The sequence below is a fragment of the Pezoporus flaviventris genome, unplaced genomic scaffold (assembly GCF_033815535.1).
Source record: "Pezoporus flaviventris isolate CSIRO_AGI_PZ_B2104156 unplaced genomic scaffold, CSIRO_AGI_Pfla_v1 ptg000006l, whole genome shotgun sequence".
Classification (NCBI taxonomy): domain Eukaryota; kingdom Metazoa; phylum Chordata; class Aves; order Psittaciformes; family Psittacidae; genus Pezoporus; species Pezoporus flaviventris.
The window spans coordinates 8,248,753-8,367,045 of NW_026892554.1; the positions used below are offsets into that span (position 1 = coordinate 8,248,753).

Sequence of the window (118,293 nt, forward strand, 5' to 3'; positions counted from 1 at the left end):
CTCCTCATTTTGAGCAGCCTGGCGTTCAAGAGATGATGTGTCTCTTCCTCCTAAGTATCAGTGTAGAATACAAAATGCCCCAAGACGAGATGGCAAAGCTGAGACAGCCTCACCCCCTGTACTCCCCAAAGGTCCTCTTGTGCCTGCTAGAACCCTCCCAAAGGGCTGCAGAGGTGTTTATGGCTCCTAGATAATGCATTGCCATATGATGTTGGAGGTGGGAAGATTGAATATCGTGACTGTTGTGTTCTTGTCCCCAGAAACAATGTTCAGCTTTATGACTCTCGTGTGTAGACTGTAGTGACATTCTTGGATACATACAGAATCTGACTATATCTGCAAGGCAGTGCTGGCAGCAGAGGCCACAAGGAGAGCTGAGAGAAAATTCCTTCCCAACTCTAGTGCTGTATCTCAAAAATGGTCTGATCTAATGATTTCATGTGTGGTCTTTAATGCTCCTTAACAGGTTGCAGTTGGCTAAGCTGAAGCTTGTCTTCATTTTTAAATTAAATAGGTATTTTATTGAGTCTTCACTCCAGATGGGTCAGAGATGTTCCTGACAGTCACTGATCATACGTTGTCTAACAATAAAGGCATTGTTTATCCCAGGGCAAGTAGGACATGTAAATGGTGCCAAGGGTTGGCTCAGGTAAATTTGCTTTGCAATAAAACCGTAACGCCTCCTCTTCACTTCTGCATGTAAGCTGAAGAGTATAATGGGTTTCAGTTACTTTAATTTGGGCAGTGAAGACAAGACCCTTGTCACAGCATCTCAAGGGACAGTCAAACGGAAACTGTTCATGACTCCCAACCTCCCTTCGGCTGAAGGGCATGTATGTTATATAAGAAGAGCCTCTTTCTTCACAAGTCAATACACTGCCATAGTGTCCTCAGTGAGCAGGAAGGAGGGATGGGGCAAAAGAGGGTTTCAGAGAAAGAGATGAGAGTGGTGGTGACATTTATTTCAAGACCTGCATGATGAAAGGTTCCCCACACTGTGAGAACTCATTCATGCCATTTCAGAGCTGGCATTTGACCAGGGTTTAATACGGTCCAGAATGAAATCGGGCATTATGGAGAGATGGATGGTTGTAATTGAAATAATAACATAAATATAATTGAAATATAAATATATGTATGCACACACACATGCACACTGTATAAAACCCCCATGGAAACAACAATAACGTTTTAGCTCTGCAAGCCAACTGACCTATTCCTGTAACCGCCTCTAATCTGTATGTTTGCACCTGGGGTTCTTTAAGGAAACGCAGAGTTGTAATTAACTGGGGGGTGTGGAGAAGCCAGATGAGTGGGATATTCACACTGAGAGACCAGAAAGTGAATTTGCACCAGGTCACAAGCATAAAGAGAGAAGGCGTGCCAACTCCATCCCAAGAGATCGCTTTACGTGCTCTCCATCATCAAATAGCCACACATCGCAACTCACAGATTTCCTCCAGTGACCGTAAAGCTTCTCAAAAAGCTTAAGTTTTGAGTTAGTCATTCAAAAAAGTTACTCTGTGATATTAAAAAAGACCCTTGGATTTTGTTAGACTTACACACAGCTTTAGCAGCCGTGAAGCTGGTACCAAGCTGCCATGAGACTCTACAGTACCTACATTGTTGGTGGGAACCGAAGGGAAAGAGGTTTCTGGACATGCCCTAGCATCCACTTTCAGGTGATAACTTCTTGGCTCATAAACACATTTAAAACACAAAATATGAATTTCCCTTATTGCTCATGATGGAGTGGCTGCCAAGCGCTGACAATTAGGATTATGTCTGGAGAGGGAAGGGGCTTAGCCAGCGCCTTTGGATTTTCAGTGCAGGAGTCTTGGCTCATGACTGAGACCGCTCTCATGTCTGGCTGGAAGGGCTGGCTGGTTACGATGCTTAGGTGAAGCTTTAAACTGGGCCTAGATGAAGCTCATCCCAGGTTCCTGTGGCCCAGCAGTTCCTTCTTTTTCCCTGTTGACAATATTGTTTCTTGCCTCATTTTATTTTGGAGCTGAAAGTTGTCTGCAGAGTCTCCACATCCCAACCTGCAGTGTCCAAGGTGTTCAGGATGCTCCATGAACAGAATCAAAGAATTTATAAACTGTAATCTCCAATCAGCCTAATACAGTCCCAAAAACGGCTTTTGAAATGAGATGATTCATGTATTGTTAGAAGGATGCTCTGCAAATAACTGAGACATCCATAGCTACCTTAAGCTAACATCATGGTGTGACTAGCAGCACACACATAGAGAATTTGGCAGGGTGAGTGATGGAGCTGAGAATAACGTGGAGGCTTCATTTTGTCAAGGTAGGTGTTGCTATTGGGTGGAGGTGTCTGGTGTGTGTTCTTGTCAGTGACAACTCGGAATATGCCAACAAGTTGTCATTGGTGATTAAGCGCCCTCATGCAGGGAGGCTTTGGGGATAGCAGTCAATGGCTTTATAACCAGCAAAAATTACTGAGAGAAGAATCATTTGGATGTTTCTTTTTCCTCATCAAAGACTTTCTGTCTCTAAGTCCCCTTCTGAACTGTTCTGTCTCCCAGCCCAGCCTTCTTATGACGACAAGCGACAGCAGAACACCTCAGATCACGCAGGGCACAACAGATTCACATTTACCAGTGTGTGAATCATATGATGACTAAAGAAACTCCGCTGGAGTCCTCCAAATGCCAGTCAGCATTTGCATCACACCTGATCCTGGCTGGGTGGTCAGTCCCAGGCATAGCTCCCTGCTGGGTTTCACCCCTGCCAGATACATCAGTTGATGGTTCAAGGACTTGGAGCTGGCTAACAGACCTGTTAGCTGTGCTCTAGAAACTATCTTTGATCCTCCCAGCCTGCAGCCCAAAGATCCAAGTGGAAGAACTAGGACCACATCAGGACATTCAGCTCTCAGCTGATCCTTCTGGACTGAGCACGGCTTATGTGCCTGGTTACCATTAAATCCTCTTTTCTAGCTGGACCACATGTGTGCGGCTGGAGGAACAGGAGCCTGGCAATGTTTAGAAGCAGGGTTGCTGGTGATTTAGGCACAAATTACACTCAGGAAATATAGCTGGTGTGGTCTGCTTGCTCAGCTCCCCGCCATACGTGTAGGAAGGCTTGGCCAGCACGTTCTGGCTGATACGCAGAGCGTTCAGAAGCCTGAACCCTTCCTGCTGATGAGCCCAGCTGGGCCCCAGGGAACTGTGACAGATTCACACCCCTGTTTGGATGAGGCCCCAAGAGGATGCGTAACACCCCTTCCACAGGCAGATTGCATACATTAGTGTAGGAATTTCTCAGGAAAATCCATTCTTAGAAAGAGCTGGATTCTATTTAGCAAACACCACATAAAACGAGTTGTTATGAGACTGCTGTTTCCTACAGTGTGATGAAGACCTTTTATTTCTTAAAGAATATTCTTGAATGTACAGATTTTATCTGCTCCCTGTCTCCAAAAAATAATTCACCATCTTTGTAACTTCAGCTATGTTCTCCTTCCAGAGGGCTGGAAATGCCTGACAGTGATCCCACTCCTATTAGTTTTAAACCAGGATGTACCACCAAAATACAATGTGATGAGGGTCTGAGTGATTGGGTGCAAGGGAATTGGTAGCACTGTGTTTAGAGGTCGTATGCTGACCCTGGACAGCATGGTAACAGCCAGCAGTGGAATGTTGAAGTCAATAGTCAGTGTATAAAGTATGTGGTCAAACACACACAGGTTGATCCTCAGTACTTGGATTGATTCCATTGACTGCAGAGGGAGCTGCAATGGATTGGGCAGCAAAGCAGACCCCTAGGAGAGGGATCCATTGTCCCAGAGAGCCATAAAGATGCTCCAAGGGTTGGAGCACCTCTCCTATGAAGACAGGCTGGGAGAGCTGGGCTTATTCAGCCTGGGGAAGGGAAGGCTCCAGGGAGACCTTAGAGCAGCTTCCAGTGCCTAAAGGGACCAACAAGAAACCTGGAAAGGGGCTTTTTACAAGGGCTTGTAGTGACAGAACAAGGGGAATGGCTTTGAACTGAAAGAGGGGAGATTAGGTTAGACATTAGGAAAAAACCTCCTCTGTAAGGGTCATGAGACACAGGAAGAGCTTGCCCAGAGAAGCTGTGGCTGCCCCATCCCTGGTAGCGTTCAAGGCCAGGTTGGACGGGGCTTAGAGCAACCTGGTCTAGTGGAAGGTGTCCCTGCCCATATGGGATGGACAGGAAAGAGATGATTTTTAAGGTTCCTTCCAACCCAAACCATCCTATGATTCTATGATACTGCTTCTATTGCATTCAACAGCTGGTCCTATAAAACACACCACCAAAACCAGCAGAGATCTTGACAACAGAGGCCCCTTAGCAGGCATTGCTGCCTGCTTACTGCTTTGCAGTGACACTCAGGAAAGGTCCCTGGAGGCATCAATGGAGCCTGAGGCTCCCACCGGAGCCAGCGCTCAGCTTCCCCGAATCCCACAGCCTCCGAGAGCCCTGGGCAGCATCTTGCCAACAGACTGGAGCTTCTTGAGGCTGGAAGACTGGCAGTGTTGTTCCAGGCATAAGGCAGCAGTGTTTTAAGCCGCCGGTCCCCAGGGCTTTCTCTCACGAGCGCTGTGATTACGTCGTGTCTCCAGTGAGGTCAGCGCTCAGCTATCAGGATGGAGTTTCAGTTGCTCCCTGCCTTCCAAGCGTTCTCTTGCCATTGCAGGATGTGGCCAAGCCACCACCAGGAGGGTGCAGTGGGGTTGTCCCTCCTCAGTAGTCCTTTCTTCGGGCACCGGCTTCCCCCCACACATCCATGCAAGTGTGGTGGTGGGAAGAAAGGGGCGCTTGTTCCTTGCCCACCGTTAATAGAAAGGGCTGGAAGTGTAACCAGAAATGACAACTTGAGTGAAATGTGATGCCTCTGGAGGGGCCCTGAAGGCAGCAAACGCCACGCCAGAGACCCCTTTTTCCAGCCTGGGAAATGCTGTTTTCACAAACGTATATTTTCCCCTCTAAAAACAATAAACGGCATTATTAATGGGCAAAGCCGAAGTCCAACGTGGCCACACACTGAGAGGTTTGGCTGGCTTCCTCCGTTGTCGCTACGCTCTTCATTTCCCAAGGAGATTTTGGATACTTCCTTCTGCTGCAAGGGCCACACAGACAGACAGAACAACCCATTGGAGAATCCTCTGTACCCCATCCAGTCCATCCAGGATGTGGGAGGTACAGAGGGGCCCAGGAGGATGAAACACTGCCCCTGACTGTAGTCTGTGCCTACAATTCCTTCTGTCACTAATGACCTGCAAGAATGGAGCCTGCCTGAAGCCTCAACATCCAGTCCAGGCTGACCAACCCATTTCTCAATCCTAAATTTCAACTGACAAGGCTGTGAATGCAGAAATTACCAACCTGACAGAGAAACAGCTCTGAGTAATGGCTGCTCATTCAGTCTCACATACCATGGGCTGTGCTGATTTAGAGCCATCCTTATCTCTCAGGTACAAGTGATGCGGGAGCTTTGTTGAGCACAGATGCTCAGGCACAGGTCCAATGTCATGTGGACAAGGTCTAAGCACGGCAGGAAACATTGCTTAGTGTCTGGCTTGGACAATGCCTAATTCTCAAGAGCTGTTCTCGCAATTTTCCCCAACACTGCCTCTAACCAGTAGTTGCCAATAAAAAAAAAAGGTCAGACCCCAGACAGATGTTAGAAAAGAAAAGTTAGAGCAAATAAATAGCATCTGGCTTCGTATCAGGAATCCGAACTATGAACAAAACCCAAAGGCCGGTCACCATTAAAGCAAACATAGGAGAAGAAAGAGGAAACTGGCCAAGCCCTTGATCTCTCCCACACATCTGCAACACCAAGCTGCTCCGTTGATTTACATCCCCTCCTGCCTCTCCCAGCTCCCAGACATCACGTCCCCCTTCACATGTCGAGCTCCATGCGTGCATAAGCACGCTCACACTCACGCTCACACGCACCCTTTCCTCCTGCCTGCTTGTTTTGGTCAGTGCCCTGGCTGCAATGGCCCCATGCTGCTGATTCACATCATCACCCGTGGCTGCCCTCCCATCCCTTAGATCTGCTGTGCCTCACGTCGCTGGCAGGGCCAGGAGTATTTACTGCCGTGAAGTAGGGTACTGGGGCAAATGCCTGCTGCATAGCAATGAGTGGAAAGCATCCCATGAGCAGGCACAGAGCAAAGGTTCCCTATTCTCTTTTCTTGGCTGCAGGCACATGTGGGGCAGCAGGGAGGTGGGAGAGGAGGGAAGGAGCAGTGTAAGGCAGAGACAGCAGCAGGAGCTCTGTCGCACTTTGGGATGAATGCTAAGCAGACCCCACCGGGCGGGAGTGCCCAGATGAATGGGATCCTTTCACATCAGCCTGACAGAGGAGGGATTTCATAGTTCTCCGAGCAGCACAGAGCTGCCTTAATCCAGCAGATACAATGCCCTGCTCATACGGCTCAGGAAACAAAATAAATATGTTCTTGCAAAGGCATCACAATGAAGCTTTTAAGGACTCAACACAAGAAGGCTCTACCTGGTTCTTGGGTCTCCTTGCATCTGTGGGAGCTTTTTATTTTCCTGTTCTCTTTGCTTTTCTCAACATTTTCCCCCATTGCTGGCCCTGGGATGGAGGAGAAGAACATTTCCATATAGGCTTTCCTCTAAAAATAAATGGGAAACGATAAAGGTTCATGATAAAGAAAGTGATCACAAATACAGCTGGCAAAAAAAAGGGTAGAAATACAACTGACTGCAGATCGAGTGAAAATAACCAAAAAAGATTAGAAGAGCTGAGGGGACCATGCCTGGGCAGGACAGAGGAGATGTGTGCTCCCCATGTCTAACATCTTTGGTGTCTTGACAGCAACAGCATGACAAAGTGGCTGTGACTAAAGGATAACCATGGAGTGAAGCCCACCATAGAACTAAGGGCTGCTCCTTCCACCTTCCCATTAATCCCACATGCAGGCAGGGAAAAACAAAACAGCCCAACAGGGTGCAGTGTAGCAATAAGCAAACCAGCCTGCATCAAAAAGCAGCCGCGGAGCTCGAGATGAGCTGTTTGCACTGTGGGTTAGCCCTTCAGCAGGTACACTGGCCTGCTGAAGGGCTTGCACCCAACCGTGGATGGAAAGGTGTCTTCAGCATCAGCAGCTAACCCAGCTGCCCTGCTCTGGACATGCTCCTGGCTTTGATAATCTCTTTTGTTCTGTGGTGCTGCTGCAGCAAAGAGCATTTATTCTGTGTGATATTAGAGGGGATCTGTGCCACATTTGCTGGGCTGCATGGAATTGGTTATGGTGCTGCTGTCAGGACTGCTCGAGTCCATCCCTCACTCCCAAGACTGCTCTTTCCCAGGTGGTGTGCAGCACTGAGAAAAGGCTGGGTGACTTCAACCCACTTAAGGCGTATAGGGTTCATTTCTTATTTCCATAGTGGTTTGGTTTCCCAGCTGAAGGTTACCCTTGTTGTGCTAGAAAGGGATCTATTAATATCTCTGCTAGGAGGTAATGAAGGCTCTTTCAAATACCACAGCTGAAATCTCCCTTGGGAATGGCTCCCAGGAGATGGGCTCATAATACCCAGAGGTTAAGACAGAATTATACCATGTATATGGGACATGTGACTGCTTTGTTTGTCCATCTGTGCTGTCCTTGTTGTGGAGGACCAGGTACGTGGTGTTACTTGGGCAGCCTTTGGTGCCTATCTGGAACAAATCAGACTCCAGGACTCTGTGCTGTCACATGTCAGCTTGGGAAGCCTGTTCTGCACGTGGCAGGTAGCAAACAGCAGTATAAAACCTGTCAAATCCATTCCTGAGATAAAAGCTCGTGTCAAGCTGATCAGAGCACGGAGGCATGAGAAACTCACAGAGGCAAAAGTTTTAAGGCCAGAACTGATGGCTTTTGCACCAGACCTCCCTGCATACGCCCAGGTCATAAAATGTCAACTGTCAAATCCTGCAGTGGCAGAAACTGTTCTTCCTATCAATGAGGAGAGAAGTTTTAGAGACAAAGCTTTGATTTCCAGAGCCCAGAAGCCTGCTGTCCCCCTGCAAGACTTCTGGACACGTTTCCCTTTCCCAAAGCATTAAGCTCTGTCAAATACCCCAGTGCTGGTGCCTGCTGCTGAAACGGAAACATGCCCTTCCAAAAATTAACCTGACTGTGGCCCTTCACCATTAGATCCGTGTTAGCTCCCATGCATCTGTCTGGATGGGGAATAAAATGCCCGTTTCTCTGCCAGCTTGCCCTGCTCCTCCATGTGTGAGCACTGCCGTCGCCGTGCCAGCGCTGCCGAGATGAGGCCGTGGGTTGGCTGGGATAACAGCAGCACTGTGATTCCCGGGCCGATGATGTATCAGAAGCGCCAGACTGTGTCAAGCGATGTGTGAGTCACCACTCACAGCTTCTGCTCCGCGGCGAAGCAGAAATCCACAATTCTGGCAAAATTTAGGCCTCTTTATTATTCTCTCTAACAGCTTCACCAAGCTGGCATTTTAAGCGTCCCAAACCGAAGTCCAATCGAGCTGCCAAAGGCTTTCCTCCCAAGTTTCTGCTTCTAATTTCCTTGCAGTGGAGATGCTGAGATGGCTGAGAATATTTCATTTTACCACCTGGCCGCTAAAAAGCTGGGTCTGCATTTTGGGTGATGTCACATTTCCTGAGCTTTGGAGAACGGCTGCCTCTCCTTTCTCTTCTGGCGCAAGAGGAGCTCAATCGTTCAAACCCAGAAATCCCTCATGAGCTGCCAAGGAAATACCAGTGAGAGAGACAGGAACAAAAGCACAACTGTAAAATCAGAGGAGACAAAAGGATTCAATAAATCTGACTTCTTTTATTTTCCCACCCAGACTGTAGCATCCATGTCAACTGATGACAAGAATTATTTGGTGACGTTGGAAGAAGTCAGAACAAATCTGCTCTTCCTTAACAGCCCCGTGTCTGAGCCACTCATCCCAGTGGGTTTGTGGTTAATCTGGCTGAGGTCTATGCCCTCTTTGACACAAGCTGTAGCTCCCATACAGCCCTTCCTAGCGGGATTCATCTCAGAGATGTCAAGGAGATGACTAATAACCAAATGTGCTCTCAAGCTCTGTGACTGAATTCATTTGTGTGGCCAAAGACCCCATTAACAGTCTGTACCCATAGTATATATAGTTACTTTTTAAATACAGAGGCATTGTCCAGAGGTGTTTCTATTTAGCCCTATTTACTTCCAAACCACTTGGGCTCAGACATCTTGACGTCCTGAACCTAAATGTGGATAAAGTGTGAGGCAGTGCTCCAAAGGGTGGGACAGCAGGGAAATCACTGCGCCAAGCAGCTTTAATGGAAAAAACATTTGAAGTTGCCCCAGTTCAGCATTCCTCTTCTTTAACCTGGGTAACCCAAAAAGTGCAATGGCCGGGCTACATCAGGGGTGGGTTAGTCAGGATTAGGTGGTCAGGGTTATGCCCAGAGAAGGAGGTTAGGTACACATGGAGAAGGAAAAGGTGTCAGTCAAGGGGGGTACACCAGATTTGGTTATTGTTGTGTGGCACTGTTGGACAACTTTGGACACTGATTTGCTGGGAATTCCCACAGCAGCCACTGTCTCCTCTCTGCATCTTTATTTATCAGGCCGTTTGTCAGTTTGCTAGTAGAGGGACCCCAGCTCCTTTGAGAACATTTGCTACTCCGAAACACCTACAAATTAACCTTTCTTCAGTGACTTTTAGGATAAGGAGTATCTGACAGCTATTTCCAGTTTGTCCCTTACACTGTGCCACTCAGGAGCTGAATTGAACCAAGTTTTGGTTTTGGTTTGGGCTTGATTTTGTTCTTGAGGGTGTTGGCTTGGGTTCGTTTTTCCTTTCTGAATGAAGAACAGGAAATCATTTTAAAAGAGAAAAAAATAGCACCTCTATGGCAAGGACATGTGAGCAGATGATCAATAGGGCTTAAAGAATAGGGAGGGGGGTTTGTAAATATTTTCACCCAGAAAAGTTCCACTACCTGTAAATAGCAGCAATTCAAACAGAGGGCTCAAGCGTAGGAATAAACGCATGAATCACTGTTTTTATTCTCTAGTCACATTAGTTACTAAATACTCAGGAACTCCAGTTCTTCCACTCTCCTACTTGGGCTGGGAAAAGCAAAAGTGTAAGCCCAAATGCTGACTCAGAGCAGTGAAAAAAAAGCATATATGGGACAGAAGAGCTTTTGAGAGCCTTTCTTCTTTCTGTCCGCCTTGTTCCTGCTAGAGCTGAGGACTTGCATCTTTAGAAATGTGGTTTGGTCTGATCAAAACCAAGACAAAACTTTTCAGCTAAAGGAAAGCATGAAGATCTATGGTTCTGAGGTGATTCTGCTGGCTGGTATGATAAAGGATACAGTGGGGGCTTGATTGCAGCCTCAAATAGCTGTGGGTCAAGACTCCTCTGCCATTGCCATCACTGCCTTAGACCTGGGAGCTGTGTGGTGCAGGAGCTGGGCACTGTTCTCTGCTGACTGCAAAGGCAGCTGATGAGATTAGTGCAGGTCCCAGTGCACTGAACAGGCTTCTAGAGCATCTCCTGACACGCCAGGCATGGCAGCCACTACACAAGCCTTTACTCCCACATTTAGCCCCCACAGAGAAACACTGTTGGTGGTTTTGGCAACAATGAAAGCACATCAAAAAATAAAGGGTTCTTGGGAGAGGAAATGGGGAGAAATGACAGGGAAGAGCCTGAGACTTGTCTCTGTCACCGAAGGGACAAAGAGAAATAGGCGTTGCTAATTGATGGGTTGTTTTCAACATTATTTAAGACGTTTGGAAAAGTCCCACTTGAACAAGAGCTGCCCTGATGCACCGGGGGATGTTTGAGCCTTTTCAGGTCTCAGCTGGCTCGCTCGCACCTCCGAGCCCACCCGGCTGCTCCCACAGAAGCAGAGCATTCATGAGCCCAGAGTGTTAATGATTTCACCCTCCATAAACCCAGCTGCTCAATCGCGTTCAGTGGGACACACACCGAGATGAAATGCTCATGTTGAAGGCTGGGAGGAGGTGACAGGATTGAAGTTTCTTCCTGGGATGGTTTCACCTCCATCCCAGGGGAGTTTCCCATGGGAAGGGTTGTCTGATTCCCATCAGCTGCGGAGGCATCTTACCCTCACTGATGTTGATGCATGTTAACACAGTCGGCCAGCCCTGGGCTCGTGGAGGCTGTTAATGCCCACCCTACAGGGTTTCTCAAAGCCAGTCCTGCTTTGACAAAGGGGCATGGGGACTTGTACACCCTGCTAGTGGTGAGGGGCAAAAAAGCTCACTGCAGAGCTCTCCATCCCAGGCACACACAGTTAATTTCTTCCCCAAGCACTCCGCTGACAAATTTTACAGGAGGCTGGGAAAGGAATGAAAATAATCTGCGCTGCATGTTGGTTTGAAAAATGCCATAAAACCCCAGAATGATTTTCACACTGAGGTGATCTGACCAGCCAGACATGGAATAACTTAAGTGGGTAACAGCCCTGGACCTGCCTGCGTAACCCAGAGGGGGATGACGCTCTTTATTGCCATCGCATGCTCCAGCCATGCCTAGGGGTTAGTGAGAGTCTGCTGGCTCCTGCTGCATCCACCATGCCACTTCCAGGACTGACTCTGCACCAGGGTGCTCTTTGGTCCAACCCCCCAGCCTAGGAGCATGGGAAACACTGAAGGAACCTGAACCAGGGATGCTCCTGCACTGATAGATTATCAGTTGGTGATGTAAGGCAGAACAGCATCTACCCATGGTGAAGGCAAAGGGGAAGGAGATAGCAAGGAAAACATAGGTTTTTCCCCTCTTCTTTTTTTCTTTTTTTTTTTTAAGAAAAGAAGTTATGCAGCTATTCAGTTGCAGTGAATTAAACATGATCCTATGCAGTGAATTAAACATGATCCTATCTCCTAACTAAAGCATCATAGGGATGACATGATTTCATGACAGGTTCCTCTCCGTGCAGTCTGGACATTTGCAGCTCAGATGAGCTACAGATCCCAGTGTGCAGGGGTCCTCTCCTTCCAAAAGACTTGAGGGAAATGTGGGTACTATTGGATTAAAGTGTTTTTACTTATAAAACTCCGTGCCAATACAGATGTTTCTATAGCTTTTATCCTTGCTCCATCTGCTTGAGTGTTCTTAAAGTAAGGGATGAGAGGCACAGCAAGTCTTCATCCTCTGGAATATCCAGGGTCCACACCAGATGGAAAAGCAGGAGATGAGCAACAAGAGCCTCCACAAAAGTATATGGCATTTTTGGAGAGAGGAAGGTATTTCTTTCATGGGTCAGAGCTGAGGTCAGAGTTGGACCAGTGTGTGAGTGAGACAGCAACTCATGCTCTGCTTCAGGAGGACCAGGCAATGCTTCTCCCAGTGACCAGCACTCTTTCTCTCTCTTCTGTAGCAAGAAATGTCATTGCTCTGCCTCCCCATTGCAGGACATCTGCCCCGCAGTGCGGTGAGGAGCAGCTTCGGGAGGATGAAATCCCTAAGATGCTGGCATCATGAACAGGACATGTCACTGAAGTGCAGGAAGTTGGGAAGAGGACACACACCACAGACCTCCTGAGCAAATAGGGAATTCCATCCTGTGCCTGACATAGCCCCTCCAGCCCTTTGCACAAGCAACCCCTTCCTCTCCATAAGCCTGACCATCTGCCAGCCTTCCTCCCTGTCCCTCCTGTCCCATCCTTCCTGCCTGCCCAGCCAGTCTCTCCTAGAGAGGGTAAGCAAACAGCTTCTGTTTATTCCCTTTCCTCCATCTGTAGTGCATAATATGAGCTCACTCTGCTGTTTTCCCCCTTGTTATCCCCCTCTTGCTTTGCTGAAGGAGCCAGCCTCTATTGAGCCAAGGAATAACCACCCGCGTTGCTTCACTGTAGATGTTCACATGGAGACATGGTCTTTGGTCCAAAAGAGAAAACTTAGAAAAAAATAAAATCTTTCATTTGCCTTCACCAGCTTTGGATATTTGTCACAGGAAAACCAGCCCAAAATACTGACTTCACGTGAAAAATGTCTCTTCTATTCTTGACCTTAAAGGCTTATATTTTAAAATTATACCAGTCATTCCCAATGAATTAAAAATGGACCTTTCCACAGGGGGAAAGCTATAAAAAACCCTAATTCTTGCGAATCTGCCTGCTCTGCTGGCTTTTCCCATTCCCTTCCCATCCTGCTGTGCAGCGCAGGATAACCACATGGTTACGTGCAGAGCAGCCCTGCACCTACACTGTGCAATTTTGGGGCTGGGAAGTGGCAGGGTAACATCCCAGCTCACTCTCACAGCTCCTCCACCACACAGCACCACCATTACAAGCCCAGGACACTCACAGTGTTTCCCCTGTGCCTATCTTTCCGTGGAGCACTTATCTTGAGCATGAAGATCCTGCCTAAACACATAAACCAGAATCCTTTTCTAATTAAGAACTCTGCTCTGATGTTTTCTGGGAAGAAACGGCTCGAGATAGCCAGAGGTGCAGCGGGGATTGAAGGACCATCCTTTTTTCTTTCTTCTTTTCCATCCTCTGCATGCGACATCAAATTAATCTGTGCCTCCTGCATGATTAGAGCAGGTTCCCAACAGGGACTCAGAGTAAAGCCATGCTCTGTATTTCTATGACAGCTTGTCAGCTCCCTGACTGGAGGCTCTCGCTATCCTGCCCATGAGTCCCACATCACATACTTCATTAATGCACCCTGTAGGCTTCACCCATGGGAAGTCAGGATTGTGTTTGTCACATCTAGAGGTGGCAAAATACGCCCCAGCACCCGTTTCTGAGCTGTAGCTCTGCACAGGCAGCTCCCAAAGCCCAGCAAATAGCCAAAAACCTCCTAAAACTCCTTTTTCAGTCATGGGTGGAGATGGGAGGAGCTCTCCCACCCCTGCTGTGAGTTATCCAAGGTGAGTCTCGACTGTACGGGTCTGCTTCCAAATAACAAGCACTGCTTACACACAGTATTTATATGTTCCTCTGCCCTGGGTTTGGCTCTGTCCCACTTTTCTTCACAAACTGCAGCCTGAAAAGGGCCATTCAGGGATGCGAATGCGGCTCCAGCCCCTCTCTGCCAGAGCACAACAGATTTCCAGCAGGAGACAAATCTTTCTTGGCCTGTGTTAACATTTTCACTTCTTACTCTTAGGCTGTGCTCCCTTGGGCTTCGCTTTTTCCCTCCTTTCCTCATTTGAAGCTAATTGTTGCAATAGAGACCATAGCAGCAACCGAGGCAGCAAAGCATGGCCCGTGGAAACTCGGCTGAGTTCTGTGTACCCACATAAGCCTTCTTCCCATGACCCCACTTCTAAGAAAACACTAAACCAACACAGGCAACCTTTGGTTCCTGCCACCGAAACACGTTTGCACCTGGTTCACTATCAGCAAAATGGAAAACAAACACCATCTTGGGTTTCCCTATGGTGGATCAAACAGGTCCTTTCTTCCTTCAGGGACTGGATGGGAAAATGTACATTCACCAGCAGTTCTGAATGTCAGGTGCTGCAGGCATCAGCAAAACGCTCCTTGCCTGCTGCTAGCTGGACGAATAACCATTTAAACCTCCTAACAGGTGACAAACACACGCAGGTTAAGGGGGGGAATATGTCAACAGGGAAATTGTCGTTTCTTTCTGTCTTCCCCAAACCATGACACTGAAATGCAAATAGCTGTAGCTTGTTGCAGGGTGTTCCCAGGAATACCCGACAGCTCCAGCACAGCAGCCAGGGCTGGGAGGAAGGGGCAGCTTCCTCTCAGAGCTTGCAGAAAGCTCAGTACTAATGATTCCTACTGCAACCCTGGATTTTATTGTTATGCCTTTCAAATCTTAACCTTTAAAATAACATCCTTTCCGCTTAATCTCATCACTGCCTTTTTCTGATTAGATACATTCCTTCTGTCTGTATAGATAATGGGACAGGCTGAGCCAGGAGAACAGGAAGAGAGAAGGAGGGAGGCGCAAGTATAGAAACAGTACCTTCAGTTTTTGCTGAGAGTAATGGGGTTTAAAGCTAAAACCAAACAAAAAATGTATTTTACCCTCTTCTGGAGACACGATCTTTATGTTTCAGGATAAGGATTTCCATCTGCTAAAGAAATTCCCCAGTGTGCTTCCTTTTGAGGAGAGACTTGAATGCCATGCTGATCAGCATTTATTCAACAATTTTATTTCTTCCCAAGTGGTGCTGGAGCCCACGTTATTTTGCCTGATGGATATTTACACAGGAGGGTGCTTGTTTCTCATTACAGCTCAACAGAGGCATCACCTTCTTAAAATAGGCCTACGCCAGCACAAGCTCCATCTTCCTCAATTTAGGGATGCAGAATAACCTTGTATTTGGGCACGCAATTTCTTTGGGTTCTTTTCCTTGTTGGAACTGAATTTCTTGCTTTCTGTAATACATTAAATGTGTCATAGTGACCAGCTCTGCAGCCAGGACAAACCAGTGTGGTTCCACTTAGTCACTGGAGTGTGGCTGATTTGCATTTCACACCTCACTTCCAGTCTCTTATAGGCATGTATAAACACTTCCAGTGTCTTCATAATTGCTATGGAGCTGACTTTCAGAGGAGATCTGAAATCTCTTCACTATATATCAAGTCACTGAAGACTTTCTTCTCTCTAGTGGAAGAGCTAGATTGACAAACATGGATTAGAAACCCTCTGCTCATCAGTGCAGGTACAGTCTGAGCAGAAGTGGGACAGAAACTTCCCATTGATCAATGTGCTCAAAGGTAAGTTGAATCTGGTGCTAGAAGCACATGGAAAACTCTGGACCATGCCAATCAATGCCATACCGCACAGCTGTTGGGGTTTTAAGCACACTGTCACTGGGATCAAAACTGGGATTTCCCAACCCATGCAACCAAAAATAGAACCAAATTGCAATGGATTTTGGACACAGACGCTGTCTAAGCAGAGTTCCATTGCTCTAGAGTAAAGCTGTTTTCCTCTTGCAGCACTATGCTGGCTGTGCAGCAGACCACTATCACCTCAAAGGAATAGTGGACCCAGGTCCCTCTGCTGTGATTTAGGGTCATGTTTGTTGTACACAAACACTCCAGCCTTTGGGAGCCTGCAAAAATATTTGTGAGTCCATTGGCAGCGTACATGGGAGCACAAAGATCTACCTGTGAAGGAAATGGCTAAGGAGAAGCACGCTGTTATTGTCCTGTGTTGGAAAACAAGCCTTATACAATCAAGGGGCCAGACTTTGGTGACCAATCACCAAAGGAAGATTGCAAGTAAGTGAAGGATGCAGCCTACAAATGACCCAGGGCTGGCTGGGGTGACTCAAAGTCTCCTTAATAATGCATAGGAGAACACGCTGGGGGACCCACTCTCATGCCAGTGTTTGTGGTGGAGGTGGAAGGATGCTGAATAGGTGTTCTCATCAACTGCATCCCAAGAGGCATCTCCTGTCTTGGATTGAGTCTAAGAAGGACAAGGGGTAGCGGGTTAAAACTTAAACAGGGGAAGTTTAGATTGGATATAAGGAGGAAATTCTTTCCTGTTAGGGTGGTGAGGCACTGGAATGGGTTGCCCAGGGAGGTTGCGACTGCTCCATCCCTGGCAGTTCAAGACCAGGTTGGACGAGGCCTTGGGTGATATGATTTAGTGTGAGGTGTCCCTGCCCATGGCAGGGGGGTTGGAACTTGATAATCTTAAGGTCCTTTCCAACCCTAACTATTCTATGATTCTATGAGTCTAAGTTGGAGAGAAACTGGGATTTGAAGCTGGGAATGTGCAAGATTTTGTCTGGAAGACAGGGAATAACGGCAATCTGGGGGAGAGGCCCTGCAATAAACCAAACTGTGGGAAGGGAACAATGTTGTTTGCTTCCACAGCACTACCCAGAACTAAACCATCCCCTAAGGAATGCTCAAAAATACCACCGCAGCCCAGCTTTGCTCTCCTAAACATCTCTGGAGCAAAAAGCCCTGCTACCTACTGTGCTGTAACCAGAATTTGTCCTAATGAGCTTGGCAGAACAGCCCCCCAGGTGCAAAACCAGACCATGCTTCTCTCACAACACTCCAAGACCTGCCCAATTTAAGGCTCTTACAAGCCTTTCTTCTCCCCCTGCATTCACTACATGTGTTTGCTTTGGCCACCTCACCCCAACCTCCTTTTCGTCTCTAATTTTTGTATTCAATCACTTTACACACAGCAACTGGCTCCAGTCAGAGCACACACAGGTCCTCACTTGTTCCCCAGCCCGAGCCAGAGACTGTGCAGTGTTCGGTGTTGTGAAGAGGAGGAAAATGGAGACAGAGAAGAAGTGATTTACAGACACAGGTAGACACAGGATACGGCAAGTGGAGGGGACTGGTTCACAGGGGTGCTGGCCCGAGGGGTTCATGGCGCTGGGCTGAGCAATGCTCTTCTCAAACGGCTTTCTGTTGCCCGCACGAAGGAACATTGTGTGCTCTCAAAGCCCAACCAAATCACAACTGCCAGCCGGAATACAAAACACTGTGCTGTTCATGGTGGGGTTTTCATCCGGGACTGGATCTGACCGTTGTTTATTCCCACTTGAGGTGTGTGTGTACGCTGGTGTCATTGTGCGCTGGCGAAACGAGGCATCGGTGGTTTGGTTTGTTTGCTCTGCTCCAGGAAATGTGGCTCCCTTGTGGCAGCCTGGTCCTGGCTTTCTCTCCTGCCTCGTCATGTAAATGTAGAGGTGGTGGTGGCATCTGTGCTGAAAGCCATTGCAAAACTGGGCCGAAGGAATGCACCCAAGGTAATATAGAACATTGGGGAGAAGAGGGGTACAGGGTCCAGCTCTTTGGTTTGGGCACAGCCTCTGTCCTCACATAAGGACAAGAAACTAGATAGTTTTTGCCATGCAAGTCAATGAGGGAATCTTGAAGGGGTAAAGCTTTAAGTGTTGGCCATCCAAGTATCATGCCCTCCACCACACACTGTAGCTGGGTTGGACGAAGCCTCATAACTCAACGGCAATTATTAGGTACACTGAAACTAGCTAAAGAATTAGAGGACACCCTCCCTCTTTCTTCCTCAATGTTTGTTGCCTTGAAATATATCTACTATGTGATGCTGCCAACTTTGCCATGCAGGATTTATGCTGATCCCCATAAACATTGATACATGCACCTATAATGTCACCAGTGTCCTTAGGAATTGAGTCAAAATTTTCATGGTTAAGGTTCATTTCTAAGGATCCCTTTCCCATTCTGACAGGTGACGTGTAATTTTTCTCTTATTTTTACAGCACTGAATAATCCCAGACTGAAATAAACCACTGCCGACCAAAGACACACATCACTTCCGCATGCTGACCAAACACAGACCAAAACCCATCTAGGTCACTCAGGAAAGGCTCAGAAATGAGACACAGAGCTTATCCCCACTCTTGGAGAACTCCCTGACCTTCTCCTTCACTCACTGCCTTCTAAATCTCAAGTCATGAGCAAAACCTTGTGTCAGGAGCATCAGGACAGTGAATGTCTTTTGAGAGAAGACCACAGTCACCTTTGGATACAGTAGCCTGGCAAGAGAGGAGTTAAACCCTGGTAGCACCTGAGGGTTGGAATCCACAGAGGTGTGCAAACATCAGTGAGCCCCTCAGAAATGCTGAGTTTGCCTGGGGGCTGCTAAATTCCTGCCTTTCCCCATGCACTTGACATCCCCATCCCCACCAGCTCAAGGGCTTCTTGCCCTGCCTGCCTAGGTGGGCAGAGAAGTGAGAACACAGGTGACTATGAGGATGGAGAAAACACTGCTGCAAAGGTGTTACTGGCAAAGGAGGGGTTGCCATGTCATGGGACACTTCTTGGCTTCAGCCCTACAAACAGCTCCCATTGGGCCGGTCAAGGAGGATGATGGAAAAGTACCAGTGAGTGCTTGTTCCCAGCCCTCCTTCTCCCATAGGGAGCTTTGCAGATGCCCAGCACACACGCTCCCATGCTGTGGTATTTAACATGGGGCTGTGGGGAACGTGAGGCTTCTCTAGGGTCGCAGGCACTGCAATGGGAGCAGGGAGAGTGCAAGGAGGCAACTGTGAGAACCAACTGACGTGGTGCTTTCAAAGGTGGTGTTAGGAAAGGGTTTCTGCCTGGCTCTGTTCCCACAGCTGATCTCAAGGAGGACAACAGAGGGGTTACTTGGGCCGTGCCAGCATTTCCAAGTCTATCTCGAGGCAAAAGGGTTAAATCTATAGGCAACTCTTGCCAAACCCAAAGCCCAAGAACCAGCAGATGCCCCAGGGATGACAGACTGGCTGACCCGAGAGCTGTCTGAGTGCTTTGCACTCATGACTTAAAAGCTGGAGGTGAGCAGTTTATAATGAAGCAGTGTCACCAGCTGGCATATGAAAAGCATTTCCTCTCTGTCAACAGGCAGGAGAGAAACTGGAGGAAATTGTATTAAACCCAATTTCATTTGCCTTTATTCATAAAGCGTTTCCCCAGCTCAGCAGCTGAGCGAATTCAGGGCAGTCTTTGGGCTCAGGGCTTAGAGTGTGTGCTCTATTTGCAGCATGGCACAGGTCAACGCACAAGCTAAGATCCATCAACATGTAAGTTAAGCTAACACCAGACTCATCCTGGTGTCAGGAAGCATGCCAAGGCAGCACTCATGTATGAGCAGCAGCAATGGACAATTGACCATATTTTCTCAAGCTGATGCTATGTAAGAGATAAGAAGACTCAGATCCCATATCTATGGGCTTCATGCAGCCATGAGGAGGGAGAGAAACAGCTTTCCTCTGCCTCTGAGTCTGATTTGCCCATTATCTCCCAGAGCCTGCCCTCCAGCCTGGGGAGTAATTGGGAATACAGATCTCTTTACAATTCTCCTCCATAAGCACATGAGTCAGAGCTGCTGCCTTCATTTGCAGGTAATCACACTGGTGAATGCAGCCACACTAGTTCCCTGCCTTTTAACATCCTTTGGAGTTTTAATGCCCTGGATCTGGATCAGCTCTCGGCTCGTTATTTATAGCCATTTCTCCCAACCTGAAATGGGTCCCACAAGCTCTCTGGTAGGCGGGATGAGAGATAATTCCAAAGGAGTTGCTGGAAGTGCCGCTGTCCTCTACTTAAAACAGCATCATTCAGAACATTTAGCTCCATGATTTTCCAGTGAGTTAATGCCATGACCATCCCTTCCTTGCCCCCACAGCTACCAGGGGCATTGTCAACACCTATCAGTGCTAGGGCCGTTCTGCCACTTCTGTTTTGTAGTAGGAAACTGAGTTACTGAGAGAACAAGGCTTGCCAGAGCTCACAGAAGCAATGCAAGGAACTGAGGGAAACTGTTAGAGGTAACACTGTGTTTGTTACACAAAGCGTCCTTCCTCCTACCAGGGCGCAGGCAACCCATGGAGGCACAGCACTACAATTCATATCTCCCACCAAGTACCATGCACTTAACACAACTTACAATCTGATTCATACCAATCCTTAGCATCATTTATGGATGATTTGCCATTTGGTATCAGTCAAGTTCCTGCAGTTATTCTTTTGCAGCATGGAAACTCATTGTTACAGTGGTACAGTCATCCAGGACCAAGACGTGAAGGGTACTAAGAATGGTCAGGAGTAATAGCATCTCCTGATCTCATCAGTGAGCCTGCCTTTGCCTCTGAAGATCTCAGTATGTGCACTGTGGTTTGGTAATATAGGAGGGAATTAGAAAGCAGCACTCCTCACACCTCCAATCCCCCCGTTCAGCTTTGCTAACTTAGGAGGATCAGTGTTGTCTTCACGAGATGTGGTGGGTGGCTGTAGCCCGATTCCCTTCACTGGCCAAGTGCAAGGCTGCACTCAGACCACACAGATAATGGTTTAACCCCAGATAACAGTTTAACTCCTGCTTAATTCAGCTAAAGGATCCAACAGCAAATGCCTGTTGAGTTCTAGTGGGAAAATTACAAAAGCAGCAGGCACAGGAGCCTTTGGAGCTGTTGATTTAGGAAGGGTGACAGGGAGAAAGCAGCTGTTCAGCCAAGCTGGGGAGAGTACAGCAAAGTGCAGGGCCCTCTCTGAGCCTTGCTAAACAAGGGTGCTCTGTGCATGAAAAGCTGCAGGACTTCCAGTTCTTCCAGAAGTCCAGGTCTTGAGCCGCTGTTCCCTGCCAGGTGCCTGTGGTCACCAGCTCCAGGGCACTGGCAGCCAGGACACGATGACCAGAGCTGCCTCTTCTCTCCTCAAATCAGAGTTGTGCAAATTGCTCCCTGGCTTCACAAACTGCTTTACATTGAACACAGGTTTCTTTTTTACCTGAAGGTTGCGATGCCATCCCTGCTACCACCAAGAACAAGAGTGTATCTTAAATTCCTGCTGCCTTTATCCACGACCTGAAAGAAAATCAGGACCAGCCTCGCTAATCCAGCTTGTACCCCAGGCCCAGTGTATGTTTAACACCCAGAAACCCAGCTCCATACACTCCCATGCTGTTTTGCTGATGAATCTTAACCTCCCAAAGAAGAAGGAATCATCGGCATCATCGGCAGGCACCCTGGGTTTAGGTCCTCTTTGGTACCTTCAAAGTCTATTGATGAGTGCTGTATTAGGGCACTTCTTGCACTCCCCTAATACCTCTGCTGCTCTCCCCACACAGGCACTGTATAAAGAAACAACCCTAAGACTTTTCTATTGTTCTGCAACAGAAGAGTTGGCCGTTTTCACGCAAGAGACTTAAAGTGTACCCTATGCTTTATGTCAGGCCTGCCAATGTCTCTAGGAAGGTTCATAGCCAGTTGTTGAAACAAATGCCCAGCAGCTGGAGCAGGGCCTGGAGAAGAGATATGCTCCATAAAACCCCTCTCTACATTGATTAGAGTTCAGCAGGTTTTTCTACAGAGACACAAGTGTGATCCTTGGCATCAAAGAGGAGCATTTTGATAGCCTGGGGTGGCTGGGTTAGTGAATTAAGCACTGGACCATGAACAAGATTCCTGCTTTTCAGCCCAGAGGCTGCGTGCAGCTTCGGTCCCATCCTTTAAAGCCAGTTTTTCCTGAGTTTCTATAAAGGGGCTGCTCTTGGGCATGTCTGCACTGCCAGCAGCACAGCAATCCCAGGTTAGCACAGGAGCTGGAAGGAACCAAGCCCTGCATGCTTGGTTGTCTGTGCTGTGGATCCAGCCCACTCCATAACAAAGAGCCAGGCTCATCCCAACAAGCTGGGGCAGGAAAGGGGGAGAAGAAAGCTCCCAGTGCACCATGATATCACTGGAAGAACTGACACCCCAATGTGTGCCATCACACCACTCATCCTATGGATTCACATCCCTGCAGTCTGGGTTTCGCCCTGCTCTGAGCTCTCCAGTCAGATAAGGACCACTTGAATTTCATGTGTGAGTGCAGCAATACAGACGTGCCCAAACCCTGATGTTGCTGCATCTCCAGTCCCTCATCCCAGACACATATCCAACCAGGCAGGCACTTTTCCAGCAGAAGGGAAATGCATCTCCCATCAAACCTCAACATCTTTGTTTCTCACTCCTGCTCTCCATCTGCTGGTGGTTTTTGGACCCACTGGGTGCTGTTGCTCATGCAGGGGTCTCCAGCACCTGAAATGAAATACACGGGTGGCTACAGGCCCTGCAGTCAGGATCCGAGAGTCTCCAACAGTAGCAGGTTGGCAGCTGCTCAGAAGACAGCACTAGCCCTCACCACAGGGCAGAAAATCATGTCTGAGTGTGTTTGAGGTCAGCCTGCTCCAAGCTGTGCTTCCTCCTGTTGAGATCTCAGCTCTTATTAACCAGCTCCTTTGTTCCCCTGCAGCTCATGCTCATGCCTAGAAAGAAAACCTCTTTCTCTACCTTTACATACTGAAATTCCTCAGCAGGAGCTCGCTGCAGCACAGACAGAAGCACCATGGGGAGGCTGGATTCAGGTCAGGGAGGGCAAATTGTTGCCCAGAGAGCCAGAAGCTGTCCTGTCAGACCAGTCCCTTCTTCATCCATCCTCATCAACCTCTCATGTCACCCCTCATTTGCTATAGTGAAAAATGACCATTTATTCTCAATCCACCCAATCTCTCTCTGCTGGTTTCTAATCCTGGCTCTCTGACACTGATCCTGGGGAAGACGTTTCCCATCAGCTCCCTCCAGGCTTGCTGCTTTGAGGGAACTTAAAATAACTGATCTGTTATTTCCTATTGTATGCTTATATTCACTTGCTGAGTGTTTTCCAAACGAGTTTCCTGCTTAATAAAGCTGGCTTCTGAAGGGGTCCTTGAGTAACTTCTTGTCACATAAACAAGGGGGTAGTTTTCCCCATGTGCTCAAGCTGCCTTTCTGGTCCAAGTTATGCAGTCAAGTTAAAATTAAGGTGCCTTAGTTTGTTTTGAGACTCAGAAAGGACAAAAGAGCTTGTCGGGGCCATCAGCAGGGAGGCAATGCTCTCAGCATCCACTTGAATAAATGGTAAAGAACATGATTGACTCTCAGTCTGAGCATGCCTGTGGCTAGGGACTGATGCAGCTATCACATACCTGGCCCAGGCACTGTGGAAGCAGGGATGGCACCCAAGACCAGTGCTGTGGTTTGTGGGTCTGTGGGGAGGACCCCCATGGTGTGGATCATCGCAGAGCCCAGGCAGTGGGAAGGCAACATGCTTTGGGCCACTTGGTTTCCACATCTCCCTTTCCCACCACTTGCTCTGCCCTGTTTTGCTCCGGTGCCACACGCTGCATGGCTGTGGCAAAGGTGCTGGACCACTGGCTTTCTTTAACCAGACACGGGCCAGCAGCTCGTTTGCCCACATCAGCAGGGAAAGAATTAATGTCACAAACCAGCCTCAGCACTAACGGACACGGAAAATTGGCAGGGAAGAGACCGGCATAATTGCAGTGGCTAAGGGAGCATGGAACAGCGCTGTCCAGAGACACACATCAAAGGAAACTCCCTGGCTCTGCCATCAGCCCTGCTTCCCTCCTCCATCTTTTGTCTCCTACCCTGAGGCTAGCATGAGCCAGGCTGTGCCTGCCAGCCCTCCACCTCTGCATCCAGACTGGAGGGTAAATAGTGTGGCTTTAGATGAAGGAACGGAGTGCCCAAGTGTCTCACGGGCTGTGTGGGATGCACGCTGTCCTTCCTGGCACCCCAGCCTCCTCCCCACACGCTGAGCATGTTTGAATAGAGAAGCCTGTTTAGGGACAGTGGCTTTTGCAGGGCTGGCATACGTCAGGGGACAAAGCTGAGAGCCGCACACAGGGCAAGTGGAAAAATACAACCAGCTCACCTTGCTAATGACTAATGGAGGGTTATTCTTGGCCACTCTCTCCCTGAACCAAGGTGGAGTGCTGTAAACACTGTCCCAGAGCCTTCCCTGCCTCCTCGTATTGCTTCCCAATTAATCTGCATCCTGAGCTTCAGGCAACAGCTTGGTAATGGGCAGAAATACTCACCTACCTCATCTAACTCCCAATGCCCTGGCTAGTAGTGACTAGATGTGTGCTGTACACCCCAGGTCCATTTTCAGACACATAAATACTCACCTATCCCCTTCACCTGTAACAAATAGTGTTCATCAGGCAGATCCTGCCTGCCTAAGCCCAGGTATCTTGATGCTTTTCCCTACTAACAACCACCACAAATACACTTCATTCATCTCCTAAGCATAAGAGGAAATAAATGGCCATAGTATATTTGTGCCTTCTGTAAAGCTGGGACATGTAAATACAACAGGGAAACAGGCTGGGAGTTACAGATGCACACAGAGAAATCACCTTCTGGACTGGACATCAGACAGAAAATTCAGGGATATTTCAGTAGGGAATACTGAGCAGGGAAAGGTACAAAGTCCAAGGGAAGAAAAAGAAAGGACACAAGCTCCCAAGAAAAAGGGATGGGCACAGCTTGAATATGAAGTACTTAAACATATCGATGCCCCTGTCAAGGATGAAGAGACCCGGTCATGCCACTTTGCCTTCTAAGTCAGTGTCATTGCTGTGAATATAACCCAGGAGTCCTGACTGCCAGTCCCTACGCTAACCACCAGGCACTGCTCCTCCCTAATGTCTAATAGCAACCACCACAAATATGCTTCACTCATCTCCTAAGCACAGTAGGAAATAAATGGCCACAGTATATTCATGCCTTCTGTAGAGCTCCTGTTCAGTTCTGGTGCTGCCCTCAGGTAACCTGGGAAAGAAAGGCTCTTGTAGGACACCCAAGACACTGCTGGCCACAGAATGATGTAAGCTTCAAAAACGAAGCAAGCAGCAACAATAAGGAAGATAAACCAGCTGGTAGAGAGCACTTTTTTTTCATAGGGAAGAGCAGGATTTGCAAGCAAGAGAGTAAGAATGCTGCTTTCCCCGCCTGGAGCAAGCATGCTGGGCCACTGTAAGGCTATGTGTAAGTAGGTGAACACATGTAAAGCAGAGGTTTTTATAACATGGCTTTGGGCAAAGCTGTGCATTTCACTTCTGTAGTTTTAGAGAAGGAATAATGGTACTTCTATGTGTCACAAGCTAAAGTGACACACTGGTGGGGTAGAGAGCTCAAACAGATCATGACAGCTCAGATAAGTGCCACGCAATAAGGTAGCAACATGGGTCTCATGGACACATCAGTTCTCTACTCCCCTTATCAGTTTACTGCAAACTAGAATAAAACACTCCAGATATTTATTTTCAGAGATCTCAGTGAGCCTAGGGGATCCAATATAACGTAGAACAATGAATCCAAATAGCCCAACAACAGAAAAAGCAGCAGAAACAAACACCTAAATAAAGCTGCAGAAAAAAAGCCCATCTAAATAAGGTCATGCCTCACTCACACATCTCTCTTTATGGTGAGAAACTCAGAGCAAGGTCTGCCAGGGAACTCTAAACTCTAGGGGATGCAAAGCCCTCAGTGATGGGTTTCATGGAAACACCGAGAGAGAAAGAGGTCTGTGGCGGGCTTGTCACTAGAGTATGGACAAGGCTGAGCAACTGGAACTTGTCTTGGGAGATCTTGCATCAGTGGAACGGCTGTTCTCTGTGGAATAGGATCAGGAGATGGAAGAAGCTTTTACAATGTTGGAGACACTGAAGAACTGTCTGGTTTTACCCACGTGCACAGGGGTAAAACTGAAATTGGGTGGGTTTAGCTGAAGGAGACACCAAGGGATTCAATATGAGCAGTAAGTCGGGCTCTTGGTCCTTGCTCTCCTCCCTGCATAGGGATGGTGTCCTACGCATGCGCTCCACACCTGACCACCCAGGCTGTCTGTCTACGGCACTCAGTCTGGGGTAGGGGAGCAGGGAGCATCATAGCCTGGTTTAGCTTAGTTTAATCCCAGCTCCTGATGCACATGCTGCCCTCCTGAACAGTTTCTTTCTTGCAGCTTGAACACTCCACATTGTCCTTCCCCACCATTTTGCAGGCAAGGTCCTTCTCCTGGTTGCTAGTGTTAACACAGGTTTCCCTTGTTCTGTCCCTTGAAATTTCCAGTAAAGCGCCTTTAATACAATCTCTCTGTGGCTGCTGTAATTATGTGTGAAATACTTTTTCCCCCCATAAACCAAAGAAAACAAATCAACACAGTGAAATCCTTTCTCTCGAGCTGTTTGGCAGGTCTCACGGTCTTCAAAAAATCTTACCCAAGGTCCACACAGTCTCTGCTGTCTTTTCACAACAGCTACTTCTGGGTTCCTGTAAAAGGACCCAACAAAGGAAAGGGTAAAGCAAATCACGAAGCCCTCAAAGGCTATTTTCCCACCTGAATGGTCATAAGCCAAAGGACAGTCTGTCTGATGAAGGGCAGAACATGTGTGCTCCATGCCAGGGCTGTTTCTAAAGGGAGGAGGGATATGGAGTAGTGTGGCAGCATCTCAGCACCTTGCTGCTCTACCCCTGGGTAGCATCTTGGTGCGTACACAGCCTTGATAGCTCACCTCGGTCATAACCCATGGACCCTACACCCTTTCCCATTGCTTCTCCACCCATATCCCAAGGCTCATGCCTTGCACCTCCACCCTGACCTACCCTGTTCCAGCCCAGTTCTCCTCAGGACCGCATCCATTGCGGTGGGCCTTGATTTTGCTTGCCACTGGCCTTTTCTAATAGTGCTTGGGAAAAGAGAGCCTGGAGAGTGGCTGACCTTCGAAACGAAGCATGGCTGTCACTCCTTCCATACAGGAAAGTATTCTTACATCTCTTTTTCCAAAACCAGTACCACACACTTAGTACTTAAGGGAACACTACCCCTGTATTTAGGACTTATTTGAAACACCACAAAGAAGTAGAAAAGAAGGGAAGGAAGTGAAAGCTTATATGCTATGGGAGCAGCTAGTTTGGAGTTTACAACTACACCCGGTCTATTACTCGCTCATCTGAAGGCCCTGGTATTACATCAGGCTCAGGTTCATTCTTTCAGAGGTGGCTGGTCCCCTCCTGGGGACGGTGACGTTACTCTTGCAGCTGCCATCAGCATCATCACGTCAAGGCTCAGCTTTTTGCCTTCTCTCTTGGGAGGTCCACGTCACCGTTAACTCGCCCCTCCAAGCAAGCAGCGTTTTGGCACAGAAACTGCTCTGGAGCAGCATTATTCCTTTTCAGACATCGAGACTCCTCCCCCATGCCCTCAGGCAACTTTGACACTGCATCCAAGCTGATGCACTCATGCATTTTGCTGAAGCAGAAACACAGCATCAAAGCACGGCTTGCTGTCTGCTCCTCTGAACAGCGGTGCACACCGCACCCAAGGCTCAGAGGGGCAGGTGATGGTTGAGAGCAGAACCATCCCACCTCCTGCAGCAGCCCCAGCCCCGGGTGTCCCAGGCTGAGCCCCAAGCAGCTGCCCCAGCCCTGTGCACAGAGGCTTGTTTCTGGGAATGCTGCATCTGGCAGAGCCCTTCCTACTTCACAAATATTGACACTGAGCACACTGCATCCCAGCCGAGGAATAACATTTTCAGGGAGCCCTGGATCTGCAGAGCTTCTCTGTTAAACAGAGGGGGGTGGATTTTACTCCTTTGCCTTCTTGTCGCTGTCACAACTCCTCAGGTGGATGAGTCCAACCCTGACTGAGCTTCATGCACCCGGAGACTCTGAAGGCCCCATAGAAAGTCCTCCTGGAGGCACAGCCACTGCTTTGCAGGGATGTTTCACTAGAGTACAGATGCCAGGAAGCAGCAGCTGTCAAAGGGAGACCTGTCAGGAGCCCTGAGCTCAGTCCCAGCTGGGGTTTTAAGAAAGCAACAGCAATCTGTAAAATAGAAGTGTACACACTGCTGGAAAGGTATCCCGAGGACTTCTCCCCTGCATCCCCATTCAGGCCAGTGTTTGGCAGCGAGTGTGGATCTAATCCCGTCACGGATGCAAAAAGCCTAAGGCAGTTCAAAATGTTCTCTGCTAACACAAACACAAGCCAAGGCAAGGTTTTCTTACCAGCCGTACCATATGTACCTCAACCCAGGCTCAAACATCTACCCTTCATCAGCCTAGAAACTCAGCAGAGGGTACAGGGGCACATCAACATGTAGCCAAAGGTTCAGCTGCAAGGAGCTAAGGAAAAGGAGGAGGTTGTCTGGAAGTGTTCTCTTGGTGATGGAGAACTTTATGAGCTCTAATTCTGGATGCTCCATAGAGAGCATCTCCAATTCTAGGGGAAGGATGGGAGGGTCACAACCTGCTCTCCAACCACAGGTGTTTTAATGGAAGGCTTGATCTGCCCCCCGAGTACTCAGAGCTCAAACGTGAGGCAGGGTATGTCTTCCACTGGCATGAAAAGTTGAGGTGTTTTATTAGGAGTAACCCTGAGGATATTTCTGGGCCTCCTGAATTAAAATCCCAGCTCCACCTACCCACCTTCCAATCCAGACAGAGAAATGTCCTCTCTTCTGCAGCAAACAGACACATCTGCTGAATACTGAAAAACAAGGAGCAAAATGCTGAAACCAGAGGATGAGGTTTCATGGGTAAATAAACCAGGAAAGAGAAAGACTAATAATAAATGTAAGAGAAGTGGAAGAAACAAGCTGCCAACTCACTGCCAGCCCTGGGTCTGGGTAACTTATCAAGGTCTCCGTATGTCATGCTTGAAGGAACCCCTTACCTCCTTCTCCCTCTGTACAAGGTTCCTACTGAGATCTGACCACTCAAGGACAAGGGCTGGCAGCAGATAGCAACATCCAGCAGTGATCTTAAATCCACATGTTATATGCAGGTCCATATGTATGTATATATATATATATATATTACTGTTGAATTGTGGAGCTTTTAGTGGGATTTTGGTTTTGAGACTGATGACCTTTTTCTACAATATTTTTTTTTTTACCAGTATGAAACTTGCAAATTGGGAACCGAGATATAAATGGGAAAGGGGAAATGAATACTCAAGGCAGGACGAGAGGGTTAAAAGGTACATCAAGGGAGGACAGAAAAGGCTGACCTCCAAAAGATGAGTGTACACCTCTTGCTGACGGACTGAAAACCCATTTAACTAGAGCCAGAAAAGCCTACATCCCGCTGTGAATGTTCTTGGACTTTCTGCTTTAAAAAATGACCTCCGGGCTGTTGCATGCCAATGAAGCCAAGTCCGAGATCCCCTTATTTATCAGCTAAAGCTGTTTGGCCTGGAGGATTCCTAGAAAGTTCTTTGCAACCAAGTGCCTTGGCCTAGTCCTCTGCAGGGGCTTAAGAGCTGCTGGCACAATGGCCATGAGTGGGAGATACATAAGATATTCCTTCTAGCTCCCAGGAGGAAGCCTTTCCCACTCCAGAAATAAGTGGCTTCGGCTGTGGAGGACCTCATTCATCTCTCAGCACTGAGATGCAGAGATTTGCTCCTCAACATGACCAACAAGAGGACAAACCATACCCAGAGCTGCTGGCAGCCCCTTCCATGGTGTCAGACTATTGTATGTTGAGCTTCCTTTCCACCACCAACAGATCAGCTAAAATAGCTCTTTATGGTATTAGCATTACCATTTATATTATATTGCCAATTATAAAGCATTGGCATACCCATCTCAAAAGCCTCTCCAGTGACCTCTCCCACCCCCAAAGCAGCCAAAAAACCTGACCACTGAGGCCAGAGGAGCTTTCTGAAGGCAGATAGGGTCCAGCAGAGGGTATAGCTCCATTTGCTGCCTGCTCTTTGCACTCCCACAAGGCTCAGATACGCAGACACCTTCCATTGGTACAAAACAAACACCACAAAACACCTTGTTCAACAAAAAAAAGCCAAACAAAGCAAAAGGAGAAACCCTGCAGAATTCCCTCTGATCAATCAGTTTCACTGGGGACTAAGGAGAGCTCCAGGCTTCCCTTTTGCTAATGCATGGGGAGAGGCATCCAGCCCCACTTGGGAGCGCAAAGCACGTCACCTCTGTAGCTAAAGCAAAAGGGTGCAAGACTGTAAATACCCGGCCCAGCAAAACCCGTCGGGCTTGATGTAACCTCTCCACCAGCTTCCAAGGTCAACAGTGCCCTGTTTATACTGCACAGGGCGAGAAAACGCATTCTGGGAAGAAAGCAAACAGAGAAGATGTCCCATGCCTGTACAAAAGGTGCTGTATTCCCATGTTGCTCCATCCTAGGCTGGGAGGAACATTAAATTAGCCCTGTTTTCATTCATTCATTGTATAAATACCCTGTGGGATGCCCACCCTTGTGTTTTCTTGCTGAGCCTGCATGTCTCCATCAGAGAGGGTGGGAGAGGGGGGCGAAGTGAGGTTCAGTCCAAGCAGCTGATTAACAAGGTGAGGTGAGGGCATGAATGTGTGCAAGAGGGAAGGAAAGGATGAAGAGAGAGCTGGGGGTTGTTTGAAGGCAAGTGGTGCACGAGGGCAGCGTGCATGGGCAGGGAGCTGTGCGCAGCATCGCCTTGGCCAAGGGAGCGGTCCACACCGTGCCTCATGGACAACAGCGCTGTCACCATCATCTGGGGATGGCCTGAAAGTTGGACATGTCCTGCAGACCCTGAGCATGGAGCTGCGCAGCAGGAGGGACAGCAGCTCCCTTGTGCCATAGGAGCACTGTAGATGGAGGTTGATGGCCATGCAGTCACAAGTCAGTCAATAACAGCACCCTGCAGACCTGTCTCACCAGGCTGCAGCCTTGCCACTGCCCACTCCCCTCACCAAGGAAGTGTCAGCCCTTCCCTGCACCTCAAAATCCCCAGCCAAACACAACAGATCGTTTCCCAGGAGTGCCCTCCATGAATGCAGAGGGATGAGCAGCCCCAGGGCACCACCCATCCCTCCTATGTGCCAAGCTCCAGCCTGAATGGCAATGTAAGCCCTAACGCTGTGCATGTTTAAGCTAGTGGAGCCCACTCACCTTCACACCTTGCTTGTGGCCACCCGAGAAAAAGGCGAGATGCTGGGCAGGCACAACAAGCACAAGAGATCTCACCTAGGCAAGCCTACATTGCCCAGAGCCAGTCTGGAGGTGTCCACCCCCACTCCCTCCATACAGCCCTGTTGAGCAATCGGAAAGACACTGGGAGGATGGGAGAAGCAGAAAGAAGAAAACATTATTCAAGTAACCCACTGCCAGACAAAGCTGGTCTGTGAGCACCGTCCCAGCCCGGGCTGCTATTTTTATCAAGGGATGAACAAGCCACAGTATTGGGGTGGGGGGAGCCCCTGTTTACGTCTGACGGTGTAGGGACTGCAAGCAGAAGGCAGCTCATTCAGCACGACCTGGAGCATCCTGGTCACTGCAGGTTCAATAGGTACATTGTCCAGTGCAGGAGGTTCAGGAAGGGCACCTTTTCCAATACGGGATGCAAACAGGGCTGGGACATTGTGTGTATGGGGTTTGCTTTTTAAATAGGGGGTGAGTTTTCCACCTGCACCAACAAGGCTGATATTCACACTGGAATAAAGAGGTACAGGTGCCTTGTTTTGGGAAGGAAGGTTTCTCTGTGCCCATTTTACCCCCAGATGTCAACTCATTCCTTTCAGTCCCCTCCTATGCTCTCAGGATAACATCTCAATGGGTAAAGCCTCTCCTGGGAGGCTTTAGAACCATCCTGACTTTCACCTAGGGGGATTTCAACACCGTCTCTTCCCATCCCTCCAGTGGGACGCCAAAGTAAGACCATAAAATCAACCTCTAGGACATGGTGACATGGGACACAGACACATGTATGCTACACCATGTTTTTCCCATCCTGGAATCTTGGCTTGGAAAAGTGAAAGACCCAAACAGGAGGGTCAAAGCCAACACTGAGGCATTCTGACAGCAGTAGTTGGACAACAGCTATTCAGGCTTTGCCCATGAAATACTGGAGGGAATCCTTGCTGATGCAAGGATCTGCAATCTCTGAAGGGATTTCCTCCTAGAGCAGGAGTTTCAACACCAGACACACAAAGCTGTCCCTTGGGTAGCAAGAGGAAGCAGCAGCAAGGGCTGTGTATGTGTCAGCAGCACCAAGCAACCCAAATGATTCATATGAGCAGGTACGTATGTGCGAATGCACATCAGAGCCTAAACCCCAGCATCTCTCTCCCATGCATGCTCAAGCTGAAAGCCAGAGAGGATGCAGAGCATCAAGCAGCTGAGCAGAAGCACAGAAAGGGGCCACCTCACACTCTCCCCACCCTCCCAATTAGAACCTACTTTCTGTCACCAGTCAGGGCACAAAGAGATGCTCATCTCACTCCCGCTGTGGGAGGCATGGGGCTGTCAGCCTGCTTCCTCTGTTCCCTATCTCCCAGGCACAGAGGTGAGCTCCAGGCTGGCAGGTAGGTGGGACCTGGCCAGTTCTTTTCCCACCAGGATCAAAGAACAACAGAGGTTTCTAAGTGGCGACTACATCCCTACAGAGCACCGCTGCCCATCACTGCTTCAGAGAAGACAGGTTAGCAGTGCAGGGTAAGCTCCTGAGCTGCTGCAGTGGCTCAAGGCCTTCGCTGGTGTTAAAAGAGGGATAGGGATGGGAAAGGAGATGTTCTGGTGCTGGCACTGGTTTCACCCCTAGCTTTGAGCAAGTTGTCTTGCCTCCACGTGCCTCAGTTCCATGCAGTGCCGGGGCTTCAGCAAGAACTCAAATACCATTATCCGCGATGGCTGGTCAAGAAATGTCTCTTTAAAGCATAAGCAGAAATGCTTCAATCATGTTAAAACATGAACAGTACTTTTGAGGCACCAGCTCAAAGCTCTTGGGTTACCACTAGATCTCCAGTGCCTCTTCCTGAAGATAAGTCACAGATTTGTGTACCACCACACTTGGATGGCTTTGCACAGAGTAGCTGGGATCCCACATCCCTTTTTTCATGTCCCTGCTGATTTGCTTGTAAGTACCTAATTGGCTTTTAATAGGACACTCTATAAATGTAAGTGTTCTAGGGACATAAAACTCTCTTGTTCATCCTGAGAGTAAAACAAGGTTTTGAGCTGAGAGCTGGGAGATGGCTGCACTGGGAAGCAGCAATAGTTCACAACAGCAAGTGGCTTGATTTGTGCAGTTCTTAAAAGCACAAAACTTTTAAAAAGTTTGAGGTTCTATTCTTTATTATACTATTTGTTCTATTTCTTTTTCCCCCACCTTTCTCAGCTGGAAAGCCATCCAAGCCTTTCATTGCTTTAGGAACACTGCAAGCAGCTATCACCTTAACAGATACCACCTTCTTCTGCCTGCTATTTCTCCCTTTTCTGCCCACTTTCATTCAGTGACTGCTTCCACCATACACATTCTGGGCATTCAACAGTTTTCACAGCAAAGCTATTATCCACCCTTCCTTGGCCATAGTTTTTGTTCTCTGCTCCAATATTTGTGCTCCCCAAAGGCTGAACTTCACTGGGAATAGACACAAACCTCCTTAGAGCTTCATAATGACACGTAAAAACCTTACCCAACTGTAAGCACTTTTGCAACACGTTACCTGTGTTTCAAAGAGCTCCTAGCTGTTGCTTCCCTGCTTTAAACAGAAAACAAAGGCTATCTATGTGACTTTCTTTGACCTGGCCTCTCCTCAGCTTTAAAAACCAAACAAACACAAGAGCAGTTTATGAATCACAATTTCTCTGAACATATTTAGCTGTTTTTCCAACCATTCCTGATGCAGACAAAAAACTGGGGCAGGCAGCAGGTACTGAGCAGTTCCTACCCCTTTCCTGAAGTTGCTAAGAAACCGCTTTGTGTGGAGCATCACATTTTCCTAGCTGGTCAGCGCCGAAGTGGAATTTTCTCTGTTCCCTGGCTTAAGCTCACCAAAGGTTCAGATGGGGTTTTCTTTGCCAAACCACAGCAGCAGCAGAGGGTACACAGGGCTCACAGTTATTTCACAGAAAAGCAACTAAACATATACATTTTCCAAGAGATCTTTATGTTTTGGGGAGAAAGGGCTGTGGCCAGGAATGAGATGTTTCAGTCTCTCACGTACACGAGTCTGAACAAAATCAGTCAGGTCACACTTTATAGCTCCTGTCTATGTACTTCTTTTTACCCCCAGCTGGAAATACTGAGTCCTACCTAAGGCATGAGCTGTCACGCCCCATCTGAAGTGTGTTTTCCCAGTCCCCTCTCTGCTACAGCTATGCCATGCTGCCTGATGCAGACATCTCAAAGAGGGGAGATGGGTGATGCTCCAGTACAGTCTGTGTGTCTCCATCTGTCCCAACCCACCCAACACTGGAGGTGGTGGCAGCCCTGGAATGGATTCAATGCCCAATAAGTAGGAGGGAATGGCCCTGCTTGACCTTAGCAGATGAGAATTAAATGTGATATGGACAGGCAGCAGTGTTATACACTGGAAAGCATATGAGGTAGGGGAAGCAAGCACAAACACAAGCTGGGTGGAGAAAGGATTTAGAACAGCCCTGAGGAGGAGGACTTGGGGATGTTGGTTGATGAGAAGCTCAACATGAGCTGTCAGTGTGCACTCGCAGCCCAGAAACCAAATATATCCGAGGCTGCATCAAAAGGAACATGGCCAGCAGGTCAAGGGAAGGGATTCTTCCCCTCTGCTCTGGTGAGACCCCACTGGAGCATTGCATCCAGCTCTGGGGTCTCCAACATAAGAAGGCTGTAGACCTATTGAAGCGAATCAGAAGAGGCCACAAAGATGCTGTGAGGGCTGGAGCAGCTCCCCAATGGAGACAGCTGAGAGAGCTTGGCTTGTTCAGGCTGGAGAAGGCTCCAGGGAGAACTCAGAGCAGCTTCCAGAACATAATGGGTCCAATAAGAGGGCAAATAGGCATAGAACAATGGGGCATGGCTTTAAACTGAAAGAGGGGAGATTGAGATGAACTCTTAGGCAGAAGCTCTTCCCTGTGAGGATGCTGAGGCACTGGCACAGGGTGCCCAGAGAAGCTGTGGCTGCCCCATCCCTGGCAGTGTTCAAGGCCAGGTTGGACACAGGGGCTTGGAACAACCTGGTCTAGTAGAAGGTGTCCCTGCCCATGGCAGGGGTTGGAACTGGATGAGCTTTAAGGTCCCTTCCAACCCAAACCATTAAAGTCAAAGAGTTTCAGATGGGGCTGTAAATGTACTGTCCTTTCTAATGGCCATGAAGCTTTCCCTCACTGCCCTTTTGACTTTTAACATAGGGTACCTTATGTTAAGTTTTAACATTTAAAGGAAAGTTTTAAAGTTATTACCTAGTGCTTCACTGATGAAAAAGGGGAATGATCCGAAGGGGAGATTCACAATCAAAATCTGGCCTTAAATCTCTAACACAGATCAAGGCACTCACAGGAAGAAGCGAGTCTTCATGCTCTGTGATCTGGGAGCACTACCTGTCAGAATGATGGATGCACAGCTCTCACGAGCCGGCATGAACTCTGGGAAAGGGTTCCGAGTCTCATGTTTAAAAGTGAGATGGTTGAGGAAGCAAGCTTTGAAATGAGGTACGGGATCAACGTAATTCATGGAGAGGGGAGATACTACTATCTCATAAGCCAGAAAGCAAAGAGTGGGAAAAGTGAGGGAGGTGCAGATATTAAAGATAACATTAAAAGAGAACAGAGGGAGAGAGGCTAAGGGCAGATGCATGGCTTGGGTGCACGAAGACCTCTCTGTAGGCAGTCTTGAATTTTATCTTTCCTTTAGGCTGGTGATGCTCTCCTCTATGTTAGGAAAACAGCTTTCTGCTCCTTAAAATCCAGAGGGTTTCCCACCTTTTGAAACCCCTTCAGAACTAGGGGTTTTAAAAGCCTTTCCCCCCTTTCCCACAGGAGCAGCAGTTCAGACAGCAAGCAGTTAAGATTTGGTATAATTTGACCTATAAACCAGTTGACCTCTGTGTCTCCCACTCCTCTCTGATCACCCACATCAATGCCTGCACAAAGACTTGCCCTTGGGCAGGAGATACTGACTGTCTTTTAGCAGAGAGACCTTCACCAAGACTCTGTGAGGAGAAGTTACTACTCAGGCACTATCACAGTCACACTTCCATGCTCAGGATGACCCCACCTTGATCACTTGGGGATCTCTTAGCAGCTGAAATAATGATGAACAGGGAGGTAAAGGGACTCACAGTGTGGACAGCCTCAGCCTGAGCTGGGACCTTCCTGCAAGCCTGAGAAGCTTCAAACCCAAGATCCCTGCCCACCCTCAGTTTTCACCATTGAAGTACAATAAGGTTTTCAATCAGGAGAGTTTTCTCAATTATGAAAACCCCATCATCTTCCCACCTCCTCCCAGCTGCCATCTGGCTCCTTTGCAAACCACGATGTGGGCCTGCAGCAACAAACTCATTCCCTCCTCCCCCAAGCACAGCTTTATCTCCCACTCTCAGGTATCAGCATCCCTCACAGAAAAATAAATCAAAGCACATTATATCACCAAAAATGCCAAGGACTCACTTACAGAATCATCCCCAAAGTTTTAGAGCGCTCAGCTGCTACCATTACCAGGAGCTTGCAAGCTCTGTGCTTCTCCTCAAACAGCTTGTAAGCAAATTGACCCCCAATGCCCTCCCTTGCCTTTATATCACCTATCAGTAATTGACGCAGCAGATGCTCTCCATTTCTTAATGTTGAGCAACCCTTTATTCCCTCCCTTGCTCTTCATCAAGCTCTCTTACTATCACCTGCCTCTTTCGCTGTAGCATCTATTGAAAGCATGTAAGAGGCTTCCCTAAACTTTCCTGTTGCTGCTCTCTCCGGGCTTCCCGGTAAATGTGTTTCTGCTCAGACTGCAGTGATATTGACTGCATTGCAGGCACACGCATACTTCGCTCAGGTTCCTTAATTAGCTTCATCTTATTTTAGTTTGTGTAAACCACGTTCTCTTTTTATTACATAAACTATTTCTTCTCTCTCAACCACTTGTGGTGCTCCAGGCAGTTTGCTTCCAAACCAGAGGGCTAAATTTAATCCCCCACTCCCCATTCAGCTTTCTCCTTTTGCAGTATTTTTTTTTTTGTATTTTTTTCTTTTCTTTTTTGGGGTTGGTTTGGGGTTTTTTTTTTCCCCTCTTTCCAAGAGGCTGGGCTTCCTTTTCTGTCCATAAGCCCTCCTATTTCCCCCTGCCCCCTGGATGCCTGCCTACCTTTACTCTAAAATCCAGAGGAGGATCCAATACACTTAGTTTGCCAGCTCTTCAAGAGGTATCTAAGGAGGCTGACAGGAGTTTGATGGTCTCTCTTGCAGCCAGTGGCAGCTAACGTGGTCTGAAACCCTCTCTCTCTTTTTTGCCATTCACACACAGTACTTACTCTTCGAGCCTGCTGCTGCTGCCACTGCCTGAAAGGACCTGAAATACCACACAGGGAATTCTGATTTCTTCTGGGGAACCAGGGAAAGGACAAAAAGAAAGGCAGGAAAACTCATCTGGAGATTGTGAAGAAGACATACAGTAACAGCAAGAAGTGGCAAGCTCTTTCCTTCTTGAATGCTGAAAAAGACCTCGTTTCTCTGCCAGGTGTATGGGACTTAGATTCTGGAAGCACTGCACTGAACTGTTAAAGGTAAGGTGTTGCACTTTTCTCCCTCCTCTCCCTTCGGTATCTTTTTACTCAACTTCCCTGTGCCTTTCCTCAGTGCTCTGAGGATGCAAGCTCTCAGTCAGTGGATTGGTTGTTTCCCTGGTGAGGGAAATGTGAGCGAAGTTGTAAACTGATTGAGTCCGCGCTTCTCCACGGAGTTTCCCTTCCGCAAGCAGCACGTTGTGAGTAGGGAGCCTGTGCCTGGAGTGCTTCTGCAATGGTCCTCACCAACAACCCGTCCGTTACAGAGAGCAAACCGGTAGTAGGAGGCAATGACTGTGTGTCAAGTTTGTTAGTTGGCTTGGGGAAAGGAAGAAAAGCCAGCCATAAGCTTGAGAGATTCCTATAGCCAAAACCACGAGGTGGGAGAGCAAAGACAGCATTATCCAGGTTATCCCTCCCCGAAAGACCCTCCAACCCGCTGATGTTTCTTTGTGATGGATTTCAGCTCCCGCTCGAGCCCTGGTGATGTGTCTGATCCTGCTTCTGAGCACTGGGGAAGGAGGCGAATGACTTGTTGCGAGTGTCCTAAATGGCTGTGGGGTTTTTGATGGTTTTTGCTTTGATCAGTGCCATTGCTTTGCTATAGGGTGATCTCTGAGCTAGAGGGGTGTTAAGCTCTGTAGGGGCTGAGAAGTTCAAAAGAGAATGAAAAGAGCCTGGATGCTGGAGGGTTTGACCACGCTCCCCTTGCATGGGGATGGCAGGGACTGGTGGTTGGCAGAGTCCCCTGGGTTAGTTCCAGTTAGCTGCTTCAGGCGTTACTCAGTACCTGCCCTCTTTCCGAAGCTATTTGCAGATGAAGCATATTTTTAGCAGTGGTTTTCAGGGAGCTGAGCTTTTCTGCAGGAGTGGACACAGCAAAAAAGGCTGTGATTTTGGGAATCTTTACCAGAAATTTCATTGTTTCATTAATCTACTACTTTTAAGACTTTTCATTTAAACCTCGTTCCAAATAGCCCTCGACACGTAGCAGAAAGCAATGCATTCTAACCTTTCCCTTTTGAACGGTCTGGCCAAAAAAACTTCAGTCTGAAAAGCTTTCCCTAGCTTTCTAAAATAGCTTTGCCAGATGTGGAAAAGGGGGGAACATCCCACAGCAGAATAGTTGGGAGAGCAGAATTTTTTAGCATTCCTCACTACTTTGGTTTTCTTCTATAAGCTCAGGATGCTGGATGGGCAGAGGGGCTGAGGTTCAGGGGCTGAGTAGGATGGTTTTTCAGATCCCATGTGCTTTTGGAAGCTGAACTACTTGTTTCTTTGCTTTGGTTGTTTGATGTTATATTTTCCTGCTGGTTTCAAGAGACTGCATCCACCTGATAAGTTAAAGGGGACATGTTGCCCCTTTCTGAGAGGTTTCGTGTTGCTGTCGGTATAGAAAGGGGAAGGCATCACCTCCCACCGTGGCTGGGTAAGAGGTGAGGGCTGGAGATGTACCTGTGCTGGCTGAGGGCTCTCAGCAGCCTGAATGGTCTAGAGGGGGAAAAACTCCATCTGTTCCACTTGAAATGCTGTTTAATGTTTCCTATAATCGCCTCCGTTTACAGTAGCAGGGTTTGACAGCAGCGCAAGGGCTGGAGGATGGATGGGCAAAGAGAGCCAACGAGATAGGAAATTGAGGAGTGAAAGAAACAGAGGGGAAAAACCTACTAAGGAAAAGAGCACATTAAATGAAGCTCCACAGACTTAGAGATGCCAGAGAAAATAGCAGCTCATCACTGTAAAATACTACTTAATTAGTGAGGAACACTAAGGGGTTTAGAGGCAAAGAGGATGAATGGTATCACTTAAAAGGCAGAAACGAATGAATGAATGTGTAAATGAAAAGAGAGACCAGATTGTCGTTCAATGCTCTGGTATCACCCAGGGATGCAGATGATAGTCGGAAACCGTGGGGATTCCAAAATCCACTCCATTATTGGTATTTTCTCGCCTTTTCTCTCTCTGGGGCAGACGAAAGTTGCTCACATCCAGTGACTTCATTGCCTGACTTACAGTGAGCTGGTGTAGGGCCAACTGGTCCCCCTGTAAAAATCAACGGGACCTTTCTTAGCTGCCTGAGACATCTTTTCCACCCTTCTCTGTCTCCTCGCATCCCCCTTTCCCTCGCCAGTAGTGGGACGTCTGCCTCACCACAGGACAGCTTTCCCCAAGCTGCTCTCTTCTTCCTCCTCCTCCTCCTTTCCACCCCCTCGATCCCGCTGCAGCCTCCACGTGTGAAACAAGCCGGGCTGTGTGTGCCGCTCTCAGGCAGCTTCCCAGCAGCAGCAACAAAAGCCGTGTTCATAGCGGGGCTGGACCACATACGGAGCCAGCGCTCGACGGCTGCCGAGCAGCCCAGAGCAGCCGGGGCTGTTTAAAGAGTGAAAGAGACACAGCAAAGAGAGGGAGCTGTTATAGGCTTAAAAAAAAAACCACCCTAAGAAACCCTTGAGCCCAGTGCAACAACGGAAACCTTACAGTTTACTTTTAAAAACTCAGTGCTTCCTTGTGAGAGGGCAGAACAGCTCAGCCTGTGTGCGCGGGGCAGGTCTGCGGGCTCTGCCTGTGTGCACAAGGGCGGGTGTGTGAGCGCTGCCTCCCCTCCCTCTCAATGGGCTCACAGTATAAATCTAAAGAAGCTTTTTGTTGGGCTGATGAATAGGCAGGGGTTTTGTCGTGCTCCCCGCGCAGCCTTTTTTGGGACGCTGAGATTTATTTTTTTTTTTTTAATTCCCTGTGCTTTTTGTTGGGTTTACCCTTTTTAAGGGAAATTTCCATTTCTCTTTTGCATGATGTTCACCCTCCCTGATGTTGCTCCATACAGAGCAGAAGGTGGAGGGAAGGGTGAGGAATACCAAAATCGTCTGGCTTGGGTACCCCAAGAGCCTCCATGTGCTTTAGCTGTTGAAATGCCCCAAGGTGCTAAGTAGCAGCCTATGGAATGCCTTGCTCCAATTTCCTTCCCCTGCTTTGCAAGCTCAACCACTGTGCAATTGGCTTCAGTGATCTAATGCTCCTGATGGCTTCAACCCATTGATGGAGGCAGCTGGAACCGTGTCACAGCCCCTGTGACCAAGTGAGGACAAGGGAGATGATGCAAGTTGAGCAACTAAGTCCAGAAGCCATCAGGCTCCTGCTGCTTAAGGTCCGTGGAAGTAGCCTGGGAGCCGACTTTGCCTGTGGGTTTCTGCCTTTGCTGGAGGCTGGCTGAGGAGGAAACCTGGCTGTGCTTAGGAGCTGGAGGGGAGGACAGAGCAGAGGCCACAATAAGGACTCTGCTGAGAAGGGAGCAAGAGATGAAAGCAGAGATGTGGAGGACCCTCTGACAAGCATAATCTTGTGGGTGTTCACAACTGTTGTTGCTCTTCATCAACCAAGGCATGGCAGCTCATGACTTTTCTACCCAGCCCAGTGCAACATGAGTTGGTTGAAGTACAGGGAACTTTGGCAGAATTAACTCAGGTGAAGCATCCCACCCTGCTTCTCGGTTCCCCCCAGGTTGCCACTGTGTCCTGAGAGTGTGGAGGCTTACGATGGAAATAAGCATTGATTGGTGTGAAGAACTTGGGTGATGAGATGTCCCAGGAGAGGCAGGTCTGTGTGGGTTAACCTGGTAAAGGTACTTGCTGTGACAGTGAGGCACTGGATGAATCTTGAATACGAGGAAAGGCACTTGCTTCGACAGAGGCCATATCAGGCAACACAAGACAAAAGGGCATCTGCAAGAGAAACCATGTCTTATCATAGGGATGAAGTGATCAGGCAGGAAATGTCTTCTTGGCAGGGTAGTGCTCATCGGTTAGGCCTGAGAGGAGTAAAGCTGTCTATTAAGCCATGCCCAATAAACCTAGCTTACATTAGCGGGAGAATATGGAATGTAAATACTCATGCTTCGAGGCATAAGGTAACCACTAAATGCCTAGTGTTAAAAGAAACTTCCTCCTCAGCAATTTATTCCCTATTTTTTGATGATGAGAACTTTGCTCTGAAGCTGGTGATAGAGGTCTTGTCCAAGACAGGATCCTGGCCTGAACACACCATTGGTTTCATCTGGTCTGGCAGTTTCCATGTGCCTTTGGCTTCTCCAATGCCCTTGCTTAGCACTGGGTAGAGGACTTGGGCACTTTTTTATCAGCAGTGTAGAAAGCCCCTGAAGGACAGAAGGAATTGTCTGTGAAGGCTGCAGGAAATACAGATTTGCCTTAATAGGCGAGAAATGTAAATAGGAATAATTTGACAGGGTTGAAATATAAAACCATAGGGAAAACCAACAAGAAATAACCAATGAACATCTGACTGAGGTCAGATCGAAGACTGGATGGAGGAAAAGGTGTATAAAGGGAATGCAGAGGTCAGAAGCTGATAAGCAGGTGAAAATGACGGTGCTGATCCCTTCCAGCTGGAGCTCCCATCCATCATTCACACCTCCAGCCGCTGTGCTGGTGATTGAATAGCCTGTAATCCACAGCAAAACCCTGCTGCTCCTGCTGGGATCCTGCACAGGGTCAGGGATAAACACTCTCCACAACCCTGGAAATCCCCAGGCACCGCAGGCTTTGTACAGGGCAGGGGCATATCCAGCAGTTTTGCTGGCACATATCTATTGACTTCAGAAGATTACTCTTGCTTAGCGGTCCTGTGGCACAGCATTTGTAGATCTAAGTGTAATTAACATTACATCATCTGCACCACGGCTTCAAGGTTGAGATAACCACGTAGTTCACATATTGGAAATTACAGGACGGCTTTCACATAAATGATGAACTGTCACTGTTCCTTACCCCAGAAAAATACTTTCTGTGGTGTTTGGTGTATAAATAATACCCTGTACCTCTATAGCACTCGGCTTCAAAGTCATTCTTCAGTGCTGTACTATAACGAATACCCTCCCATTCTGTAATAACTGGTCTGCAGATGATGTTTTCTCCTCTGACGTAAATTACACCATGCAGCTACAGCCACTGCTGCTGTTGCATTCAGTCTGGTTTGTAAATAATACCCTTTCCCTGCCATTGTGTCTGGGGTTCAAATAACACCCTGTCTTCTTGCAGTAGTTGGTATGTAAGTGTCACCCTAATCCTGCTCAGTACTTTGAAGTGCACAGAGCATCCTGCTGCCGCAGAACAAATTGCAGCCTTCCCCTCTGTAGTATTTGCCCTCTAACTGTTACCCTGCTGTTATGTATAGCACTTATTGTATAAATAATAGCCCGCTGCCTTGTAGTAAATGATATGTAAGTGATACTGTCAGACTGCAGGGAACTTAGTCTGCTAATACTGCTTACTACAGTGGCATTAGATAATACAGCAGAGCTGTGCATTGAGGGATATTGGGCTACCAGCTCGGCCCTCTGGCACTGTTACTTGGGTCTCCTATCAAAACCCAGGGTGGTCAGAAACCACAGAGCTGGAGTTATCCTACAACCATCCCTGTGTGTCAGCAGGAAAGCGGGTCACCCTTTGTTTAGCCAGCTAGCCCATGGGATCTAGATCCTTTATGGTGTCTGTTAAGATCAGGATCTGCTTTGCCAGAGACAGGGCAAAATCCTTGTCCCTTCACTATTCCCAGATTCCCTGCTGTCTGCCTCCTGAAAACCCCACTTGATGCTAGCTAACGGCAGAGATCACCTCTGCTAACAGCAGTCTCAGCATATGCTTTCCTGCCTCTTACAGGACATCATGAGGTGATCCAGCACATCAATAATGTTGAGTCATGTTTAGCAGAGGACAGAGGCATCTTCATTGCTCTTATTGTTTAGCTTTGAATCTGCCCAGCATTTTGAAATGCTCCAGACCAACCTCAGCACATCCCTGAGACTACAGCTCTATGCTGTGTTGTACCCATTTCATCTGCAGAATTATTCCCATTGGTACACCAATGGGCATGCATACGGTCCTTTATATCTTTCTAAAGTATGTGAATGCTGGTTTGAGCCATTCTCTTGCTGTATCCAGGCAAGCATGCATGGGTTATAGGCACAAAGATCTCAGTCAGCCACCATGTTCTCCATTGTTTAGTTGATTTTCAGTGCTGTTCTTCCAGCTCTCACTAACGTACCCAAAGTAACTTTGGCTTAGCTACTCCAGGCACCATCACCACTCTGACCATAGAGCACTGAGTTCAGTGTGGGCTACAAAACCTTCCTGAGAAGTGAGATAAGTTCGCAGGTGAGCTGTGCTGGATATCACACTGCCACAGCATGGTGCTTACTATGGGAAACTGACTTTTTCCCTTGAGACCTTGTTTCAAAGAGGTGAGAGTTTCTGCCCTTTCTTCTGCTACCCCTACCTGATAGTCTCTTTTAGTTAAGGTCTGTAGGCAGACGTGGTATCTCTAAGATCAGCTGAGAGCACTGGAAAACAGAGGTGCTTTAGCTCACACAAGCCCCTTTTCCATCTTTTCAATCCACACAGACTGCGTCACTTCTGCTCTTGCTTTGGCCAGTTCCATACGCTTTCCACTGGCCTCCTGCTTTGAATAAACACATCAAACCAACATAAATCTATGTGCTTTATGAACGTTGTGCTCAGCCCTTTCTTTCTGAGGTGCTAAGGTCCTCCGCTCCCCCTGCATCCTCTGTGGCAGCTCATCTGTTCATGTGTTGTTGGAGAGGGGGTGTTTTGGCAGCTTCAGAATCACAGTCTAGCATCAAAGACGAGAAGGTTAAAAGATCATGCTTAAAATGGAAACAGCTTTCTCATCTTGCAGTCTCGGAGTAATGCTGAAGCTTTGCTCATGCTTTCATTGTGTGTATTGGTGAAAGCAAAGGCACTCAAATACATTGGTTGGCACTTTCTTGTCAGTCTTGGCACAGTTTGTTTCCAATTTCTCCTACTCTTTGACTGGATTGCTCCCTGTTCTCCAAATAGGGCTGATGTTTCCTGTGGATCTGCAGTACCTCGTTCGTTAGAGGTGTCTCTCTCATCTGTGCTGTTGGTGTAACTAAACAATAATATTTTGAAGCTGATTGGGTATCGGGGCCATTAGACTGTCAGATGGATGATTGCATTTGTCTCCTTTACACAATTATGTCCTTTCCCAGAAGTTGTTTTAAGGACTCAAATCCATGTTTTGCAGGAGCCCAAAGACAGAGAAGCACTTCTGTAAATTCCATGAGGTGCCTCACTCCATTTCCATCTTTAACTTCTGAAACACCATGGGCCGTTTGCAGGCTACCAGAGCTTTACTGAACAACCTTGACGTTCTCGGAGATCCCACAGCATCTCACGAGAGCGCGCTGTATCTTTTGCTGTTGTCTCCAAACTTGTATTCAAGATCTCCTAAACTCATTTAAGAAGCCATCTGCTAGGTTTGTTTATGACCAGTGGGGCTTGTTTCTCTTTCTCTCCAAAATACTTGCTTATACTTGTAATTTCTCTTTTGCTACATCCTTACAGTAGGAAGGAGCTTGCATTGAGTCTTTCAGAGACCAAGCACTATGAGCACAGCCATATGTCCAACATGGCTTTTTTAATGTCCCTAATGCTGCACACTTGAGAGGCGCTGGGCAAACCTGGTCTCTGCATGGACCAATCCTTATGGCCAGAACAAGCATCAGTTGTAGCCCCTCACCTTCCCACTATACTTCCGCCAAAAATCATTAGCTTAAAGCATGACACATTCAGCCATGTTTGCAAAAATGCTCATTCTAAATGCTACAGAATGCTTGTTTTGAGCATTTAGCTGCCAAATAGTTTTCCTGAACATCACTCCTGTTGCTTATTTAGATAGTGTGGATCAATGTGCATTAATGTTGTGATAGGATTTTTTAGTTGCAGCTATGGAATTACCACAATTCTGAGACAATGCCCTAATGTTATGTATGGTCAGATGCAGTTCTCATACGGTGTGTAAAAGCCAAACAGGATTTTCCTTGCTATAGTGTCTTATGCAATTAATTCTGCTGTCTGAAAGCAGAGTGCTCTGTACAGATTTGTGGAGATTTAGACTTCCTTTTGAGAGCTCTCCCTGCTGTCTGTTGGGGACTTGCAAGCAGTTACTTGTCTAGACCAAGTTTTAATACTAGAACTCGGGCTTAATGCTCCTAACCTCAGAGGTAAATGGCACCTTTTCCATTGATTCCACTGGTAACTGGACCTGGCCACCAGATGATTTACCTGCCCACCTTACTGGAAGAATTACAAGACAGTTTGGTTAAAATAGATCATAATTATTACTTGCCTTTGAATTGGTCTTTTATGCCAATAGTATAAAACTGATTTTATTCTTATACAGTTTCACTTGCTAATGTTGTGTGTCTGAGTTAAAATAGAAGCGTAGGGTGCTCCAGGATCCATTTTAAAGCCCGCATCTCCTCCATCCAGTGCTGGAGCGTGTTTGCAGGTTTGAAACACTTTGTGAGGCAGTTATTTTACCTACAAGGGGATCTGTGTCGGTGCCTTTCTGTTCTCCGAAATGTGGGCGCTCTTGGTTTAAGCTTTTCCACGTACCTCTGGAAAAACAACATTTTCTGCTGCCCTTACAGAGCTCTTCACCAAACACTGGGCAATGTTTTGGCACTCTCCCTCAACCACATCTCATACACAGGAATGTATTTGCCTCTCAGAAAACTTTGTATTCCTATGTAATTACTGGTTTGGTTTCCTCCATACCTTGCTTTCTCTTTCTGAAGGTATGACTGATTGACTTTGCTTAGCAAACTGTAGATTGGAGCTTAGCAGTAGCTTTCCAAACGTCTGTGGCTTATATCAAGGTTAAATTTCTTTCTCTTCACAGTCTACACATCACAGAATGATTTTATATTTCATGTAAGGGCATTGCTTTTGTGCAGGGTTCTTGTGGTCTCCCCAGATTCACATTTGGGCTCTCTAGGTTTGGTCAGCAGCATACTTTCTAGATTGGAAGACCTCTAAGGCAGGGACTGCTGTCTGCCTGTGCTGGGGTTATTCAGTGGAGCCCTGAGATCTGGGCTGTAAAGAAAAGATTATTGATATGCATTCATTGACCCTAGACTCAAACTAATTTTGGTGAGGCTAATTGTCTCAGTCTTGTTCTCTCTTTCAATGTCACATCACAGTTCCTTCAGTACCTAAACCCATTTATAAATTCATGCATATGCAGACAGAAAGCTTTCTATCTATGTGACATCCATTCAGGTCAAAGAGTTTGGCTGTTTCTCAAGTGCAGTGTTTCTCTCCAGGCCAGTTTCACTGTGTTTGAAGGGAACAGACCTTTCAGTTAGGGCAGAGTTTGGTGAACCACCGAGATCTCCTTTGGGAAAAGGCGAAAGGCTGTGATTGAGTTTTAGACTGAAGAATGGGTCTGATGCTTGGAAATTTATCCTTTAACTTTTGCTGCTTGTTTCAGAAAGTGTTTGTTTGAAGGGTTTTCTGAGGCAAGCTTTGCCCTAACCTAAAATGGACGTTTTGGCCAGGGAGCTAAAATGCTTCTGTCACTTATTGCCTTTCCTATGCAGAGGGGTCTCATTCTGTTTTCTGCTGGGTGGATGAATACATCACCCAGAGACCAACATCCACCTTCATGGAGGGGCCAGTGGCTAGAAGAGAACAATTTCCTAGGCAACTTTTCCATCTTCTTGCTCCTTCCCTCCAGCTCCCTGCCAGTCTCATAAAGTAGGACTCAAAGCTTTTGAGGTCTCTGATGGATGGTCTTTTCTCTGTGGCAAACCCAAAACAAACTTGTATGTCTGTGAACTACTTTGTTGTTATCTTCTTTCTTGTCATGTGTTGTTTTCTGCTGTACAATTTGGCTTGTACAGCAAAAGCATCGCTATAGTAGAAAAAAACAAGAGAGATTTATTTTCTGCCTTGAGTCCCTGTTGGTTTCTTCCCAAGAAGAAAAGAACAGGCTGAACCACAGGCAGGAGTTACTGTTCAGATAAAGTGACTTGACAAGTGAATAGGAGCAGTGGATGAATGTCCATACTCAATGGGACTGCTCCTAGCAAGGAGAGCTGAGCATCTCTCAGTGCTCCCAGCATGGCAAAATCCCCTTGGAATAACTGGTGCAGGACAGGGCAGTTGACTGGGCTTTGAGGTACCTCAGTTCCCCTAAAGGAATGGAGCAACATTAAAATAAACAGGGAACTTATTGACTGAGTCTGTTAAATTGAGTTAAATACACACTGTGTGTCTTGGCGAAGAGGGAAGAGTGTCCTGTGTGCCAGAACAGTCTCCTGGTACATGAACAGTTTGAGCATGTAAAAAAGGAAGGAATTGTGCAGGGATATAGAGCTACTGGGTGCTGTGAGATGGTGCTGGCTGGAGGCAGGGGGGTGTGTGTGTGACTGGGGATGAATATAAAGGAAAAGCCTGGAAGAAGAGAGAGCTGATGAGGCTTTAACAGGGCCTTAAGCCCTCCATACACAGGAAAGCCCCTGGTTTGTACTGATAGACATAGACACTGCCCCTGCTCAGCACCCGCCTTCTGCAAGGGCTGGTCCCTGGAAGGGAGGTGAGGGGAGCACAATGTCCATGGTCCATGTAATCTTCCACTACTGCTAAAGCTGGGAGAGCTGCTCTAGGAGGAAATGAGAGGAGACAACAAACCATTCCCGTGCTGGTCTGCGCCAGGTGGTTTCAGGGGGTGCAGTGCCAAGGCATTGATTAAGTTTTCCTAGAACCAGAGATGGGAGTGAAAAGCTGCTTCTCTCTCTTAATCCTTCCTGTACCATTCAATCTCCCAGATTGGTACAAGCTGCCATGGCTGGTTTGTGCTCAGTCTAGTTGTCAGGGGTTTGCTGGCAGAGGAAACTGAGAAGTAGGAGAGTCTTCCTCAACACAGCCAAACCCTCATTACAGTCTGAATATGAAGTCTGTGGCCTCTTTATACTGTGTGCCGTCTCTGTAAACTGGAAGGCAAAGCCAGCCCAGTGCCTCCAAAATTGAGGTTCATTATATCAGTCCCAGACAGCAGACATCTTTGAAAACCTACTCTGTTTTGGTACAGACCCCTTCTTCAGACACCAGAGTATGTGAGATCCTTCAGCAGCAGCGTCAAAATCCACACTTGCATTATGGTGGGGGGTTCACACTGATGATAATATGAAGTCCTAGTGAGCAGAGGCTTGAGAAGAAAAGCTCTTTTGCTCCTAGGAGACTCTCTTTTCTTGCCTTCGCAAGAGGTGCACGTGAAAGTTTGATGTGCATGTGCCTGAGGAGTCACAAACAGTTTGAGCTGCTGGAGACAGAATCAGTAGTCCTTTGCTGCTCCACTGAAAATGCCAGTGATGTGCTCTGTAGGAAAAGATGGTTCTCTATCTTTTGGGGTTTAAAATGGGGGAAAAAAGTGCTAAGAGTTTGGTAGATTTCAAATCTTGCAGATTGTGGCAAGTAGTAACACTTGCTTGGACCGCTGGAGCTACCTCCTGAATAGCACATGGTAGGATGTCTCTCCCCTTTCCAGCCAGTAGCCAGAAAGCCCCAGGCCCTCTCCCATGCCATCTGCCCTTCCAGGTCACCCCAAAGGGAGGATGGAGTCAGGATTCCACCTTCCGAGCAAAGCTAAACTGTGTATGTCTTGAATTTATGAGACAGGAAATCTACTCGGGAGGAAAGCTGGGGCTGAAACAGCCTCATTTGAGTAAATCTAAGCACAGTGTTTACACAATGTCTGGAATTAATGCAGAGAAAACTTTTAGGTGCCAACTTTGGAGGGAGAAAATGGGGAGAAAAAGAGGCAGGTACTGAAACTGTGATGAAGCTGGAAGCTCTTCCTCCAGGTTGGATGGAAGGTTGCTTCTACTGCTGTGAAGCACCAGAGCATGTTTATACTTGGTAATAAAAAGGGCAGATAGGATGTGATTGCTCACTTACCTTTTGTGTCGAAGCTGTGACAGTATGAGGATGTTCAGTATTACCAGGTGTGTGTACTCCCAGCATGGACAGCCCCACCAGAGATCATGGTGCAGCATGGTGTGTGGAGAACATGAGTAGATGTCCTTAGCAAGAGGTTGCTGCAGGCTTTGTATCTTTGAAGAGGTGCTGATCCACATGAAGGGACATGAATGCAAACCAAGGTTATGCTCAAAACTACACATGACTAACACCAACCAGAAATGTGGTCACACTACATGTCATTAGCGTGACCTAAATATGCAGTTATTAGAGAGGCCCTTTAGCCATGCATATGGTCTTGTGGCTCTCCCCTTGAATCTTCTTAAGTTTGTTGACTTCCCAAGCCAGCATGATGTTTTCTGTCTACCTGGAGCACAGGAAAAGGAAAACTCTTTACCACTGTGAAGCTGACAAGGACCAGCTTCGTGCTGCCTCTTCTAGTCCCTTTCAGTGACTTGTCAGATGGACTTTGACACCACGTTTCTTAGGAGCATATATATTGCATCCAAGGCAACTTTTGGGTAGCAGAGTATTAACAGATGATGTGGGCAGCAACTAGCAATGTCAGTGAAGGCTTACGTCTCTGTGCCTATGGATTCTGTATTAAAACATGGTTTCAAAGGGTTTCCGGAGGGCTGGGCTGTGTCAGAGCAGAAGGGAAGCAAGGCTGAAGATGTCCATGCATCTTCTGCCTGCTCAGTGCTTCTCTCTAGTCATGTTTGCATCTTGTTCTGTAGCCAGAAGGGGATGTTTTTCATTTTTAAAGCTGGTTCCTTGCACAAGTGAAAAGTCACATCCTGCACCAGGGAAAGTCCCCAGTGCAGCCTGGGCATCCTTCACACACCCCAGCAGGGTAATGGGCTATTCCCAACAGGGGCAAGCAGCCACTGCCAGTCAGCTGAGCTTTACCCATCTGCAGAGGACCTTCCTGCCTGTTTAGCTGATGAAGAAGGTAGTTATGTGGTGATCTAGAGAGGTTCTACCATGTTAATGAAAGGAGGGGTTTCCAGGTCTCTCAGGGTTTTCTTTCTACTGCTCTGTCCTGGTCTTGGATAGCTTGGATCCTAGGCGTGCAGAAACAACAGCTTCCCTATTTCTCAGTGGTTCTATAGTGGTTCAGTGAACTTGAATGGAAAAAGCCCTTCAAAGGCTTGTTCTTGGCTTCCTTGAATCATGGCCCAAGCTGCCATCTTCCCACTTATCCAGGGCGGATCTGGTTTCTCTTTTGTGTTCTGGTGGGCTTTCTCTCTCTGTCTAGGGGAGCTTTGCTTAAGGCTGACAACAGCTCCAGGAAACAAATGTGGGTTGTAACTTTCTTTCCCTGGAATATAATTGTTTACCTGCCTCCAATTGTTTGCCTTGTTACCAAAGAAGGGTCATGGATGGCAGTCATTTCCAGAGACAGCATATCCTGGAGGAAAGGGATTTCTAAGTTCCATTGCATCTCTAAAAGTTGCATGTCTAGCAGTGGTCCAGGATTTCTTACTAGCCAACAGAGAAAGAGCTGAACCACTCCTTAAAGGTTCTCAACTGAGACATCTATTTCATAAGGAGACGAATTGCTCTTCAGAAGTTTCTTTTTCTCCCCTTGGAGTAGAGAGCATTTTGAGTGTGACCTTCAGCTAGACTCAAAGGTTCATTGTTCCCTTGAATTCAGAGGCTCTAGGAGGTGTTTGAATGTGGCTTTTGCTATCCGTATTGAGCAGATGCTCAGAGCCATGGCAGCTCAGGGTTTGGTGCTGATCCCATACCTTCCATGAAAGGCTCCGGCTGTCATCTGCTTGCCATAATGGGCATTTTGCAACTTCTCTGTCCTTGAAGGGTAGGAAAATTACTGGTGCATGTTGTAGTGAACAGGCAGTTCTGGGTTTCCTGCAAGAGAGCTAGTTTTGGGGCAAGCACTGGTATGGGTTTCTGCTGTTCTGGAGCCTGTGTGTTTAGCTTGCTTCTGATACCTCAGAGGGATAAAAGAAAGAAAGGAGAGAAATGCTGCTGAAGTCAATGGAGCTTTAATGTAAAACCAGTGTAAATCAGGGGAGAATGTGAGAGTGATGTGGTAGATACCAGAAAACAGATAAATGCTTAAAAAGCTTGTTGTGTTCAGTGGGACATTTATTCCAGACCATATATCTGAGCTTGGATCACTAACTGAACCTAGAATATTACTATAGTTTTGCTAAGATTTCCTGTGGCATCTTGCTTATTGAGAGCATGTTCGTACGTGCTTGGGTGTTTCAGCTTTTCCTGTGCTGTATGTTCAATACAATTAGATGAAGTCAAATTATAATAGACTGCAACTCTTTCACTGAAAGAAAAGTCATAAAGACTGAAAATGGTGTGGCAGAGAAGCAGGTCCAGTCAGCTTGGGTTCTTTGTGGAGGAGGACAGAGAGGAGCTCTGGACCACCATTATGGCTGTGGGACACACTGATACCATCACCAAGGGGCCTTAGCAGAGCTGTGTCTGATCATATTCATGCCTGCAGTAGCAAACGGTGCTTGAGGACAGGAGCCAGCTGACACCTGAGCTGAAATCTGACATTACTCCCAGTCTTGAATAAATGCTCTCTGTTTTGTGCCTCATTCACTAAGGATGCTTTGGTGACATCAGTTTGCCATGTCCTGTAGCCATCCAGGCAGGCGATGCTGCAGGACTGTCAGCATGTGGAGGACTACATCCCCTGATGACAAAATATCTGAGCAGTTAACTGCCATGAGTCTTTCTGATTGGGGAAAAAAGGAGTTTATTGTTGCAGGGATGGTTTCAGTAACAGAGCAGGCGGGAGCAGCATCCAAGCTGCTCTGTACATAAAGACCTTACTCTCAGAATGGTTTGGAAGCCAGACAGAATGGAATATTTCTCCTATTTTCTTTACAGCTGAAAAAACATGAAAAATCACAGGAGCTCATTTATTGCCATATTTCAGTTCCAACGTTTGCCTTATTTAAAAAAAGAAGAAAAAATAAAACTGGTTTTGCCCCCCCCCCCAACCTCACCCCCCCTCCCCCTCATTTCCCCCCCCCCCCCCCCTTTTCCTTCCCTCCCATTTCCTGGACCAGGCTGAGTTTTTTAACAGAAAAGCTCTCAGTCCTGCACAGAGGCTGGGAACATGCAGAGGGACAATAAAGTGTTTGTTTGTAGAGATCATACAGGAACGGTCTGTAGTTTTACACAGGAGAGGAGAAACCATCACTTCACTCCAAAGCCTGCAAGGGCATGGGACACGGTGCTTAGATGTCCCTGCTGGTGGTGATGTCTCCTCAGATGCCATCAAACCCTTGGTCCCCAGTGCTGGTGCCTGAAATCATAGTGCTGAAATCAGCCTGGCTGAGATGACCATGTGCCTTAGAGAAAATAAGGTGTGTTTCCTGATGGGGAACAAACTGGGGATGGAAAGCCAGCTGAGGAGTGAATCCAAGGCTGAATGAGTAGTGCTGCTTTTAACTGTTGTTCAGGAGCCTCTTTACACCCACAATATTAAAGGAAATATTGTCTTTGGATATACTTTATGCCCAGGCATATCTTCTAGGCAATGAGTGGCATTTTCCTAGCTGCCAGGGACAATATGTAAGTGTATTAAAGGTCTTCCAAAACTGAGAAACAAGGAAGCTCAGAATGACCCATCCGCCCCATCCAAAAGACAACAGCAGGATTAAGGGTGATGAAAATCAATTTAATGGCAACAAGGGTAATTAACATGGTCTGGAACAAGCAAAGGCCACGGGAGAAACTGCAGATGGGACTCAATTAAAATAGACTAGGACAGAAAATGCTTTCCAGCAAGCAAACAAGTTAGACTGTGCTGCAAACGGGCCATCTGGCTGTCTTCCACTGTACAGCCTTACTGTGTAGGCACTTTGTTGGACTTCCACTGTAGGGACTTTTCCCTTTCTTGCTCACTCCAGATGTTCCAGCCTTCTTTCAAAATGTGGGGACAGGGTTGGAAGAGCAAGGGATTGAACCTGTCTGTACATATGTACACACTTCCCTCCACACACACTTGGGTGCTCAAATAAACGTATTTATATGCAGCCAATTTAGGACAGTCTGCACACAAGCAGATACAGAAGCACAGCTTTTAGGCATAAAATCAAGTGGAAATAAGCTTCAATGAAAGGGACAGTTGTTCTTTGGAGTGGAGAGCTCCTGAGCCTAACAGCATTTCCCAACTCTGTCCTTTTTGGAATGAGCTTTCCCTGAATTCTCCCTGTCCCACGATGAACTGGAGAGGGTTTGCTTCTGTCTTGGTCACTGGTTAGAGAGGGTAGGATGGATGGGATTTCCCTGGCAGCTTGGTTGGATTCTTCTTCTTCCAGACTGCTTGGTACCCTGCACAAGGACAGTTATTCTGATGCAGATTCATAGCTGTGACCTTGCATAACTTGTCCTACCTTCTCCTCTCTTCTCACCACTCCTGTTCCAGCTGTTCTCTCAGCAAGTGCAAATGGAGTTGTACAAGAAAGCAATCTGAGGGGCTGGAAGGTGTTTCTGTAGCATGGACCCTGCAGAAAGCATAGAATCATAGAATTGTTTGGGTTGGAAAGGACCTTAAGATCATCCAGTTCCAACCCCCTGCCATGGGCAGGGATGACTCACACCAGACCGTATTGCCCAAGGCTCTGTCCTTGAACACTGCCAGGGATGGAGCATTCACAGCTTCTTTGGTGGTTGCTGCTTGTGTGTAGGGCTCAGTGCTGCAAGATTTAGTCCCTTCCTACTGAGAGGATTGTCCCTGCCCTAGACAGTGCTCTCAGCAGTCACCCTAGGAAGAGCTGCACCAAAGTGTCTGCAGAACTTCTCTTCGAGGTGACTTTTTGTGCTAGAAGATAAGGATCCTGCAGCTGAGTTGGAGTTTGTCAGCAGCGACATGGTAGCTCCTATGGGTTCAATAGTTCACCTTTTTCTAGTATGCAGGATACTTTTGTGTTTTCCCAGAAAAATACAGTCAAATGAAGTTATCTCCAGAGGCCTGTGTTATCCGTGACATGGTAGAGACACTGACTGTATCCCCCTTATGTTGCTCAGGTTCACTTCTCTCCTTAGCCATCCAGCTAAGCTTCCAGTTAGGGGCCAATCAGTAAGATGCTGAGCAAGGGATGTTTCTGACACTACTTAGCCTGCTCCAGGCTTTATTCTGCCTTTATTCAGTTGTGCAGCTCAGGCACTCCCTTATCCCAAAAAGCTTTTCCTATGTGCCAGTTCCATCTCAGCAAGCCCACACTGCTCCAGCATGGTTCTCCCATATGTTGAACTGTACCTTCATGCTCATTTGGCACAGCTCGTTTAATCTCTTGTAGAGACAACAACCACACTTGAGCTAATCACCCTCCTGCTCTGGTAGTGGAGGATTGTTAGCTTTGAGGTGATATGATTTAGCGTGAGGTGTCCCTGCTCATGGCAGGGGGGTTGGAACTAGATGATCTAAAGGTCCTTTCCAACCCTAACCATTCTATGATTCTATGTGCTATATACAATCCCTTCTAGATGTTGCTTTAGAATGAGAGGAGCAACCTCCCCAGTTCCCTTGGCTTGACAGACCAGGTCTCCATCATCTGCGTTATCCATATCTGCTCGGGCAGACCTCTGTCTTGACTTACATCCAGAACTGCTCCTTCAAGCAGCTGTTTGCTCATTACCATGTGCTTGGACATCCCACTAGAGACAACACGGAGTAGAAGTATTGCAGCATGGAACCACTGCTGTAACAACAGGACATTAATCAAAGGCATTCCCAGCATAGTGAATCCCAACCAGAGCCGAGTGCAGGCTCAGGGTTGGATCTCTTTGGCATGCTTTAAGGGAGTGAAAAATGGAGATCAACACTGCAAACAGCACCCTGAGGAGTAGGTTGGGTTTCTTACTGGCAGGGAGTCAACTCTTTCGCAGAATACACCCAAAACTGTTACTGTGATTTGTTTAACCGCTGCTCACGAGGAAAACCCATTGCCTCTGGGCTTCTGTGGGATAATAGGAGCTTGGAATGGTTTTCTCCATAGCTAAACAAAACTACAAATATAATGCTGGTCACAGCTGTTACCATATGACGAGATATTTCCTCATGGAAGATCAGCATAAAGTTTGAACAAGACAAGGAGTACCTGAGGTTCTTTTAGATTTTGGGACAAAGTGAAATTCCCTCTATTTAGTGCACTTTGTTCTGTGATGTCTGATGGACGGATGAACCTGCTCTCCTCCTACCCACTGCCAGTGTACACAGAAATAACAACTGTGTGGAACTCAGAGCAATACCAGTTCAGGCACAGACCCTAGAAGTCTTTTCAGCCACACAGCTTCCATTATATTTAAACACCTCTGTTTCCATGCTCTAGGATGTTTCTATTCTTTAGTAGGTAATCTACATCTAAAGCTGCCTGCCACTCTTGGCCAAGCTTATGACACTCGGGGCTGTTCAGCTTGGCAAAAGGCAGAGGTGTCTGAAAGCTGCTTGATCTAAGGAGCCTGGAGAAGTAAGAGCTTGTATTTAATGTTCAAGCAGCTATCATGACTAAAGACTTGGTTACTAATGGCTTGCAGAATGTCCTTTACTTGGATCCCCTCCAAGCACCTTCTGCCCTGGAGGGTCCCCCCCTGCTCCCAGGGTGCATATGATCTTCGCTTTCCTATTTCTCCTTTTATCCAGAGGATGAAAATGGAGGATACCCACTGGAATGGCAGCTTTGGGATGGTGCAAGTAGAAATAACCTGAGCCCAACCTGTAGCCTCATTCCAGGGACAGTCCTCAGTCACATAGTGAAAGTGGTGACCTACTCGGGGAGGTTCTGAATGCACGGTCACACAGTTATTTGTTCTTGTAGGAAGCATTCCTCTAACTAAACAAGACCATGCTTCAAAGCATGGGCTTCACTTTTGCTCCACAGCTTAAAGATATGCCAAAACACAGAAGATGCCTGCTTCAAGTTTTCTGCAGTGCCTCATGTAGTAGCAGTGACTGGTCTATAACCTGGAGATGTTCCCCAAAATACAGGTTGAGCCTTTTTCCTTCTCTTCTACTGGCAGCTTACCCCCAAATCCCTTTCTCCCTGCCTCACTTGGAGCCAAGGGTTGCATTGCCTGTGTGGACTTCAGGCTTGGCAGGCTGAGATTGAGCCCGGAAGGGATTTAATTTTACAGGATGCCTTTTTGCCTTAGATCCTCCAAGACAGGTAAAAAAATGTGTGTGATATTCATAAGCGTGATTCTTTGTACTGCCTAGAGCCAGACAAGATGAATAACACAAGAGCAGAGATCGAAACGTTGATACGTTCGTATTCATGAATTTTAATGTCAGAAGGGACAATTCTGGGTTGATCTGTGAATGTAACTTTAAACTTCACCCAGTTATCTCTGTACTAAGCCCATCAACTTGCATTTGCCTAAGCAGTACCTTCCAAAAAAGCCTTCAAGTTTGAATTTGAAGCTACTGAGGGATAGAAGCTCTATTGCTCCCCTTGGTACGAGTGTCAATGATCCATCACCCCTATGTAAAATGTGGGCTTTGTTTCCCATGTGAATTTACTTGGCATGTGGCTCTCAGCTATTAGTTCTGTTGATGACTTTGTTAGATTAATGGGCCCTTTAGCACCAGCAGCTTCTGCTTGAACCAATATTTGTGCACTTCCCAGTCTTTCTTTTTTTTTCCTTTTTTGTTGCAATAATTGCATTCAGACTTTGAGCATCCCCTCACAAAGCATTTCCTCAGATCCTTGCTAGTGGATGTATTCTGCATCACCTTTTCCTGATATCCTCACGTCAACCCAGAGGTGTGTGAAATCTTCCCACTGCTTACCGCTGTAGCACAGAGGTATTCCTGAGGGTTTTTATGTTGGATAATAGCAGTAGCTTTCCTTATTGACTGCCTTCTAGGACATGACACCCCATTGTCAGGCACATTCTGTGTCCCTTGCATAATTTTATATCTGATTCTATTAAAACAGTCTAATTGGAAACACATTGGGTCTAATACTGACCCCTGTAGACTCCCAACAGAAATATCTCCTTCAATGTCAATGTACATCAGAGGGCTTCTTCTAGAGAGCTGCAGTTAGGCTTCTGCTGAACTATTTTAATGTATGTACTACTGGCACTGCGTTATCTTCATATCATGGAACCCTGTGAAAGTGAAACCTTACCAAATCTGATAACATGATGTTACAGACATGCAGGCAGCTTTATCAGACAAACTTAAAATCATGCCAACTAATAAAATCAAGTTTGGAAGCACCTCCTTTGTATACAAGTGCTTCAGCTAAGATTAATATTACACCTCTTCTTCAGTGAGTTATGACTTGAAGCCTGTATCTGATTTTTCATTATTTTGCCTGGAATTTATGTCAGTCAAACTAGCGTGTATTTGAGGCTCATTGTTGTATATCTTGCCTGATTATTGGCACAGTGTTTCAGTATTTGGGACCTGTCCCAGTGCTCCAGCACAGATTATAAATGAACATCAGTGGGCCAGCAATTTACTCAGCCAGCTCTTTAAGGACTCTTTGGTATGGCTGTTTAGGCAAGCAGATTTCAGCCTGTTCATCCATAGCAGATGGTGTTTCCAATTCTCCTTGCTTACTGTTGAGCAGAAGGCACTTCATTGCCCCCCCCCACCCCATCCTATGGAGCACATCCCACTGCCTTCACCCATCTACTGACTGCCAAACACTTTGACCTCTTCTGCATCATGGTAGTTGAGTTGGTACTGGCCATCAGTAGAGGAAAATGAAGTCGACTGTCATGCTGCAAAGAGGTTCATAATACATTGCTTATGCAAACATCATTCCTAACCAGAGAGACACCCAAACATATGTACAGTTCCATGGTTTCTCCCTGATGTTGGCACTTACCTGATGCTTTATTTCCATACACAGCAGAAATTGAGATAAATCCATTTGGTCTTCTCTGCTGATGTGTTCCAGCCCTGTTCTCTCCTATTGTCTGCCAGTGTAGCTGTGTCTATTAACTGAAGCTTCCACAAAGATAAGATTGTGTGATATGTCAGGTCAAAATGAATGAGTGCATGGAGGTCAATTCTTTCATAAGTGAAAAGGTTAATGCCGGGCTGTACAGGATGAGGTTATTTTTGGCCTTTTCTTGTGCCAGTGAGGACACTTAATGTCTTTCTGCAAGGTCAATAGGCATATACTCAGTGCTCACTCAGCTGGGATATTTCTAGATCATAGGAGTTAAACAGCCAGTATTTGGACAGGTGACCTCACAGGAAACACCAGTGACTCAGTAGGTGCGGTCCTTCTGAGTCAGGGCTGAGATGTGATGCCAGACGATGCTGTGTTGCTGGAGGACACAGTCTGTATTTGAAATACAAACCAATCTGAGTGTTTGTGGCCATCTAATATCTCATGATATTGCACTGGATGATAATCCAGTTAGGATTAATTTAGTTGTCCTCCCTAAATTGCTTCTGCCATCCAGTGTTAGCAGGATGCTCCTCTCCTTTCCTAAAGGTTTCAGAAAGAGCAGGTTGCTCTGGCTAATTGAGGGAACTCAGGAGGATATTTTTAGGGTGGATTTAAGAGCCCAGAGTTGTATCGTTTGCAGTTGAGGCTATGTATGCTGTCACTGCAAGAGTATTGGACCAAAGCATTGTAAACTTTGCCTTTTCCCCCATGTAGAGGGCAGATTTCCCTTCAGAGCATTTTAAGATATGTAAAATGCATCCAACCGTCTGGCCTAAGAGCCAATGCTGATTTAAGTGGGAGATGCTGGTGAGGGGCAGCTCTTGCTCTAAGACAAAGACTTGGTGGATGTAATGGCCCCTTTTGAGTAAATACAGAGTAAGTGAATATCTGTCACAAAATTGTCTTTCTGCTTCACGGGTAAGATCAAATCACAAGAGAGAGAATGGCAGAGCAATATAATAAGTGATCTATAATAACTCTTCAGTCTGTCATACATAACAGAGCATCTTATTTGTCTCAGACTCATTTCCTGAAGCAAGAGGCACTTTGAGACAGCGTTCTTCCCCAAGGACCAGCTTTCACTGCCACATGTAGGAGGCTTAAGGGGTGACCGAAACCATCTCGCTGCCCTGCAGCAGCATCCACAGCTCTCTGCTCCCTCTGAGCATACAGCTCTCATAAGTCCTTTCTCACTGTGTTGTTTCTTGCAGGTAAACTATGACCACTTTACTATTAGTGTTTGTGTGTTTGCAAGTCATCACCGCAGCCACCTCTGTGGAGCTCTCAGGTACGTGCCTTGGGCTGAGGGAAAGCGGGACTGAGCAATGTGCTGTTCCTCTGTTGGGATGACCACTGTGCCATAACCTCTCACTACTCTTGTACTGAGAGCCAGAGAGGTAGCTCCAGGAAAAGGCAGATTTATGGGGAAAATAAGGGAATTCCAGCATTCTGCTTTTTAAACCCTATCAGGTGTGATCTGCCAGTGTGGACTGCAGCAGAGCCCTTCATTCTCACATCCAGCACTGGTCTAAATCCCCAAAGCAACCATGGCACAAGGTTGCTTATAACTTCCCTTTCTGAAAGTTATTTTCAGCAGACTAAGCCAAAGAGGTTACGTCTGAATATGAAGGTACAGGTTTGCAAAGCAAATACAGGCATTGGAGCACATGGAAACACTGGATATTTGGGATTATATTCATTATTGATGTAAGCATTATTTTGTTTGGGAATTGGCAGACAGTAGTGATGGCCTGGAAGTCAAGATACCTGAGCAGTCACCCCTGCGTGTTATCCTGGGAAGCTCCCTGAACATCCCGTGTTACTTCAACATCCCAGAGGAACAGGACACCAGCGCTCTACTAACGCCACGGATCAAATGGAGCAAGCACTCCAATGGAACCGAAGTCGTCTTGCTAGTGGCTACCGGTGGGAAAATCCGGCTCAACACCGAGTACAGGGAGGTGATCTCTTTGCCCAATTACCCAGCCATCCCCACTGATGCCACTTTGGAAATCAAGGCCCTGAGATCCAACCACACTGGGATTTATCGCTGTGAAGTGATGTATGGGATTGAGGACAGACAAGACACAATAGAGGTCATAGTGAAAGGTGAGATCCTGCCCTTGCTCTCGCCTCTCGAGGAAAAGCAAGGCAGAAAGGAGGGAAGAAATATACAGGCAGAGGAGGTACTGCTCTCCCTATAGGCATAAACCCTTTCAGTCAGGTCATAGATAAGGCAATGGGATAGTGAGTGGAAGCCATGGGTCAGTCATTTATTTTAGCAGGCTAGGACCAGACTAAACAAACCAGTAAAGTGACTCATGGCAGAATATATGGCAATAAAATGACTCTTCTGGCAGAAGGTGAGTTACAGAGACAACAAGACGACAACCTTGGCAAGAGATGCTGCTGGGCACGCTGGGCTATTGCTCAGAGGGGTGAAGCTGGGCTGTTACAAGACCTTTTATTTCTTCCTAGCATTTTAGGAGATGGGATGCCCTCAGCTGTTCTAGAAAAACCTTTCCCATCATCTCACAAAGCCTGTCCTAGTAATGGGTGGATAAAATAATAAGTTTCCTACAAGTCTCATCCTGATCAGGGCTTTTGCTTTCAGAGTAGGACAGAGACAGCTCCCACTACAGCAGTTAAGTGGCAGGTCTCTGCTGCTCACGTGCAGTGAAGCTTGTGTCTGACAGAAGAGGCTGGGAGCTCCCCATTGCCTCCTGGTGAATATTCCACTTGACTTAAAGCCCGCTCATGCCAGACCAGAGCGTACCAATAGCCATCTTCTATAAAATACATATTTTGGAGCAGGTCTGGAGATTTTCAGTATATTTACCTCTTGTTATTGTTTCCTGGGTGTTTGTGCACAGTGGTTGACACCCTGCACCCTTGGTCCTGAGCAGAACCTTGGGAGGTGACAGCCTTCACAGTCCCTGCTCTGCCCCACTGGCTGTTTTCTGAACCCTGCACTTAGAACGCTGCACAGAGCTGTGTCACGAAAGCATTGAGACCCGATGGTGACATTAGCAATGTGTTCTGGGCAATGGGTTTGACCCCACTGTTCACACTACTATTCAGGTACTGGTTTTTAATGCACTATGACTTTGCTACAGCACTATGGGAGAGCAGTCTCTGTCCTAGGTCACAAGGTCCTGTGAAAGGAGCCCGTCAAGTCACCCTTGGCTTGGGATGCTCAAATGCAATCTGCATAAATAGTCCATTGTTTCTAGTTGATACATGTAGTATCTGTCCAAATCCATAACTTCTCTATAAGGGGGGGGGTGGTTGCTCTCCAGCAGACGTGAGTGATAACCGTTGTGTTTTCCAGGCGTCGTATTCCACTACAGAGCCATCTCCACAAGGTACACCTTGAACTTTGAGAAAGCAAAGCAGGCCTGTATCCAGAACAGCGCTGTCATTGCTACTCCTGAGCAGCTGCAAGCTGCCTATGAGGATGGGTACGAGCAGTGTGATGCTGGCTGGCTGGCTGATCAGACTGTCAGGTAAGGAACAGTGAGGGGAAAGCCACAGCAGGGTCACAGGGAAGGGCTTCTGTAATGAAGACACCAACTGAAAATGGTTGAGAAACCTGCTAAAGAGCAGCTGTTGTAGTTGGTGTGCAGAGGGAGCTGGCAGATTGCCCATCATTTTCTGCCAGGGGGGAATCTGTAGCAGGAAAGCAGGGTGACCACTGTCCTCCTCAGCTGGTGTTGACAGCTGAGGGGGCAATGGTTTAATCGTGATCCTTCATCTTCCCTGAACAAAATGATGCTATGCTCAAATGCACCAGTGTGGCTCCACTGTAGCGCTCCCCTCACTGGGAGATACCTTGGCCTGACATCTTTGGCCAGTGGTCCTGCTGTGCTCGGGACCATCATGGGGAGGGCAGGGCAGGAGATCATCCCTCCCCTTCCCCATAACCCAGGAAAAGCCATAACCCATCACACTGGGCTATGCTTCACAGCTTCATCCTAGCCTCACTGTGGCTGCCAGGGTTCTGCCCCCCTCACTCCTTACACTCTCTTTACCCAGGTACCCCATCCACTGGCCCCGGGAGCGCTGCTATGGTGACAAGGATGAATTTCCAGGAGTGAGGACCTATGGCATCCGTGAGCCAGATGAAACCTATGATGTTTACTGCTATGCAGAGCAAATGCAAGGTGAGTTGGGGCTTTTATTGTTACTAGATGCAGAAACAGGACAAAGCTCTGATCATGCTTAGACTGGACAACAGTAAATATAGAAAGGCAAAGGGTCTAGAGGCAAGACAGGTTAAAGATACCCAGCAAGGCCAGATGTTCTCTACAGTCTCTTTGTTAGACCTTGGACAATTTTAATGTCAAATGACTAATGCATTACAGAGGGTGGAGTCTGTCTAACCTCCACATGAATCCATGGCATCTCTGGTCATCCATTTGAGGGTGTGACATTGAGGTGCACATCACCCACTCTTGTGATGGGGATCCATTGGAATATTCAGCACATCAGAACTGAAATTTTCTTTTGTCTTCCTCTTGCCCTGTGGCTCCAGCTGGTTTGAGATGTCTGTATTCATTTGGACAGTCACCAACATGGGGTTGCAGTTCAGCGGTAACACATGGGGCTTTTCGTCTTATCCACACTCTCAGGAGCGGGAAGGGGAAAACCAAAGGAATTGGGATTAAATTGCACAGCTCAGTCCTGTGCTAACGGGTGCTGTGATTGCAGGTAAAGTCTTTTATGCCACCGCCCCCGAGAAGTTCACCTTCCAAGAAGCTTTTGACAAGTGCCGCAGCCTGGGGGCCCGTTTGGCCACCACCGGGGAGCTGTACCTGGCCTGGAAGGACGGCATGGATGTGTGCAGTGCCGGCTGGCTGGCCGATCGCAGCGTCCGCTACCCCATCTCCAGAGCACGGCCCAACTGCGGAGGGAACCTGGTGGGAGTGCGCACAGTGTACCTGTACGTCAACCAGACCGGGTACCCTCACCCCAGCTCTCGCTACGATGCCATCTGCTATAGTGGTGAGTGCGCTGGAGCTGCGGGATGAGCAGTGCGCAGTGCATCAGGAAGCAGGGTCTCCCTGGCCAGAGCTAACATCTTGCTGCTTTAAGCTGGTTTTAAGAGGGGATGAAAGCAGGTTTGGCAAAGGACTCGGTCCTTTGTTCGTGTTCAGGTAGGAAGCAGATCCAGAAAGGATGCCTGACCTGTACAAGAGGTGGTGCTGTAACCCACCCCTCTTCTCTGCCGTTGTCTTTCTCCCACGGCTCGGACCTCTTGAGGTTATCCAAGCTTCGCCCCCTCCCTCCGGCCACCTTGAATTCCTTGCAGCAGGCACTAGAGGTCAGTGCAGACTTGAATATGGGCAAGGTGTTCCCTGGAAGAGCTGGAAGGAGAGCAAGGAAAGTCCGCTCTGATTTACCAGCTGCGGAGCATGTGGTGGCTCATTGCCTCCAACTCAGGAACATGCCCTTCGTGCTGGGGTGTAGTAGAAAGCAATAGCAGAAGCAAGGAAACAATTCCTTCTATCAGACCATCATGATTTCCCTGCTCCCCTCAGAGCCAGCAAAGACCCAGGTTCTCAGGGGCTAAATTGATCACATCCTCTCTGATCTCTGCTTTGTGTCCTGGTGCAGGGGATGACGTTGAGACTCTGGTGCCAGGGCAGTTCATTGACGAGACTGGAAGCGAGCTGGGCAGCGCTTTCACTGTGCAGACCGTCACCCGCACCGAAGTGGAGCTGTCACTGCCCCGCAACGCCACCGAGGAGGAGGCCCGCGGCAGCATCGCCACGCTGGAGCCCATGGACATCACCCCCACCGCCACCGAGCTCTATGAGGGCTTCACAGTCCTGCCCGATCTCTTTGCCACCGGTGTCACAGTAGAGACAGAGGCCCCAGAGGAGGAGAACGTGACCAGGGGGGATGTCACAGGGGTGTGGGCTGTGCCTGAAGGGGTCACCGCCATCACCTTAGGCACTGCCATCACCACCGAAGCGGCAGAGGTGAGCACGGTGGAAGAGGCCCTGGGGGTGACAGCCACACCAGGGCTGGAGCCCGCTTCAGTGTTCACAGTGGAAGATCAGCTCGTGCAAGTGACAGCAGCGCCCGGTGTTGGTCTCCTCCCCGAGCAGCCCATCTCCCCCACGGGTAAGTCACCAGGAATGAGAAGCCTGAAGGCCGGTTTATCTTTGGGGTAACCATTCAGCTGAAAACAGCCTGAGCTTCTGCTATCACAAAGTCCCTGGGGATGTGCAGGCCTGTTTGGGGTCAAGGATAGGCTGAGTACATCTATTGCAGTATGACAAGGAGGGGTGAGGAGGAGGATGCGAGCCTCCCCATCATGGGCTGAAAAGGACCTAGCCTGCTGATGCTTGGAGCTGCAGTGATCACACTGTGCTCCCATGTGCATCTGCCCCCAAGAAAGGGGAAAGCCAAGGTAGGAAGAGCCTAGAGGAAGGCTAAGAAGATTCCCAGAATATGGCAGTGGAGCTAAATGAATGAGGTATCTCCATCAAAGCAGGGTTGTCAGGCACTGGTCCCTGCACTGCTGTTGGGAAGACACTTTCTGGTCACACATCTTGGTATGGGGGGGTCCCGTACCTATTGTCTCACCACAGCATCTCCTCTCCCAGGTGTGGTGTTTCACTACCGTGCTGGCACCAGCAGATACGCCTTCTCCTTCGTCCAAGCCCAGGAGGCCTGCCTGGAGAACAACGCTGTTATCGCCACTCCAGAACAGCTCCAGGCTGCCTACGAGGCTGGGTTTGACCAGTGTGATGCCGGCTGGCTGCGGGACCAGACGGTCAGGTACTGATGTGGGGAAGACACCTCCCAAAATGACTACTTACCCATGAAACGGAGGATTTACTCTGGCTTGTCCTGCTGCTCTACTCATGGGCATCTAAAGCTTTGCTGACCTAAGGCTGTCTCCAGGCCATGATATGTAGTGGCCATTAGATGTGTTCTTCTCAACCTGTCCTACCCAGTTCCTAACCTGTGTACCCATTCTGCAGTGGTGAGCTCCCTGACATGTAGAAGTAAATTTTGCATTCATCGCCCCAAGCTGTAAGTGGGCTTGTTTCCAAGTCATGCTGGGGTCTCTGAGCACCCCTAACAGTGAAGTGCTTGTGTCTTGCTCCCAGGTACACTGAGGTTCTTCAGTCCAGGGTACATAAGGTTGACCTTGGGTTAACTCCTTTTCTTTTGGTAGGTATCCCATTGTGAACCCCCGAAGTAACTGTGTAGGAGACAAAGAGAACTCTCCGGGCGTACGGTCGTATGGCATGCGCCCAGCCTCAGAGACCTATGATGTGTACTGCTACATTGACAGGCTCAAGGGTACGTTCTCCCCATTCCTATGGGCACTGCTGTGGAGCAAAAACGTGCTTCACACCTCCACATCTGCATGCATATGGACGGGATGCAGGGACTCACGCCTGTTTCCTCTCCCATCCCTCAGGCGAGGTGTTCTTTGCAACCCAGCCAGAGCAGTTCACCTTCCTAGAGGCTCAGCAGCACTGTGAGAGCCAAAACGCCACACTGGCCTCTGTTGGCCAGCTCCACGCCGCCTGGAAGCAGGGTCTGGACAGATGCTATGCTGGCTGGTTAGCCGACGGCAGCCTCCGCTATCCCATTGTGAGCCCCCGTCCTGCCTGCGGAGGGGATGCGCCTGGTGTGAGAACCATCTACCAGCACTACAACCAGACGGGCTTTCCAGACCCACTGTCCCGGCATCACGCCTTCTGCTTCAGAGGTACCTTCCCCCCGTTGGAGGGTGTGGAGAGCTGTCTCCTCAGGGAAAGGCATTCCACAAGGGAGGTTGGGAATATTGGGGTGCCAGGTCGGGAAAGCACCAGCATCCTGGACTGTGACTTGTAGGGAGCTCACTCCAATTCCTTTCTGTTCCAGCTCTGCCACCTGCGGAGGAGGAAGGGGTCACCTCGTTCTTTGAAGATGTGCTGGCAACCCAAGTGATCCCTGGAGTGGAGGGGGTACCCTCTGGGGAGGAGGTGACCGTGGAGACAGAGTTTGCCACTCAACCTGAGAATCAGACAGCCTGGGGGACTGAGGTGTTCCCAACCGATGTGTCGCTGCTCTCAGGTGGGTCAGAGCTTCCCCATCTCCTGTGTCACTCTTGGTTGGTGTTGCAGGGCTGGGACACCCACAGAATAAATGGGCTGTGTCCTTGCTGAAGGGGAATTCCTCAAAATCTTAATAATTATCACCATATTAGCAAAGGCTGAGTCTGTGCACACAGGAGTTACACGTGTATTATTGAACTTCTATCTAGGACTGAATGAATGACCGGCACATGCAGCATTGCTAGAGCACCTCACAAAATATGTTGTTGTGTTTCTGGGGTGGCAAGCTAGAAACAGATCTCATGTCATGTCTTCTACAAAGGACAGAGCTGCAGCGTGATTAGAGCAGCACCAGTCTTTTTCTCTTCCAAATGTTATCTCCAAGGAAGCAGTAGCTTGGTTGTGGCACCTGAGAATTAGTGTGGCTGTTGCCAGCATCCTCAATGTTCATTAACAAATTTGAAGGGACCAAATTATTTCTGCAAGCACATGGGACTTTTTGCCTTTACCTCAAAGGTATCAGCATGGAGATAAGGTCAATCAGGAAATTAATAGCCTTTTTAGAACAGCTCAGTAAATAATCTTCCTATCTTCCTCTCTTTGTTTTCTCTTTCTGTTTCAGTGACCCCATCTGCTTTTCCTCCTGCTACCATAATACCAGAGGAAACAGCTACGGATGCTTCTGTCAGCGAAGTGTCAGGGGAGGTGACTGAGTCTGGAGAGCATCAAGTCAGTGGTGAATCTTCAGCATCTGGCTGGGTATCCGGAGTCCCGGATACAAGCGGAGAACCGTCTTCTGGAGTTTTTGGAGTTGGTGGAGAACACTCAGGGATTGGAGAAAGTGGATTACCATCAGTAGACCTGCATACCAGTGGCTTTCTACCTGAAGAAAGTGGGCTACCCTCAGAGGACCTGAGTGGTGTGACTTCTGGTACTGTTGACATCAGTGGCTTATCTTCTGCAGAGGAAGATGTATCAGTGTCTATTTCAAGGATACCAGAGATTAGTGGGATGCCATCTGGAGTGGAAAGCAGTGGGCTGCCTTTTGGATTTAGTGGAGAAACAGCTGGCACTGAACTAGTCAGTGGCATGTCATCTGGAGAAGAAAGCGGACTCGCCTCTGGTTTTCCTACTGTCTCTCTTGTGGATACCACATTGGTGGAAGTTGCAACAACAGCACCGGAGCGGCGAGAGGAGGGAAAAGGATCCATTGGAGTCAGCGGTGAAGGAGACCTCTCAGGGTTCCCATCCGCTGAGTGGGACACAAGTGGCAGAGCCCAAGGTTTACCCCTGGGAGAAGAGCTCAGCGGGGAGCCCTCTGGAGGGCCTGAGCTCAGTGGGGAACCTTCTGGGGTACCTGAGCTCAGTGGGGAGCCCTCTGGAAGGTCTGAGCTCAGTGGGGAGCCTTCTGGAAGGTCTGAGCTCAGTGGGGAGCCCTCTGGAGGGCTTGAGCTCAGTGGGTTGCCCTCAGGACTGGATATCAGTGGAGAACCATCTGGAACACATGAGATCAGTGGTCTGGTGGACATAAGTGGCCTTCCTTCTGGTACTGATGGAAGCGGTGAGGCCTCAGGCATTACCTTTGTAGATGCCAGTTTGGAAGAAGTGACCACAGCCCCCTCAGTTACTGGAGCAGAAGCAAAAGAGATCTTGGAAATCAGTGGGTTGCCTTCAGGAGGTGAACACGCATCAGGCATGGCATCCGGGAGCTCAGACATCAGTGGGGAGCCTTCCGGGCACGTGGACTTTGGTGGGAGTGCTTCTGGAGTGTTCGAGATGAGCGGGCACCAAAGTGGAGTCATTGACAGCAGTGGAGAAGTCTCTGGAGTCGATGTCACCAGTGGGCTACTGTCTGGAGAGGGAAGTGGACTCACCTCTGGCTTTCCCACAGTCTCTCTTGTGGATACGACTTTGATAGAAGCTGTAACACAGACATCAGTTGCACAGGAGGTGGGAGAAGGGCCGTCTGGGGTAATAGAGATCAGTGGATTTTCCTCTGGAGACAGAGGACTCTCTGGAGAAGGGTCTGGAGCCGTGGAGACCAGTGGGTTTCCTTCAGGGATGGGAGACTTCAGCGGAGAGCTATCAGGGATTCCATACATCACTGGAGACACTCCTGGAACCACAGATCTAAGTGGCCAGTCTTCAGCAGTGACTGACGTTAGTGGGGAGGCCTCAGGGCTTCCAGAAGTCACTTTGGTCACTTCTGATCTAGAAGAAGTTGTGACAAGACCAACAGTATCACAGGAGCTGGGTGGGGAAACAGCCGTCACATTCCCCTACGGTTTTGGGCCAAGTGGTGAGGCCTCTGCATCTGGTGAACTAAGTGGGGAAACATCCGCATTGCCAGAAAGTGGTGTAGAAACATCAACAGCTTATGAAATCAGTGGTGAGACACCTGCATTTCCTGAAACTGGTATAGAAACATCCACGACTCAAGAAATCAGTGGTGAAACATCTGCATTTCATGAAACTAGTATAGAAACATCCACAGTTCACGAAACCAGTGGGGAGACGTCTGCCTTTCCTGAATTTAGCATAGAAACATCAACAATCCCAGAAGTCAGTGGGGAAACATCTGCATTTCCAGAAGTGTTCATAGAAACATCCACAAGTCAAGAAGCCAGGGGTGAAACATCTGGCTACCCTGAAATCATCATAGAAACATCCACTGCTCCAGAAGTAAGTGGGGAAACCTCTGCGTTTCCTGAAAGCAGCACAGAAACATCCACAATACAAGAAATCAGTGGGGAAGCATCCGCACTTCCTGAGATTAGAATAGAAACATCCACAAGTCAAGACATCAGTGGGGAAACGTCTGCATTTCCTGAAATCAGAATAGAAACGTTTACAAGTCAAGAAGCCAGGGGTGAGACGTCTGCTTACCCTGAAATCAGCATAGAAACATCCACAGTCCATGAAACCAGTGGGGAAACATCTGCCTTTCCTGAAATCAGCATTCAAACCTCAACAGTCCATGAAATCAGTGGAGAAACGTCTGCCTTTCCTGAAATTACCATAGAAACTTCAACAGTCCATGAAATCAGTGGAGAAAGTTCTGCATTTCCTGAAATCAGAATAGAAACATCCACAAATCAAGAAGCCAGGGGTGAAACATCTGCCTCTCCTGAAAGCAGTATAGAAACATCCACAGTCCATGAGACTAGTGGGGAATCATCTGCCTTTCCTGAAATCAGCATAGAAACATCAACAGTCCACGAAATCAGTGGGGAAACATCTGCATTTCCTGAAATCAGCATAGAGACTTCAACGATCCGTGATATTAGTGGGGAAACTTCTGCCTTTCCTGAAATTAGCATAGAAACTTCAGCAGTCCATGAAATCAGTGAAGAAACGTCTGCCTTTCCTGAAATTAGAATAGAAACATCCACAAGTCAAGAAGCCCGAGGTGAAACGCCTGCATTTCCCGAGATCAGAATAGAAACTTCTACAGTCCATGAAATCAGTGGGGAAACATCTGCATTCCCTGGGATTAGCATAGAAACACCAACGAGTCAAGAAGCCAGGGGTGAAACATCTGCCTATCCTGAAATCATCATAGAAACATCCACAGTTCAAGAAGTAAGTGGGGAAACGTCTGCGTTCCCTGAAGTCAGAATAGAAACATCCACAAACCAAGAAGCCCGGGGTGAAACATCTGCATTTCCTGAGACCAGCATAGAAACATCTACAGTCCACGAAACCAGTGGGGAAACATCTGCATTTCCTGAAATCAGCAGAGAAACATCCACAGTCCATGAAACCAATGGAGAAGCATCTTCATTGCCTGCTGCTAACATCGATACAGCTGCTAACATAGACATAGCTGCCACATCTTTGGCCAGTAGTGAGCCCACTGGTGCTCCTGAGAAGGAAACTCCTGACACAACATCTGGATCTGTGACGCACTCAATTGCAGGGGAAGCCTCTGTCCCAGACATTGTAATTAGTACCAGCGCTCCAGATGTGGAACCAACACAAGGACCCAGGAACCTTGAAGAAGCTCAGCTCGAAATAGAGCCCTCCCCTCCCGCGGTGTCAGGACAAGAGACGGAGGCAGCGGTTGCTCTAGACAATCCCCATCTGCTGGCCACCGCTACTGCTGCCCTGCCTCAAGTCCCACAAGAAGCAATAGACACATTAGGACCCACTACAGAAGGTACTGTGTCTCCTCATATGGAAGGGATGTGCTCGGGAAGGAAGGGAGGGAGGGGGCATAGCTGTTACTTTCCTTGCTTCTTCCGCAGCAGCCAGCATTAACACGGAAGCAGGTTTGAGCAGAGCAGTACTGTGGTGGGAAGCCATACACATGTGGAATTTTTCATGGGTTGTGTTCGTTGAATCATAGCATCATCTAGGTTGGAAAAGACCTTTAAGATCACCGAGTCCAACCTTCACCCCAGCACTGCCAAGTCCACCACTAAGCTATGTCCCATCTACACAGGTTTTAAATATCTCCAGAGATGGTGACTCCACCACTTCTCTGGCACCTGCCCAGAACATGATGGAGGCATCCTCTGCTTGTGCCCCCTGGGGTACCCAAGTCATCACATAAGTGATAGGGATGTAAGTGAGCTCTCCCCTCTTTCCTACTGGGTTTAAGAAAGAGTATTCTGTGAATGGTCATTGAGAGCCACTGTGACCACATCCCTGGGTCTAATACATCTGGGAAAGCACTGGGGCATTCACACCTCCTCTGAGTTTGCTCTAAGGCATCGCTGTACTCCAGAGAAAACAACAATCTTTTTCCTTTTATGTGGAAAGGACATAAAGAGCAAAGACAGCTCCACCCACCAGAGAATTCCAACCTGGCTGTGGATGCAGCCAGGAAGTTGGATAAGATGGGCTGCAAGGCTCTGTCCTGTTTCGTTTCTCTTCGCATGATGTGTTGACTTGCTGCCTGTATCCCCAAGTGTTTCATAGTGCTTGATCCAGAGTGGGAGGCTGGCCATCAGCAACTTTGCATTGCCAAGGGGCAAGAGGCAAAGCAAGCCAGCTGGGGATAAAAACTTCTGCTCTAAGCATCATCTGCAATGTTTGCATTGAGCAAACTGCTCCGATCCCTTTGGCACAGGGCATGGCCACCCTCTGGTTTGTCTTAGGCTGCTCTCTGCAGCTAGAATGGGCTGAACGTGTAAGACGATGCTCAGGACATCGATACCTTTTGTCAGCTCCACTGACAAATGCCCTTCCTTCTACCCTGACCCTTTCTGGTATTTTAGTGTTGTCTTTGGTAGGATCCCTTGTTGCCAAGTATAAACAGACACAGTATTCAAATCTGAGCAACCATTTATGGTGAAAACACGCTGTCAGCTTTCTGACAAGCATCCCTCAAGCAGTGTTCACAGGCTGTGGAGGCACTGGGATACTGCAATGAGAAGAAAACAAGATAGGATGTTGTTGTGCCTGCTGGTGGCTGCTTCTTGGTAGAAGAGGAGCCCCGCAACATCCCTGGCCACTGCTTGGTTTCACTCTGCTGCAATTAGCAGCCTGTTCTTGTGTTTCCTGTTTGAAAACCATCAGTGCTTGTGTTGTTGTATGAAGGTCTTACATATGCTCAGTTCCCAAGGGGTTACACCTTCATGTGGGACAGTTGCTTAAGCATGGTATAAAATGTACAAGTAAAGAGATTTGTTCAGTTCCTTTTAACAAAAGTAATATTAATTCCACTCCCTTCCTCCATTTCCTCATGAACTGCTGCTTTTGGGTTAATTTACACCATTCAGCATGGGTAGCTCTGGACTCAGTAAGTGTCTGTAAATGCAGGGCTTTGTGCAGCTCAGTCTGGTTTCTAACATCATTTCCATCCCCAAAGTGTTCCAAATGAGTCACTACGTTTCTCTCTGCATTGCTTCTCTCCCTCTGAGAAAACAGGTAATCACAAACCTTTGTTCAGTCCTGCTCATAACACATTTGAGGTCCTGTCTGCCTCTGCTGAGCAGAGGATACTGCAGGAGCGGATGAGGGCAAGTCAACGGGGTCATTGCTGGATGCCTGGCACTGCATCCAGGGCTTGGCAGGGTGCTGTAGGATTTACGCACCTAAAAGCCTTCTTTCCACAACCAATGTGCTCTGCTTTTGGGCCATGCTCACTGCCACATCCAATCCTGGACATAAAAACAAGCCAGCAAAGGCAGGGTTGAGGAAAAAGGAGGAAACCAGCCAGTGAGGCTCAGCAAAAAAAAAAAAAAAAGCCCAACAAAAAAACGAGAAATATTGGCCCCAAAGTAGGGTTTTATTTCACTGCTTTTTCTTTTTATAAATTACCCACAAGGCGATTGCCAGATTCTTGGGAGCATTTGTTAGCCAACATTCTCGTGAAGTATTTGGAAAGAAAACCATGTGTTCGGCAGCTCATGTGTGAAGAAGCTTGAGAAATGTTCTGAAATTGGAACACTCTGTGTATTTGTAAGTGATGGGGATGATGATGTAGCAGCTGGGGTTTCTTAGCAGGTGACAGGGAGAGGTAAGTGACGACTGAAGTTTAACTGTAGGCTCTTTATATAAACTAGAGATGGGCTTGAGTACACGTGTGAGGATGGTGCTCCCCCTAGGGAAGATATTCTAGGGTAAAACATCTCTTTTTATTGGCAGGTTTCTTTACTACAGTGTCCCTGTAGGGTTAAATGCAGTCAGGGACTGAAGGAAACTCATCCAGGTGGCAAGAAGTGTATTGGCCATGAACTGGCAAGGCCATTTCCAGAGAAATAGAGCAAAGTGATGGCAAAAGAAGGAAAAAAAAAAGGGGGAGAAAAATAATCACAGATTTCCTTTTTTGGGTCGTTACCCTTTTTACAGTGCTCTGGGGATTGTGAACATGGAAAGCCTACAAGGAAAAGAACCACAGGCTGGAGCCTGAAGTGCTATTTCTCATGTTGAGGCTGCCTTTCCACCTGAAGCCTCCCAGTTCTTGCAAAAGGATCAGTTCTAGAATCTGTGCCTTGTGCTGTGCTCAGAGTTTGAAGCGTGTAACAGATGCCCATTAAGTGCAGTTAATTTTAACTAGCATTGAAGCACTCATTCAGCTAGTGAGGAGCAGGAAGACGTGAGGCTGTTGTCCTCTTGTCCCATCATTGAAGGGTTCCAGTTAGGTCTAGCAGTCTTTTTAGTGGGATGATTACAGAAGAATGGTGTTTTTTGCTCTGCTGTAGCCTCTACTTTTCTCTAAAAGCCAGAAGCACAAGAAGACTGAAAATTAACACTTGGAGTGCCAGTATTTTTTTAGTATTTAACCAAATTGAAGGCTATGCATGCATATGTCTTTAGTCAGCAGTTTGATTCCCCCATGAGAACAGGAGCCCCACAAGCTTCAAGAATAGTCCATAGGCTTGGCTTCTCCATCCAGAGTTTTGCCAATTCAGCAGCTCTTTTTGCTGCTTGTAACATTGGAAGACAAATAATTATTAGTTGAAAAAAGCATGCTGGCGCTGCATTGGAAGGCTGTGGTTTGGAGCTCTCTGACCAGTCAATGCCTTAAAAACTTCACTCAAGTTAGGGGGAGAAGAGAAATGTGCTGAAATGGCAGTTACTTATGTTAAGTTTTGCTTGTCTCTGGTGAAACGAGTTCATGAGGTCTGCTGCCTATGGCCCTGATACAGCTAAAGGTTAGAATCCAAACGAGGAAAGGTCTTGATGGGCTTTCCTCTTTCTTCATACCCTGGAAGTCTGAGGGATAGAGTTTTGTTGGTCCAGAGATCAACCCAGAAGGGAAGTCTTGAAAGCATTCACCTGATTCATAATGTCTCACCTACTATGATATGAGACATTATTGAAAGGAATGAAGACTATGCTCCTAAGAAGGACATGGAGATAACAGTCCTGCTTGAGAGACAAGCAAAGCGCACACCACTTGTGGCTAACCAAATGATTTGATGGCACCTGGATGCACTATTTTGCATTAGAGGTTTATTAGCTTAATTAAACCCTCTCTCTGAAAGGTAACTGCAGTCCTGGACTGTGTTATGTACATTTCAGTTTACTTCCACACATAATATTTGAAGGCAGAGATGTCCAAATTTCCTGAGCTCTTCTTCTATGACAGTGTTGGATAAATTGAAGGTCCCAGCAGATCAAAAGGTTCTCCTAGAAGTCTGCTATTCTCCAGGTAAATGTAACTTTAGAAGGCTGTAGGAGCACCTGCCCCTTCTGCTGCATGAAGGTTTTAGTTTAATTATTGTAGTTAATTATTTTAATGACTTAATTACTCATCATAATTCACATGCTGGCTGTGATATTCAATACTCTCCTTTTACATAAAATGAGAGAGAACTATTTCCCCCAACTCCTCTTATTCTTTTCTTGTTGGAGTCACCCTACAATTGCTCCAATGTTTTTCCTCACCGTCTGAGCTATCAGATCATCAATTCAAACTTCCCAGGAGCCTCTGAAAAGCAAATTTAGTTTGCACCTAGCTTTTTTTTCTTCCCAAAGATAATTACCTGTCTGGTTCCCGATTCCCTGTTTGGATAATTGCACTTACAAGGAAGCCTATAAAAAAGGGTGATGGGCACAACAGGGACTGTTTGACAACCTAAAAGTGCCTTGCCTTTCTGTCTTACCTTTTTCTCTCTGCAGGGCAAAACTGAGTTTAAATCCTAGGGTATATTTCTAAAACAGTTACAGAGAGACTATGCCATTTGTTCAGGGTTTGGGCGATAGCAATGGCATCCTCTCTGTTCACAAGCTGCTTCTCCTTCATAGATATTTTAAGTGCAAAGCTGACCTACTTTAATGGGTGTTCTTGCTCTCTTCCATGCAGGCTGCCATCAAGACAAATGCACAGACTGTATTGTTTTAAGAAGTGTTAGCACTGTTCCTAGTATTGTCTTCTTAGCTTGGGATAAAGGATTTTCAAAGCATTTCCTTTTCACCACTGACACTGCGTGTTCACTTTCGCTGCCATTTGCCCTCTGAGCAAAGCCAGGGCCAATCCATTTCTCTTGCATTTCTAAAGGATTTCTCTTTCCAATTTCCATGATCCAGTACAGCAGATTGTTTTCAAAGGCATTGGGAGAATACTTGTGTTAAGTTGCACAAAAAGGAAACAGTTTCTGACTAAATATAGTGTTGATCTGGCAATGTGAAAGAAATCTTAGACAGAAAATGGTGAAACAAGTTCAAAGTTCAAAGTAACTGTGTAACTCTCCTTGCTTTCTCCAGCCAGCACTTTACATCTTCCAGGTGCAAGACCTGGGTTACAGTGAATATTTTAATTGTTTTATTAAAAAAAAGAGAAAATATCCAAAAGAAAATATCCAAATATCTTGGGTCTTGTTAGCAGCAAAAAATAGCAACGGTTGTGACAATAGATTTGAATGATCTTTTGCAACTTCTGGGCGATATTAACTGTGGTACGAATTGTCTTCTAGAGAGCTGCTAGTTTTTCATTATCCTCAAGAAGTGAGTTAATAATATGTTTGAAATGAGCTTCCTATTCTTGCCACTGTAAGGCATTTTCTCCCCTGTCTCTGTTTTAGAGCTGCAGCTCTTGAAAGTGAGGGCTGCCTCTGTTCTGCACTCCATGCCGCATCGCTTGTTCTTTGTTAGCACTGGGTAATAATAGCAGTTGTCTTGTCTGTTGATAAGCACTTGAAGGGCATCTCAAAGCAGCGCTGACTTTGAATGACTGCTCACCCAAGCAAATAAATAGCTCCCTTCTGCATAAGATCCTTGTGTGTCAAGGTACCTGGCAGCTGGTGCTGTGGACGTAAGGGCTTGCTCAATGCTGCACAAAACACACTTAGTGTGCCGCAGGTTTGTTAGCTGGCTGAAGAGTTGTACAGTGGTTTACTAACCTCATCTGGCCCTAAGCAATGTGGTAGTAGACATGTAAATGGTTAAGAAGAAAATAGCCATGCATTGCATGATAGATGGGATTTATTTTGTTTTACTAGAGTTCTCACTTCCCATAAATCCTATGGCTTAGATGCGATATCCTAGAAACACCTAGAAACCAGCTTGCCAGGTTTTCCAGAGACAACAGAACTGTTGATTTTACTGTTTAGAACTTACTTCTCTAAAAGACCTCCAAGACCCGGATTTTCTGGGAGGATCAGAATCAGCAATGCTTCCTCCAGCCTGGCAGATACATTTGAGTTTCCTGATATCAGCTTGCTGAGGTGATCCTCCAGATGGAGGCTGGGTCACTGCCCCAACAGCCCGACAGGCAGAAGAGGGGAGTTTGGTATTTATGATCTTCATGTGTTTAAAACATCTTCTCTCCAGCCATTTGCAGCACACTTCTGGAAAGAAAACCTGTCTGTGTCTCACTTGTATTTGTTGTCTGTTTTTAACAACACTACCTACAAGTACGCACCCGTTATGTGCCATATATAAGAATATATATGCTTATATATGGAGAGTTATATAACATATATATTACATGCACAGATTTTTTGCGGTATATATAATATGTGCAATCATATTATATACAATATCTGCAAAGGGAAATTCTTTTCCAGCTGGCAATCTGGGGCAATGACTTTGCCTGAGACCAGGGATGGCAACTCACAGTGGGTCTGCTGCATCTCAGAAGAGATCCTGGACACAAAGATTTAGTCCACAGGGTTGAAGACAGCCGAAGACTCATTATTCCCTGCTAAACGTTCTGCTTTAGCTCTCATATGTGCTTTGTTCCACTTATACAGCATGCATTTCACTTCATGGAGCCTAGCAGACAAAGAGAGCCTTTCCTTACTTGTTCAGCTGGAGAACATTGGAATCAACATGAACTTCTGCTGCCACTGCTGTTGGAAAGCCCAAGAGGCCTTTGGAGTTGTAATCATCCCTCAGGATACCTCATTTTCCTTTATGCTCTCTATCATACAGGAACTCCAAGTGTGACTCACAAGCAATAGTCACATTTAGCTTCTCTATTCTACCAAGCCTGTGACCTCTATTTTGTTCTGGAAAGTCTCTAAGTATTTATTAGTGTCATAAAAACAGGAGATCTCTTCATGTTGCAGTGAACAAAGAAGTCCAGAACGCATTCATCAGTATTTAGAAGGGCAATCCAGAGGAAAAACTGCAAAACTGGAGTAAGATGTTCATCAGCCACTGGAGGAAAACCTGCATTGCTCTCAGCAATACAGCCTAGAACAAAGATGCCATTCTTCTTGCTCCAAAGCACAAAAGGATTTTCTCCATCACTTAGGCATGTTACAGAATATGTCAGCTTTTTGTTGTCATATCAGACATTGGCCACAAAGGGACTAGACAGTTACGTGGGGTATAACACACATCTGCTCTTGTATGTCTGAGGACACAGAGCAGCTGGGCCATGGCTCTGCAAGGAGACATCAGATCAAATATACCCCAACCAGAACACGAACACAGACCCTGGGGAGTTGCTGTTCTCCTCTGGCATTTCCATAGTCAGCATGTTTAGTGTCTCGGAATGTTTCCTCACTAACCCCTCTCATCCACAAGAAGAGCATGGAGTGTTAATTGGAACTCATAAAGCCTTTACGTTTCTTCTGAGTGTGAAAGAGAGAAATGTCTCGCATGAAGATCTAACCTGTCATCATTTAACCTACCCTGGGTGGATGTGCTCCCACTTTCTTCCTCAGTCTTCCTCCTTGTTTCTGAGCTGAATGCCTCTGAAATGTTTCCATTCTGAATGATTCTTCTTCTGATTCCAAAGCTCAATAAGTAGGATTAAGGTTCAGCTTGGAGAGAGAGTGGGAGAAGAGCTTTTACTTCCAGCACAAGCTAGATTTTACAATATATAGATACCAACTGGCTACCTGTGGCCTTCTTCAGAGCATCTATGCTCATAAGGATCTGCCAGGGAAATGGAAGTGCTACCAGATGGTGTAATTTACTACCCAGGCTTTTGCTAATTAGCTAGTTGAGAAACATCGGAGAGCTGGGGGCCAAGCTCTTCACATACCAACATCTCTTTTCAATCTCCAGAAAAGCAAAAAGGACCTCAAGGGCTGTTCCATCTAGATTGGAAACTAAGGGTAGTTTCCTTCACCAAGATGGAATCTACAGCTGTAAAAGATGTACCAACTTCTTCCAGCCCCATCACAAGCAAGTCAGCACACAGCTGGGACAAGTCTGGAGAAAATGGTGCTGAGCTCCAGTACTCTTCAAGGAAGAGACACCTTAAGCTAGGCTTAAAATCCTCAAAGGGAAAAAGCTGAGGTTGTCTGAACCTGCTTCTTTTCTTCTCTGCACTTTCTTCATCTTCACTGAGAAGAGATTTCTTACCCTGGAACTTCATCTAAATTACAGTCAGGAAGAAACTGATAGTGAGCATTGGCAACCAGGAAGGCCTTTAGGAGACAGAGATATATCTCAGGATGTTTCCATCACTTACGAGAATTCCACATTCTTCTTTGTAGACCCATAGCTGGTGGAGACACAGACAAAAGTTTGCATGTTCGATGCATCAGGCAGACAGCAGACAAGGAGGAGTTATCACAGCTGAGTGCTGTGTATTAGATTCATCTTGCTGAGTTTGTGCTATCTTCCGAGTGGTGTTCAACCATCAAGTGACCAAAAACCAATGTCTTCCTTGTAGGGTGGGCTGGGTCTCTTGCCTTCATTCTTCCAGCAGCAGCAGTATGTTTTAAAATAAGACCCTTGCAACTCCCAGGTTCCCCAAAACCGACTGATGTTCCTTCCTAAACAAGCGAGGAAGCAAGTTCTCCTGTTGGTGGAGTTGTCTGCCCTAATGGAAGCCCTTGATTTCTTGCAGACACTGATGAGTGCCACTCAAGCCCCTGTCTGAATGGAGCTACCTGCGTTGATGGCATCGACTCTTTCAAATGCTTATGCCTTCCCAGCTACGGAGGGGACCTGTGTGAGATCGGTACGGCCTTCCTGGCTTCAGCTAATCTTACTAACTGCCACATCACCTTCTTCCCCCAAAAAGGTGACCCCCAGTGCTCCCATCAGCACTGCCCTCATCTCAGCAAGCTAACCACTAACAGCAGCTTAAAATACACTAAGGAAAAGGCTTTCAGGCTTGTGTTTATGTATTTTGATTAGTTCATTCATCACAGCACCATGTCCTCTAAGGTTCCTAAGCAGGAGCTTCTGGTGTCTTCTTCAGCTTTCTCTTTAAGTTTCTCTAGTGAAGCTCCATACAATGTTCATCACAGAAGTTGCTCTCTCTTTGAGCCGTGGGTCTTTCTGTTCATCTGTAACAGTAGGGAACATCCGTACATCTGAGTACATCTTCACTCTAGGCAAACTTTCTCTGCTGGACTGGAAATTTCATGGAAGGATGGTTCAACTGAGCCATGGAAAATGATTGCATTTCTCGCTGTGAAGATTCGGCTGAGAGACGCCTCATTCACTCCAGGAATCTCCACCAATTTGACATTTTTGTCATCTCTTCAGCATGGCTTCCTGTGGCAAATCAGAGGGGAATGTGTAACTTTGAGAAAACACCAAGTGACCTCTTTTCCTATCAAAACTAGACCTACACTAATACTTCTGCTTGTTTCTACAGAGAAAGAAAAAGATTTGTGGGTTTTTTTCTTAAAGCTGGTAAAAGTCCAAACTTGCATCACCTTAGCTGAGGGGAGGAAGCTCTCCTGTCTTGCTCAAACGTGAGAAATAAGGTAGCAGTGTCTTCACCTTGGCATGAGTAATGATAATATATATTGGATTTCCTTCTCCCCTTTCTCTTCATCTCTCTTTCTGCTTCCAATATGAGCATATGGAGTAAACCATAAGAAGGCAGCTCAGGGTGACTGGACCATCTGGGCAGGAACTGTGCTGCCTTAACATCAATTTCCTAATGCAGTCTAATTAGCCCCTGATTTACCTGTCCCTGCCACCTGCTGTTGAAGATCCCTGTAACCCAACATGAGACTTTCCACCCTGCAGCTGCTTATAATCTCTTTTGGTCCGAGTCAGAATGAATTTCATCTTTTCTCTGATTTATGGGCTCATGATGCCTGTGGGCTGCAGCCTGGGAGGTGCAAGAGGAAGCCAGTGCCCTGAATTCAGTGGGGAATGTAAATCTTCATTGTTCCTATGAGGCAATCGTCCTTTCTGTTGGTGTCCATGAACAGCAGGACATCATAGTTGAGCTCTGCTACCTGTACATGCAGCAGTCCTCATCACCATGGCAGTGTCCCTACCAGGGAACAAGTTTGTCATCATCCTTTTCCAAGATGATTGCCCTCATATTTCCTCATAAGTAACAGCGCTGTAGGAAAGAGTGGCCTCTCTCCTAGGAAATGTCCCACTGAAGTTCTGTGCCATGCGCTGTCCTATCCCCAGGCTGTGATGACAAGGCGTGTGGTGTTCATGCTGCTGGAAAAGGCTTAAATCTCAAAAGACAGAGCGTGTTCTCCGCTCGCCTTGTGTAAGCAATCTGCCTGTAAGGACCAAGAATCCTTAGAGGTTCAGCTAGTTCCAGATAATCAATTTCATCTGTTGAAGAAGGCAGGAAATGTTTTTAGTGCCTCAACTAACTACAAACCCTTCCAACATCTAAGAAGCCTCTGCAGTCTCCAGCTGGAAGAACACCAGGAGGGTGGATTAGTCTGATAGAAGGTGACAAGTGCTTTGACCTAACAAGTTTAACAAAGAAGAAAGGAACTGAGTACAGAAAACCTTACTGGAAAGGCAAAGAAGTGTGAGGACTCATTAAAGGCTTCCATTCCAAGAATGACAAGTGCCTGAGGGATGGTAAATTGGGCATCTGAAAGGCTGAGGTTAAATAGATTTCATTTCCTTCAGCCATATGGAGCATGTGTAGTGTTTTGCATTGACTGGGAGCCTTTTCTGGTGGTTTCCCCCTTTGCCTTTGCTTTCCCCAACTTGTTTTCCCTTATTTTCCCTAATTAATGGATTCAACTCTTTAGTGTTTCTTAGATGGTAAGAGGTGTCCTGAACTTTCTACACTTTAGCAGCTTCCAAGCTTTTTCCTTGAGATTTCACTTTCCATCATGGTAAGTTCCTGGATCCTTTTTTCTCCTCTCTTGGTAGGCTTGCTTCTCCTCCAGAGCCACAGAACAACACTAAGCAATGCAACCACCCAAACCTGGGCTCTCCTCCCCTCTTTCATTTTCAATACATACATATTGATTCTGGGCATCTGGACTCAGGTTTTGGAGTCTTTCCAAAGCAAGAAAACTCTGTACAAGTGGAAGTGAAAGATTCCTGCTTTGTCAGTTCCTCAAAACCAGGGTCCAGGAACATGATACAGGGATTGAATTGCTCAGGAATAAGTTTGTATCATTCAATTTTTCTAGTAGCACTGGTCACATTACTGCACACATTGGGTCTTCAGCACAGGCTCCCCTCTCTGTGTCTGCTTCGGATGCCTTCTGGTAATTTTCCCTAGGATTTCCCACAGGCAACAGTGTCAGGGTTTGTTTTTTAGTGGAAGCAACCGTGTGTTGTCCCATGCCATGAGAGCACGAACTGCTAAGAGGTGAGTTGGAAGGCTTCCAGACCATGCACCAACTCCTTTTCATCCCTCCTTTGTGTGTTTCAGACCAGGAAAACTGTGAGGAAGGCTGGACCAAGTTCCAAGGCCACTGCTATAGGCACTTTGAAGACAGGGAGACTTGGATGGATGCAGAGGCCAGATGCCGACAACATCAAGCCCACCTGAGCAGTATCATCACCCCAGAGGAGCAAGAGTTTGTGAACAGTGAGTGCTGAGGGCAGCCTGAGACTGGGCATGGGTCCGTCCATTGAACTCTATGGAGTCTATGGACAGATTTAGCCAAAATGACATAAACCTCACAATTTCCCTCACTGGTGCTCAGATATTTCCTCACCCTTAAGTGGAAGAGGAAGAGCCATCCAGCTCATTTCAGGGGGTTGGAATAGATGACCTTTGAAGGTCCTTTCCAACCCAAACCATGAGTCTATGAGCCGTGAGACAGGAAAGAGCCCTTTCTAACTAGGACAGAACTTTACTTTCACCACATTGCTGATGTGACTTGTTCACAACACATTCCCTTGATGCAACAAGCTCAGTGACCAATGCTAGTGTAGATGGATCTGTGCTCATGGGACACTGAAAGAGGAGATGGACAAGCATGATACTGGGGGTGGGGGGAAAGGGACATCGGAGAGAGCTGAGATAACAAAGAAACACTTCCAACGAGGTACATGGGAACCACGACCCACTCTTCTTTCTCCCTTTATCTCTTCTAGGCCATGCACAGGACTACCAGTGGATTGGCCTCAGTGACAGAGCTGTGGAGAATGATTTCCGCTGGTCCGATGGGCACTCCCTGGTAAGCCTGAATCCCACGGGACATTCAGTGGGGGGAAGAGGTTCCCCTTGGGTGGAAAAAGTCCCATGAGTTATGTGCTGAGTGCTTGGGTTGGGCACTGAAAGGTGGAGGCAGCTCTAAACTTTGTAGAGCTCATGGTTACCATCGCAATAGATACAACCACTGTAGTAGCAACTGGTGAGGCAGCAACAAGGATGGAGGAGCGAATAGGAGATGAGGGCTCAACCTTTCCTCTCCCTGCAGCAATTTGAGAACTGGAGGCCCAACCAACCCGATAACTTCTTTGCGGCGGGTGAGGACTGCGTGGTGATGATCTGGCACGAGCAAGGCGAATGGAACGATGTTCCCTGCAACTATCACCTCCCTTTCACCTGCAAGAAAGGAACAGGTCAGCACCCCATGTCGTGCCAGCAAACATAGGGAGCTCTGGCAGTGGCTGCAGGGCTGGATTGGAGCTCCCTGTGCACATGAACATGGCTTTTGTCACTGTAAAGGTGGAAGGAATTAATAGAAGTTGAAGGTTTTCCCAAGGGCTTGAAAACAAGTAAGATGAACCATTAAGGTTGAGGTTTCACATCCCCAGACACCAAAACCCTGGCTGCAGCATCACTCCTGCACACCAGCTCCATGCCCTCCCGTGGAAGCAAGTGGCTGTTGTGATGCCTGCCTTCCCTGAATAGAACTCTGAGGCAGAAAGCTGCTTAATCCCAAGCCCCATCACAGAATTTCCATATCCCCTATCGCTAAATTTTGTGGGTCAGGGCAATCTCAGGAGGATTTAAGGTTTTATGTGTGGGAGAAGAGGAGCACCAAGGCTGTGTGTGCGGGGTGTGAGCTGCCCGCTCAGCGAGGCAGGACTCTTCCAGCTCTCCATGTCTCTGCCCATCTCCTGCAGTGGCCTGTGGGGACCCCCCTATGGTGGAGAACGCCAGGACCTTTGGTCGGAAGAAGGACCGCTATGAAATCAACTCCATGGTGCGATACCAGTGCGACCAAGGCTACATCCAGCGCCACGTGCCCACGATCCGGTGCCAGCCCAACGGGCAGTGGGAGGAGCCACGGATATCCTGCATAAACCGTATGTAAAGGTTCCTTTACCTTCAGGTTAGGGCTGATCCATCCCTGCAGCTGGGAATGAAGGGGGCATCATCTTAGGGTGCGGGTGAGCTCTGGGCAGAAGGGGACATCATGGTCCCCATGACTTGTTGAAAGATCCCCTGTGATGGGGCAATGGGACCTGGCATCTTCAGGGCAGGTGTGGGCCACAGGAGGGACAGCCTGGGGAATTCATGGGTGCTCCTCCACTAGACAGGGCAGAGGCAGCTCCAGAGCCAGGAAAGGGCAACAAGGAGCTCACCAAGGGCCCAAGCTGATGAAAGAAAGGAAAGTAGTAGAAATGGCTTCTGAAAGGGTGAGTTTTGGCACTACCTGCATTAGCAGAGAGAGTTAGGAGGAGGGACCCGTAGTCTCCTATGGTCCCTCCAAGCCCTGGGAGTAGACAGGAGCCCTGCAGCAGAGCTAAGCCGAGGGACAGGGCTGGGTTCTTGACCCTTCTCCTGTCAGGGCTCCAGCTGACAGCAGCCAGCCCTCTCCCACTGGTGTCCCAGCCCATTCCCAGGCCTGCCTACACCCCTGTCCCATCCTTTTTCCTCTGCAGCTTCCCAGTAATCTCATCGGCCTCAGCCAAATCACATCTGTCCAGTGGCCTTCTCTCCAGGTTCTGGTCTGGCTGGGCAATTCCAGCTAAAGCAATGCTCCCATAGCCAGAGAGAGTCAGTATGGGCTTAAGGGACAAACCTCCGCCCTAGGGAGGAGATGGAAGGAGGAGGGATGGAGATGTCTCAGGGCAGCCCATAGTGCAGATGAAGCAGCTGATTCCCTTGGCTCTGCTGCAGACCCAGAGAGCTGCAGGCTGCTCCTGGCATGGATCACCAGCGATCAAGACAGCCAGGCAGTTCCAAACCAGCTTTTGCTGCTTCCATCAATCCTGAAATTATCACACTGGAGTAGTGCCAGATTTAAGGAAAATTGGCAGCAGAAATTAGGCAGAGACCTTGCTCCTGCCCGCCAGACAGGGCTGCTTCCCCTCCTGTGCCCTGAGTACATCCCACTGCTGATGGATACTTCCTTCCCTGTCCTACAGGACTGGGGAGGTACCGGTATTGCAGCAGGTGAGATGGGGAAGCAGTCCTCATGCCCACCCTATTAGCGGAGCTAAGGGATGGGACAAGCACCCGCAGAGAGGATGCTGCTACCCAGTGCTGCCTGTGTTTGCCCAGGGCAGCCAGCGCGGGATGAGCAGCACCTCTATCCCACCTCCTGCTTACAAGGTGCCTTTTCTTCTCCTTCCTCTTCCTCAGCCTCCAACTACCAGCGCAGGCTATACAAAAGGAGCCCTAGGAGCCAGTCGAGACCCAGCGGCAGAGCCGTGCACAGACCCACCCATTAGAGCGGGGCCAGAGAGAGACACCGAAAGTGAGAAACAGAGATTTTTAACGGAACACTTCTATTAACAGAGTCGATTTCTCTTCTTCTTCTTCTTGTTGCTTTTTTTGTTGTTGTCATATAAGGAAAAACAAAAATTATATTAAAGACAAACCCACCTTTGTGTATATATATAAAAAACAATAATTAATGTGTTTTTTCCAAGCACCAAAGCAAAGCAAATTAGATCTCAGCATTTTTACTAACTGTCCGGTTCCAATTATCTTCGTGCCTTCGGGGACAGGGAGGGGGGTGGGTTTGCAGAGGGCAGGGGGTTAAGTTAAATAATAAAGATGAATATTTTGTCCTGATTTTATCCCCGAACAATGTAATTATTTCTGTTATTTAATCTCCGGGGTGAGCAGCACCTTTTTGGGGTTTTATTTTATTATTATTATTGTTTCTTTTCCAGAATCCTCCTACTGCTGCAGCACATCAGGGCTGGGGGGGGAGGGCCAGGGGGCTGTGGTGGAAGGAGCTATAGGAGGAGGGGAGGCGAGGGGATGCTGAGACCCGGGAGCCGGGGGCTGCAGCCCCTCTCTGCTTCCCTGCCACCCCCCCCGTCCTGGGACAACGTGCTCTTTCCAGGGGACCGTGCGGGGCACCAGCGTTCCCTGCACCTATTTATATTTTTGAACATATCCTATTTTGAAAGAATGATAAATAATAAAGAGAGTGAAATCGGAGCAGGCGCTCTGTCAGTGTTGTTTTTTAATGTGTGGGGCAGGGGTCTCCCATGGCAAAGCAGCGAGGAAGGAATGGGAGTCCAGACTGGGTGCTCCAAATGGGACCAGCTCAGCGCCAGCCAGCACCCAAGGGTTCAGCCCTGGGGACAATGGAGGTAGGAGGAAGAGTCCTAAGCCCCAACTGAAGAAGAACCCTGGGGTAGAACATCACCCCCTTATTCAGGTCTCATCCTAGGAGCGGTTAACCCACAGACCTAAAACCCATCACCAGCAGGAACTGCTTCACCCTCCAGCTTTCAGTCCTGATACCCATAGGGTGAATTAACACCCATTAATGAGGGAGCACAAGGCCCTTGCAAGAGCTCAGGTGGGCGCGGGGCTGAGCAAGCGGTGATGAGATGATGTTCAGCCAGGAATCTCCACATCCTTTTTGTGGCAGACCCCTCTCTTTTGCTGGGGCAGAGATGGGGACGCAGCCACATCGCTCCATGGATTTCTCCATGGGTTTATTAGAAGAGGTCCAGGAAAATACACATTTTCATAACCAAATGCTTTGAAGAAGAAGGCACCAGAGTTCAAGTGGAGTCCAGGCGAGGGGTGCGTGGAGATAAGGCACTGGCACTCCCGCAGGAACAGGCACAATGGCATCCTTCAGTAGGACAGGGCCGGGTTTGGGATGCAACAGAGACACCCACTCTCTGCCTCTAGTCCGTTCCAGCCTCTCCTCCCTCCCACGCCATGAGGTCAGGGGCAGGACCAGCCTGGAAGGGCAGGATGAGCCTGGAAGGGCAGGCAGGCGCTGGTGACATCCTACCACGCAGGAAGGGGCCACCACCCGTAGGGTGGCAGGGGCCCATGGGGACCATCAGGGACAGCCCTGCGCTGCCCCAACTGCTGAGCAGGACGTGGAAGATATAAAGGAAGTAAAAATAAACCAAAAAGAAGCCTCCCATCCCACCCCCACCCCACTCCCCCTCAGTCACCCCAAAAACAGCCTTGGGCAATGCCCAACACTGGGCACCATCAGGCTGGAAACATCCTCCGGACAAGAAGGAGCCCTCCCTGCTCCTTATCTCTCTTTGTAGCAGAAGACCCCAAACCTGCCCTTGCTGGGGAAGCCGAAGCTGCGGACACCAGGCTCCGGAGGGCCGCAGTTGGCGCGGGGCTTGGCAATGGGGTAGCGGACGCTGCCATCTGCAAGCCAGCCGGCATCGCAGCGGTCCAGCCCCAGGAACTTCCAGGCAGAGTAGAGCTGTCCCACCCGGGCAATCTCAGCCCCTGCATCCTGGCAGCTCTGCTTGGCTTCCTCCAGCGTCATCCCAGCCGTGTGGTCCAGGTAGAAAACTTCTCCTAGGAGAGAGAAGGGAGCATCAGTGCTGAGCATCATCCGGAGCATCCCCGCACAGAGCATCCCCCCCCCAGGCTGAGCCCTAAGGGTACAAGATCCCTGGCCCAGCACCTACCTCTGAGTGTGGAGGAGAAGCAGAAGGCATCAAAGCGGTGCAGGTACCGGTGGCGTGGGCCATAGCTGCGGATGCCTGGGGCGAGCTGCAGCCCGCCGCAGGGCTTGCGGGGCAGGCGGATGGGGTACTGCACGGTGCCATCGGCCAGCCAGCCTGCATTGCACCAATCCAGCCCCTCGCTCCAGGCCTGGAAGAGCTGGTTGAAGGTGGCGAGGATGGCGCCTTGCTCCTGGCAGACTCGCTCAGCTTCGTGGAAGTTGAGCCTGTACTGCCCATGGGGAGGCTGGTAGGGGAACACGATGCCTGGGGAGGGACAGGGCACTCAGCCGGCTTCCATGGGTAGCCCCCGTGCGTCCCCAGCCCATCCCAAATTCAGGCTCTGGGACAGGGACCACTCCAAGGCTCAGGCATGCAGGGATGGGGATGCTGCAGGGATGCAGGCACTTGCGGCGAGTTGCCAGCGACATCTGGTGGCACAGGGACACAGGGACCTGGGGACACATGGACCACCTTCACGGGGATGGCACCTGCACATACAGGGATGCATAGCCTACGATAGCAGGGATGCAGGGACCACCACCACAGGGTCATAGGGACCACAGTCCTGGGGACACATAGGCCGGGGTCCCAGGGGAGCATGGACCACCCCTGTGGGGATGGGGAGATCATCATCACAGGGATGTGCAGGCTTACAGGAACATGGACACAAGGGCCAGCATCATGGGGATGCATGGGCCACAATCCCAGGGACACATGGCCCACCAGCATGGGATGGATGTACAATAGGAACATGTGCACCACCACGGACCACAGCCATGGGGACTGGTGGGGACAAGGGGATGGGCAGGGGGACAGCAATAGGGACATTTCCACAGCTCTCAGCTTGGCAGTGGAGCCAGGGCTGAGTCAGGTCCCTCATTCCAAGTGAAGAAAAAGGGTTTGGCCCAGTCACCAAGGTGCATCCCAATGCAGGGGACATCCAGAGCTGGGAGGTGAGGGGCAGCTGCACATGATGCAGCACAGCAGGAAGACGGGTGGTAAAGGCAGGAAACACTGCAGCCATGGGGGCACCCCCAACTCCAACTCCTCAGTAGCATCCCCAGCATCCTGCTCTGGGCTCCACTCACTGTCAGACAGCCCCAAGCCACCACCCCATCACACCAAGCCTCCCAGTCCACCACCCACCAAAGAGGGGTGCCATGGGCAGGCCAGGCTCCCTGGCTTGGCACAGGGGGTCCTGCAGTCCCCATTGTGCCCGCACCTTGCAGCCGGAGGTCCACCACTTCGCTTTCATCCTCCAGCCCATCGATGACCTCGCAGCGGTATTTGCCATCATCCTGCAGACGCACATCGCTGACCACCAGCGAGGCCTCGCGCCGGCCACCCTGACGGAGGTGAGCGCGGCCACGGAAGTCCCCAAAGGCCATGTAGGTCTTGCCGATGGCCACCAGCACGTCCTGCTCCTTGGTGTAGTCGTCCCGTAGCTTGGACCACTTGATGCGGATCTTGCGCTTGGACTCCAGGTCGGGCTCATAGCGGTAGTGGCAGGGCAGGGTGACATTGCCACCATTGAAGCTGTAGACGGGGTCCTTGGGAGTCTCCACCAAGAGTTTGGCTCCATTGAAGTAAACCACTGGGGATAGAGAGGGAAGGCATGATGGGCAGGTCATGAGCATCCCCAAATCTCCTTCCAGCCACTTCTTCAACCTAAGCATCCCATGAGCATTCCCTGAGCACCTCTGGAGCATCCCTGCCTGCTCCTCTGGGCCCCACATCCCCCCAGTGAGATGGGTCCCAGCCCCATGCAGAGAAAGGGGGACACTTCAGCCCCTTGCACCAACCCGCCAGGCCCCCTTTCCTGCCCATCCCTGATGTACCTTTCTCCTGCCCGTTGCCCTTGTCGTTCATGATGTGGTTGTAGTAGAAGCCGTTGTAGAAGGGGTGGTGGGAGCCGCTGGCCAGGCACAGCAGGGCAGCCTTCAGGAGCAGTGGGAGCAGCAGCATGGCTGAGGAGCGAGGCCAGACCCTGAGCCTGGGCTGTGGAGGGGGAAAGGGCTGTGATAACACCCCACAATAACCAGGAGTGCTCCGAGCTGCCTGGCACATAGCTCTGGGCTGCACCCATCGCAGGGATGCAAGGAGAGGGGTGGGAAGAACCAGCAGAACAGCTTCAGGGGAGGGTACAGGCAACCTGAGCCATGCCCCCAGACCTGCCCCACAACTCCCAGTCCCCTCCATCCCCATCCTCCTGCATGGATCTCACCATGCACCACTGCACTCAACACTGCCGCCCGCTGGGGCTTGAGGAGCACCTGACCCAGAGGGGAAAACCGAGACCAAGCAGGGATCAGTGCATCCAGGAGAAACGAGATCCCGGGATGTCCTTTGAACTGGGAGTACCGGGAAAACATCACGTATGGGATGTGGGGGGAGAGAAATGGCCAAGCCCCGCGGTAAGCTCAGTTTACAGAGGCAGCCGAGCGTGCAACCCAGCGAGGAGGGGAGGAGAGAGCTCGGGGCTGCCCCAGCGCTGGACAGAGCCGGGGGGCACCCACCCAGCATGGCTGAGGACCCCCTGCTCTGACCCTGGGCTGCTATTTCACACCACAGACACGGCTGGCACCATCCCTGTGCAACACGTTTCCCTCCCAGACCACATCCCCTGAGTGCAGGGAAGCCCGGCTGCCCCATAGCACCGGAGACCCGTGCTGCCCGAGTTCTGGGTGCCCCGCATGGGGCTCACCCAGGGCAGATCACAGCGGTATTTGCCGGCTTGCGAGCTCTCCCGGAGCCGGCAGAGGGGGCCCGGCACCCGGCAAGGCTCCGGCAGCCCCCCTTCCAAAGTGGGGAGGGGTCTGGCACAGCTGCCCCTGCTTAGGCAAGGTCTATGGGTGCCTGCAAAGGTGCCCCGGGCCAGGACGCTGTAGGAGTGAGGATGCTCCCCCCGATATGGGGTCCGATATGGGGTACAGAGGTGGTCTCTGGGGACCAGGGCATGAACCGGCTGCGGTTGCCATCATGGGTTGCTCGCTCCTGGTCTACCCTCCATGGCTGGTGCTACTGCTCACCCGCCTGTGGGGTGCAGCCACCCGATGGGGTGTGCAGAGCCAGTGCTGCAGGGCACAGGGTGCACCCACACCACAGACACCGCATCCAGCGGAGCTCAGCGGCAGCACTGCATGGCACTGCACGGCACTGCACGGCACTGCAGCCCAGCAGGCATGAACCACGTGCTGCCCACATGAGGCATGGTGGGCTCGAAGCACCCACAGCTTCACACCTCTGTCTGGGGGCACCAGCACCGGTCCCCCTGCGCCCCCCATACCCAGACACACACACACACACACACACACCCTCAGAGCCCAGTGCTGAGGTGACACACCGGGAAGGCGGTGTCCTCAGCTGCAATGGCACTGAGCATCGTGCTACAGCACCCACCACAGGATGCCTGGCACCTTCCGTGGTGATGCGCAGCACCCTCCATAGCGATGCTACCCCTTCCCTGCCAAGCAGGGTGCCCACCACGACGGGGTGCCAGCCCTTCCCACCACCCCGGGGCTAAACCCTACTTACTGCTGGTTGCGGGCAGGCTTCGGGCAGGCGTGCAGGCAGGCTGCAGGCAGATGCACTGTTTAGGGCTCTCGCAGGGCTGAGAGGAAGCAGCTCCAGGGCCTGCCTCTTAAAGGGAAACACACGCCTTTCCCAACCCCCTGATCGCAGCCCGGAGCTGGGATGGGTACCCCCGGCCCCCCGCCATGCGCCTGCATGATGCTGACTGTACCCTGCCCGCACACCTCTTCCGTGATGTACCTGCTGCCCGCATTGCCTGCTTGGGGAGAGGAGCAAGGATGCCCCATTGGGGCTAGTGGGCATGTGGCGCCCCATTTGGGCTAGTGGGCATGTGGCACCCCATAATGTCCGGTGCAAAGACCTGGTGCTGGGGAAGAAGAGACATGTCTTGTCCTGTGTCCCATCAGGGGACTGACCACAGTCCCCAGCCAATGCAGGTGTGGAGCACACAGGTGGCAAGAGCACCGTGGGCACAAGTGGCTCGGGATGGATGACTGTGCCTGGGGATGTGCAGTGTCTGCCTGATCTAGGGTCAGGGGAGACAGCTGAGTCATGGGGTCCAGCCTCTTTGGGATGCACTTGTGTCTATGGGGGCAAAGCAGAGGCACAAAAAACAGGGGAAAAGCTTTGTGGTGCGTGATTGCACCCATCTGAGCAGGCATCATCGCTGCCCTTGGGTGATGCCCCCCACCCAGCTCCCATCAGCACACAGACATGCAGCCCTGAGAGCCCCACATCCAGCCCTGAGGACGAGCAGCACAGTGATGGCACGGACACAGGGATGCTGGTCCAGGGGTGGCCAGTGGGGCCGAGGACACAGAGGAGCCACGGAGCAGCGTGTGCCCTGACCCGGCGCCCCCCTGCCCCGGCCCGGCGCGCCTCTTCGCCCCCCACTTTGTTGTTTTATGGCAAGGAAATGAGGCGCGGGGGGCCCGGCCCGGCTCTTGCCACCGCCTCAGGCCGGAAAGCAAACAACTGGTGTAAAAATAAACCACCCCGGGCTGGCTGCGGGGTGAAGGGGCTGGGACCCCCCTTCCTCACTGCCCCCCGCCACGGGTGCAGTCCTGTCTGCCTGCCGCCGCCGCGCTGATAGAGAGCAGCCAGCACAGAAACGGTGTTATCTGCCTCCAGCGCCGGCCCCTGCCTCCCAGGGGAAGCCCTAACCGGGGATGGCGGTGGGACCCGGGGTCTGGAGGAATGGCTCTCATTGCTCTCCTTCTCCCGGCACACACACCCATTGGAACCCTCCCTGACACTACGGATGTGGGAGTGTGGTGGCTGGGAATGCTGCAGTCATCCCAACTGAGTGTCCCCTGTCCCCCCAGCTCTGCCCTGATAGCAGAGGGGTGGGATCTCATCCTGGCTGCATCCCAGTCGCATCCCAGCCATCAGTTGCTTGCCCAAGACATCCATGACACAGCGAGGCAGCGATGGGGATGGTTTCCTCCTCATGCCGGGCTGTGCAGACAGACAGACAGCTCCATCGGGGCACGCTGCTCCTTGGTGTGGCTCTCCCATTGTTTCAGAGGCCAGGAACAAGCCACACGCTGCCCCGTGCTGCCTGCGCCGCGGCGCCAGCCAGGAGCCATCCTCTGCCCCACCTGAGCTTGCAGCAGCAGGAAGGAGATAGGGATGCTTTTGTGCTTCTTATTTCAACAGCAGCTCATGTTTGGCCATACTCGTGTCTGGATGTGGTCACTGAGGGGCCCCTGGGCAGCCCTCTGAGGAAGGAGGAATCCCCTTTACTCCCTCCCACCTCTCTCCGTATTGTTGGAGCTTCAGGGATGATCCTGGATTTGTGTTCTGCTCCCCAAGGGTGGGACCGTGGGTTTCAGGGTGAGTGAAGCTGCACAGGGCCAGGGTATCTCTGACCTGAGAGCACGTGTTTATGGCACGTGTTTAGGGCTGGCCGAGCTTTTGGCTGAATGGGAGCCACAAAGTGTCACCCGTGTCTTCCCCGCCTCAACCTCAGCAGCTCACAGCTCCTCCATAGCCACACGGAAGGGGTTTCTCCGTGTAATGGCACTTGCATGGGACAATTCCAGCAGGAACCTGCTGCCCAAGGCTCAAATCAGGGAGGAAACCCCATGTTCCTGGTGGGATGGAGGCGGCTGTGATCTGTGCCGGGCTTTCCGGGTGGAGGCGAGAGGATGCTCTCTCCGACGGCTGCTTCCTGAGGAACTGGCTCGCGGGCAGCCGAGTCAGCAGCAGCGGGGTGCCGCAGCCTTCCTGCTGCTCCAGCAACCCAGCCGTGTCCAGGAAGAGCATCCGAGGCATGGGGATGAGTCGTGAGGCGCTCTGCACGGTGTGAAGGGCACTCTCATCCTCATCAAACTCCCCATCCTAGAGCTCTGGAGGAGGAAGGAAATGCCACAGAGCTGGGAAGGGGCTCAGCATCCGTCAGAGGGGTTTGCCTGGGGGGTGGCAACGGGCCACAACAGAATCCCCTGCTCTGACACAGGGCATCTGGTCCCGTCACCCTCCCCATGGAGCCTGTGCCGTGCCCCAGCTCAGGGCTATCCTGGCTGGACTCAGAACAAGCTGCTGTTATCTCTGCCCCAGCTTCCCCGTGATAAGGGTGGCACGTCTGGAGGTGAACCGGGCGGCCTGTCACTGGCTCGAGCTGTGGCTGCTGTTTGTCACCAAGCAGCCACAGTGGATTCAGCCTGGTCCCTGCCAGCAGCCCCTCTGGTGCCCAGGGGCCAGGCAGGGGCCTGCGAAGGGGATGCATGGCCTGAGCAGAGCGCTGCTGGCAGCACAGAGGTGAATAGAGGTGGTCCAGGGCTGCAGGGATGGAGAGATGTGGTGGGATGCAGGTTGTCCTGGGCCATTCATGATAACTTCAGGGCAGAAGGCTCTGGAGGGGAGCAGAGCTCCTCTGTCCTGTCCACCCCAGTGCTCCTTTCCTACCAGGGACCCTGTCCTCAATGCTGGGAGCATCCCCTGGGCAGCCCTGGGGTGTAAGAGCTGGTTTTGCTCCCAGCTGATGGATTTGCTCCAGGATCAAAGCCAAAGGAGGAGACACAGGGCGTGGGGTGCTGATAGCAGCCTCCCCTCCCCATGTCCCATCCCATTGTGCTTGTCCAGCTGCAAGCACAGGCTCTGGCAGCTGCGATGGGGTGGAGGCAGCAGGGAAGATGCACTGGTACTCTGGTTCTTGTGCAGGGAAGGGTGCTAGGAGGGGCTGCGAAAGCAGAGACATGGGTTCAGCATGGCAGGAGGCAGCCCCTTGGGATGGAGGAGGCTCAGGGGGGATCCCAAAGGACTGTGCTTCGGGAGGTGGCTCTTGGGAGCACAGAGCAGCCAAGCCAACAGTTTCAGCTGGTTTTAATACTGTCAGAGACACCCTGGAGCAGGGCCACTGCTGTCATCCCACCCAGGCTCCCTGGGCGCTTGGCAAAGCCATCCCGCTGCCGGCCCAGCTCCGTGGCCACTTCACATCCCAGCAGGAAGGGGAAGCATCACCAGGGAAGGACACCCTGATGCCAGTGCTGGGCCTCACTCATCTCCTACTGCTAATCCCGAGGGCTCGAGCATTGCAAGAGGCTCCCCTCCACCCCACGGAAAGGGAAAGAAGTCAGGGTACAAAAAGGGTCATGGCACAGCGCTCTGTGGTGGTTTAACCACCACCCCACCCTGCCCATCGTTCCTCCACACCTTTGTGGCTACAAACCACCTCTGCCCCACCACCAGATTGCGGCCCCCCCCCAATCACCGCTCAGCTCTGGGGACAAGGGACCTCAGGCATCCCTAACTGGAGACAGGGGCAATGCTGAGACTTGGCAGATGCTGGAGCCGCATGGTCCCAGGAAGGGGAATGGGCAACGACTGCCAAAACACACCCAGCGGGCAGAGCCACGGGCAATAGGGACCTGGTGCCTCTTGACAGGAGCCGTCTCATCACTCCCCTCACACTATGCAGCGCTGACACCACAGGCAAGGAGACCCAGGGCATGGCACAATGGGCAGGGGACCACAGCCAAGTGGGTTTTTCAGAGCCCCTGTTTGCAGCCATGCAGGAAGCAGGAGGGATGCTGGAGGCTGCAAGCCCAGGATGCTTACCCTAAGCCCCCCAAAGCTGCTGAGCCCCAAGCCCCACTGCAGGCAGGAGACTGCAGCTGGCTGCAGCCTCTCTGCTGGAAGCAGAAGCAAAAAGGAGGAGAAAATGTGTCTCCAGGCTTAGCTGGGAGGATACAGTCAAGCCCTGGTTGTGTGACGGGGGTCCTCCAACAAAGCCCCAGTTGGAGAAGGTCCCTCAGTCAAGTCCCGGTCACACAAGGGGGACCCCTCCCCCCCGGCTAGTGGGGTGAAAGAGCAGGAGCTGTCCCCACATCCCACCTTAAGAGCCCTGTAAAGTGCAATGCTGTGGCCCCAGCGCCAACGAGGGCAGGGGAGCCCTCCTGGCCGCCTGCCGAGTTTGGGGACATGAAGAGAGGGGTGTGAGGTCAGAGCAGGAGCGGGCAGAGGTGGGCAGGGTGCAGGCTTGGGTGGTGGGCAGGTGCAGCCCCGTCCTTCCTCCCCACGTGCCTACTCATCACAGCCCAGCAGCTCCACGCGCAGGGTGATGCGGTTGTGCCAGGCCACGGGCAGGATGCGGATGAAGCGGGCGTAGAAGGGCACATCAAACACGTTCTTCTTGTGTGAGTAGTTGTCACTGTTACCATGGAAGATCTATGGGGGGAAAGGTGGGTGTCAGCACCTCCAGGACCTCCTGCCACTATCCCATCCCATCCCATCCCATAGCAGCATCCCTGAAGCCCAGATTGCTGCCCACCTTGCCCTGCCCCACACACCTTGGTGCTGTTTGTCTGTCCATCCTTGTACAGGGTCCAGGATGTGCCATTGTCACTGTAAGCCACCTTGTAGGCTGCCACATACTGGATGTGCCCAAAGTCACGGGCTCCTTGCGTGATGATGCCCGTCACTTTCTTCTGGTCCTGGAGGTCGATCTGGCACAGAGACAAAGCTCGTTGAGGCTCCTCGCAGGAGCAGTCCTCCCACCTCAGAGCATCCTGCATGTCCCAGGGGTACCTGGGATGTGCTGGCCCTCATTGTTTGACCCCCACCCCAATACCACAGCAACTAATAGAACACCACTGCAGCATCCCTCAAAGCGACCCAAAGCGGGACACAAACCTCTCCATCTCAGCTCCCTTCCCTACTGCTGCCACCCTGATATTTTTCATTGAAAAGGTCAATGTGGGAATGACAGTAAAAAAATCTGAATTCAGAAAAAATAAAGGATTCCCAAAGGAAATGTATTTCCATTGGAAAGTGATTCTGGCTGAGAAAATATGCAGTTCAGCACGGTCTGACAGTTGGGTTGTGAGATGGTTTCTATTCTCTTTACTCTGCCACACTGCACTACAGCTGCTGGCACGCTACACATAAACCAGCAAAAGAGCTGAAAGTCTCCTTCATTTAGTTCCTGTTTTATGCTCATCGAGGGCAGAACCAGCTACAGATACACACGTGTGCATGTATGTATGTGAGCACACATCTAAATCTGCGTGCACGTCCACAGTCAGCCTGTGGTGCAACAGCCCAACTCAGCGTGTCATCCCGACCCCACCAGCAGTCATTTGATAAACTGGTTTATTTAGGGCCACGAAGCAGCTGCTTTTAATCATTCCCCAAATAAAAAGCAGGACAAATATTTAAACTGCGTTGTCCTATTATGTCATGAAATCATGTGAAAAGGATAAAAACAGGGGAGGAAAGGAAACTGAGAAGGAAATTTCAAAACTATTTGTTCCCATTCCAGACTGGGAAGAGAAAAGCAAACCCAGTATTTTTCCTGCAAAACAGAAACACAACATTCTGGGCAGCAGGAGGATCGTGGCACGGTCACCCCAGGCTGGGACAGCACTCCCCAATAGGGTTATGCAGCACTGGGGTTCTGAGGGCTCGGTGCACCCCATGGGAAGGTCTGCGGAGACGGCACCACCCTGTTCCATAAGCACCGATGTGTCTGACCCACTGCTGTTAAAGTGGGTGGTGGTGGCCCCATCCTGACCTGTCCCTGCAATCTCAGCTGTGTGCCCCACAGCAGGGCTCCGGCTGCTCTATCCCAGCATCTCCCGCTGTGCCCATTCTGCTTCCAGCACCCGGGCACACCTGGAGGAGCTGGGGGAGAGAACTGAGGTTACAAAGGGAGGGCACCAAGACCCACCTGCAACCACTCAGACTGATCGTTGTTGAGTGCTGTCCAGGCATTGGTCTTGCCTGTCTTGTCCAAGCGAGCGTAATGGGGGTGCCAGGTAAAGGCGTCGATGCCCCAGGTCTTGAAGACGCTGGAGGCTGTGATCTGCTGGTCGGAGATGAGGCGGGATTTCATGCCCAGAGGCTCCGAGCAACCTGCCGTGTTGAAATACACTGTAACACAACAGTTTATAGACAGTGAAAAGGAAAGAGCCCACGGCAAAACCCCATAACCCAGGTGGGCGCCAACCCCACGTTCCCATGTTCCCCCCACGGCCAGGATCAGCAGAACAACTGGCTTGCCTTTTCCTGGGATTATAGTTCCCAGCTATTCCCTGTCTTACAGTGCCTCCTGCTGCAGGGATGTACAGATGTCCTCACAGCGCAGCCTGGCTCCAGAATACAGCTCTGGCAGGAGGCAGGAGGCTGCTTTTATGGGTGAAGAGAGCAATGCAAAGACATCCCCAGCCAAAAGCAGAGCTGGCCCCATACAGCAGCAGGATGTGACCCAAGCCCCCATGGCACCCTGCTCTCACAACATGGGTCCTGCTTGGCTGCTGGGGATGTGCCACAGGACAGGAATGCCAGAGGCACAGGGAAAGAGCTCAGGCTAATCATTCCTCATGTTTCCCAGAGGACTTTGATCCTCCAGTGCTTTTCGACTCTCCAGCTGGAAAAGCAGACAGTTCACAGCTCAGAATGGGAAGGGTGCCATAAAACCCCTGGGCTGGGAGGTGTTAGCAGTGTGAGAATGCAGCTTAAACTGGTGGGATTAATGGGTTGTGCTCCCCAAAACACCCAGGGGTATTTCCAGGCATCACATAGCAGGTATGGGAAAAACAAATCCTCTATCCCAGGGGATCCAAACCAGTATAAGGGCAATGCCCTGCCCCGTGTCTCCCCCTGCCCTGCAGTCCCTGGGGACACTCAGGAGAGGCACCGGCATTTACCATTCATCTCGCAGCCGATGAGCTCGAAGCGCAGCGTGCAGGCGCGGCGGCACATCACCGGGTAGATGCGGATGAACTGGGCGGTGATGGGAGGGTTGAACATGTTGGTCTGCATGGTGCCATAGTCCACATTCCCCGGGAAGACCTGCAACGGCCAACAGAGTGTCCCGGCTCTGCCATAGCCTCTGCGTGAGACCCCTTGCCCAGCAGACAGACCTCAGCATCGAGTGGGGAAGCAGGGCTCTGCTTTAGTGCCCTGGAGCAGTGCATGACCTTGCAGCAGCTATATTCCCTGCTCTGTCCTTGCCCCACAAAGCAACACCAGCTCCCTCCAGCTACAGCGATACTCCTCAAATCACAAGCAGCAGAGGTGGTTCATTTCTTTCTTTTTAACACAATAAATAGAGTCAGGCCATGTTTTCTTGCATTTTTCTCCACTGCTGCAGAAACAAGAGCAACTTTTCTGCTCTCTAAAGCAAGGCAGATTCTCCCAGCCATTCTCTGGAATGGCAATATTCCTGCTTCGAGAGTGAGACACAGTCAGCTCATGCTTGGTGCAGACACAGCACTGAGACACATAATCCGCTCACCAGCCCTTCCAGACCATGCCCAGTCCCCATGTCAGCGATAAAGACATTATCTGAATGACCTAAATAAGTCAGCACTGCTTCTTTGGCTATGCTTACTATGGTCAATTAAACAGAGCCAGACAGTGCTGCCTGGCACTGGAACTGCCTCTGCAGTCTCGCTGCTAGGACAGCTCCCAGTGTGCCTTTGACCCAGGTCAAAAGCACCTCCCCAAACATGGGGCCAGTTTGGGATGCAGCTCGCAGCCACCCCAGCACCCGCAGCGCTGCCCTCACACAGAGCATCACTGCCCACCTTGTCTGTGTCCTGCTTCTCGTCCTTGCAGAAGGTGAATTCCCTCCCATCCAGGCTGTAGGCGACTTTGTAGGCACGGACAAACTCCTGCTGGCCCACACGGCGAGCGCCTTGTGTGATGATCCCACTCAGCCGCATCTTCCGCAGCAGGTTGGCCTGGGTAAGGAGGAGGGTGTGAGCAGGGAGCAGTGAGGATGGGGTGCACAGGCCCTGTGCCCAAGCATGGGAGGGTGGGCTCATGTTCAACATCAAGACCAGGAGAGGGGCTGCTCAGGGTACTGCAAGGAAGGGAAAATCTCAACGCCAGGGACCTTGTCTTCCCCAGGCACATCACGAGATGCCCCTTGTGCAGCAATTTAGCCCCACACTTGCCACCAGGACCAGATAAACCCCATAGGAGCAGCCCAGCAAGACCATCCATGGGTACGAGGGCTGCCCGCTGCGCCGGTGCTCCCAGTCCTGCTGCAGGTACCTGGATCCAGGGGCTCTTGTCATAGTCGCTGGAGGTCCAGGCGTTGACAATGCCATGGTTGTTGAGGCGGGCGAGCTCTGGCCCCCAGCGCTGGAGGCCGAGGAAGCCATAGTAGACAGAGGATGCTGAGAGCTGAGCATCAGAGATGGCTCCTCCTTCCATGCCCAGGAGAATAGCACAGCCTGGGGGCAGTGGGGACATCAGCACCAAAGAGAGACAGTGACCAGGAAGCAAAACCAGGGAGCCATTTGCCTCTTGTCTGGGGACAGGGCAGGAGGTGGGGACCTGCCCAAGGACCTGGCTGTCCAGAAGGTGTACTTCCCCCTCCTCATCCACAAAACCAAACCCTCTCATAGCACGGAGGTTTGGGGAGCAAGGGTAAGGGCTGCTCTGGGTACCCCCACAGAGAAGACAGCACCTTCCCAGGGACGCTCCCTCCACCAGGTCCCTGCTGGCATCAAGGGCAGCCAGCACATAGGCACCCGTGGCTGCCCTTCAGATCCCCTAAACCAGCTGGTGAGATCTCTCCTGGCAATGAGAGATGGAGCAGTGGGGGACAGGGACTTACGGATGTGGCAGGTCTTCCCCAGGAACGGAGAAGGACACTTGCAGGTGTAGTCACCATCCAGGTCCAGGCAGGTGCCTCCGTTTTTGCAAGGCTGGGAGGAGCACTCATTCTTGTCTAGGACAGAGTTGAGGAGCTCAGGAGGAGACCCAGGAGCCAGTCCTGGGGAGGACACCCCTCATTCAGTGCAGCAGGAAAAGGGGGAGACGTCCCCTCAGCCAGGGCCACAGCAGGGTCCCTGCTGATACGGTGGCACAGGTTGAAGCACTGACTTATAGAGCTGCCTAAGCCATGTCCCTACTGACTGCTGCCACATGTGCATCAGGACACACAGCCATGGCAAGGCTGGGACCCCATATGGAGCAGGCTGAACCTTGAGGCACCCCTATTCCCATTACTCAAGGCACCAGAGATGCAGAGCAAAGCTCAGACACCGCCGCATCCCCACGCCATGGTCCTTCCCTCCACCCTGCAAGGTCCAAACCAGCCCTTGGTCCCTGATAGAGCCTAGTGCCCAACACAGCCACAGATTAAACACCCACCGGTTGTCCCTCCAATGCTGCCCAGGGGGTCCCCAAGCCCTTAAGCCCCCTTCTCCCCCTGTACTCACTGTTCTGGCAGTGCACCCCATCGTACCCCGCAGGGCACTTGCAAATGTAGTCAGTGAAGACATCCCCACGGTTCGGGACGAGCTGGCACTCGCCATTGTTGTGGCAAGGATTGGGATGGCAGGGGCCTGGGGAAAGGGAAAACAGCAGTAATATGGGCATGGATGGAATATAAAAGCACCAGTGGGCTGTCACTCCCTGGAGACACTGCATTCCCCCCAAGGAATGGAGGTCACCGCATCCCTGCTTAGATCTCCATTCTATGTGCCCATCAGCAGGGCTGGACCCCAAGGCCATGAGGGCACACTACCATGCTGCAAGGCTCCTGGCCTTCACAGAGCACCCGTGAGGGGTCAGCCCCTCACCTTTCTCTGTCTCATTGCAGTCAATCCCAACGTAGCCCTCAGGGCAGATGCAGAAGAAGGGGGTCTCATTAATCCCAGTCAGGCAGGTGCCCCCATTCTGACAGTGGTTCACGTCGCAGAAGTCTCCTGGAAGCAAAGCCACACGTCACTGCGAGCCATCCCAAAGGCCGGTGTCCACCAGAGCCCTGTGGATGCACATGGAGGCATCCCAGCTCAAAAGCAGGAACTACTCCAACTGTGGATGCTGCAGGGAGGGGAGCACCCAGAGAGGCTGCTGGAACCTACACAGAACCTCTGGCATTCACAAGTGATGAGAATGAGCATGACAGAGTGGCCAGGACCTGTCCTGCCCTGGCACACAACAAAGTGGGTTTAACAGAGCCTGCACATCAAACCCAAGCCAGGGGAAACCCACGTTTTTGGTGCATCCAGTGTATCTGATGCTTATCTGGGAAGCAGGGGTAGCCAGGCTGGGGCTCGCTCAGGCATGAACAGCACAGGATTATCCAAGGGAGCTGGTCCCATTGCTGAGTTTTGCTAATGAAAGTTAGAACTCCCGAGACCAAACCAGAAACCATTGTAGGGGGGAGCCCGCACGCCTTGTTTCTCACAAGCTGGAGACACGCAAGGAGGGAGCGCAGTGTCCATCCCTGCACAAAGCCTGCCAGACCTCCATCACTGTCCCAGCAGCTCCCACGAGGCAGCTGCAGCCCACAGGCACATCCCTGCACGGGCTGCACCATCCTCCCTTGCTGTTCATCCACCTCCAACATCTCCCACAGTACTGGGTTTATGCGGCGAGGTGCTGCAGGGGGCTGCAAAGGTGGCTTCTGCAAGACACCAGGAGCTGCTCCTGTGTTGGAGACCAGCAGTCCCTGCCTCCTGCAGACAGCCCGGGCAAAGGAGGAGGAGGAAGAGATGTGACAGGTGCCAGAGCAGGGGTTCCTCCACAGCCCATGGAGAAGACCATGGTGATGCAGGCTGTCTCCCTGCAGCCTGTGAAGGACCACACCACAGCAGATATCCACCCTGCAGCCCATGGAGGACTCCACACCGGAGCAGCCTTCTCCTGATGGGCTGTGCCCCATGGGAAGGACCCACGCTGGAGCTTTTTCATCTGCTTTTCTCCCCCTGTCCTGCTGAGGAAGGGGAGTGAAGGAGCAGCTCACGGCAACCAGCCGAGGATAACCCACCACAACCTTCTGCTCAACACTGAAGTGCTAAATCACACTGCAAGAACCCCAGTGAAATTCCTCCCACCCTCAATTTATTCTGCCCCAAGAGCTGCAAGACAGTGGCATTATCCATAAACCTAGACCAGACTCCCACCCTGAATGCCTCGGTACTCCTCACCAAGTGCCAGGACAGCACATACCTTGGTGCCAGACTCTCCTCTGCCATGCTGCAGGAATCAGAGTAAGGGCTGGGTGGAGACCCAGGAATAACTCCTTACTACAGGCAAGCCCTGGAGAAGGTGGAAGTTAATGAGCTGTGGGCTCGCTGCCTGGACCCACACCAAACAGCACAGCTCTCATTAGCCTAAGCTAATACTCAGTGAGCTCCCACTCATTAGTCTTTTAATAGCAGGGCTCCTCTGAGTTAATCCTACTCTTCCTGACACTCCACATCTGCAGGGTACACACTGGTGGCAGACTGGCCAGTGTTCCATGAAGGCTTCTGAAAAGATGGTGTAGCTCCCTTAGCCCAGCCTCGGGAGGCAGAAACACTTGGGCAGTGGTTCAAGTCCCTGCCCGCACTGCCCAGCCTGTTCTGCATGACCTCATGCTCCATCAATGCACTGCCATGAGCTACAGCATGGGAGGAGAGAGAGCTCCTGCTGATACGTGGGGATGCCTTCGCCCCACGCCCCTCAGCAGGTCTCCAGCCCCATCCCAAGGATCATTCCTGGCAGTTGGCCAAGGCCAAGTGGACAGAGCTGCTTCTGTTCAGCAGCAGGACCTGGCTGCTCCCCCATGAATGGAGCGCCAGTGAACGTGTGCTCCCCAGCATCTGCACTGCCTCCAACACAGGATACTATAGGGTGGGACACAGCAGCGAAGGAGCAAGGGTCAGGACAGGAGGGTCCCAGGTTTATACTATACAAGTAACTACACTCCCTTTCCTTCCCTCCCAGGAATTATCCCTTACATAGTGGTCTCCCTAGCCAGGCCCCTGCCTAGCAGCAAGGCACATGGGTCACATTTTCCACTGTGGCAAGTAGTTTTGGAAGCTCCTATTTCTCATCTGTTGCAGTTCAGCATCTCCATTCTCCACACAGGCACTTTTCTGCAGGCAGGGACAGAGCTGTCACAAGCTGGACAGTCAGGAACCACAGCAACAAAGATCAGCCACTGCGTTTGGAAATGTTTGCATGTTTGAATCCACAGGCTGGCTGGAAGGCAAAAATAACATCCTTCAAAAACTGGGACAGCTCATCCCAGCAGGCAGGGGGAGGTCAGGTCAAGCCTGTCTCGTGAGGGCCCAATGGGCATCTCTTGCCCAGAAGGAGCAAGCACAAACAGGGCCTTCCTCATAGCACACCTTCTGCTGCCCTTTGTCCCTTGTCCCAGAGCACGCTTGGGCTTTGCTACCCTTTTGCCTTCTCACCCATCTCTTCTGGAGTCAACCACCCCAGGCGTGACCCACAGGGTGATGATGGAGCTGCTTCTCGTGGGGTTCCCCTGGCAGGGCCAGCCTGGCGCGCTGTGCCAGGCGGTCCCAGGGAAGCTGTTTACATTGTGGGCACGGTTATCTAAGCCTGAGAGCACGGGACAGCCCCGCTGAGCTATTCCGAGCTCAGGAGCAAGGACAGGGCTGTGGACCTGAGCTCCTCCGCTCCTGCAGCAGCAGCCCTGAGGGCTGCGCACCCTCTCATTCATCACCCCCGCACACAACACCACCCCTGCCCAGACCCTCTTGCTCTGCACTCCAGATCCTCTGGCTCTGCACCCCAAATCCCCTGCACCCCGGATTCCCTGCACGCCAAACAACCCCGCACCCTGGACAGCTGAACTCTAGATCTGTTGCACTCCAGATCCCCAGCACCCCAGGCTCCCTGGCACCCCGGATCCACAGCACTCCGGACCCCCTGCACCCCGAGCTCTTTGGCACACTGGATCCCCTGCACTATGCATCTCCAGCACCCCACGCTCCCGGGCACCCCAGATCCCCAGCACCCTGGGCTCCCTGGCACCCCAGATGCCCTGCACTATGGATCCCCAGCACCTCGGGCTCTTTGTCACCCTGGATCCCCTACTCTCCCCATCCCCTGCACTCCGGATCCCCCGCACCCGGTACTCTAGCACTCCAGTTCCCCTGCACCCCAGGCTCTTTAGCACCCCGGCTCCCCTGCACCCAGGGCACCTGATCCCCCGCATCCCTGACCCGCGCCATCCCTGACCCTCGGCACGCTTGATCCCCAACACCCGGCTCCCTAGGCACTCACCGGTCACGACCAGAGGCAGCGAGAGCCTCAGCACCAGGGGGAACAGCACCTGCAACGGCCTCGGTGCCCGCGACAGCCTCGGTACCCGCAGCACCGCCACCGCCCCCATGCTGCTCCCGAGCCGCACGGAGCCGCGCCGATGCGATCCCAGCCGCGCCGCCCGCTCCGCTCCGCTCCGCCGCGGGGCTCGGGGCAGGGAGTGACTCAGCCCGGCCCGGCGCGGCCCCACGTGCTCCGCCGCCCGCCCCCGGGGCGGGCTCGGGCAGCGGGAGGGGCTGCGGGATGGGGGGGTGATGCCCCAGGCACCGCGGAGTGCAGGCAGGGCCGGAGCTGGGGTGCGAACCTGGCCCTGTAGCCAAAGGAGCCACCAGGCACCCTGGGGATGCTCCGAGTGCGGGGTCCACCGGAGAGACCCGCACCGGACCTTGGTCCTAGGGTGGCGGTGCCCCTGGCTCCCGGCCCTGGCTGGCAGGCAGAGGGGGCAGAGCTGGATCGGGAGCAATGGGGGCTGCCAGCACTTGGCAGGAGGAAGAGGTGTTTTGCAGCACAAGCCCCCCACGTTTCTCTCCATGGGTGGGATGAAAGCTGGAGAGGCTTTCCCCTCTGCCAGGCAGGGCACGCACCGGCACACTGAACCACCCTCGGCACGCAGCATGCCAGAGGAATGGGGCTCTCCTGAGCTTCTCCTAATCAACATCAAGGAAAACAGCCAGGCCAAGCGTGCATGGGAAAGGGACTGGGGAGACAACAGCTCTGCACAGAGCACCACACCATAGCTCTGTTGGGTCAGCCACAAACGAGCTCATCTTTGAGCTGTGCCCAGCTACCAAGGGCTGGAGAAGCCCAGCTGTGCCCTCGAGATGGTGCCATATGTGGAGCTCTGACCTGGGAGGCAGAAACCATGGGGCTAAAGCATATTCATGTTAAATCCATATTCAGCAGCAAAGACTTTGGAAAAGAGAACTGCACAGTACAGGAATGCTGGATCATTTGACCCCACGTCGGAATTCCACTCCAAGCCCTCCTCCTAAGCATGAAGCTGATTTTTCTGTTCTTGCAAAACCCTCCCTTTCAGCACTAACCAACCCAACTCAGACACTTCGGCTGCTCATATTTACATGTCAACTCTGTCTGAGTATTGCTCCATTTCTGGCTTTAGCAATGCAGCCACCGCAGCCCGCAGCGAGCTGGGCAGCCTCCCTGAGCACCCTGCACTTTGACCACTGTTTCTACACCCCCCTCTAACATCCAGTTAATGCTTTCCTTGGACACAATCAACCAGTGCCCATAGGAGCACCCAGACAGGGAATGACACCCCAGGGACAGTCCCACCGCCAGATCCAGCTGCCCCAATATGCCAGGAATTTGGCTGGAGGAACACAGGGATCTGGACACGTGTTCCCACCCAGCCCCAACCATCCTCACTAGTGCTGGTTCCTTCCATTAACAGCCATGCAAAGGAAACTCCAGGCAGACCTGAACTCCAGTGGAGGGAGAAACAGCAGCTAGAAAGGAGGAAGCGGACTATACACAGTACTTGCTTTCGAATAACCCTGCAACCTCAGGGTAATTACTGCTGTGGTGTTCCGAGGAAAACAAGGTCAGGAGGAGGAAAGCGCAGGGCAAGATTCCCAGGGCTGTGCACAAACAACTAGGACAAGGGTGTTTGTTCTGCCTCTTGAGGGGCTACAGCCCGGATTGGTCTCAGAGAGGATGCAAGACTCAGAGGGAGCTGCAGAAACATCTTGAGCCTCTAAAAACAGAAAGCAAAATGTTTTCCTTCTGTCCCCAGGGGCATGAATGCCGATGTCCCGAGGAACATGCATGGGAAAGAATACTAAAGAGCGAGTGGTGGAGGCCAGGCAGAGGTATGCTTCCATAGGGATGGTGCTTCCTGGAGGCACCAGTGGCTCTTTGAGTGGAGACCTGTGATGGAGCAGGGGATTCCAGTGAGAAACTGGGTTTGGGAAGAGCTTGTGCTGTGCCAGCTGGAAAAGGGAAGCTCTGTGAGTGAGAGAAAAGAGAGGAGCAACCTGTCAAAGACAGGGAAGCAGCAAGGAATGGAAACACCACTCCCTGGGCTCATATAGAGCCAAGTTTTCACAAGGGATGGCTCTACTTGAAAGAGTTGGGTAGGTCGAAGGTCAGCCATAATTTCACTCCCTTCTGCAGGGACTACTTAGGCCTTGTTATAGCAGGATTTAGCACTGGGTTTGGTTTCTTCTGCATGGAGACCTGCCAGGCTTTGCTGGGCCATAACCCTTTCTGAGCCATGCAGATAGCTGATAGCCCGGTTCTGTAGCTCAGGGGATAAAGAGGAAAATAGGTGATGGTGCTGCACGTTCCTCTGATGCAATGCTCTTTATTTCCAAGCCTATACAAAGGTGTTTTCACATGAACAAGGGAGGTGAACAATACGCAGTCTGCCCCTTGCTCAAGCTTAAAGCCCCCATCTGCCATAAAACCAGCCAGGGTGCGTCTCATGGCTGATGAGTTTGCAGTGATGGCTTGGGTATCACCACAGTTTCGTGTTCCTTCCCTCCACTCCCTCTCAGACACTTATCTCTGACCCACGGGACCTCTTCCCCCCACTATCACATAGCGGCGATAACCCCCACTCCCAGCAAAGTCCCACTCATCCCTTGCATGCATCATTTTGGGTGGCAGCCCCTCTGTGCGTTCTATAAAGGAGTTCCCTGGCTAATGTTTATCTCAGAATAAAGGCAGCCGTTACACCCCGGAGGGATTCTCCACCCGAAACGCTTCCAAATCCTCCCTACAAGATGGTTTTCCTCCCTCACCCCAGCATCAAGGGCCCAAAAAACCTCCTGGCAGAGGTAACCAGCCCCATTCCCTGCGGGCACAGCTCTTTCCTATAGCCCTACAGAGATGTGGTTCAGGCCACAGCACAGGTCTTGGGAAGGTTTCCTGCTCTGCAAGATCAAGCCTCCCATCCTGCCACATGTGTCAGCGACTCCGAGTGGGAAGGAGAAGTGATCTGTAGCACCGTCACAGAGGATTAATCCCCAGCCTGCTCCTGATCCCTCTAACAGGATAACCGAGTGCTCAGTGCCAGCATCTCTAACCTCCTGCAGCGTCACTGCTGGCAGTGCCAGCATGTGGTTTCCAACAGCCACGGGCCAGGACAATCCTTGCCTGTAGCTGGACTCCTCTGTTTATTTTATAGGGGGAGAAAGCTTTCCACAGGCTCTGCCTTTTCCACCAAAAAAGGGAAACAGTTTCTTTAAACTGAGGCTCTACTTTTAGGGACACTAATATTTAGATACCAGGAACTTCAGGACTATCTGAAGAAACCTAGATACTGAATACCCTCAGGGCACGGAAAGCCCGGTACAGCTACCAAGTGCCCTTTCAGGGTACATAAACCACTGTGATTTAAAAGGAAGAAGGCAAAGGGCAGCACTGTCCCACAGTTCTGCTCTATTCCCACTGCAGATCGTGTCAGAGCTCAGATGAGATCCCAGCCAGTTTAACTTCAAGTCCTTTGCTCTAACCTCAATAAACAAGATTATATCCAGCTTAGAGCTGGTGTGTCTGTGTAAGGTGCTTAATATAAGCACCTTTATATAACTCCTTTCTGTGAACTGAAGTGCTTTGCAGTCCTTAAGGATTTATCCATGCTTATCTCCAACTGAAAAGGTGTTGCCTTCATCTCCACTTGGCAGATGGGAAACAGATGGGCTCCATGGAAGGACATGTCTTCCTTTATTTTGTCCATCTACAAGGTAGGCATGCACGCTTGGCCTCTTACGCACAGCCAGTGGTACCAGCAACATTTCCAGAGGCTATTTGTATGTGCTACAGGAGGAACCCCCTGGGAAACAGCTGTCCCCCTGCTGAGGTTGGATCAGCACCAACCACTGGACAGGACTAAACCCCTGTGTGGTGGTAGTTCCTATGGTGCCCATCTCAATGGATGTCCCAGACTCGCCTTGTCCCTCTCTGGGCTGTTGGCTGCAAGCACCCATTTGGTAAGAGGAGCTGACGCTGTGAAGTACACTGTGATGCACAACTGAAACTGCTTATGGATTAGCAGCAGCGAGCAGCATGACCCTGCTGAGCATCAAGGAGATGCCGTAGGCAGATAAGCCCTGACTCTTTTGTTCTTTTTCAGGAAACCCTTGGCAAGCTCCTGCCTTGACACAAAGCACTAAATTGTGTACTTGATAGCTTTATGGAGGCTCTTTTGATAACACCAGTTTCTGTGGCAAGGGATGGATCCTTGTCCTGTTATCACATGCACAAAACCCCTTCTTACTCAAAGCCATCAGTTTGGTGCTTGTGCTTCTGGTATACGCTTGACAGAAGGTCCTCCAGGACTCACAGGGCTCAAGGCAAGCTTGCTTCCTGATTAAACGCCAGGAGCCTGATGGTGCTAATGCTATATGAATATGCAGCAACACTAATAGAGAGCAGTGCCACGGGGTTTGCAAGGAGCCCAGAACCTGTCTTACCGGCTGGTGAAGAAGAGGCAGTTTGCTCATGCACCGCTCCCATCCCACCCATCCATGCCAGGAAGAGGCTCTGCCCAGGCAGGGGCCTTATTAGTTTGTGAAGTTTCCTTTTGATCTCTGTATCTCGCAGCATAATGAGAAGGTTTGAGCTCTGCCTGGCCCGCCCTCCGTGTGCCTCCCAGTTGCTCCGATCACCCTGAGTCAGGCAGGCAAGGGGAGATCTACCACAGCTCCGGGGTTAATTTCTTCCTAAAGAGAGGTGTATTTGGGGCCTTTAATACATGCTTTGGTAGCCACATGTATGGCTGGTAGCAGGAAAGCACAGTTCCTTCACACCTCCCTCTGTCCCGCACAGGCACACAACCCAGTGGGGGCATCCAGGGTGATCACACCTCAAAGGCAGCTCCTTATTCCCTTGGTTCCTGCAGCCCAAAGCAGCTCTCGGAGGCCACCTGCAGTTGTGCCCCTGTATGGGATGGCTGGTGACCACTGATGCAGGATGTTGGTGCCTGTGAGACCTGTGCTACGGGAGGGAGCTGCCTTCAGCAGGAGCTCCTGTGCTAGCAAAGAGGCATACACCCCACTCACCCCGAGGTCCATCAGAGCCCCTCCCTTGTGATTCAACCTCTCTCCCATCCCAGACGGATCCTACACTGCTGGCACACCAGTTGAAGCTCCTTCTCTACCACTTCCTGCTCCTTGGGCTGCAGCCTCCAGAGCCGCAGCGGAAACCACAGCAGGAGCTCGCTTGGCACCGCAATCCGTGTCCAGGAGAGCTGGCTCAGCTACTCAGTTCCTCCTCTCCCATGACTCCTCCTTTCTTCAAAAGGAAATGAAAACAAGCTCCAAGCCAGGCTTCCATGTGTCCTCAATGAAACCCATCTGTGACAGCCATGGCCACGGCCTGACAGGGGCTGCTGCCTGGTCAGTGTGCGCAGTCCCGCCATGGAGGAGCGCACGTAGCCAGCCCCAGGGGCAGCACATCCCAAGGGAACAGAGGCCAGAGCAGGGACATGGGGCAGCTGTGTCCTCCCCAAGCGCTCTGCCTGGGGCTGTGCTACCTCCTGTCCCAGCAGCAACAACAGCTCCTGGGAAAGAAGCCAGCTGATAGCTCTGCACATCCACAGGCATCTCCGTAGTTTACACACACACAGTTTGGAGTGGTGAAAACCTCCTTAGCAGGAACAAGAGTGTCTTTGAGGGGCAGAGGTATCCACCCGTCCCCTGGCTGATTCACAAGCATCCTCCAAAGGAGATTACATAGAATGGGCAGGGTTGGAACTATATTTCTAGATACTTATACTATATTTCCTTATTATAGTTCTTAGAGCTTAGTTTGCATCAGACCTTTGTAAAGTCTCCCAAGTGTCATTCCCTCCCAGTTGAAAATTTACACTAATGTGTTTTGAAGATATATATTCTGTTAGTCATGCTCAATATGTCCTCTGCAATCACTCCTCCTTCTCACAGGGATCTCCCATCACATCAATTACCTTGTCCAACATCCGCCAGAGCCTTTATTACAGCATGAATCAATTTGCCTTCTGAAACCAAATCCCCTTCAGGCATGTCACTGTTTCCTCTCAACTCCTTGTCCTGCCCATCAGCTCAGTTGATACTGGAAGCAAATCCCAGAAATACTGTTCTGCATCCTCCCAGTGCCACTTGAAGAGTTAAAACAGACCCAGCTCCAGCAGAGTCCCCATTGCCAAGCTCTCAATAGGCTGCTGCCCTGACAGCTCCAGCAGCAAGACCAGTAGCTCTCACTAGAGACATGCAGATTAGAAACAGTGAGTGAAAACATGTTGGTTTCATAACACCTCCTATCTCCTAAAGGGGCTTTGCATCCTCACGGAGCATTCCCTTTGGTCCATGTTCTGGGCAGGATTTGTTTGTACCTCTTGGAGATGTTAAGCAGAGACCTATGGATGCAGCCCCAGTGCTTCTTTTGGCACACGTGGTGTGGCCAAGGCAGTTATTAGGGGCCTGTGTAGTAACTTGTGTCCAGCTTAGGATGCTCCCTTCCAGTTCTTGCTATCCCACCTCAGGCTCAAGATGGAAAACAGGAGCAAGGCCACCTACATCCAAGACCTGATGTGCCTCATTTCAATGAGCAGGGCTGGCTTCACGGGCATACCACACTGTAAGGATGCTGCTCACCTAGAAGAACACGAGAACCCCGCACGACCAAGCAGTAGGTGCAGTCCCTTTAGGGTACTGTGAAATGGGGCTCCTTTGCAGTCTTCCTCCTCCTACGTCACATCTGCATCTTCTCACTTTTGGTGGGTTGTCTTCTGCAAGACCTAAGACTGTAAGAAAACCTCTACCTCTGCTTCCTTCTCTTCTGTCTATGCTTGCCCATTTGTGTTATGTGCTGTGGGCAGGCAGCCAGCGCAGGTTTGCCAGCAGTGAGGACAGTGACCCCACAACTGCAGTTTCAGGGATGCAGGGCTGTGTTTTGCAGCGCACGTGCAGCCCCACACAGGAGGCACGTTTGCTCTGTGGTTAGCTGGCAGGCTTTCCAGGGAGCAGGAATCTGCTCAGAGAGCTGTTTGTTTGGGAGCATGTTGTGTTTTTGCCTGGTCTTGCAGCTGCCTGTCAGGCACTGTACAAACACAGCCCTGTCTTCCATGCCCCCCCTTCCCTGTTCTGTGTCTCTTATGCTGGGGTTTAGGATTAGCCACACCTTAGCTGGGTAAACAGGAGCTGATCGTGCCCCATCGGCACGGCCTTTTCAGCCTCAGCCACCACAACCAAGAAATGCTCGATTTTTATCCCAAGCAAATCTCCCTTTTCATCATTCAGCACGTCTGAAGCCTTTAATTTGACACAACAGCTGATGTGATCCTCTGCATTGGTTTCATCTTCTATTTTCTGTCTTTGTTCTTCTATTGTCCTTATTCTTCTTTTCACTGGGTTGATTCCACTCTGCCTCTTTATCTCCTGATCTGTTCCTCATTTTCTCACTCCTTTTTGCCACTCCTGTTTCTCTCCCCTTCTTTCTGCTGTCTCACCCACCTCAGAAAAGCCACCTTTATGTATATCACATGGGTGCTAACTAATTTATATTAGCTGATCTTCTAGTCTAAAGAAAGCCTTGCAGTGGTCAGTAACCACCACCAGCACCTCGGTCTTCACCTCAGCTCTAAGGCAGCAATTCCTGGCAATTTTTACCTGCCTGTGAAGGGATGAGGAACAGGGAGGGAGGAGGACACCCATTCCCTGCAGCACAGCACCCTCTAGCCTCCGCTGGGGCAGCAGCTCCTTGCTGATATGCACGCAGGACCTCCACCATCACCATTCAGCCATGAGTCCTTCCAGTCCTGCAACGCTCCTTACCTGCCCAGCCCTGCAAATGTCCCACCTGCAGCCAAATCCAAGGATGGATTTCTTGGGAACTTCAGAGATCAGGATCTTCAAGCTGGTCTGTTCGGAGCAGATGGGTGGTAAATCCGGCATCATTTCCAACAAGCTGAGACACCAGCTTTGCAAGGTGGAGCCTGCAGTGAGCTAATGTGGTGTCAGCCCAGAGAAGAGATCATTACAGCATCAGGAGCGGTATTTATTTCCTCCAGCCCATGCAATATTCACCTCAGTGGTGGTACAGGCAGTGTTTCCACAGGGTAGTGCTGCTCCTTCAAAGCCAGGGGAGGTCAGCTGCAGGAGTATGGGATCAGTGATGGCAATAGCTCTGCAGTCACTGTCTTCTTGGGAGGCTGCTCCAGGAAAGCATCCAGCAGATGGGGATGCTCTGGATTTGCCTTTCATCCCAGTTAGCCCACTGCTCCTCGATGCCTCCTCCCCAGACCATATCCCCATGGTCCCCATCAGCCTCACCCACAACCGCCCCTCCGTGACAGCATCAAGCCTGTTTTCCCTCACTCCTGCTTTCCTTCTGCACCTCCAGGAAACAGAGCTGTGTCTCCCTGCACCCTAACATCATCACCTTTTCCCCCAAAAGGAAACGCAACTGTTTTCTTCATACTCCCTCATCCACACACAGCTGTGTGCTCCCCACATCCCAGACCCATCCTGATTCCCACTGTTTCGGCACCAGGCAGTAGCTTTCCGCCATAAATACTGCTCTGTAGGAAAAGCCTCTTCCCCATTCCTTAGGCAATACTAACACTTGGATTCTTACAGAGGTCTGATAATCCCATTGTTTGGTTCACTGAGCATTTCAGGATTGCAGCCCCTCATTCTCCTCATGCATGACTGCTTCTATGGCAGCTTTTCCAAAGAAAGCATTTCACAAGGGGCCACTGAAAAAAATGTGGCTTTAGCAGTCTCCCTCACTGGCTTTCTGAGGCTGGATAATCATAGTCCTTCCAAACTCCAACCTCAGGAACACAGTATAATGGCAAATGTCAGACAGACCACTCGGAATTAAACAGAAGACAAATAGTTTCCTTTATTCAGTATGACATCTTGGAAACACTCCAGAAGCAGCTCATACATCCTTCTGGCTTTACTACAGTCATTGTTCCAATCCATCCTGCTTTCTACCAGAGACACCTCCTCTCCCTGCTCTTGCTGCCAAATACCTGCTGCTGTCATGCAGCCTCCCCTGCATGTAACCCCCCTGCTTGCGCAGAAGGCTCTAGGGACAAGTGTCACACCAAAGCACTGCTTGGCCCCTGCAGATGTGTCTTGATTTACCACAATGTGTGATAAAGGGGCAGAAATGGCTGTGAGCAAACAAGAGATGGCATTGGAGATGGCTGCAGGGGACAGGTCTGCTCAGCCTGGCAGCTTTTGGTGCAGGAGGTAGGAATTTCACCTGACTCCCTGGAAAATGCAGGAGTGTTGTGGCACAGCTTCATCTCAGGGAGAAAGAGACAGACCCTCCCCCTAGAGCACAGAGTCTGCTTGTGGATCCAGGCAGTGCTGAAAGTGCCACGATGCTTCCAGAAGCATTGCTGATGCTGGGGAATGGTTTTCAAACCCTCTTCAAATCCTCCAGCCAGATGTGGCTGCATGCGGGGTAAACGGAGTGAGCTGGCTGTTAGGAATTCGTGGAGAGAAGCAGCAGAGCACAGCCTGGTAAAGTGCTCGGCTCAGTGGCATTTCTGGTTTAAAGAATTTGGGAATGCAGCAGCCAATCTCCTCTGAAATGATCACTGAAGGTCCCTGTGTCAGCAGCCAGAGCCCTGTTGGGTTTGGTAGAAAAACAACAAAAGAAGAGAGATATAAAGTCACTAGCAACTACCTTCAGCCATCAGAAGAGAGCAGAGCCTCTGTTCTACAGGGGACGAAAAGGTGGAGTGCAGTAACCCAGGAGGGCTGAGGTTAGTCAGTTAAGTTCTATAATTAGGAAATAAATAGCGTGCTAAATAAACGCAGAGCAGAAGCTGCTGAGGAGAGTGGCAGAGCTGGAAGCTGGAAAGGAACAGCTGAATGGAAATGTGATGGAAAAATACTGAGCAGGTGGGCCACATGCCACTTCCTCGGCTGGTGTGTGTGATGCAGCCGTTCTCCCACCCCTGGCACTTGTCTCCTGACGTTGTCAGCTCTTCAGGACAGAGGCTGCTCTATTTAGAGATCTCCAAAGTGCCCATTACGCTTTTAGACACCATTTTAAGTAAACAGAAGAGTCCAAAGAGCACTGTGCATCCCGATCCAACAGGCTCTCTGGCTCTGCAATGCCTCGCTGGCACTGCAGGGGAGGCAAAGCAGGGGAGGAGGAAAAAACATTGCCTTTATTTCCATCTGCAAAGCCTTTTTGTGCTCACATGTCACTGACAGGCACTCTGCTTACTTTCAGCTGGCAATCAAACTCTGTCATAGGAGATGTTTTCCTTTTTGCTCCTGCTGCACTGACAGAGATCGACACCTCATGTTTCCTCCAGCAAAAAGGTGTCTACAAAGGTGCAAAGTCCCCCAAGAGTCCTTCAGCACACGGTGAGTTTGCTGAGCAGAAAAGCTGGGCCAGGGGAAATGAGGCAGAAGAAGAGTTCCTTGCGGCAGCAACAGCCAAATGAGAGGGATGTGAAGAACAAAAGGTGAGTGTCAGCACGGTGTTGCATGGGGTGTCTCAGGCTGGCTCAGCACCACATCAAGCTCTCTCTGCCTGGTACCTTTCCAACTACTGGGTTTTAAAAGGTGAAATTACCACAAGCCATTTTTTGGTGCTTGCACAGAGGTAAGCACCTGCCCAAATCACACGACAAAGCTGTGTTTTTCCTGTGCCTACAGTTTCCAGCACACACATTTGGCCTCGTCTGCAGTAAGCACACTACTCAAAGAGGGATCCTCCTGTCTCCGAAGCATTAGGGTGTTTTGGACACCCCCATCCCACTTCTCTGCAGCAACACCAGACAGAAGCATCTGTTGGGCTGGAGCTGCCAAATCCCTCCCTAGGAGGCTGGGAATGAAGCTAAGCTCTCTCCAGCACCCTTCCTTTACGGGATGGTTTGTGCTACTGCTCAGATAGCATTTCCTGAGCATGAGCTGATTGCTGTGAGTGGTACAGCCTCACTCCTGGCTCCAGGCCACAGAGTTCCACCTACAGCACACAGCACCCTCCCACACCGACCAGCACACCAGCTCCACCATAGCCACCTCAGCTCCCTGCACACTCACAGGGAGGGCAGCTTCCTCTGCAAGCCATGGCTTGAAAGCCAGTTTAATAGCCCCAAGATGGGTTTGTATTCACGCAACACACTTGCTCTCTCCTGGCCATCTCTGCTCTCAGTCCAGAAGGTGCAGCTGGAAACCCCCAACATTATCCAGAGTAAAACATGAACTGACTTGCACTGGTTCCTCCTTCCCTTCCTGCAGACACAGAATCTTTTCTATCACATTCCTTCTTCTTGCAATGGGCACAGCTCAGGAGTTCAGCTCCCACTGCTACAGCCACCTGCATTTGTGCTGCCACCTCCTCAGTGTTGGTCCCATCTGGCCCTCCGCTCTCATTCTTCACTGATGTATCTGAGCCCCCCCAATACCAAAGACCACCTTATGCTTCATTTCTCAGCAAGAGGGCAGCTAAGAGTTTGGTTTGCTTTGCTTTGTGACTGTGGCTTAACAAAGCTCTCTTCTAATAGCTGAGCTTCTCTCAGGTCAGAGAAACCTCCAACAGCCTCAAGGATTTAAAATAAAAGCCTTGCCTGAAGGCTTAGCTCTGGTTTACAGTGTGTTTTCCTGCCTGGATCAATGGTGAAGAGCCAAGGTCCACTGGAATCAACTGGACTGGAATTCTCTGTAATCAAGTTCAAACACATTCCTCAAATACTTAGTTAAGAAGCTGATAGAGGAAGTTTATCCACTAAGTCTATCTCAAAGCCTAATCACAAACACAACTCAGTTACTTCAGACATACCAAACCTCAGCCCAGCTGAGCTGCTGACAAGTTTACCATCCACCATAAACCCTGGGTGTTTTCACAAGGGTAATTACAAGATGAAGATAAGGAATCCATGTCTCATTTGACAGTGGTGCTGGATCCCACCTGTAGAAAGCAAGACAAAATGTTTGCTGTAGGGCTGCTGCTGTTTCTGCTCTGCCACCATCATCTCGGCAATCCCTCCCTGTCATTCCTCATCGCTCCCTTCTTCACCGTGACTCAGGCTACAGCAGTTACTCATCTCCAGATACACAACCCTCTGGAAAATGTGACTTGCTCCTTGAGCGCTTTCTCTACGTAGGAAGCTCCAAACTCCCTGTAAACACAGGAAACAAAACGTCTGAAATCAGGGGAAGGATTTTTCCATCCAGTTATATAAAGCAACCATTACCATAGCTAGGAACAGTTGATGTTACCAGCAACGTTAATACGTGGCCCATTTGGGAAGCCACAAGAAAAGCAAGTTTATAAACATCTCGTGTTATTTGGTTTTCCACGTGTGGCAGGCTCTCATTTACCTCTGAACTGAGTTCTCTGTCCCTGTCGTATATCCCACTGGGTGGGAGGAAACCGGGCAGGGGCTCCTGGGCCTTTGAGGGATGATGAGCACATCGCCTGTAAGGCCCCAGCACCACATTTACCACACGGAAGTGGCCTGGGGGCATTACTTTTAAGGCTCTATTCCTTATTTTTTACTACCGTGTAGTATTACATGGCCAGTATTCTGCACCTGAATACACCTACATGGACCATAACCACCTTGTGCCACAATGGAGAGGTTTTTACCCCCTCTGGCCCTCAGGACCACCGAGCTCCATGTCACTGCGGGGTGACCGTGCACCTCATACGGAACAGCTCCCCAAGCCGTACACCCCATCGCGGCCGGGGTGCTGGCTCCGGCAGCAGGAAGCGGCCCGCACCGTGACAGGTGCTCCCCGTCCCCGCGGCTCCGCTCTGTCATGGCGCCGGCAACCACCGCTCCCCCACAGGCGCCGCTAGCCCCGCCCGGCGCGCTGCCGCCAATCACCGCCTGACTGGCAGGGTCCCGAGCCAATGGAACAGCAGTGCCTCGCCCCGCTGCCTCTCCACCAGCCAATGGCGCCCGCGCAGCCCGGCCAGAACACGCCCTCACTCCCTACTGCCCTTCTGGCCAATCCAAGAGCGGAGCTGGGCGGAAGCGGCAGGGCGGAGCGGCCAATGGGAGAGTGAGGGCGAGTGCCGATGGGCCGCGGGTAGTGGGGCGTCTGCAGACGGGTGCGAGCGGCGCCGTTGGGCCGGCGACAACGGCGACAGCGGCGGCGACGACGACGACAACAGCGGCCTTGTGGGGCTCCCTTCCTGTGGGGCTGGGCCTCATTCCGTTCTTCCTTCTCAGCGGTACGGGGCCTTCGCCTTCTTTCTGTGTACGCTCTGCAGCAGGCTCGCCTCACGTGTGTATTGCGCGGGTAGCCCTGCGGTGGCCTGGCCCGGTTGTGGTGGTCGGCGGACCCCCCTCCCGGTGCCTCTCCTTTCGGCTGTCGCCGGGGTCGGGAGCACTGCGTGGCTGGCGGTGTGGTGACGGCCTTCCCCATCGCTTCCTGTGTGGTTGTGCAGGGTAAGAAGAGCGGTGCGTGAGCAGCCCGTGCTCACGGGGGTGAAGGCTGGGTTGGGGAGCAGTTGTAAGCTGGTGGGAGCTGAGTATCGCCCTGAGAGGATCTATTGCACACCGGTATTATCCTGAGGGGGGTGATGCTGGTGTGAGGTAGAGTCAGGTGAATTCTGGCTGATGTCTGCCAAATCACCCTGCTCCTCCTAAGTGGGGCTCTTCTCGTGTGTTATTTATGATTCTCGGTCCTCACATTGCCGCTAGTGTTTCATAAAAGCTTTAAAGCAATGCGTACTGTATACATGCTTGTTAGCCTGTATGACAGGACCTTGCTGCTCATAGAATCACAGAATCGTTAGGGTTGGAAAGAACCTCTGAAGATCACCGGA

At 50.0% G+C, this 118,293-nt stretch overlaps 3 protein-coding genes across 7 annotated transcripts; 1 reads left to right on the plus strand and 2 right to left on the minus strand.

The window, feature by feature from the left end:
- Positions 1-36,972: 36,972 nt before the first annotated feature.
- Positions 36,973-86,341, plus strand: ACAN (aggrecan). Of its 2 annotated transcripts, none has more exons than XM_061446758.1 (18): positions 36,973-37,803; positions 59,740-59,816; positions 60,266-60,637; positions 61,860-62,034; positions 62,564-62,691; positions 63,239-63,532; positions 64,145-64,657; positions 65,143-65,317; positions 65,721-65,848; positions 65,970-66,263; positions 66,419-66,610; positions 67,214-70,750; positions 79,295-79,408; positions 82,055-82,213; positions 82,726-82,808; positions 83,052-83,196; positions 83,704-83,886; positions 85,169-86,341. In XM_061446758.1, the coding sequence occupies exons 2-18, from the start codon at positions 59,747-59,749 to the stop codon at positions 85,255-85,257; spliced, it is 6,651 nt and encodes a 2,216-aa protein (XP_061302742.1). In that variant the 5' UTR covers positions 36,973-37,803; positions 59,740-59,746; the 3' UTR covers positions 85,258-86,341. The 2 variants fall into 2 exon arrangements, with proteins under 2 accessions (XP_061302742.1, XP_061302741.1); XM_061446757.1 differs by lacking the exon at positions 79,295-79,408 and having other exon boundaries at positions 36,973-37,443; positions 37,545-37,803.
- A 118-nt stretch (positions 86,342-86,459) lies between these two features.
- On the minus strand, positions 86,460-91,320 carry HAPLN3 (hyaluronan and proteoglycan link protein 3). Its single transcript, XM_061446760.1, has 5 exons — positions 91,015-91,320; positions 89,319-89,478; positions 88,703-89,074; positions 87,442-87,744; positions 86,460-87,328 (listed from the first exon to the last, which is right to left on the minus strand). Exons 1-5 carry the CDS (start codon positions 91,312-91,314, stop codon positions 87,048-87,050), a joined length of 1,416 nt encoding a protein of 471 aa, XP_061302744.1. The 5' UTR covers positions 91,315-91,320; the 3' UTR covers positions 86,460-87,047.
- A 3,002-nt stretch (positions 91,321-94,322) lies between these two features.
- Positions 94,323-105,169, minus strand: MFGE8 (milk fat globule EGF and factor V/VIII domain containing). 4 transcript variants are annotated; one of them, XM_061446770.1, is made up of 10 exons: positions 104,500-105,169; positions 101,055-101,180; positions 100,692-100,817; positions 100,085-100,198; positions 99,517-99,698; positions 99,045-99,200; positions 98,163-98,307; positions 97,184-97,368; positions 95,805-95,960; positions 94,323-95,682 (listed from the first exon to the last, which is right to left on the minus strand). In XM_061446770.1, exons 1-10 carry the CDS (start codon positions 105,152-105,154, stop codon positions 95,539-95,541), a joined length of 1,989 nt encoding a protein of 662 aa, XP_061302754.1. In that variant the 5' UTR covers positions 105,155-105,169; the 3' UTR covers positions 94,323-95,538. The 4 variants fall into 4 exon arrangements, with proteins under 4 accessions (XP_061302754.1, XP_061302752.1, XP_061302751.1 ...); XM_061446768.1 differs by having other exon boundaries at positions 97,184-97,386; XM_061446767.1 differs by having other exon boundaries at positions 100,085-100,243.
- Positions 105,170-118,293: the final 13,124 nt, after the last annotated feature.

Excerpts from the sequence above, each read along its gene's own strand:
- ACAN (XM_061446758.1), top strand. The coding sequence starts at position 59,747 with ATGACCACTTTACTATTAGTGTTTGTGTGTTTGCAAGTCATCACCGCA. Across the intron at positions 59,817-60,265 it reads CACCTCTGTGGAGCTCTCAG|ACAGTAGTGATGGCCTGGAA; the intron begins GTACGTGCCTTG and ends GGGAATTGGCAG. Across the intron at positions 65,849-65,969 it reads CTACATTGACAGGCTCAAGG|GCGAGGTGTTCTTTGCAACC; the intron begins GTACGTTCTCCC and ends CCCATCCCTCAG.
- HAPLN3 (XM_061446760.1), bottom strand. The coding sequence starts at position 91,314 with ATGCCCACTAGCCCCAATGGGGCATCCTTGCTCCTCTCCCCAAGCAGG. Across the intron at positions 87,745-88,702 it reads GGTGGACCTCCGGCTGCAAG|GCATCGTGTTCCCCTACCAG; the intron begins GTGCGGGCACAA and ends GTCCCTCCCCAG. Across the intron at positions 87,329-87,441 it reads CTTCTCCTCCACACTCAGAG|GAGAAGTTTTCTACCTGGAC; the intron begins GTAGGTGCTGGG and ends TCTCTCTCCTAG.
- MFGE8 (XM_061446766.1), bottom strand. The coding sequence starts at position 105,154 with ATGCTGCGTGCCGAGGGTGGTTCAGTGTGCCGGTGCGTGCCCTGCCTG. Across the intron at positions 100,244-100,691 it reads TGGGGTGCACTGCCAGAACA|GACTGGCTCCTGGGTCTCCT; the intron begins GTGAGTACAGGG and ends TGTCCTCCCCAG. Across the intron at positions 99,699-100,084 it reads GGGGAAGACCTGCCACATCC|GCTGTGCTATTCTCCTGGGC; the intron begins GTAAGTCCCTGT and ends CACTGCCCCCAG.